Source organism: Pinus tabuliformis, chromosome 2_2 (genome assembly GCF_031772625.1).
Source record: "Pinus tabuliformis cultivar Carrire ecotype Pingquan chromosome 2_2, CPIR1, whole genome shotgun sequence".
In the NCBI taxonomy this organism is placed as follows: Eukaryota; Viridiplantae; Streptophyta; class Pinopsida; order Pinales; family Pinaceae; genus Pinus; species Pinus tabuliformis.
The window spans coordinates 156,871,962-157,016,140 of record NC_142300.1 but is presented as its reverse complement, the minus strand read 5'-3'; the positions used below and the strand labels follow the sequence as shown (position 1 = coordinate 157,016,140).

The window sequence follows — 144,179 nt, the reverse complement described above, 5'->3', positions numbered from 1 at the left end:
AATTCTCTAGAGTCTGACAACAACTGTGGGTTGAGTTACTAGTCCTGGAAACTTGGTTGGAACAAATGCTTTGGAGCCCTGGAAGGTTTGGATAGAAACCAATCTGGTAATGGTTTCGTGATGTCCGGCCGTGAGGTGGAATCATTGTTTGATGGGTTGAGGTGGTTGGCCTCTGGAAGCTCTGGATGGTTTTGGATTGATGCGTTTTATGAGATCCCACGTGCATGCTTGGAATATGGCACGAGGGTGACTGGCTGAAGAGAGATTTTGCTCAACCATGTCTATGGTCAGATGATTCGTGGAAGTCCCACAACTGGTTGGCCTTTGCATCAATAATATGAGGTTAATTCTCCTTGTTATTTTATGAGTATTATACTAGTTATGTGTGGATCATATTGTTGTGATTTCCTTGGTATTTTTGTTGCTATTATGTTGGTTATGTATGTGTTTTATGTAAGTAGTTATGCATGGATCTCATCATGTTTTTACTTGTAAATGAATGAACAATGTATCTATGACCTAATGGATGAAATGACAGCTAATGTGTTGAGGCATCAATTCTTCTTAGCGATTCTTAGATGAGTATGAGACCCCTATGCTTAGATCTGTCAGTTACACCTGTAGATTACATAAGCATGATATGTTTGACAAAATGCTTGTCATGGCAAGTAGGGGTCCATTCAAGGTCTTATTCAAGTATTTGCATTTGTATTGCAATTTCCTAGTTATCTTGTTGTTCTGAGAGTTTCATTCAATTATGGGTAGTGACCTGGGCTCTGGGCCTAAAAAAGTGGCTCAAATCCTAATAACGTTGGCACAACACTATGAACTTCAGTCCTTGGACACTAGCATGCCTTATCATGAGAGCGTCTAGAGCCTCCTAGACGTTGTCATGCCCATATCATGGGAGCGTCCAGGGGTCAAGTGGTCTAAAATCTCAGTGGGAGCCAAGGACTGGTTGGCAAAATGGTTGGGATGGTTCTTGACAGTCCTAATGCTGATGTTGAAGGTCTATATGGTGTGTTTGTGTCAGTTTCACTTCCTTAACGTGACTTAGGAGGTCGAAATCATATCATAGTGGCCTCTCATCGCATGTTTACCCTAGCTGGCCAATTAGTTAAGTAAATGTGGGAGGAGAGTGTTACAAATTGGTTAAGGATGGCTAAGCCCCCTCCATCCCAATAAATCCGCCATTATTCATCTCATCAGGGAATAATTATTAATTTTTAAATAATAGAAAAAATATTATAATTTAGTTGTTTTATAAATTATTATTATAAAGATTTTAAAATATAAAGCTAAAATTTAATGTTAATTTGACTAAATGTAATAATTAAATATATGGTTTTTTTTAAGAATAAAAATTCAAATCCAAAAAAATAAAATATAAAATATGCATACTTTTATAAATGTTAGTAATAAAAAAAAAAAAAAACACTTATATATCAATTTTATATAAAATAAACCTAATAAAACTTATAAATTAGATCAAAATCATTATAATAAATCTGCTTCATCAACAACAACATTGTATATAAAATATAGTTACTTTTAAATACTAGTCCTTTCTTTCAAACGACTAATCCTATTTATTGAATTATATGAATTCCATTCCACATCAATATTTGCAATTTTTTTTATTTAAATGGTAAGTCTTGAAACATGAAAAAAAGTTTGTAATAGTTAAGAGAATGTGCTTTGTGGTAAGAATTCACACTTTCAAGTTTAAAAGAGATAGAATATATAATACCTAAAACCAATTTTTTTATCTTACTAATAAAAAAACCCTCATACACCTTAACTATAAATTTAAAATAAATTATTATTATTTTATTAAAATAAAAAATTATAAATAACGAAATGTATAACAATATGGCACACACAAAAACTATGAAAAAATGAATAATCAACCCACATATTAAAACCATGCACCTTACCATCGCCAAAAATTTGAAAAACTTGTACGTTAACGATTACAAACATTTTAAGATAGACCGACCACTCTTAAAAAATAAATAAATCCTAATGATGCAATGAAGGAGATGCAAACAAAAAGTTTGAGTTATAAAGATGAAAATTTATAGATAAATGCATTTGATAAGTTCTTTTACCTATGATGCGTTTTTTTTAAATGTGGCATGGGTTGGGATAGTTAGTGTTTGTTTGTTTTGTTTTTTTTTTATTGAAAATTTTAATATGATATGTTATTGTGTGTGGAATATTTATAAATTAATTATAATTTTGAATTATGTTTAGAATTTTATTTTATTTAAATATTTAAAATGGTAATTTTAGTAATATAAGTCATTTCAAACGCTTTTTATTTACATGATTTTCACAAATAGAACATAATTTAAATATCCCATATCAAATATCACAAAATGTGTTTTTTTAAGATAAAATGTCATAAAATGTGATCAAGATGATGGTCATTATGGAAGTCACGAAAACCTAATCGTGGTTGGTGTGATCCGAAGGTATTTTAAAATGGAAAGAACACGACAAGTCGTAAGAAAGATAACCCTTAACAAGAAAAGACATGTCCTGATTCTTTAGCCTCCTAAGATCCTGTGCAACCCATAGTTGATATGCCTTTGGCTTCAATGGAGAAGATTTCTCCAACAAGTTCATCAACACTAATTGTGGCTACAACCATTAGGCAAAAATGACCTCATGAGTCTGATCATTCATATAGTGACAAGGATGTCCTGTACTTTAAGGAGATGGCACTGATGGAGCTTTTTTTGAAAGATGAGGATATGGCATGTTGCTTAGATGTAACTCGTAAATATGTGGGATGAGTAGAAGTCTGTAGGAGAAAGGAAAAGAAAGAAAAACCTTTGAACACCTCTCGTGTTTGATATCTTAGTATGTCACACTTGGTACACACTTAAAGTGGTTGTTATTTTGTTTTGCTTTCAACAAGTTATTGGTCATTTGACCAAAGACAACACTTTGCTCTCCCCCTCCCCCACAAAAAACAACTTGGATATTGAAATTTATTTAGATATTGAACGCTATTTGAACTAAAATGAATTAAATTAAATAAATATGAAAATTTTATAATTTATAATAATATCATTTAAAATTTTTATTTTAAATTTTTAATCTAAAAACTTATTATAAATTATATAATTGAATTGTAATAATCATTTCTTTAATAAAATAATCCTTTGTAATTTCAAACAAAAATTTAAGTAATCATAGTTGTAATTTTTTTTCATATTTATTTATATTATTTTATATAATATAATATATGTGATAAGTGTATGGGTGAATAGGGTTTTTTGTTTTGGTGATTTTCCACCTCTCTTCGCCACTTGGTTCTTCATAGGGTTTGTCTAAGAGGTACACAATACTTGGTTCTTCATAGAATTTGTTTAAGAGGTGGTACCAATTAGGAGTGGCATGGTAGCTTCTTAGTGTCGCGCCCCCCTCATCCTCTCTGCAGCCGTTATACTGGTCAGTCGGTGCTCTCGAGTGCGACGTTTTGCTTGTGATGTTGTCGTGGATTGTCGTCGTTCTTTCACTTGTTCTTTTTTGTGTAGTATCAAATTTGGGCTTCATGGCTTTATGGGTGGTGTCGGGATGGGTGTGCGAAGTTGAGGGGCAGACATTACCCTGTTTCATGCCTCTTCCACATTGTTGTTCTCAGTTCGTTGTGGCTTATATGTGGTTGTTAGTCACTTCGGATGATGCCATGGGTGTTGTGTTTGGGCGCATGCTCGTTTCCTTTCTCAACCCCCTGTTTTGGTCTCATTTTTTTTGGCTTGTTGGGCAACCTATGTTTAGCTTTTGAATTTTTTCTAGCCAACATTTATGCTAGGTTTTTTTGCACCCATTAGGTTTTTTTTGTTTATTTTTTTTCCCTATTGCGGGGCTTATTGTTGGGCCTACGTGCCTACATCTAGTTGTGGTCTTCGGGCTTGTTTCTCTATTGCAAGGCGGAATACTTGAATGCACTTAACGTATATGGAGTGTAAAATTTGTTCCTCCCTTGTGATGAATAAATTTACGGGTTTCTTTCCGCGAGAAAAATATATAATATAATATATTAATCGTATTTGTACATTAATTATATATATAACCATATATATATTTAAAATATTTCATATTACATTCAGATTTTTCGTTTACAAAATTCAATTTTATTTTATATAATTAATTATGTATGTATGAATTAAAATAATTATTATGAAATACATGTCTACTAGGTGTAGAATAGAACATGACAAGATGTTATGTTAAGATACTCTCTCGTGAAAAGGTTACCAGTTCAAAATTCTGTACGCAAAAATCCAGTCATGCTAAGGACTGGTGTGGCCCGGGCTGAGTGTGATACCCTTGTAATTTTGACAACTTAAATTGCCTTGAATCGCAACTACTCAAATTAAAAATTAAATGTGTTAATCATCTCAAAATTCACATAATAAATAAATTTTTTAAGAAAAACATATGATTATGCCTTTTTCATAAAGATTAAAAAAACAGGATAAATATAATGTCATATTATATGTTTTGAGAGATGTAATATTATTTAGTAAATTCAATGAGAATGGTTGCTTCTCTCTAAATTTCCTAAGAGTTATGTGTCGTCTATGTGAAGTTGTTTACAATAAACTATAACACTATTTTGTTAATAAAAAGAATCAAATATTTATAATAATATAAAATTATTCCAGGCAAAACATGGTAATCCTACATAAATGGTTGTTAAAATTCATTTGAATTCAATAATCTACACTTATGTTATTAGTCCCTATCAGAAATTATTGTAATCGAAATGGCTTATTTTCATAAACCATGTACATAAATCAATATATCTTAAAACTTATAAACCGTGTTTTGTTATATATTGCGTCTCCACCACATTTCCTCTACCAATAAAATATATCGATTTTTTCCATTGACGAATCAATGCAATTTTCTTCTTATTTGGCCTTATATCGAGGTAAGTATGAGGCAAAATTTAGGATAAGTATGGGCAATCAAGCAAATTTGAGGTTCACATGAATTAATGCTAACTACACCTGAGCATTAATTGTGAACATTTTATGTTAAGAAACGATCAACATACTATGGCTTGAGAGTTCGAAAAGTGACACTATGATTCGAGAGTTCGCAAAGTGACAGTATTTACGTTTGTAAACACGTAAACATGTCTATCATACGTCTCAACATTTTTGAATTGTTTTTTTATTTATCATGACCTGCACGGTCCCCACACTACTCACTCCACTGACTCATTTGCTAATTGTGAATGATTTTGACCCATGGTTCCAACACTGTTTTGTGTGTTCATGATAGAGATTCTGACCTTAGTTTACGAAATCTGAATCCAAAGCCATAAAGATAGACAAAGCCAAAGCATAAAGTTGAACCCATAGCCATAAAGATAGACAAAGTCAGAGCATAAAGTGAGCCATAGAAGCGCTAAGCCACTAAAATCCAACAAATCCAGTAGTTTCTTATGTTTATGAAGCAAGTGACTAAGTTGTTGATGATGTTGTATATGTAGTTGTTCACCTTGACCTAGTTGGTTCCTTTGAATAAGCCATGCCAGATCTGGTTCAATCAACGAAAGAATGCAGTAAAGATAGATGAGACAGAGACAGGTTCTTATCCACCATCCCCACCAATAGTCGATGTCATAGCTTATTTGAGTTGATGGATCAGTTTCAATAGCATACCCAGTATACCTAATGGATGAGGAAGCACCGACAAAGAGAAAGGTACACATGTGAAGGTTTGATCGAGGGACCACCAAATTTCAAAACTTGAGAAGCACAAGCAGCTACGACAGAAGCAAGGGTAAGAATATAACCCATTTAAGGTGCAGATCAAAATACATATGAAGAATAAAAAGTAGTAGTTTAAGTGTCAAAGACACTACCGAGTGCATATTTAGATTGAATAGATTTGTATGCTACCACATGAGCGATATGACTTCGTAGTAGATTAGCTCTGTCTCCAGGACTTAAATGGGAGGAGGTGATGGTTATTAAACATGAAAGGATACTGAGGGGATATTATTATAATATAAAGAACTTTCTCTGAAACAAGTGATATTGCTTGCTTGGATGTGGGGTCTTTTACTAATGCTAGGTAAATGAGTAAACTGGATCCATAACCGAAACTGCACTTCTAGGGTGCACATCTACATAACTATTAGGAACATAAGGGAAGGTTGGAACACCCACATATTCTAGAACATTAATTTTCTTAATTCAATTTGAAGGATTGTCAAATATCATGGAAATTTTCATATAATTTTTTCCTTTCCCTATGTAATTAATCTCTTAGTATAGTTTTCTTAATTCAATTTCGAGCTTTATTGCTTTTTTATTAAGTCATTCGTTGTGCCTAACTAAGTAGATGACTTAGAGGATGAATTTGTTAGACTGAAACCTGCATAATGAAATTTACAAGGGTAATATTAGCAAGGGTAATGAATCTCATTTTGTGCTCACTGCTCATGCTTCCTTAGGCATTCTTTAACTCTTCTATATTGTTTAATTGCTAACATTCAATCTTAGTAATATCAATTCCTAGTTTTTAGGTACAGGAGGCCAATGTACACAATTTTCATTTTCTTCTAAGTTGCTAATTTAAAAAGTTGTTAATCAGATAATATATCCAAATTATATATTTACTGTGTGAGGTCCAGTGGGTAGCCAAAAATCCAGCTCAACCCTATAAGAGAAACCCCATCAGACCATGGCTATCCAGAAATGGCAAGGCAAATCTGAAAACCACTGTCACACCCGGAAAAACCCATTCCAACGACAACAAGAGAACCATATACACGCATGCATGTACCATGCATACAAAAACTAGCAAGGAAATCATACATGTAACGCGATACCCGTAAGTAATCCTGTTGTAGCCGCTTGATCCCGCTCTTCCTTACTTGATCTTTTCTTCCCTTTGCTTTCTTGTCCTTCCTTTTCCTTTCTTCCCCCAATGCTAGAGTGCTCCAAGAATACTCTAAGTTTATGAGAGTATAAGAGAGTAGAGAGAATAGAGAGATAACTCCAAAATTGAACTGTCAAAAGGTTATGAATTGATCCTCAAAATCCTTTTTATTAATGAGGCTTTTATTTTCTTCAATTTCCATTATTTTTCCTTCATTTTCCTCTTCACATGCAACCTATGACCTTTCACCTTCCTTTTCTCCTAATTTCCTATATTTTCATAAATAAAATGCCAATTAATGCCTCTTTCCTTTTCAATGCCTTTGCCATTGACTTTATCAAATTCCCTTAGCCATAATAAACCAAATGAACACACACACTAGGATGTTTTTCCCAACATTCAGCTTGGAATAAGTGTCCCGTGATCTTGGTCTTATTTTGCCTTTATTAACTTTATAACATTAATTTTTAACCCAGGGCTATTACAGATGCTTACTCCAATCTTATAAATGCTTTCTTGTATTGTCTTGTAAATGCATACCATTGCATATGATTTACTTTACATTTTTTTTGTTCTACAACTCCTAAGCAGAAGTTGTGATAATGGTTTGTTTATTAGAATAGATTAATGTCAACAATTTGTATTTAACCACCTTGCATTGTCTTATATGCATTCAATTCAACTTGTAATTGAGATGCAAACGATGCGTTGAGCAACTCAAATTTCTTAGTGATACTTGCTCAAAAGGTCAAAGGTAAAATGATTGTTTCTTATACGAGTGTGAATATTGTGTGAAAGACATCCATGTCTACCATGGAGAAATCTTCTTTTTGCATGTAAAAGATCAAAACTAATCTATAGCAAATGCATTTTCTATTGCATTTGCATTAAAATTTAAAAGATAAAAGTAGAGAGAGAATCAAAACAGAAACTAATGCATTTTGTTGACAATTACCATGGATTTGATATTTACATTTAAGGAGGTCCCATTAAAGATGAGAACATAGGATATCCAAGCTTCTAAGTTGTAGTTTTTTTTAATATTAAAATTAAATACACTCATCAAATAGAGACCTTGAAACGAGATAACTATCATAAAAATAAAAATAAAATAAAACAAAAACAAAACAAAAAAAAATCATTTGAAAAGCGAGGACTGGAAATTCCAATCCTGTAGCCTATAGTAATGTATCTACTCCAAAGATTGAAAAAATACGAATGTTGTGTGCTAAGAAGATTTTAGCCTAATTGAAATTTGAAATTGACTTTTTATTTTTGAAGAATGGCATTTTACAATGTTTCACACAGATAGGCTAGATGCTAAAGCTAGGATTGTCGAGATTGCCTAGTTTTTTACTATGCGCTACCCTAGGAAGGGGCCAAGTGAGTGAAGTACAACCAATAGGTATTTCCAATCTTATTTCCAGAAAGAATGGGCCTAACAGAATAGCCCATTGGAAATAAGTTTATAATAGGACCACTAGTATTGAGACTCTACTTGTCATTATAGGTCATGTGTCATACTTCTTGTTATGAAATCCTGCAAAGGGTGTTCCTAAAACATTTGACCTTCTTTCTCTGATAGATTTGATTTTGCCGAATTCTGTCGGTCTACAAGTAAGTTTTCATGTAAAAGCCTCCTTAAATCACATATTCTTGAATTTGATATTGTAAATAATGGCACAATCTGACAATTTTTTCTTTTCTTTGTGTTGTGATTAATTTAGGGAGGTCTTAAACAAGGATATGTCGGTAGGGACTTGTTGCCATTGAAACCCTTCTTGTTTATTGTAATGTGAACTTGATTTAATATTTTTATTTAAAAGAGTTTGTTAAGATTGAGTTATTCCTTAAGGGCTCAGGGACTTTATATTTTTATGTATTAATTTCCATATATATATATATATATATATATATATATAGATATATTTATAATATGTATAGTTTCAATAATATTTTTTTTTAATTTGTAACATATTTATTTTTCGGTTTTTTTAACATTCTTTTATTTTGAGGATATATTTGACAAATTACCTTACATCTTTATATCACAATTGAGTAAAAAATCTAATCAATGACATGTATTTTGTCTTTAATTTTCCGTTGTTTTAAAAGTAACTAGCATAGCCATATAAATTATATGGTTGGTAAATGTTAGTGGCCATAAATCCATAGTAAGCATCATAATACTTATCCCCATTTTATCATGGAGATTATTAATTTGTAAATAGGCTTTGTTACAATATTGTGGGGGAGGGAGGGTGATTATTAATCTTGAGAATAATTAGGAATTCAAATTTATTTGGGGATTGGGAGAGGCGACCAACAACATCGTCGAAGCTTATGCACTCTATCAGGGAATCAAACAAGCTACGCAATTAAAAATTCATGAGATCATTATGATTGAAGACTCACTTCTCATTCTCTCCATAGTTTTAAATAAAACACTCCCTAATGATCTTAAGCTAGCCTGGATCAGCAAATCGATCCTTAATTTACTTTGTCTCATCCCCATAATTCAATGTTATCATGTTCCAAGGGTGAATAATTTGGTTGCAGATGAAATGGATAAACTTGTCTCCACTCTCCCCAAAGGAGACCTCGTTTGTTAAGACCAGACCCAAAGGTTCCCTCTCCCTTAATGATCCATATGATTTACTGTAAGTACATTTTTTATATTTTAAAGGATATCAAAGTGGAGGCCCCTGATTCGAATGGAAAATGACATCCACCTATGGTATTCATTCACCCATGGTATTCATCTACCCATGGTATTGTAAGTGGCATCCACACATGGTATTCATGCACCCATGGTATTTATCCACCCATTAAATTCACCCATGGTATTGTAAGTGGCATCCACCCATGGTATTTATTCACCCATGGTATTTTCCCAAGGTATTGTAAGTGGAATCCACCCTTGCTATTCATCCTCTCATAGTATTTATCCACTCATGGAATTTACCCATAGTATTACCCGCCCATGAAATTTACATGTGGTATTGTAATAAAAAAATCCTATAAGTAACAAGTCACATTTTGTAAAAGCACAGATTCTCCACCACAATGTAGTTTTTACAATTATTCTCTATTTTAATAAAAAGTTTCTTTATGGTTTTTTTATTGTGTGTTCTCCTCTTTTTTTCTGAATTTTTTTTTTTTTTAGATCTTAGGGACCTACCCCCAATATCTGGATCAGTGGTATCACATTCAAGTTACAACTCCATGGGAATGAGGGTTTGAAGCATATTTCAGTTTCAAAATTTTGCAGCAATCTTCAACAAACTTAATACAAGTGTTACGACCTCCACAAAACATTCTAGAAGGTTAAAAATAGTTCATTTTAAAGTATTTTTTGTTAGCTCAAATGAAATTTTTACGGAATTTGATTTCATTTCCCAGTTTGAGAGATATGAGCAATTTAAGTTACATGTATGGAATGTTGTGCAGCCGCATGTACCATGAGTTTCTGGAATCATTTTACTACTCCAAATGTCATGAAATTTCAAGTGTTTTGTATCAATGGAAATATCTTAAATGGGTCTTTGATGGAAATTTATTTCATCACATGTAGCAGAAGTTATCAACAAAATTGTAGCAAGAGGTCTACAATGTGAAATAAGTCTTTACAACATCTCATTGGATAGGAGAATATACAACACCCATGGCCACTTTTGTTACGATTTTGCAACACATTTATAATTCAGGTACATCGCTGGTTTGGCGTGGTTCTGTACCCCACCCAAAATCCATGAGTTTGTATATATGGAGCAACATCTAGAGTGGGTTCCCTTTGGAGATGTGCCCTCCCACCCTAATTTAGTAGGTACCTGGTCCACATTCATCATTTTCAGCATAACATCACCCAATTTGGGTTCTTTGGAGATGTGCCCTCTCATCCCAGGCTATGTAGGCATCTGCTACTTCATTAACAGGCAACATCAAGGTTATGGGTCAACTGCACAAAACCCTTGTCATCGAAGTCCATTTGCCAGGTCGCACATTATTAGTATCACAGTTGATCACAAGCATTACATGGTATCTCTATCCTCGGATCTTCATTTTTTATGGTTATTGGTCATCCACATACCCACACTTCATCGAAGTCTATTTTCTAAGCCTTTCATTGTTAGTATCACAGTTGGTCACAAGCATTATAGGGCATCTCTATCCTCGGATCTTCGTTCATCGTGGTTATGGGTTAACCACACAAAACCCTTCTCTTCAGTGACTCTTCATATTCAACAAAGGATTTTCAAGTGGGAACTTCACGCAATGGGGATCATTGCTTCTTAAGGAAGGAGGAATGATTCGAATGGTATCCACCCATGGTATTCATTTACCCATAGTATTTTCTCATGGAATTATAAGTGGCATTCACCCTTGGTATTCATTCTCCCATGGTTTTTATCCACTCATGGAATTTACCCATGGTATTGTAAGTGAAATCCACCCATGGTATTCATTCACCCATGGTATTTACCCACCCATATAATTTACATGTGGTATTGTAACAAAAAAAAGGTTATAAGTAACAAGCCACATTTTGTGAAAGGACAAATTGTCCACCACAAATTAACTTTTACAATTATTCTCTATTTTAATAAAAATTTTCTTTGTGATTTTTTTATTTATATAGCTTTAAAAGAAATGATACATCGCAAGAAAAATTGTCGTGCTTATATTGTTCATGTAATTCGCACCCACATAGAAGGCAAACTTGACATTGTAAGCAAGATTTGTTGCTGAAAGAATAAAACAATGATTCGTTGCAATAAAACAATCAAGGCATATTATAAAATATGAGAAAACCAAGCCAGGTGAAACCGAAAGATCATTCTCATTGCAACATCCAAAAAGCAATGAAATAGAAGGTGAAGTGTAACTTTGGATTCTAGAATCGAATTGTCCCAACAATTGAGATTTAGTTTCTCTAAAATATGATAGTTCATGTTTCAAAAATTCACATAATAAAAATGGATGTCTCGAAGCTATAACAATGTATATATGACACATTGAAAACATCTTGGAAGTGTAAACACTAACAAGGAGAGGTATTGCATTTTACTGGAAATATGGATTCATTTCCCAGGTTCATAATTGTTTGGGATTGCTATGATATCAATTACAATAGGTTGTCTAATTTAAACAAAAGACCTGGCTTTTGCAAAATTCATAGTGTGTGGAAGCCATCTCATAAAACTGAAAAAGCATTTTTTATTTGATCATTAATATTGGGTGGCCTGCCTCTATGCATGAAACTTATAGCTTGGGGATACCACAACCTACTTTCCCTCTGGGTAGTTAGTCTAAGATGCTCATGGCCTCAAGCACATTTTTTTGGTTTTTCCCTCCTTCCAAGTCTGCCTGAGAATGGGTTTAGTTCTTTTCTAGGTAGCTTTACCAACGTCCATCTCATGGAAGATAGCCTTGTTATGTGATGAACTGCCATGGGAAGTAGAATTGTAGGCTTCATGGCATCTTTGGGGAGTGGAAATACTCTTTTATTTGTAGGAAAATGAATGGTGTGTTATTTAATCTCATACAACATGGTAAAAGTTTATGTTGGTTTTCCAGCTCCCTAATTCATGTGAGCTTGTCCATGCAGATATGTTTACGAGCCCAGAAAATGGACCTTATGAGGCTTCTTGATTTATTTTAGGGCATCGGATGTACTATGAGCAAGAATCATCCTGGAGCTTCTCCTGCATGTTCAACCCTCCTGCATGTTCAACCCAATTGTGACAGCCTTAGCGTTTAGAAGGTTAACCACAATTGTTGACACAACCATAACTGTTAACCACAATTGGTGCCCAAAACCATAATTGTTAACCACAAATGTTGACACAACCTCAACTCCACCACCGGGTCAAGTTTATCTAACATTTGACTAATGTTTCATCATGTGTGCCAAAGCTTGCTTTTGAGATGTTTAAACCCTTGGAAAACAACCACAATTGCAATTATGATTGCGTTTAAAAGTTTGAATGAATTAATGCTTATGTTCTTATGATAAAATAATGCCATAATTAAGTAAATGTATTTTCTCACGGCAAAAGAATATCATGAAATTTATGTAAGGTATCTTGAGCAAGATGATTTCTTAAAGAATGCAAATCTTTGTCATGAATGAAAAAGTGAATTTAAGATACTTTTGATTAAAAATATTATTCTATCATGATAAAATCAGTTGTCAGTGAAGACATTTGTTGAGGTGATCAAAGTCAAACTGATCAGCGATAAGAAATACTTTTGCTTGGAAGTGATATTCGAAATTTACCGTTGTTGGTTTCTAAGTTATGCTATTTCAAATTTGCAGTATTTCTAAAATTATTCTTAATTGCGAAAGAAATGTTAGACCTGCAATGTATCTGAGGTATTTGAATGACTTTCTCAAACATGTAACTGTATTTCCATATCTATTGATTTGAATGCATTGCTTCCACCAACTTTATTTTCCGTAGTATGTTGATATAAAGAAAGTTTAATTGAAATTTGTTTCATGGGTGGAGTTTGTTTCCTAACAGAATGATTTTCTATACAGATTGTGAGAAGAATTAACATGGCTATTGCAACAAATGTCTCTTGCTTTGAAGGAGTGAAAATAGCACCTCTAGATCCAGTTTTTGGTGTTTTAGAATCATTTAATTCAAATAAGTGATTTGAAGCTTAATCTTGGTGTTTGGAGCTTATAGAACAGAATATCTTCAACCCTGTGTGCTCAATGTGGTGAAAAAGGTGTCATTGAATTATTTTTTCTTTTAGCTAATCTACATTGAATAGTATAAAGGTTTTGAGGTCTTTATCTTAGTTTATAGCATTTTGAGGGCTCTTTTAGATTTATATTATCAATTGGAATCCTTCTTATCGCTACTTCTATTTTACAGGCAGAGAATTTGATGTTGGAAAAGGGAGACAATGAAGAGTTATGCATGTGTTTCTAGTGAATAAATTGTTGCACCCTTTCCGTGGGAATCATTTTAAGTTTTTACATATTTGACATTATCTTGTTATGATTTGAAGGTTTCCCTACTTTTAATAAGGCTACTATGGAATTGTTTGTGGGAGCTCACAATAATGCAACCAAGAAAGGACTCTATGTTGTCTCTGAATTACTCTCTGGATTACTTCATGACAGAGTAGGGTGGGGGTGGCAGAATAGGGCGAGTTATTTTTAACTTTTAGGTTACACAATATTTTCCCTTATGTAGACTATGCTAGGAAAAGGATATTTGTATCTATGTAGATCACCTAAGAGATGGTAGTGAAGGTTGTATCATAGATCCCCTTTTTCAGACTGGCATTATAGTGCTTCTGTGATGTGTGTGTTAGGATGATGATATTTTGTGCTTGTGTATGTGGAATTAAATTTACATAATACCATGTTGACACTTATCCAGGTGGCTATTGTCCAAGGCCTTTCAGGAACTGGTTCTCTTCGCCTCGTTGCTACCTTTATTCAAAGATATTTCCCTGGAGCACAAGTCTTGATTTCTTCTCCAACTTGGGGCAATTATTAGATTTTTTATTCTGAGCTCTAAGTAATGTATTTAGAGTTGTGATACTGAACTCTAAGTTATGTATTTAGAGTTGTCATTCCCATCTTACAATTGAACATTTTTAATCATTTTGATGCAAACTAATATTTGATCTATTTGAAGCTATTTGATTCTAGTTTGATTTTGACCAAGGAATCACAAGAACATTTTCAATGATGTTGGGGTTCCATGGTCGAAATACTGATACTATGATCCTAAAATTGTAGGACTAGATTTGAAGGGATGATTGCAAACATCAAGGTAAGAAACATTTTTATTCATGGATCTTTTCACAGAGAGATGATTAGTAAATGCACTGTTAATTTTTTGTTAGTAGAGGATACTAACAGTTGCTCAACTTATTTCAGCGTACACCAAGTGGTTGTTTGGGGAAATTCGAAATTTTCAATTAAATGTATTTTAATTAATTCAAAAATTAAATTTTTGAATTAATTTCCCCAAAACTTTGATTTGACCTAACCCCAGGGATTAAAGGCTTAAAATTTATCAAAATTATTAATTTACCTTAGTCCCTGGAACTCTTAAAATTTATTTTTCAAGGATCAACGAATTTTTCCTTTGGAGAATTTAAATTCACCTAGAACCTAGAATTAATAAAATTTATGGCTTAGGATTTTAATTAATTTTTTGACAGAAAATTTAATTAATTAACCTATGAGGGGATAAATTATTTTTCCAACCCTCAAGACACTTTCCATCATGATTTTCACATTTTTTACATCTCAAGGGGGAAAACCCATTTGTAAAAGACCCTTACAGACTACCCATTTTTGCGACACAAATATAATTCAGTAGACCAAGAATTCTGTAATAAAATAACCTAACCAAATAGTTAGGATTATTCCCAAATCACTTTTACATAGACTCGATCTAGAACACTAGGACTCGCCTACGATCCTAGTGACAAAATCCATTCCGACTTTGGAGTAAGACTAAAGGAAAAATCTGTCCACCATCCGAGAATGGATTGGTGAGACAAAAAAACCTCCCAGAATGGAGATCGTCACTAGAAAAGTAGGTTTACTTAGGTCGTTACATACATGACACAGATCTGCTGAGATTATTTACATTATACACATGCAGAAAGGGTTTAAATAACATCTTGGAAGTGAAACTGATGATGATAGTTGTACGACATGAACGCATCAGTCATGCGCTATCCCTTTTGCGAAAAAATGGGGTGTACTATTATGGGTCATTGACACTTAGTGGTCAACAAGCCCCTTTTTCCTTCCTAAGTCTTTTCAAAACTCACAAGGGTCCCATGGCCTCCAAAATTGTTAGAATTGTAAAATAAATAAACCTGTAAAATTTTAATTTCGAAAGGGACATTACATGTGCATCATCTGCGCTCCCCCATTTGGCATACCTTGGAATCATAGTAGTCCACGGCACCGTATTTCGCTCGTCCATCTCACTAAAAAGTTTCCCTGCATTATCCATGTCCCCACATCCAACATAACCTGCAATCATGTTATTCCATGAAAATATATTTCCCCTTGGAATTTTCTCAAAAGCTTTGCGTGCATCTCCCACAGTTCTACACTTGGCATAGAAGTTGATGAGATGGTTTTCAATGAAGGTTGTTCCATTAATTCTTGTTTTTAGTATATGCGAATGGACCTATTAGCCTTGTGCTAAAGCTTTTACCTTGGCACATGCTTTAAAGAGAGTGCCATATGTTTTCTACTATGAAAGATGATTATACAAAATAAACTTCACGACCTATCTGAGGCATCCTTTGTGCACGATATTGATATCCTCTTTTTTTGTATTTGCATGAATAACAACGACAACATCAACAGTGGCATCAATGCTGCGAGATCTTCGAGGAAGAGCAACGTAAATAAGTTACTTCTCTAGAAAGTTGTAGGTCAATCATTTGATTTATTCATCCACTTCAACAAGATTTAGGTTACATATAAGAGCAAATGAGTGTGATCTGCCAATGCATGTGATGATGCTAACTAATCCAAGCATATAGCAGCATCATACAACATGTGGCCACAAATGCTCCCTACTGCAAAGTCAGGTCATATGCATAAGACGACAAATCGTGGAACAAAACAAAATTGGGTTTTTTCTGTTCAAATCTATGGAGGCGTCTCCGTCTAGGAGTTTATATGACAGATCTATACATGTGAACAAATCCAAAACATCTATGACATATGAACTTCAATGGTACCTTCTCTCTATGACATGTGAAGTATTTCTTCTTCTGAAGATCCAAACGTGTGATGACAATAGTCTGAACCTGTGGTAGCATTTGTAAACAATCTAAATCTTTGTGGTGACTTGATACAATCTTTGTGGGAATATTTCTTATGAGTCTTTGTGGCATAACTAATTGTGCTAAAACATGAATTACAGGGGTCATAATTAAGCCCTCACTCAAATGGTTTAGAAGGTCGAAGCTTTTTTTATTTATGTATCACCTTTACTATGTAAGTCTCTATGGCGACATATCTGAATTGCACCTCTATGAGGAATCCGATAAAGGAAAGAAGTTTCCTTCAAATGAACAATCATATCAAATGGAAAGAAGACATACCATGTGCATGAACATAATTCTGAAACATATTATTCAAAAATTCAAAAGGTCTAAGGTCCAAAACACATCTATCAGTCCATAATTTACTCCTTGGTTGAATTCTGAATTCAAAGAAATGACATTCAATCTTACTTACTGCAGCATCTCCATACTTACTATAGCATCTCCAAAAGATGAATAATACTTGTCCAAGATCTGAACTCTCCAAGGCATATCACAAGTACAAATCATATATCTGAAGTATGACAAGACAATGATCAAAGTTTGAGGTATTCAAGGACTAAATTTGTGGCATCCGAATAATACACATCAGAGGCATCTAAACCATGCAAGACAATGTGCACGAGGACCTGAGGGACGTTACTCCAAGATGTGTCATATACAAAGTATCCAGAAGCATGCTCTAGTGTGTTCGCAAAAGTCACTATCTCTCTTTGTAAAGCGATTTCCTATGACATTTATCTCTCTCTATATCAGTTTCCCATGATATACAATTCTCGGTGCTGATGCAAGTTTTAGAGATTCAAAATTTTTGTGTGATCATTTATAGATCTAAGGCCAAATCTTCATAGAACCTTATATAAATGAAGAAACTAGAAGTTCATCCAAGAAATGATGATATGTTATCCAAACAACATCGAAGTAGAAAAATGACAAGAATAAAATCAAAGTCACAGAAGTCTCCAAAGAATATATCCAAAATTTGTGGAAGGGATCCGAAATCTAATTCAGACATGGATGAATCAAGGCAAGACACTCCAAATATTTATTTGAAGAATCCCAGAGGAATCTCTATGTTTAGCACTCTAGTTTGATGATTTAAGGTTGAGATTTCTCAAGGATAAGGCATCAAGGCTCAAACCTAAGACAACAAAATCTGGAGCAATATCTTTGTGGAAGCATGATACAATACAAGGTAGGACTGTGACAAGAAATTTGAAAATATATGAAGCCCATCTTTGTGGTAAAAGTACGTGGAGAAACCACACTACCAACACTCCTTTCCTATACATAATAGAAGAATGAATGACACTATGAAGCCAACTTATCTATGAAGTTCGTCAAAGCAAGCAACTCAAAGGAATTTCCTTGGTTCGTATCCTAGACGGAGACGTTAAAGAGCTATGTCATGATATTTGAAGCTTATCCCTGTGATACTAGTACATGAAGTAGTCACAAAACAAATTCATTGAAGTCTAATATGTAGTATCTCTGTTAGAAGAAAAGGACACATATCAAAGAGAAAGATCTCTACAAAGAAGGACAGGTAATGTTAAATGTGGTATGTTAATTCTTTGCAACTAATGACCTATACTAACCTTAGTACATATAATGTCAGGTCTCCTAGGTCATGAATTAGTTTCTCTCTTGAAAGATAAAAATGTGTTCAAAAAAGGGTTTGCGTAGATTGTTGATATGTTAGCACACAAAGTATTTCATTGCATGTGAAGGCTAAGTCTTGTAATCAAGAAATGAAATGGATAAAAGGCATGTCAATCGTATCATTAGGCTTTTGCAGCTAACCCATTAGTATGCTCATAGGGTTTTTCAATTCTTGAATGACATGTCTTAACGACTTTGGAGAATCTAGGGTTTGTAAACCCTACCAAAAGTTTGAGTTAGGAACCCTAGGAATAGAAACCTTATCTAATCATTTTCGTTGTAAGAAATCTAACCCTTGATGTTAATGTGATAACAAGGCCGGTGAACAGGTCCAAGATTAAGAGGGAGCTAACCCTTGTCAAAAGATAAGTACTCTACATCTCCTTGATTACTACCAATGATATTATCTTTGTACTTTGTCCCATTTTTCTTTCATAGTCTTCTAACAAAGGTTGCAGGTCAAAAGAATATTTATTTAAGATTGACTAACAATTAGAAGAATTGAAAGAACGTGGCAAAGCATGAAGATTAAGAAGGAAGAAGAAAAGGTTGCTTAGATGTTCACCTACCTTAGTTGAAAAGAGGAAGATGTTAGATTCTAGATTAATACAATACTACTTGAAGTTTGGTAGAAAATCCAAAGAAGTTTATGATCAAAAAGAGAAGATGATAGATCCATGACAAGACCCTTTGGCAAGAAGTTGGAGAATTTTGATATCATTGTACTGGCAGCTGATTGGTTCGATCCATGAACACATTGGTTGATAGTACTAATGTTGATAAATGATTGGAAGCTAATATAATTTCTTGGAATAACGTGAACACATAATTTTGTTACAAAGGAAGAAGATGTGAATACTTGTGCAATCCGTTGTGAAGAAGTTTGGCTCCATAAGATGTTTGATGAACTACTTCATGACATGTTGAATCTACGTAAGGTTTAACAAAGAACCAGGAAAGTCAAAGCTCGTTATGATTTTTTGCATATAGGATCCAAGCAACTACAACAAGATCTCCACAGAAGAACATGTAGTCGATGCTTTGATGAGTATTTTTTAGACAAACTTAAGCTTGTGGTTGTTCCTCTTTATTTGAGAGGGAGTGAGGATTTCCTCCCTGGTTAAGAGGAAGTGATGGTGGACATTGTATTCTCCATGTGTCATGCACTATGGGCAAGGTTAATAGTCGTAAGCCTAGTAAAGGCACTAGTAGGGAGAATGGAGGATTGGATAAGCATCTAGGGACCGATACTACTTGAGAAATGATATCCAGGATAGGAGTAGTCTTGAGGACAGATACTCTTTGAGGATGGGGTATCCAAGATAAGAGTATTCCTAAGCAAGGAAAATTTTAAAAACCCCCATAAATTTATATGTATAATATAATGGGTGAATCCCCATGATACATAGGAAAAATGGAAGGCGATTTTATTAATAGTATAATATGTATATATAAAAAATTTAGCGAATCTCTCAATAGATTATATTATCTTGTAAAATCATGGAATATCACTAATACAAAATGGCGAATCACTAAGAAATGGTGATTCACTAAGAAATCCAAGGGTTGTTGTGGTCACTTGAAACCAAGAGGGTATTCAAGAAGAAACTGTAAAAGAACTTGACTACATGGTTCGTGAATCAAAAGAGCTTGACTATTTACCATCAAACACGCCACTCTAGAGACTAAATCAAATAGATATGGAACGAGCAACTACTGCCTAACAATTGTTTTCAAATGTGATAGTGCAATGATAGTTGAGATACTCTCTAAATTGATAAAGAGTGGACATTGGAGAAGCATATTTAATGGATCATTTGAGATGGTTTATTTGCATGTCTCAAAATCATAAGTAAATTAATAGAAGATTACATTAAGGCGTTGTGACTCTTTGTTTATGTTAGGATTATATTAAAAACTGATGTAATATTGCTACTAATAATGGAAGGGGAAGTCTCAATAGACAAGCCAAACATTTCATAGAACATGATATAACTCCTTCATACTTAGATTTCAAACAATGCCCTAGTATTTCTATAAAAGGGTCTAACATCGTTATTAAATATTAATCATTCTTATCTACTTTGAGTTTTTTCATATGGTTCTCAAGAAGTCTCAGTGAAAACTCTAAAATTAGATGCCTGTTGGGTGTATCTAGCTTATCATCTATAGGTCCATTGAATTTTTATATGAGTCTAATGATCTTGAAGATGTTATGCCAAGTTTAATTTAAAAAGCATTCTTCCTACCCATATTTTCTTCCTCCATACCATCCTCAATCAATTCATAAAAAATAAAAAATAAAAAAAATTGACTAACTTAATGATGCATTAGTCTGAAGATTGGTTGCTAAATAGCGTAGCATGGACTCAATCTTAATTTTTTATTTTGGTGCAAGTGTTATATGAATATTCAATCTAAAAGGTACCAACAATGTACTAGCATGCATAGAGAAAGTAATACTTCGAGCAATTAATTGCAAACTTTCAAAAGATTTGGTACTCCTTGTCTCCATTTTGAAGGCAATTTTTTCAACTTCCTTTTCTTCAGAAACTTCTCCCATGCTATCATTTTCTGCAACTTCTAGAAGTTGTTGCACACAATAATCAATATCTCCAATGTTTTGGGAATTACCTGCCTTCCTTGTGATTATGGGATTATATCCAAATTGCTTGAGCCTTTAGAATATGATTTTAGGAAAGGATGTTCTAGGATGATCCCTGCACGTAATTCCACAATGTTGGAAAATAGATGAAGGCAACATTTTAAATTCATTTTCCATTACATGACATTTGTTTGTGATATTATATTCTTCTTTCTTGTATTTGTTCTTATATTCTTATCATCAAATAAATGCCAAACCATAAAGAGAAAGACACCAGAAATAAGCTCCAAGCCAAGGCAAAACCCCTCCAAGAGGAGAATCCAAAAGAACTTTTTCTTCTTATAGAAACAACTTCAAAGGAGACTTCCATGACCAAGAACGAAACCCTTAGCTTCCTCCAAGGCACAAAACAAACAACCAAATAATCCAAGAGATCTCCAAAGGCAACATCATAGGAATTCACCACAAAAAGGTTCTCTTAGTCATCTCAGACCTGAGGTAACCCTAGGTCCTTCATATGATAGAATATCTCCTTCATAGGTCTTGAATACCCTTCTTTTACACCTTCACTCCTCTCCCAAACCACAAACTAAGAGCTAAGATATGTGCATTGACTTGTCTACCCGAATGGAGAGTGAAGTCATCCTTTTATAGCCTTTTGTGTGGCTCCTGAAGCCTACATAAGGCCGACTTTACAAGCTGGCTAACTTGATTCCTTTTGGAGTACTAGACTTTTCTAAAATACAAAATAATGTTTCTTTCTTTGATACATGTGCCCATAAGGGTCTTTTACAATGTAAAGGTGACCTTTGGCTCATGAAAAACCCTAAAATCATACAACAGATGTTTCGACCTATTGACTATTGACCCAAGCATGAAACCCATGTTTTATAAATAATTTAATTTTATATTTTTCTTTCTTCTTTTGATTAATACATAGATATTACATCATTACATGAGTCGAATAACAATTATGAAGCCCGAAACTAGTTACGGTCTCCAAAAGGAATGAAACATCATGCATATGTATTATATATGTTTGCCTTGTAATGCAGAATTATAATTGATAAATAAACAATATCATAAATTATGAGTCGTGGCCTTCTTGATTACTATAGTAAATTCAAAAGTTATGTTGAATTTAGACTGATTTAGTGAATGAACGAATTACACAAGCATTTACTCCAAATAGCACATGGTGGATTTCTTGAAGCAGTAGAGTAAATATTTACGAAGGTTCTCTTTGCTTAGGGCCTGTTGATAATGCACAGGAAACCCATATGACTGCAGGATACTAGACTTTTGAGAGTTGAACTCGTCCCATGGTGGATTTCTTGAAGCAGCAGAGTAAATATTTACGAAGGTTCTCTTTGCTTAGGTCCTGTTGATAATGCACAGGAAACCCATATGATTGCAGGACACTAGACTTTTGAGAGTTGAACTCAGTCTCATCATACAGAATATCTCAGTTGTTTCTTAAAAAATATGCTTCAGTTGACTAAATGAACTTCACTGCCAGAAGATAAATGGGAAACCACTCCATAGGTGCCACCACCGAAGAGATGAATTAAGCCCACAGCCTATTTGTATCGTGGTTTAAGGGCGTGACAAAAGAATTAAAGTTGCATGTAAAAAATAAAAAAATAACATAATCTCATCACTGTAACCTAAATTCCAAATTCAAATTAGCATCTCAAATCTAGTCGTCATTCTCAAGAGTCAATATGTGTGGTCCTACATGTGTAGCTAGGTGAAATTTCCTCATGCTAAGCCTGCAAGGGTTGGAGAAAACCAGATCTTTTAAAAAAGTCAAGAATCAGCCTGGGCATGCATATAATATGAACTTCAATTTATTTTATCCTCTAAATAGTATGGTGCCCATAATACAAGGTGCATTCTGCAAATTTCAACGCGGTAGATTAAAAATTTTTATTCCTCATCTAAGCAAGGAAAACTGAGACATTGAAGGAATTATTACCAGGATAATCAATAAAAAAACAATTAAAACTCAGATACTTAAAGATGACCTGCCATTCCTGGAGAATGACATCATTTTTCAATCATGATCATTGAAAGAAAAGGATGAACCAATTTATAGAGATTGTAAAGGTCGACCTTTCCAATGATTTCAAAATGTACAGACTTCCATCAGAAGTATTATGGACAGTATTTAAGAAACTAAATGAAAACTCTCAAAATCAAACAGAGAATCACTAGTTTAGGCAGTCAAACAAGAAAAGTCACACAACTTAAAAACCCTTCAATTTGATTGTTCTATCCCCATAGGCTAGTGTTTTATATTGCATATTAACAACCTACGGGTGTGGGCATGCAACATGAGTCTCAACCTCTAAGATTTAGGTTTTGGTGTTTATGCTTTAGGATTAATTTGCACAATGCAAAATTACATAATGTGAGTGTAAATAGAGAAGACATTTTTCTAGAAAATCCAAAGACTCGCTGTGGGTGAGACTATGGTTATCTTGTAGTCTCGACATGATGGGGAATTCTATGCTTATCTAGGAGTGTCATCTTGATGTATTAATATTGTGAATACCTCATAATGTGATGCTTAGAAACATTGGACATTAAATTGACAGTTAACAATTAAATAAAGAAAATATCAGTCAAATTTAAACCCAGAATCATCACTACTTGCTTAATCTTAAAAACATTGGACAAAACAAACTTCATAAGAGAGACACAGTTTCTCTTTCTTGGAGACATGCTTTTTTTATCTATTTAAGAAGGCTACATTTGAGGCATCCTCTTGTACCAGAATCAAACAGATGTTGCACCCAGACTTTCCTTTCCTTTGATATTACAGCCCTTCACCATCAACTTAGTGTACTGAATGATAGATCAAATGAATTCCTTTTGAAAGGCATTTTTCTTACTTCAAAAGCACTGGTGTGTAATAAAAATCTAGATCAGCCCACTGGGCTACAATAGAAATAAGCCCATGAGTTCCATAACAGAAAATTTATTTTAAAGGGAATAAAAAGGGTAAACCTTTTTTGTTGTAAATGCAAGAACATAACCAGAAGAGCCCTACTTACCCAAGGCAATGTTGTATAACCAAAGTTGCTCCTTCGCTTGGATGTCTAGGAGGGTTTAACATGAAAATACAACTGTAATAGTAGAAGGAAAAATAACTATGCAAATAATTGATGTTGGGTTTGTACAGACTTATTTACGGGAAATGTAGCTATTGGACTTCTTTTCATTCCAGTGGGAAGTGATAATGGTATGTGCAGTGCAAATTAGTCAACTCAAAACAATACAATTGACACAATTTACATTGGAGCTATAAGGGGTGATTGTAATGATCTTAAACAGGAATGTAAATGATATACAAAACATGCAAACAATCCAGCAATTAGAAAAACTAAATATACATTAAGCACCCAACTAAACACTGGAAATAGGGAACTGTTGAGCCATTTTATTACTTCTTCAGGAGCAAATACAATAGTAAAATAAAATGGTGCACCTGGGCTTGTCTCAATGGACAAGCATGACAAAACCCAGGTGAGAAAGTGCTGAACTGAAGGTTGCTACAACTGCTGCACTAAACTAAGTTGTGTTACCCTAGAAAACTGCTCTATCTGCTAACTTTGAAGGGTTGGAATCACTAATTCCTGTGCTCAGAAAATTATGAGATTTCAGCTCCTTGCTCATTGGCCTAAACCTAGAAAAATCCACAAAGGAATTGGCCAAATGTTGACCTCGGAATTTTGGCCCAAATTTCCCTTAGCTCCTCTAGTTGTTGGCTAAGTTGGGACCCCTGTTTGACCCCTCAGATATGCCCAGAAAATTATATAAAATTAGGAGTGTGATCCTTGCCCAAAACCCAGAAAAACCCAGAAAGGGTTTCCCTTGGTTCCAACCTTCAAAAATTGACCCTTCACAGCTTGGCCCTCCTCCAATTTCGAATTTTGTTGCTATGACTGATCTTGCCAATCTCTGCTCTCCAAACTCCAGAAAAGATCCTCAAATGGCCCTCCAAGTGATCTCCTACTTCTCCCGGCCAACTCCAACTCTACAGTTCCTTCCTCCAACTCCCACGTGAGCTTAGTGATGGCTTTCTGCGCAGAAATAGGTAACTGTAAATTAGACTGCTGGGATGTTGGCTCTGTTGGCTCCAAACTTGCAAGAAAGGCTAGCCCTTTTCTACTCTCCCAATCCTCTAACTCTCCTGGCAAATGCTTGATCAACGATAGCTCCAAACTCCCTCTGCGTATTCTCCAGCTAGCCAAAAATACGCACTCCCTGTTGTGGTTGAATGGTAGTGTTGTAACACACTCCCGAAACTCCTGAAGTACTTATGGAACTGCCTCTCTAGGGTGGACACGGATGGTCCCCCAAAGTAGAGGTTGAATCTCCCGCTTGAGAGATTCGTGGTTAAACACTCGGTTGACTCAGCTAAACGGCAGAGCTAACAACCAAGTAATTTTGATTGCAAGGTGTAAGAATGAATCCAAAATGAGAGTTGCTCCCTCATAACTCCTTGGACCTCCCTAGCCTCATGTGGGCCCCTCCATCCACATATTCGACTTTCCCTCCAAGTTATTCGAATGGGCCAATTCGAACACCCATGTGGATGCCCCCCACATTCCACTAGCAACCAAATAAAGTCGAATTGCCTCCTAAGTCCCTATGTCGAAAATGATGGGTTCTCTTCCTTTGCCAAAATTGTGCAAAATTGTGTAGCAGCACCCTGTTACAAATGTGTTTGAGAAGGGACATGATAGTCCTCCCCTCCCAATGTTGCTTTCCCTCAAGCAACCTCAAAGCTGGGTGCTCCAAAATGTGCTCACCCTCCCAGGTGGCACCCTCATCCGACAAGCTCCTCCAATGCACCAAAAAAAAGTCGCTTGTCCTCAAGCAATACCTGAGCAAGCAACCTCTCTAATTGTTGCTCCCCACTTTCACTGAAAAATGCGCAAGGGTCCCAGATGTGCCACTATATTATGCCTGACCTTTGCACTGTCCTGATATGGAATAATCCTTCAATACCAAGATCCCAAGCAATCATGTCCAACATGAAGCTCCCCTCGCTCCACTCACTATCCTACCCGGTGAAAGTACCAAAAGTCCCCTGCTCCATCAGTGACTCGATAAAGCCCAATGGAAGATTTGTATGATCTCCCCCTGCAGTAATCGGCGCATCCCTAAAGGTTATTGAGTTGTGAAGAGATGTGATGCCCCAGTTCCCTGCTAGTCCTAGAGTGGTGCCACCATGTTGACGTTGCACTACTCTGACTATGTCATACTCCCATCGTGTGTAATCAGTATCCTCCTCTCCTGAAACTCGATGGTGGAATACTAAAAGAGGCGAGACACATCACGCCTGGGCATCTCCATGGAACCCAGGCCAACACATCCAAATCTAACTCTGAACCTGTGTAGCAACAGAGAGTGTCTGCCTCCCCATATGATGAAACCCTCTGTGAACCCCCATGTGTCATCCCAAGAGCGAACTATATCACTCTCTACCACAACTCTACTCATCACGAGTGATCTGTCGATCAATTGAATCCCTGCATCCCATAACTAGACCTGCTGTGGCATAGCCCTGTCAACTGATGGAATCCCTTTGGCCCTCGTCTCTAGTTCCTGCATGTCATCACTATATAGGCTCCATATATCATGGGCTAATTTGATGCATGCTACTTTGCCATGTGCCTCCCACTATGTAGTATCGATGATCGTTGGAAGCCACGTGTTCCAAAGAGCTACCCCCTGAATGAAACCAAAATATGGGTATCCGATACTCATAATCAACTCAGAGTATGTGGATCCCTCCTGTCCCTGCCAACCATCTCCCCTAGGTCTGCCATCCGCCCTCTTGATAATGTGCCAATATAAGGTCTGGAGCCCGGACACATACTAGGAAACAACCTTATTCATAACTGCTATCCTCTGCTCATGCTCAGTCCTAACATGCCCTGAGAAAAGAGTGACACAAGTCTCCCTCGGGACTAGATCCCTAGACGTAGAATCGATGATGAACAATATGTCACCCCTGTAGATGATCACCTCATCCCCAACCTGTGGATGTCAACTAACGCACCAACCCAATGCCACCACTGAAAAGTCTCCCCCCATAATGCGTTGTGTCACCCAAATACCACGATTGAGCTCCTCGTCCCCCGCTGCTCATGCCCAGAGTGCAGAAAGTCGACAGCAAAATCAACTGCACCCATGAGGGATGTAGAAGAGGGTCAGGTGTGTGAGTCCCCACGGATACCATCAAGTATCGCTCGTCTGTATCCCCATCGATCCTGGGTGAACTACGCCCAAAGGTATGCTCGGCATTTATGTCCAAGTGTCTCCCTGGAGGCAACACTCCAAGACCTCGTTGTGCAGCACTATACACCCCTACATACCATCGATCATCCCAGTACTCTAGGACATGCCACTATACATCGTGGCCTAACCCTGTACACCATTGGATACCCTCAGCTATGGCTATGCCATCCTGTACTGGCATCGGTCCCGCATGTGTCACTGTACCTATCACTCCCCACATGTACTCAATGTGATGTGAGGCACTCCCACTCCACAATGCAGTCCAACATACTATGATACACCACCCTGCATCTCCATGCTCCTTTGCAATCCCCTGCTCCTCGCTCCATAGCCCCGCACACCACTGGATGTTATGGCCTAACGTCGGGTCTGTATGCATCAGACTACATCCCTCTACATAACATTGGATGCTATGACATAACTTTGTGTAGTCCTGTGTACCACTGCCCACTGTCATATCACCTTGTAACATACAGTATCCTGCATGGGCCAAAATATCCACCTCTCTGCTAGTACGCCTTCCATGATGTGGGCTACATCTCCCCATCTGCCCTGAAAGACTTGAGCGGTCTGACTCCTCACATGCCAATGGGAATGACACTATTGTGCCTATTCTCAGTAGCTCCAGCGTCCAATATACCAATGAGAGAGCACCGTCTCCATGTAATGCCTTGTCCGATAGTCTGTTGATGCCACCTCCTCCTACCAACTCCTTCCAGAGTAGGCTAATCACCTTATGACTCCATGCACAATCAATATGCCAAGACAACTCATGAAATTGGTCTGTTCCCTTGTCAAACCATCTTGTCACTAGTGTTTTCCTGGGCTTTGATGGAGATCTGAAAATGTGTGTGCGCCCAAATGTTGGATCCATCATGTAGCTACTATTGTCACCTAACGACTCTATGATGTGATGAGAAATCCCACCTGGATCCCGACAACAGTCTGGCCCTCGAGTCCCTATGGTTGTCCATGGCCTCTGCTGAAATGTGGCCATGGATGTATCCAACCACCTAGCCTACTCCATCGACTACCAACTCAGTACCTCTCGCCCCCCAATCCCAAAGGAGGGATCGAATGTACAATCCCCTATGGAAGAAACAAGCCCTCCAAGATGATGCAATGTCATACTCAACTCATGTCGCTCAGTTCTGCTAACCTGACCATCCCCTAGGGTATGTCTAGACAATGATGTCTCCCTCAATCCAATGCATAAGGGTGAGCTAATAACATTGTAGATCTCGTCAATGCGCCTCTAAAATGAACTGTGTTGAAATCCCAATGTTCGGTCTCTATGCTGCCCCTCATCAATGGCTAACCCAAAGTATGGTTGCACATCCTCCTCCAAGATGGACTCAACATGAGCCTCCAACTGCTCCTCCATAGACAATCCAACACACAAGACATGCTCTCCAATCAGCTACAAGCGACTGTCATCTGGTAACCCTCGCATAGATCTAGATGCCTTTATACCTATCGAATCCTCATCAATGGTGGAGATGTCTCCTAACACCGCATCAACCTGTGGTGCACTATTATCACCTGAGTACTCAGTCACAACCCTGGATACCTCATCAATGGATACCTCAACAAAGGATGGAACCTCCTCAATGGTCGACTCCTCCACGTCTCTTGGAACCTCATCAATGGAAGGCCCTGTGGGTGTGTGCTCTACTCTCTCCCCCAAGGTATCAACCAAAGCTATCAAAGGAATCTCCAACAAGGGTGACTCCTGCATCACACTGGACACATTGACATGCTACTCATGCTCTAGGGTGCCCAAAAAAACCTCCTCCTTCGGCTCCTGATCTAAAGCCAGGTCTCCACCAGCAAAAGCGCCCCCTAGTCTCACCCTTTAACTGTCCCTGTCCTATCTGCTCCTTTTGAAAAGATCCGATGCCCTGATTCTGTCGACTTTCCCCACACAATGTAGATGGTTGCACCCCCACAGTCTGCACACATTAATATCTCTACTGTAAGGATGAGAATGGATTTGGTCCGACACCTTCCTCAACTTAGCTAACCTCTCATCATTCCAAAGGATTCCACCCCATTATAGTTCGTTGTATGATGTGGGAGTGGCTCACGTATGGTTCATTAAGGAAAGGATCTGGTACTACTTATGTATGAACAAGTAAGTAAGTCAGTTTGCCTCATGCTCTGTGTCTCGGACGACCTACCGGTCATTTCTGTACTATTCCTAATGTGGTGGCCATATTCATTTATAGAAGAACAATCCTGCGACTAGACTTTCCTCTTTCTTTACTTGGAGGCGAACTATAAGAATTCGACAACCCAGAGCTGAGATTACTAGCATTCTTACTTTTCTATGCGTCATTCCTGCATACTAAATCTTATTTGAGCAATAAGATGTCTATGGTTTAACCCGTCACTGTGCATATTGTTAGTGTCAGTCAGTTCAACCTGTCACTAGTGATCAAATATGCTCTTACAAGGTGTTGTTAGGGTGTCAAGTCAAATTTTTGTCATTTCAGTGAGTCTTCAAATAAAAAATTGGTCACCGGTTGTTATGTCTAGGTCACTGCTGCTCCCTTCACTTACTCATGGTTCTCATCAATCATCATGGTCATTGTCTTCTTCGAGGCATCATATCTTCATTTAAGTGTCTTAGGTCATGAAATGGTCAAATTATTCATTTTAGGTCATGGTCTAGGGTTTCACTCCATGTGTCATCATGATACCATAGGTCAAAACAAAAATATGTCCACATGTAATTCAGTGGGTAAAAGGAGTTAGCAGCTTAGGGAAAGAAAAGTAAAGGTAAAGGTAATGTTTTATTTCAAATAAGACAATGCTGCAGTACACTACCTTGTCTCATCATTTCTCATAGGGCCATTTTTGCTTCAAAATTTGTTTCTGACCCAATGGAGAAGAAGTTTACAAACGTGAAAGAGGTTTTTGTCAATGATAGGCCAAGAAACAAAAACCTCCTTTAGTTTATGCACAAGTATTATGATTTCAGAGAAATGCCCAAACTACACTTGCAACGGGAGAGTTGTTACACTTCTGGACAGTTTGACTTCAAGACAGATTTTCAGGTATTTGGAGCAGGTTTTGGCAGTACTTAAGGACTCTATTGTGTAGTAGACATCCTAAGCTTTCCAATGGTACCTTTATATAGTGATTTGGATTAGTGGAAGGCATCCAAAAGTGCTCTGCAAGTTGGCGTTACGCTTTTGTCAGAGACACCCTGGGTTTTTGGAGCGACCTTGGGAAAATCAATTTTTCTCCTTGCTAGAGTGTCCAAATTACATTCTTGATGAGTCCATCTTGTAGCAGACTTCAATATATTTCCAACGAGCTATCAATTTTGCAATTTGGAGCAGTTTAAGGCCTCTAAAAGCTGGTTGGAAGATGGCATTGCGCTTCTGTGAACTGTGTTGCGCTTCTGTGAACTGCGCTACGCTTCTGCCAACGGCGCTGTGCTTGGGGCAGAGTAGCCCAAAACTTGTCAAAACTCACCCAAACTTCAAATTTAAGCTTGCATTCATATTCCTTACTCTTATAAGTTGATCAACAAGTAAGTACCATCATCTTACTCACTCTTTTCCTTTGGCAAAGAAAGTGCAAATGGTGAGTTGTGTTCATCTAGGGTTTTTGTGAAAATTTATGCTTCAAAGCTAGTGCAGATGACGGGTTTTGTTAGTTATGACATTGAAAACTTTAAAATTTGTAATCTCATACCTCTTTATATATATATAAATCACCCTATCATTCACTAATCAACTCATTTACCTTCATTTTACCTCACCTTTACACAAACCCTAGCTCATACCTATCATTTTGGACAATTTCCTAGCAGGACTGTTTTTAAATTTTCCTACTCATCTCTCTCTCTAATTTCACTCCATTCAAACTTCCTAAGTTTTCTACCACCCCTATCCAGCCCCAAAAATTCCCCTATCATCATCTCCCTTCCCTAACTCCCTCATTTCATCATTTCCTTCCTTGAACAAGAAAATAGTCAGCTTAAGGCTAAACAGCTCATCATGGAAAAAGAGCAATCCAAGGTGTTGTAGCAAGAAGGCAAAGGCAAACCAGTGTTGGAGCCTAGTGAACATGAGGAACCTGAAAAACAAGTTAGGAAAAAGAGGCCAAGGACCAAGGGACTCAAAAAGGCATTGAAGGAGGAGAAAGGACATAATCTGCTAGATGAAGACCTAAACATGGAGGATAGAATTTCCTTGGAGATCAATGAGGATAGAAAGCATTGGCTAAGTGAGGTCAATGACCACTTAGAACAACTTCTTGACAAAGCCAAAAGGGATAATCAGCTATTAAGGCACAAGGCACATACAAGAAACATGATTTGCCACATCAAGCTCAAGCAGTTGAAAGACAAGCTAAAGGAAACCCTAATGGAAAAAAAATGAGAGAGATACCCTAGAGATGCTTTCTGAAGCATCCATGAGGGCATGACATACCTCATTTTTCACTTCATGACCAATTTTGAAGGTTTTCTGAGCATTTTTGGTTTTTTGAGAATTTTGATACCAAATTCAGAAATTGGGCTAGTGACAGAAGCGCTGAGCCTTGGTGCTGCGCTTTTTCCTCAGGGCTCAAAATGACAAGTGGCTTATATCTTTGGAAATATTATGACCTCCTCTCAAAACCCATTTCATCATATTTTTCTTACAAGGCTCAGATTTTGAGAAAAAGGAGAAAAAAGGGGTCAAAATTCATCATTCTGTCACTCTTTTTGACAGGCCCTGTGCTACTAGAGACACCTTGGGAGAATGAGTTTTTGAAGGCCTTCCCATGGGTCATTTTCAAAAATTCAAGGTGTTTTGGAAACCATACAGGCACGGTTAGTTGATCATTCTCTCATATCTCAATTTGGACTTCAGGAAGGCACCTTAAAGTGGACTCAAAATTGGCGCTGCGCTTCTGCGAATTTCTAAGTTTTTATTTTAAATTTCACTGTGTAATGTCCTAGTTTTTCAGTTTGAATTGGTCAAAGTCAAAACTCATGATGTAATTGCAGTAGTTTGAGGTTAGATGATGTAATCATGAATAAATATACATGATAGGTTGTTTTTATGGTTAATTAGGCCTCATAAAGGAATCAAAATTCAAAACAAAGTCTAAGAGAAGAGTTTGTATTTGACCTTCTCACTCTCCCCTGTTGGTTGAGAGAATCTTGGAAACAGTTCCACCACCTAGGAATTCGACTCCTAAAAGTGGAGAAGCTATTTGATTGAGTCTATATGTATCATTTTTCATTCAGAGAGAATGGTTGGACTTTTGTGGAGAGGCTTAGTACCTTATGTTCTCTTACAACTAATACAGGAGCAGTTGCAACTATGTTTCATGAATTCTTGCTCAATGAGTCTATGGTGTTGTTTTCTTTTCCTATCAGTTTCTAATGGATAAATCATTTCTCTTTACATGCTTTATATTCTTCCTATGAATTTCCTTGCAGTTATATAGACAAAAATCTTAAATTTAAGCTTTGTTTATGTGGAAATCATGCTTGTGTTTCTTTTCTTCCAAGACTAATGAATTCATGCTTTTACATGCTCATTATGTTATTTTAAACTCTCAGAACTATACTACATTGGCAACACTTTAACTTCACCATAGCACACTGATATCTAGCTCCTTTTTATACTTGTCACTACATATTTGAAGCCTTGACCTAATTACCTGCTCTAATCCCTAGTCCAACAAACCAAAAACACTAAATTCACAAATACTCAAACAAAACTTGTATATCTAACCTAAAACCTATTTCTTTTCATTTATTCATTGACAAATACTTAGAGAGATCCATCTTTGGTTCAGTAGGGCTATCTACTGCACTGAAAGTGGTTCGAGGTTACCTCTTTCTATCTCCTCCTGAGCCTGGGACATTGTAGAGGATAACATTTTTGGCGTCGTTTCTAGGGAACAAAACGAGTGATATATATTCCTTGGGAAAGAACGACAAGGATCAAATCTGATTGTTGATGGTGAAAAGTGATTAGACACAAGAAAGGTTGTGCATCTTTCACCTGGCGACTCCAGTGTCGAAGAATCCAAAGGTTCATAATTTTCATGGTGACTCCACTGTTCAAAAACCGATAGTTTGAAGAACTTCTTGGTAACTTAAATATTTTCAAAATGAGTTCAACTGCTCGAAGGTATGCTCCTATGAATCGAGATCATATTCCTGGTTTTCTGAACCGTATCCCTTGTATATATTGGAAAACAGAGCTGCCAAAGTTTAAAATTCAGGATGGAGAAGATGCTAGTTTGCATTTGGTCAAATTTCATTTTCATATTCACAGATTAAAGGCTAAGTTTCCTAAAGGTTGTTTGATGAAGATTTTCATGGATACCTTGGAGGAAATGGCGAGGAAATGGTGTAAGAGTCTACCATCTGCTAGTTTATATTATCTAAAGGATTTTCATTCACTTTTCTTTCAACATTATCAAAGCTGCAATTTTTCCTTATCAATGATGGATAGATGTTGTGAGATTTATGAAAAATTCATTAAATTTCTTGAAAATTCATATGGGGATGAAGAATGTATGGAAGAAGATATATTAGAAGCCCTTAATGATTTTTCCTCCCAACAAGACTTAGCAGTTTCCTCCTTGGATGAAATACACTAGGATCAAAATAGAGAAAGACCTATTCCTGATGTTGAAAACTAAAATCACCAAGCCAATGCTGATTTCTATAAAACTCAGTGTTCTCCTCTATATGAAGATGAAATAGATCAACGCATGAAAAACCATGTTACAACCCAAGTTAAGGCAGGTTTGTAGTGCTCACTCAGTCAAGAACATGTAAGAGAAATTTCTTCCATTATTGAAAATGAAAATCTGGGTTTAAATGATGACAATCATGAGATTGGTGAAACTATACAGGAATTTGTTGTGAGTAATCCAATTTGTGATGTAGATTTCCTGCAAGGAGATTAGCTAACAGGGACTGTTTTTTTTCATGAAGAGGATAGGGCTGACATGTTTAATAATCTTGAAGAATGTGTTCTATTCAAGGATGATTTAGACTATGAATTGGAAGAGTATGAGTAGGAGATAGATATTATGCCAGAGATAGAATCAGAGTTTCTCATGCTTTAAGAATTTAGAGCCAACACTTAGGTAGTAGAAAGTCATACTTCCCTATGTCTTCCTATGGATCAAAAACCAAGTATTCTTTCAGATCAAAATGAAAGGAGTACTTGTATTTTTGTTGGATTGCAAGACAAGGTAACATTTCAGATTTTTAGGGATCCTTACACTGATTTGTTGCAGCCATATGGGAAGATGAATTTTCTTGTATTTATGGATCATGAGCAAATATTCAATGGACACTTGGAGTGGCCTGGATTTTGTTTTTTCTACTTGCTCAAGGAAAATATGAGCAAAATTAAAATAAGTAGCCATTTTTTGGATTGGTTACACTGGAGGGATCATTACACATGATTGTATTTATATCTTTAGCAGGTGGGTGGTTATCATCAGGATTTGAAGCCCAAGCTGCAAGCCTTAAGATCCCAATGGTCTGCTGCCATAAGTAAGTTCAGTCAGTATTTTTTTTATATATAGTCAAGTCAGTCAGTTAGTTAGTTAGTTTTCTATTTGAGTTTAGTCTTTGCATTTTGACTCCATACCCAATGAACAATGCTACTAGGTCTACGGTGTTCTTGACACCTCTGTTGGAAATAATACTGAGAGGGGGGGTGAATCAGTATTATCAAGTCAAATATTCCTTTTTCAAAATCAAATGATATACGCTACTTTAGTTAATTAAACCCGCATATATATGCAACTATGCAAAAGGAAACCCGCGTATACAATGAAAACTTTTAATTTACTTTATCTTTCTGATGTTGATTGTTAATCTGTGTTTGAGAATCAAATAACCAGAAACCAGAAACAATAAAGCAGAGCAGAAAGACAATCGCACACAAGAACGCAAGATATAAGGTGGAAACCCAATGTGGGTGAAAACCACCTGCTGCAATTTGTCTCTATCTTCTCTTTAATTAGAAACTTCTTTTTACAATTGTACTAGTGCAGTCCTTTACCAATACGCAGGCTGCAACCTGCAGAGAGCTACAACCCTCTCTCGTTTTCCAGCTTCTCCTAGAAGGGAGCTACAACCCCCTTAGCTCTTGCACTAGCCAAGATACTAGTACATAGGTGCTGGCCGACAGAAGGCTACAACTTTCTCTTTCTTTCAGGGACCACATTTCATAAATTTTCAGACTGGATCCATGAACATCAATCAATCATCAAGATTTCTGCTTCAACCAATCTCCTTTCCACTAAACAAAATTGATTCACAATAAACACTTCTCTGACAACTGTACCCAGAACACAGCAACAGTAACCACACACCAAATCTGAACCCAGAACACTGCAGTAATAAACAGAAGCAGCTAGATCACAACTCAAAAGATATACGCTGCTTTAATAACCTGAAACCTGCGTACATACGCTTCTGTTGTTGGAACAACCTGCGTATACGCTCCTTCACTTCACTGAACCAGCGTGTATACGCGCCTTCGCTTCACTGAACCTGCGTACAGATCTATAAAGGATAATTCGCTCTTTCATATATTCAAACACTAATTAACCCAGATTATCAGACTTATAGATCAAGCAAGCGCCACATATAGCAAATCAAAATCATACAAAGATACTATCATTTAAGCTTAAAGTTTATGACCCATCAATAGAACTTATCCTTCTCTTTGCGCTAAGGTTCCTCCTTCATCTAGATCCAGATCTGCACCATAACCCAAATACCAGTATTCCAGATCTAGCACTTTATCATATATTCAATAATAATTCAGATGATCTTTTGCCACATGATTTCCTTCCTCTTTTATAGGTTTAGTCCTTCCACAATACCACGGTCCAAAACCATAATAAACCAATACCATGGATCCAATACTTGGGATCAACACTTCTGACAAGGTACCATGGTCCAAAACCATAGGTTCAACTACCAAGGACTAACTACCAGGGACCAAAAGTAAGTTCTCCAACATATACGCGCTTTTCCTTGCATGAAAGTGCGCGTATACGCATACGCTCCTTTGAAACGTCTAACCCGCGTGTATATGCATCTTTGTCTAGATGAACGTGCGTAAATGTCTTTTCCTTCATTATGAAAGCCTGAACTGAGATCTGTTACCAAAGAGAGTTTCCATCAAGGACAACACCTGTGCCATAGATCCAAACTTGTGCCATAATGCCAACAATCTCCCCCTTTGGACTTGATGGCAACCCAAATCCTCAAAGTCATTCTCCCCCTTTGTCATCAAGGACAAAGGGTTGTGCTCCCCCTGAGTACATGCTGAAATTTCTGCCCTGTTGTGCTGACCATGCTCCCCTTGACCGTAGGCAAGATCTGCAAAAGATGTTCTTCAAGAAGAACCATGACTTATACATCATAAAAAGCCTTCCTATCACCAAAATACTCAATACATACATCCATCACCCAACCAAGTGGGGATCATCCACCCAACCAAGTGGGGATACATCAGAAATTTACATATGACAACCAAGTTCATTACATGTTCATCCCAGGCATAGTGGGGAAACCAAAATAGGCCGTTACATGACCTGGACACCATAAAAGAGATACCACAATAGAGATACATGACATAGAGACGAAATATATCTAGAACAAGACTTATGAAAGTCACCAATAACTGATAGCAGCAGCATCTGTCCATCACCATTCAGATCAGCAACCAAGATTTCCTTCTGTTCTCCCTCTGCCTCTGTTCCACTTGAAACCAAACAACAGCTGTGAACTAGAACCAAAATCTTCTAAGATAATGCCAACAATGCATTATTAGAAGATTATTTGCTCCCCCTGAACCTGTGCCAGATGGTCTCTGTCAGACCCATATCAAAATATCTTCAACCAGAGCCTGTCCCTACTGATATCCATCAAACCTCCATATACACGACTGTCTCTGCACAAACCAGCGTATGTACGCGGATCCTCCTCAGGCAACTCGCGTACACCCATTTTTCTCTGAAACAAACAAGTTTTAATAGCAAGATGATGCATCAACTACTCCCAGTTTCTGTCTGAGGTATTCAAATGTCTCCCTGGGCAGTGGTTTGGTGAGAATATCAGCAACTTGTTCCTTAGAAGGAACATACTCCAATTTCACCTTTTGTTCCAACACTTGTTCTCGGAGAAAGTGATACTTGATCGGTATGTGCTTGGTCTTTGAATGCATGACTGGGTTCTTTGAAATGCTGATTGCACTTGTATTATCACATAAGATGGAGATAGGCGGTGTACAAGTGATTTGAAAGTCCTGCAAGGTTTGCATCATCCAAATAAGTTGAGTGCAACAAGATGCAGCAACCACATATTCCGCTTCAGCTGTAGATAAAGCAATCGAACTATGTTTCTTGCTGAACCAAGATACTAATCTGGAACCCATAAAGAATGCACCACCACTTGTGCTCTTCCTGTCATCCACGATTCCAGCCCAATCTGCATCTGTATAAGCATGAAGAGTGAGATCTGTATCTCTAAGATACCATAAGCCATAGTTTTGAGTTCCTTGAAGATACTTGAAAATTCTCTTCACTGCCTGAAGATGAGTTTCCTTTGGATTTGCCTGAAATCTTCCAACTATTCCCACTGCATGCATGATGTCTAGTCGGGTACCTGTCAAATAAAGTAGACTTCCAATCATAGATCTATAGGTTGGTTGATGTACTGCTGTTGATTCATCATTTGCACTGAGACTGCATCCTGTAACCATAGGGGTACATACTGGTTTCGAATCTTCCATGCCATACTTCTTCAGAATTTGCTTGAGGTACTTGGTTTGAGACAAGAAGATACCACCTTCATTTTGTTGGATTTGCAATCCAAGAAAGTATGTCAGTTCTCCAAGCAAAGACATTTCGAATTCTTTCTGCATCACCAAGGCAAAGCTTTGACTCATAGCTTCTTCATTGCTGCCAAAGATAATATCATCTACATACACAACAAGTATTAGCAATTTGTCATTTTCAATTTTTATATAGAGATTGTTATCTATTGATCCTTTTGAAAAACCTTGTTGATGAAGATATTTGTCGAAACGGTAGTACCAAGCTCTTGGAGCCTGTTTAAGACCATAGAGAGCATTTTTTAGTCTGCATACAAGATTTGGATCATTCCCAAGAATGAAACCATCTGGTTGCTCAATGTACACTTCTTCTTCTGAGTCTCGATTCAGAAAGGCTGATTTCACGTCCATTTGAAATACTTTGAACTTCTGAAAGCTTGAGAGAGCAAGGAACATTCAGATGGCCTCAAGTCTAGCAACGGGAGAAAAAGTTTCTTCAAAGTCTATTCCTTCTTATTGAGCATACCCTTTACACACAAGTCTGGCCTCGTTTCTGATTACTTCTCCATTTTCATTCAACTTATTTTTAAAGATCCATTTTGTCCCTATGACATTCTTATCTTTTGGTCTAGGAACCAACTCCCAAGTGTTGTTCTTTTCGATCTGCGCAAGTTCTTCATCCATTGCCTTGACCCAGCATTCATCTTTGCATGCCTCTTTTACATTTTGTGGCTCAGTGGAGGAGAGCAAAGCCAAATAGCTTGAGGCTTCTGCAATTGTTCTTCTTGTTTGTATACCTGCCTCTTTCTGCCCCAAAATTTGAGATTCTGGATGATTCTTCTGAACATACCTGGATGGAGTCTTCTCTTCTATCCTTATCTGTTCCTCTGGTGCCTCTTGAGGTTCTTCTTCATCATCAGTCTGATTTGGAGAGTAGTCTTCATCCTCTTCGATATTTTCATAATTTACTTGCCTAGGAATGTATCCTTTTTCATCAACCACTACATCAATGTTGTCAACAATTCTTCCAAGTCTTTTATTGTAACACTTATATGCTTTGTTGTGGGGAGAATAACCAAGGAGAATGCCTTCATCTGCTCTAGGTTCAAGTTTTCCAAGTTGTTCATCATTATTCTTAATATAGCATTTTCTTCCAAAAATTTTGAAATGCTTTACCGAAGGAGTCTCACCATATCAGAGCTCATGAGGAGTTTGAGTGTTGTTCACTCCGACATTTGTTTTGTTGAGAATAACAACCGCAGCAAATGCAGCTTCACCCGAGAAGGTTGCGGGAGTTCCAGACTCATCAAGCATAACACGAGCCATTTGTTGGACTGTTATGTTCATCCTTTCCACCACTCCATTTTGCTGAGGAGTCCTAGCTGTAGAGAATTCCCTTCTTATTCCATGTTCTTCACAGAAATCGAAAAATTCATTTGAGGTAAAATCCCCACCTCTGTCGGACCTGAGGCACTTAATTTTGTGATCTGATTCGTTTTCAGCCAAGGCTTTGAAGGATTTGAATTTTTCGAATGCTTCGTCTTTGTGTTTCATAAGTCCTAACCAAACCATCCTGGAGAAGTCGTCAATGAATAATATAAAGTATTCTTCTCCTCGAGGTGACCTTGTCCTAAATGGACCACATACATTTGTATGGACTAGCTCAAGAGGCCTACTAGCTGATCCTTCCTTCTCAAGGAAGTTAGTTCTGGTTTGCTTACCAAACTGACATGATTTTCATAGTGTGTTGTCTGGAATTTTGATATCTGGAAGACCACGAACTACCTGGTATTTGCATGCTTTCCTTATTTGTGAAAAGCTTAGATGCCCCAACCTTCGGTGCCATAACTAGTGCTCATCATCTTTGCTCAAATAACATTGTTGTTGTCCTTCTTCAAATATGTATAGATTATTTTGAGTTCTTCTACCTTTGATCACTGTTTTTCCTGTATCAAGATCACGAACACTACATCCATTTGATATCAAATATTACCTCAGTTCCTTGATCGCGTATCTGACTGACACTCACTAGATTATGCTTCAAGCCATCAACATACAAAACATTTCCAGCTTTGACCTTTTCTTTCAACTGAGCAGTGCCTCTTCCTTTTATGACTGCAGGGGTATCATTTCCAAAAGAAACTTTCTTTCCCTTTTCTAAAACACTATATGATTCAATTTTTTCTTTATCACATGTCATATGCTTCGAACATCCACTGTCGATGTACGATAGATTTTCCTGTCCTTCTGCATAAAAAGCTATCCCACATCTTTCTGGTTGCGGTTCCTTCATTCTCCATGTTCTGGCACTTGAGGTTTGTTCCTTCTGAGTTGTCTTCCAAAACCTTCTCCTGCATTCAGAATCTTCATGACCGAAGTTATTACAAATAGAACATTCAATTTCATTTTCAAGGGCGGAAAAGTTGTTATAGGTCCTTTTTGTGATTCCAGTCATACTTCTTTGTTTTTGAGCTTCTCTAGTCATGATTGTCTTATAGGCAACACATTGAGCTGCTTTGTGACAAAAGTTATGGCAAGGGAAACATTGGCCATTGAAGAAACTTCTGCGATTATCAAATCTACCAGCCAATTGATTGTAGTTTCGATTGTCATCCATTCTTAAAGCAAATTGAGAAGTTTTTACTTGTGGCTGGTTGTAGCTTTTTTTCACCCTTAAGATGCATTGCCCCTGATTTACCTGGTGGTCTTTGTTTATTCTTGATGTAATTCGTCCCTGTTTTACCTGGTGATCTCCATTGGGCTTTTTCTCATTCCTCCTTGCTGCATCAAGATAACTCTTTGAGGTGGATGCTTGAGATGCTTCTCCATTATACCCCAGACCTGTCTTGATTAGTGGAGAACGTTGTACATTGATAATCTCATCCAGAGTTTCAGATCCTTTAACGAATTTAAGATTAAGAGCCTTTGTTTTCTCAATTTCACATTCTAACTTCTCAAGAAATTTTTCTTTTTCATCAAGTTGGAATTGCAGAGTATCAATGATCATATTCTTTTCTTCTAAACATGTTTTGAGTCTAGAAATCTCTTCATAAAAACCATCTACATCTATAGCATCCATGTAATCATCATCTTCAAAAGCCATTAAAAGTTTATAATCATTACCTCGTTCATCTTCGTCACTATTTGATAGGCCATCACTGTCTTCATGAGTGTAGTAACTTTTCTTAGTTGCATTCTGTTTCTTGTTCCATCTAACAGGTTCCTTCCCTTTGTCAACCTTATCCTTATGAGGACATTTGGCAGCATAGTGACCGACTCTTCCACAAGCAAAGCATTTGAAAGGTAACTTACCTCGGAATCTTCCGCCCCCCGTTGAAGGTTTTTGACAAAATTTGATTCTTCTTCCTCTTCTGATGCATGTCCTAACTCATAGTAGTCTCCTTTGCCTGAAGCCTTGAAAGCTTCTTCTCTCCTGTCTAATGGTCCTCCTTTCCTCATTTCATAAGCAGTTAGAATCCCGTGTAGCTGTGACATGGTAAGGTTTCAAAGATTCTCCTTTTCTTCTATTGCAGAAACTTTAGATTCAAACCTAGGGGACAAAGATCTTAGAACTTTTTCAACCACAATAGCCTCTTTTATTTCTTCACCCAAGTTTTTCATACAATTAACAATCTCATCTACACGAAGGATATAGTTAGCCACACTTTCATCATTGTGCATTCTGAGATTTTCATACTGAAACCTGAGGGTTTGAAGTTTTGCTTGTTTTACCTGTTCATCTCCTTCATAGCTCAGAACAACCTTGTCCCATATCTCTTTGCGGATTTAAACTGCATTACCTTGACAAATTCTGATTGAGATAGGCATCCTAATAGAGTATTGACCGCCTTTGCATTTGTTTCATATTTCTTCTTCTCAGCCGGATCTGTAGGAGTTGTTGATGGAAAAGTATACCCTGTATCTATGATATCCCAGACTTCTGTACCAAGAGATTGAAGATAGGCAATAAATCTTACCTTCCGATATACGAAGTTTGTCCCATCAAAAATCGGTGGCCTGATTGATGCTTCCCTCTCGTAGTTGCTCATGATGAAAGATCTTCCTTCAAGTGATCAAGCTTCTTCTGAAGAACCTGCTCTGATATCAATTGTTGGAAATAATACTGAGGGGGGGTGAATCAGTGTTATCAAGTCAAATATTCCTTTTTCAAAATCAAATGATATACGCTACTTCAGTTAATTAAACCCGCGTATATACGCAACTATGTAGAAGGAAACCCGCGTATACAATGCAAACTTTTAATTTACTTTATCTTTCTGATGTTGATTGTTAATCTGTGTTTGAGAATCAAATAACCAGTAACCAGAAACAGTAAAGCAGAGCAGGAAGACAATCGCACACAAGAACACAAGATATAAATTGGAAACCCAATGTGGGTGAAAACCACCTGCTACAACTCGTCTCTATCTTCTCTTTAATTAGAAACTTCTTTTTACAATTGTACTGGTGCAGTCCTTTACCAGTATGCAGGCTGCAACCTGCAGAGAGCTACAACCCTCTCTCGTTTTCCAGCTTTTCCTGGAAGGGAGCTACAACCCCCTTAGCTCTTGCACTAGCCAAGATACTAGTATGTAGGTGCTGGCCTACAGAAGGCTACAACCTTCTCTTTCTTTCAGGGACCATGTTTCATAAATTTTCAGACTGGATCCATGAACATCAATCAATCATCAAGATTTCTGCTTCAACCAATCTCCTTTCCACTAAACAAAACTGATTCACAATAAACACTTCTCTGATAGCTGTACCCAGAACATAGCAACAGTAACCACACACCAAATCTGAACCCAGAACATTGCAGTAATAAACAGAAGCAGCTAGATCACAACTCAAAAGATATACGCTGCTTTAATAACCTGAAACCTGCGTACATACGCTTCTGTTGTTCGAACAACCCGCGTATACGCTCCTTCGCTTCACTGAACCAGCGTGTATATGCGCCTTCGCTTCACTGAACTTGCGTACAGATCTATAAAGGATAATTTTCTCTTTCAGATATTCATACACGAATTAACCCAGATTATCAGAGTTATAGATCAAGCAAGCGCCACATATAGCAGATCAAAATTATACAAAGATACTATCATTCAAGCTTAAAGTTTATGAACCATCAAGAGAACTTATCCTTCTCTTTGCGCTAATGTTCCTCCTTCATTCAGATCCAGATCTGCACCATAACCCAAATACCAGTATTCCAGATCTAGCACTACCACGGTCCAAAACCATAATAAACCAATACCACGGACCCAATACTTGGGATCAACACTTCTGACGAGGTACCATGGTCCAAAACCATAGGTTCAAATACCAAGGACTAACTACCACGGACCAAAAGTAAGTTCTCCAACATATACACACTTTTCCTTGCATGAAAGTGCGCGTATACGCATACGCTCCTTTGAAACGTCTAACCCGCATGTATACGCGTCTTCATTTAGATGAACCTGCGTATATGTCTTTTCCTACATTCTGAAAGCCTGAACTGAGATCTGTTACCAAAGAGAGTTGCCATCAAGGACAACACCTGTGCCATAGCTCCAAACCTGTGCCATAATGCCAACAACCTCCAAGGACCTACCATCCCCAGCTAGAGCCAATGTTAGTGTCAGTCAATTCCGCCTGTCACTAGTGATCAAATATGCTCTTACAAGGTGTTGTTAGGGTGTCAAGTCATTTTTTTGTCATTTTAGTGAGTCTTCAAATAAAAATTTGGTCACCGGTTGTTGTGTCTAGGTCACTGTTGCTCCCTTCACTTACTCATGGTCCTCATCACTCATCATGGTCATTGTCTTCTTTGAGGTATCATATCTTCATTTAAGTGTCTTGGGTCATGAAATGGTCAAATTCTTCATTTTAGGTCATGGTTTAGGGTTTCACTCCATGTGTCATCATGATCTCATAGGTCAAAACAAAAACATGTCCATCATGTAATTCAATGGGTAAAAGGAGTTAGCAGCTTAGGGAAAGAAAAATAAAGGTAAAGGTAATGTTTTATTTCAAATAAGACAATGTTGCAGTACACTACCTCATCTCATCATTTATCATAGGGCCATTTTTCTTCAAAATTTGTTTCTGACCAAATGGAGATGAAGTTTACAAAAGTGAAAGAGGTTTTTGTAAATGATAGGCCAAGGAAAAAAAACCTCCTTCACTTTATGCACAGTTATTATTATTTGAGAGAAATTACCAAACTACACTTGCAATGGGAGAGTTGTTACACTTCTAGACAGTTTGACTTCAAGACAAATTTGCAAATATTTGGAGAAGGTGTTGGCAGTGCTTAAGAACTCTATTGTGTATCAGACATCCTAAGCTTTCCAATCGTATCGTATAGTGATTTGGATTAGTGAAAGGCATCCAAAAGTGCTTTTCAAGTTGGCCCTGCACTTTTGTTAGAGACACCGTGGGTTTTGGAGTGACCTTGGGAAAATCAATTTTCCTCCTTAATGGAGTGTCCAAATTACATTCTTGATGAGTCCATCTTGTAACAGACTTCAATATATTTCAATGCGCTATCAAGTTCAAAATTTGGAGCAGTTTACGACCTCTAAAAGCTGGTTGGAATATGGCATTATGCTTCTGTGAACTGCATTGCGCTTCTGCCAATTGCGTTGCTCTTGGGACAGAGTAGCCCAAAACTTGCCAAAACTCACTCAAACTTCAAATTTAAGCTTGCATTCCTATTCCTTACTCTTCTAAGTTTATCAACAAGTAAGTACCATCATCTTACTCACTCTTTTCCTTTGGCAAAGGAAGTACAAATGGTGAGTTGTGTTCATCTAGGGTTTATGTGAAAATTCATGCTTCAAAGCTAGTGCAAATGATTGGTTTTGTTAGTTATGACATTGAAAACTTTAAAATTTGTCATATCATACCTCTATATATATATAAATCACCCTATCATTCACTAATCAACTCATTTACCTTCAGTTTACATCACCTTTACAGAAACCCTGGCTCATACCTATCATTTTGGACAATTTCCTAGCAGGACTATTTTTAAATTTTCCTACTCATCTCTCTCTCACATTTCACTCCATTCAAACTTCCTAAGTTTACTACCACCCCTATCCATCTCCCAAAATTCTCCTATCATCATCTCCCTTCCCTAACTCCCTCATTTCATCATTTCCTTCCTTGAGCAAAAAAATAGTCAACTTAAGGCTAAACAACTCATCATGGACAAAGAGAAATCCAAGATGTTACAGCAAGAAGGAAAAGGGAAAGCAGTGTTGGAGCCTAGTCAACATGAGGAACCTGAAAAACAAGTTATGAAAAATAGGTCAAGGACCAAGGGACTCAAAAAGGCATTGAAGGAGGAGAAAGGACATAATCTGCTAGATAAAAAGCTAGACATGGAGGATAGAATTGCCTTGGAGATCAATGAGGATAGAAAGTATTGGCTAAGTAAGGTCAATGACCACTTAGAACAGCTTCTTGACAAAGCCAACATGGATAATCAGTTATTGAGGCACATGGCATATCATTATCAGACCAGAAACATGATTTGCAACATCAAGCTCAATCAGTTGAAAGACAAGCTAAAGGAAACCCTAAAGGACAAAAATGAGAGAGACAACTTGGAGATTCTTGTTGAAGCATCCATGAGGGCATGACATATCTCATTTTGCACTTCATGACCAATTTTGAAGGTTTTCTGAGAATTTTTGGTTTTTTGAGAATTGTGGTGCCAAACTCAGAAATTGGGCTAGTGACAGAAGCGCAACGCCTTGGCGTTGCGCTTTTTCCTCAAGTCTCCAAATGACAAGTGGCTTATATTTTTGGAAATCTTATGACCTCCTCTCAAAACCCATTTCATCAGATTTCTCATACAGAGCTCATATTTTGAGAAAAAGAAGAAAAGGGGGTCAAAAATCATCATTATGCCACTCTTTTTGACAGGCACTGCGCTTCTAGGGACACCATGGGAGAATGTGTTTTTGAAGGCCTTCCCATGGGTCATTTTCAAAAATTCAAGGTGTTTTGGAAATTAGACAGGTAATTTTAGTTGACCGTTCTCTCAGATCTCAATTTGGACTTCAAGAAGGCACTTTAAAGTGGGCTCAAATTTGGCACTGTGCTTATGTGAATTTCTGAGTTTTTATTTTAAATTTCACTATGTAATTTCCTAGTTTTTTAGTTTGACTTGGTCAAATTCAAGACTCATGATATAATTGCAATAGTCGATGTTATATGATGTAATCATGAATAAATAGACATGATAGGTTTTTTTATGGTTAATTAGGCCTCATAAAGGAAGCAAATTTCAAAACAAAGTCTAAGAGAAGAGTTTGTATTTGACCTTCTCACTCTCACCTGTTGGTTGAGAGAATCTTGGAAATAGTTCCACCACCTAGGAATTCCACTCTTGAAGGTGGGGAATCTATTTGATTGAGTCTATATGCATCATTTCTCATTCAGAGAGAAGGGTTGGACTTTTGTGGAGAGGCTTGGTACCTTATGTTCTCTTACAACTAATATAGGAGCAATTGCAGCTATATTTCAGGAATTCTTGTCTAGTGAGTCTATGGTGTTTTTTCTTTTCCTATCAGTTTCTAACGGATAAATCATCTATCTTTACATGCTTTATCTTCTTTTTATGAATTTCCTTGCAGTTATATAGACAAAAATCTTAAATTTAAGCTCTGTTTATGTGGAAATCAAGCTTGTGTTTCTTTTCTTCCAAGAATAATGAATTCATGTTTTTACATGCTCATTATGTTCTTTTAAACTCTCAGACCTATACTACATTGACAACACTTTAAGTTCACCATAGCACACTGATATCTAGCTCCTTTTATACTTGTCACTACATATTTGAATCCTTGACCTAATTACCTGCTCTAATCCCTAGTCCAGCAAACCAAAAACCCTAAATTCACAAATACTCAAACAAGACTTGTATATCTAGCTTAAAACCTATTTCTTTTCAGTTATTCATTAAAAAACCCTTAGAGGGATTCCTCTTTGGTTCAGTAGGGCTAGCTACTGAACTGAAAGTGGTTCGAGGTTACCTCTTTCGGTGTCCTACTCAAGCTGGGACATTGTTGAGGATAACACATACATGCTCAAATCTTCCATGATCTAGATGGCTACCCTACAGCTAGCCATGATCATGGCTCTGATACCACTATAGTGATCCTAAATAGGAATGTAAGTGATATACAAAGCATGCAAACAATCCAACAATTAGAAAAATGAAATATGCATTAAGCAGACAAGGAAACACTTGAATAAATAATTGCTGAGCCATTTTATTGCTTCTTCAAGAGCAAATACAATAGTAAAATAGAATGGTGTACCTGGGCTTGTCTCAATGGACAAGCATGACAAAACCCAGGTGAGAAAGTGTTGAACTAAAGGCTACTACAACTGTTGCACAAAACTGAACTGTGCTGCCCTAGAAAACTACTCTGTCTGCTGACTTTGAAGGGTTGGAATCACTGTTTCCTCTGCTCACAAAATTGTGAGATTTCAGCTCCTTGATCCTTGGCCTAAACTCAAAAAAACCCATGAAGGAATTGGTCAAATGTTGACCTCAGAATTTTGGCCCAAATTCCCCTTAGCTCCTCTAGTTGCTGGCTAAGTTGGGACCCCTGTTTAACCCCTTATATATACCTAGAAAATTCTATAAAATTTGGAGTGTGATCCTTGCCCAATACCTAAAAAATCCCACAAAGGGTTTCCCTTGGTTCCAACCTTCAAAAATTGACCCTTCACAGCTTGGCCCTCCATTTCGAATTTTGTTCTTGTGATTGATCTTCTCTATCTTTTCTTTCCCAACTCCAGCAATCCTCTTCAAATGGCCCTCCAAGTGATCTCCTACTTCTCCTGGCCAGCTCCAGCTCTACAATTCCTTTCTACAACTCCCACGTGAGCCTAGTGATGGCTCTCTACGCAGGCTCAGGTAACTGTAAATCGAACTGTTGGGATGTTGACTCTACTGGCTCCAAACTTGCAAGAAAGGTTGGCCCTTTGCTGCTCTCCCAATCCTCTAACTCTCGGCAAATGCTTGATCACTGATAGCTCCAAACTCCCTCTGCGTATTCTCTAGCTAGCTAGAAATATGCACTCCCTGTTGTGGCTGAATGGTAGTGCTCTAACACACTCCAAAAACTCTTGAAATACTTGTGAAACTGCCCCTCTAGGGCGGGCATGGATGGTCCCCCAAAGTAGAGGTTGAATCTCCCCCTTGAGAGATTCGTGGCTAAACAGTCCGTTGACTCAGCTAAACAACAAAGCGAACAGTCAAGTAATTTTGATTGCAAGGTGTAAGAAAGAATCCAAAATGAGATTTTCTCCCTCCTTATAACTCCTTGGGCCTCCCTAGCCTCATGTGGGCCCCTCCATCCACCTATTTGACTTTGCCTCCAATTTATTCGAATGGGCCAATTCGAACTCCCATGTGGGTGCCCCCCACATTCCACTAGCAACCAAATAAATTCGAATCTCCTCCTAAGTCCCTAAGTCAAAAATGATGGGTTCTCTTCCTTAGCCAAAATCGTGCAAAATTGCGTAGCAGCACCCTGTTACAAATGTGTTTGAGAAGGGACATGACAATGACATTACAATTACTACAGGTTACATTAGGGACTTTATTGTGTGCAGATGAGACTATAGATACCAATTAATCTACTGTAGACTCAAGTTTATATGGTGATTGAGTCTGATTGATCTAGGTGGATATTGGTGGCCACCTGTCAAGTCCACCTAGACCCCCACCATTGTTTCTCTCAGCATTTTCAGTTCCTTAATTGTAGCACAACTTACTATTTTTAGCAGTTTTTCGGGTCCTGAACTTTCGGAGCCGTTTTGAGGCCCTAAACGACGTTTTTTGGGAAATCTTGGGGCAATATAGGTCCATGTGCTAGTGCTCGGGTAGATATTTCTAACAAGCTATTGTACGCGTCAAACGGAGATCGTATGCCAAAGTTACGACCCCAGGAAGTTGATGTACCAATTTACCCAAACGGGGCCCACAATTTGGCGTTTCATCTTCTAGGGTTAGGTTTTGGAATGTTAAGGGTTTTCCATTGTTTCTCAACAATAAATAGGCCTTCAAGCCTCATTGTAACACAGTTCAGAGGCATGTGGCCGCCACATCTCTTCTCAGAGATAAGCTACCATCGCCCTAGCTGGTTTATTTCCATTACTGTTTGTAAGCATATTTCAGTATTTTACATTAATGAAATGAAGTATTATTTCCACTGCATATCTGTGTTTATGGTTATCTCTGTAATTTGCTGCGTTCCTATTTAAGTCCGGATCACTGATTAGTCTAGCTAATCAAATATATAAAATCTGATTACCAAACATAATTTGAAAACCTAATTATTGATAACAAGCACTGAATTCACTTAATCCGACAAGAGTGGTACCTTCCCTCAGGAGTCATCTGAATCCTTATACCTGGTATGGAAACTACTTACTTGCCATGACTTAATGACACTTACATGGAATATTCCATATCCTCCTCACCTAAATAGAAACCCAACCTCCCTATAATTACAAGTAGGTTTAAAGGACAATATACAACTGACAATGGAACCATATAATCTAAGTCTCAAGGAAGTATTTGTACTTACAGGATATCAACAGATATGGAAATTGCAACAATCACTTATCACCTAAACAAATCAGTCGAATTTGTCCTTCTCTACACGTAAGGTTCGTAAGCTATGATCCAATCACTTATTATTTAAAGAATAATAATGCACTTATAAGGCTAGGTTCTATGATAAAATCATTCTCATTTGAAAATTGAATCTACTACACACCCCATGTGCTCGCCGGTGGTGCCCAAATTCAATTCCAACTTAAAAATTACAATTCCTTGCACAATGCATTTTAGAACATACTCATACAAGAAGCACATGAAAGCTACCAAAAAAGAAAGCAAAAAGCATATATCATATTGTTCAGAGAGGATATTTGAGTAAATCTACATGAAGAAGAACCTGCAATTGATTACTAAATCCTTCCACCTTAACCTTCTCAGACACTTTCCTAGTCAACTAGTTGCCTCTTTAGGTTCTTCAATATCGTAGTTTTCAGGGCCTTGATCAGCTATTGCTTTAGGTCTAGACCTGGATGGGCTCCTTGTTTTTTTCTGAATGACAAGTAGCCTTAGCACAAAAAGAGAAATTCCCTTGTACAATACACCAATTTCACAAACAACTATATAACATAGTAGAAATAGAAAAAAACAAACCAGAAACCAATGGTCAAATTGATACATATAGTGAGAAATAGATGAAATATGTGAAAACGAACATGGTTATGTGCAAGTTTTACTTGGGGAAGGGTAGTCATAATAAAAATGGAATGCTTGAGTGTTTTGATCAACAAGGATGGAAATTCGACCAAAAAATGTCACAAAACCATGCATCTGTACTTTCAAAATATTTAATACAAGTTAGAAAGGTCAAAATGCATGAAATTGTCATGTTCATCCCATGTCAAAACCTTCATACTATTCAAGGAAGATTTGCATCCTTCTCAAGTTCAAGTTAAAGAGAATGTGTTATACGATCCAATGACATGCATTTTGTCACTATGTACATTGCCATAATCATCACAATAATGAGGCATTAAATAAGTACATTTAAGTGTGCATTCTTTTAAAGACAAGAGACCATTATTAGCATTTAATAGATTAATCATATAAACCATGTGCGTAGCTGGGTCTAGCTGTAGGTACAGAAAACGATGAAGATATTTTAATCTATGGGTGTTAAGAAATGGCACCTTTCCTTTCTAAAGGAGAAGTTCATCATGATTCAGGAACATCAAGATCATATGGGTATAACAAGTACAGGTATGTTTGCAGAGGTACAAAATACCGATGCAACTATGCTCTGGAGAAAGATTCAATTTTTTACGCATGCATCTATGTCCAACAATGAAATGTTCCAAACAAGTCACTGTTTTACTTCTTTAGTTCCATCCAACTCCAAAAGAGAAGGGAAATCTAACCCTTGGAGAATTTAAAATAATTCATGATCAACATGGCTTTAGCACAACATGTTATGACAATAAGGAGCTACTGCGGCCCTCCACTAGAAAAATGAAACCTCCCAACAACCCCCATTCATGGTCCAAAATGTAAGGTAATGCCAAACTCTATGTGTGCACACATGTATCGGGAACATGCACAAAGACAAAAAAAGAAAAGAAAAAGATATTCGACTTAGTGCATCCACTCAGTGGATTTTTACATTCATTTCAAGATCAACAATAATTAGTACTATCTTATGTTGAAACACAAGAAAAAGAAGACATAAGAAAATAAAGCAAGAATATAGTCACCACACGAAGCATAGACTGCCAAAAGTTTGGGGGTGAAATAGGTCACCAAATGGGTCATTTGGATTACCATTTCCATTGTCATAAGGACCTCCAGGTCCCGTTCCATATCCACCCATCGGTCCCCCCATCCCATTATTATACATTCAACCAAACATATTTGATCCACCATATCCTCCTCTATACATATTATTTCCATAAAGACCAATACCATATGATCCTGACATCACCCCATATCCTCCTCCCATTCCCCTATATAAATTGTTGGATCCATAAAGGCCAAAACCATATCCTGAATTGTAATTTATCATAGAACCATATAGCTTGAATTATATAATTTTTCATGGAACCATAGCCTAAATTTATCAAAGAAAAGGTTGTTAGGTGCAAAACTTCTTAATAACACAATTACAATTTAACAAGCAAGATGTAACAATACTACAAGATTGTACTGATCATGAATAATAATCTTAATTATTGAGTCTTAAATAATCAAGATAAAACTCAAAAGAATCTGGGCCGCATTAATTAAAAGGATATACTACAACACATTTACCTCCATAGTTACTTCTGTAGCTACCCTGCTCTCACGGTATTAGTGGCATAGGTCTACCAATAGTGATTTTGTTAGCAAGTGGTACATTTCGTTCAGTATCAGATCTCTCTCTTGTTTTTGCTACTCCAAATGACTCCACCACAGTACTTGTGGATCCAGTTGAAGGAGTCCTGAATGGAAAAGGCCCGGATGAACTTCCAACACATTTCCAAGGCTTAGGTGGAGGAACACTACATATTTATTTTATAAACCCAAAAGAAAAGATAAGTGAGGGCCAACTTCCACAAATATATAACTCACAATAATAATCCTAAACTTCACATTGATTTAGATGACCTTTTGTTGGGTCTTGAAAATGTCATTCATTTCCATTACACTTTCACTATTATGTCCATTATATCACCTCTATTTCACTACTATGTCACTACATTCATCCCACTTTCATTATCATTGGGCCACATTTATGTTTTTCCAAACTTTATTAATTCTTAGCATTTTAAAGTGAATTTGTGGTTAAAAATTAGAAAATAATCTGCATATGCTTATACCTAACAAGTGGGTTGAGATTGTTGACATGTGTAGGTCAAAAGGAAGCTTCTAGAAGACGTTTATGTGGCACCCTAAGGCCAAATTCGAATTTGAGTGGAGAGAATCATGGGATCATGAGGATATGTGTCACATATCCTAATTGTATTGAAACTTTAAAAAGACGTGTCTTATCAGTTCCTATTTTGATTAGGACTCTAGAGATAGAGGGAGAGATTCATGGACTCTCATTAATGAGACGGCTTCTCATCTTTTTGTATAAATAGGAGATCTCTCTCCTTCATTTGTTAGTTTAGCTTTTTAGTTTTTAAGCTTGTAGCTTTTTGGTAGCTCTTTAGCTTGGGGTTTGTAGGTCTTCCTTGATGGATTTGAAAAGCTTTGCATGCTTCGTCGCATCATTTCCCTGCTCAGAAGTTAGGGGTTCTTAGCACGCTTGCCACCCGTGCTGTTAGAATTTCGGATAAGGAGAGCCTGGAGAAGGAGAAGGCTCACCTCCTAGAAGTCTTTGAGAAGAATGGTTACAATAGGCACCTCGGTCAAAAAGCCTTCCTCAGGGCCAAGAAGGAGCCTTCTATCCGTAAGGTTCCTAATGATCGTATCATGGGTGTGAACATCCCTTACATCCAAGGAACCACGGACAGGATTGCGAGGATTCTAAAGAAGTATGGTGTTACCACAACTTTTAGACCTCTCAAGACTATCCGTGGCTCCCTCAGGTCTGTAAAAGACCCGATTGACCCTAAGGACATGAAGGGGGTCTATGTCATTCCCTGTTCCTGTGGGACCCCTTATATTGGTGAGACTGGTCGCTCTATCAATCAGCGGATTAGCGAGCATTCGGCTGACTTAAGACATGGTAGGACCAAGTCCTCTGCCCTGGCTGAGCATGCAGGGAAAACTATGCATCATGTATGTATAGAGGAGGCTCAAGTCATTGCCAAAGTTGCGCATTTTCACCATCGCAAATTTAGAGAGGCCCTGGAGATCGAGAAAAGGCCGAACAATCTTAATAGGGATGATGGCTGGAAGATTAGTAGTTGTTGGGTCCCAGCCTTATCTTCCTAGCCTTTTTTCTTTGTCTTAGGGTTTCTGTCTCCCCCTTCCTTCAATTTTTCTTTTGGCTAATTTGTCCATTATTATGGAGCGTTCTAGTCTTTAATTAGTTAGAAATTAGTTTCGGGTGAATTAATGTATTATCCTTAACCCGTTTTCATTGATTTGATTTCTTCCTTACTTTCATTATTTATACATTTTTTATTATTTCTAGTATAGCCTTAGAATTGTGTCTTCCCTTTAACTATTGTCTAAAAAAACCCCTTTTTAGACCTTATAAAGAATAATATATTTCCTAATGACATAAATAAATATTGGACCATCAATATCGGACTTTACCTATTATATCTTAATTCTAAGAATAATAATGTTTTGTTTGAAATTATAAATTATTAAGTAGATATAGATTTGTTATAAACATATATTATTTTACATAACTTATTAATTTAATGAACCTTTATATTTAATAAGGAATAGGATATATTTTAAAGAACTAAATAGTGAGGGATCTAGCTTACCAATGGACCATTGAATGATTATTACACAAGTTCCTAGTGTAACTAAATTATAAAATAATAGTGATTTATTATCATTCCTTGTATCTAAATAGTATTGGAATAATATCGAATAGAGATTATTTATTATTTATTATGAGATATAACGTACATTATAATTAAAATAATAATATATTAATAACATAATGAACTTTAATATTTTTTGAAATAATTGAATACTGATTAGATAATGTTTATTAATAGATATTTGACCATTAGGTTTAAAGGATAAAATTAGCTATACTATTAGTAAAAAATCTTGGGCTTTATCAACCCTATAGGTAATAATATATTTACCTAAGGGCTTATTTACCTTTAATTTTCCTATTAAAAAAAAAAAAGTATTGAAACATTATTTTAAATTATGATGTACCAACAATATTAGTTAGGCTAGTGGACTTTACCTAATATATCTTAATTCTAGGAATAATGATGTTTGAAATTATAAATTATTAAGATTTTTTAATAAACATATATTATTTTTATTTTAATGAACCTTTATATTTAATAAGAAATATTTTAAAAAAATTAAATTATAAAATAATAATGATTTATTAATTTAAATAATATTAAATATAGATTATTTATTATATGTTATGAGATATAATGACCATTATAATTTAAATAATAATATTTGGATTCCCTTAGGATTTGAGATATTAATATATCTAATTAAGCTATTTATAAAAAAAAAAAAAAAAAAAAAATATTAATTATCGAATTTTGTGGTTGACCAGGATCATTGGGTCAAAATTTAGCCGTTAGCATTATAGTTGTTGGAGTCTCTGCACACTCTATTTAATCAAGCATAATCCAGATTGGTGCTTCAACTTGTCCTGACGATGAACCACACTGGTTGGTTCGAAACGCGTCGACAAAAGATTGGTTATGTGATTTTGCCGAAGATATCTAAACAATGTTATGGATCACAGAAGTCTAAATTCGTTAATAGCTTTGGAGAGCTTTGTTGTACTTTGCAATTTTGAAGAATTTGAATAAAGCTTTGATGTTCTCAACATGAAATGAGATGTGAAGTAGATGTCATGGAGCACATTAGAATGTAAGGTAGAATAGATTTTGTTTTGTATTTTTGCTTTGATTTCATTCAAGTATGTCATTTGATTGCTTTTAAGTTTGATAGGTTAGAGTTTCCATTCATGCAATTTTAATTCATGCAAGTGTCTTCAACCGGTTGATTGTAGATTAGGTTTCTTTACATGTTTCTTGTATTTGTTTATTAGATTAGTCTCTCATGCTATATGATGATATTTTCAGAGCCTTTAGCTTAACACCATTTTAGAAGTTAATTGGCGAAATATCGTGATTATAGGTGAGATGATTGGCTTTGCTTTTCATTAGTGTGCAATTAGATAGTTTAGATGTCATTTCTTTCATGTTATACGATGATATTTCCAGAGCCTTTAGCTTAACACCGTTTTAGAAATTTATTGACGAAATATTGTGATTATAGGTGAGATGATTGGCTTTGCTTTTCATTAGTGTGCAATTAGATAGTTTAGATGTCATTTCTTTCATGCTATATGATGATATTTCCGGAGCCTTTAGCTTAACACCGTTTTAGAAGTTAATTGGCGAAATATTGTGATTATAGGTGAGATAATTGGCTTTGTTTTTCATTTTATTGCTTTCAAGTTTGATAGTTTAGATTTTCCATTCATGCAATTTTAATTCATGCAAGTGTGTTCAACCGGTTGATTGTAGATTTATCTAACTGTGTAATTTATGCTTGACAAAATATTCCAAGAAAGTAGTCTTCCTATTTTCCAATTAGTGAATTGGAGCATAGAGAACACAGTAGATTAGTTTTTCTTTACATGTTCTTGCTTTTTTCTTAGTAGGATACTCATTACATAAGTTCATGTCTCATTGAGTCTTTTTAGTTCCTTAAGAATGAAATTGGCGATATGTGAAGTTATGAAAGGGATTTGATTTTCTTTTCTTTCTTTCTTTTCTTAGATATTTTGCCAGCTTAGATTAATCTAACTGATCAAAGTTTTGATTTGTTTCATTTTCTCTTTTATTTAGAAACTAGATTCTAACATAAGAAACAAAACCCCCAAAAACAACATAAACTATAAACTATAAAATAAGAAAATAAGAAAAAAGATTAACTAAGCACATATGGTGCACCACACTTCATCAGTTTATGATACCCGGATTGATAATTTATGTAGAAAAATTTAGAACACTAAATTGACTAGACATTTTGGCGCCATTGTCGAGGAAGTGTAATTAAGAGACCTTATTTCTTACATCTAAAAAAATTATTAATAACTCCTTGAGTATGCTCTCCTCCTGCACTTTGTGTGATCTGGAGGATCAGAAAAAGAATTGTTATGTTAAAAAAAAAGAGAGAGAGAAAAAGGGGGCAAAACAAACTTCATCATTTCATTTGATTCAAAAAAAAAAATCCAACTGCTTTGATAGGTTCAGCTGTCCAAGATTGACTGGTTATGGTTTATCATAACCCTCAAAACGCGGTGTCCTGTTTTAATAAGATTTTGCAAATTAGCTACGGAATGTAACCTGATTCCGCAGCCAACTATGAATTCCGCAGCTAATTCCAAGGTCTAGCAGGTTACAAGCATCCATTGAAGAAACCAACCACATGGGCATCTCCGACTTGTCCCGACATGGATCCTATCCTAGTCACCCAACCCAGATTGATAAAAAAATCAGCTTAAGGCCTCAGTCAAAGTCTTGTTTTTAGCATATTTTCCTTGAAGTCTTTGCTGTCTGAAATTGAAAATCATTAGTGATTTTTATAAAATTTCACAATTTCATAGAGAAAAAAAAAAAGGAGACAACCAATGGCTATATCCAATCTTAGTTTCCACTGTGGCCTCAATAGAAAATCTGCATTCTTGTTTGAAGCTTTAGCTTTGAAACAAACATGTAAGAATATTTAAAAAAAAAATCAAATAAATCAAATTGCATGGACTGTTGTGTTAAAATAAAAACTTTGCATTTTTGGAATCTGGTTGGACTTCTGCTGATCTGGTTTTCAAATAAAGGGTATGAAGGATTAGCTGGATATCTTATAGAAAAGGCATTGAAAACCCATTGTATTGAAATATCAATAGAACTACCAATTCATTTGCAATAATATCAAGGTATCCAACTCTAAAGTTGAAGGTCACAGACATGCGCCACATAGAGCACACGGGAATTATTGAAGTTTCTCAAATTCTACGATGATAGATATTTCAGAGGTTCACATGCAACAATTCCTTCCTATCTTGCAATCTGAGAAATGGTGGAGTGATCTATCAATTGGCAAGTCTGAGAGAACAAAAGATTTTTTTTGTTTTTAATTTCTGTTCTCGAGACTTCGGATCTTCACAAGGCGATAAAGAAAATTATGTTTTCTTCGATCCAATATGTTATCTAACAGAGTGGAGGTTCATTACAATGGAGTTATACAAAGAATAGGGAGCAAAATACTTGTTCATAACAAATGAAACAACGCCAATGTCCTTGAAAATTCTAGCACTATTTATCTGTTATTCCCTGTGTTCAAATTGCAAATTAAATCAGAAAGCTGAATGCAGAATAGTAAAAATGTTAATCCAGGAAAAACGCAGAACACTGAAAAACGTCAAACTTCAACTGCACGATCCGGACAAACAGAGACAGTTTTGGGAAAATAAAAGATGGGTTTTTTCAGCAATGGGGTCAATTAGATAACCCAGAAATCGTTTTAAGGAATTTGAAGTGGTTTGAGAGATTTTCGCTGTTCTTTGAAGCCCATCTTTGCAGGCCACGAGAGGAAAAATGGAATTTGAACTAATTAATTGGCAGTTTGATTTAATTCGACTGCTTGGGGAGGGGAATTCTAATCTGGAATCAACAATATGCTGACAATAAATCATGATTACATGCCTCTTGCTTTTAATAACTCATCTCACACCTATTTAGAGATGTAAGTTGATTGAATACGACTTTGTTTAAATGATTGACCCTATTACGTGAATCAGTTCGATACGGCTCTTCGCAGCCAACTGATAGACATGGCATAGAGCCTCTTGGCATTCGATGCAGAGGCCATTTGAAAACTCACTAATATTTTGTATCATGTATATTTCCCGTGAGTTAAACCCAAAACAACCTCTAATTAAATTGGTCGCCTGGAACTGCTAGAGAGGAAGAAGTATCAAAGTGGAATGAATCCAATGAAAGTAGTTGTGTTGTTTTTTTTTAGAATCATCGCCTTGATATTCCTGGGAGTTGTCTTAAACATGAGCTATGGCTCACTATATGCATGCCTTAACCAAAAACAGCTAAACTCTATCAAAGGAAATGTAAAAGACCATGGCTATCCCATTCAGCAACTAAGAAAATTTTTGAGAAATGGTTTCTTGAGAATTGTCAATTCCAAAACAAGTTCGAGTGTTGCAGTAGTTGGTCTGCAGAATAATCCTCTGTACGCCTCAAACGGAGATCGTATGCCAAAGTTACGACCCCGGGAAGTTGATGTACTAATTTACCCAAACGGGGCCCACAGTTTGGCGTTTCATCTTCTAGGGTTAGGTTTTGGAATGTTAAGGGTTTTCCAATGTTTCTCAACAATAAATAGACCTTCAAGCCTCATTGTAACACAGTTCATAGGCATGTGGCCACCACATCTCTTCTCAGAGATAAGCTACCATCGCCCTAGCTAGTTTATTTCCATTATTGTTTATAAGCATATTTCAGTATTTTACATTGATGAAATGAAGTATTATTTCTGCTGCATATCTGTGTTTATGGTTATCTCTATAATTTGTTGGGTTCCTATTTAAGTCTGGATCACTGATTAGTCCAGCTAATCAAATATATGAAATCTGATTACCAGACATAATTTGAAAACCTAATTATTGATAACAAGCACTGAATTCACTTAAGCTGACAATAGTGGTACCTTCCCTCAAGATTCATCTGAATCCTTATACCTGGTATGGAAACTACTTACTTGCCATGACTTAATGAAACTTACATGGAATATTCCATATCCTCCTCACCTAAATAGAAACCCAACCTCCCTATAATTCCAAGTAGGTTTAAAGGACAATATACAACTGACAATGGAACCATATAATCTAAGTCTCAAGGAAGTATTTGTACTTACAGGATATCAACAGAGATGGAAATTGCAACAATCACTTATCACCTAAACAAATCAGTCGAATTTGTCCTTCTCTACACGTAAGGTTCATAAGCTATGATCCAATCACTTATTATTTAAAGAATAATAATGCACTTATAAGGCTAGGTTCTATGATTAAAAACTTCTCATTTGAAAATTGAATCTACTACACACCCCATGTGCTCACCGGTAGTGCCCAAATTCAATTCCGACTTAAAAATTACAATTCCTTGCACAAAGCATTTTAGAACATACTCATACAAGAAGCACATGAAAGCTACCAAAAAAGAAAGAAAAAATCATATATCATATTGTTCAGAGAAGATATTTGAGTAAATCTACATGAAGAAGAACCTGCAATTGATTACTAAATCCTTCCACCTTAACCTTCTCAGACATTTTCCTAGCCAACTAGTTGCCTCTTTAGGTTCTTCAATATCGTAGTTTTCAGGGCCTTGATCAACTATTGCTTTAGGTCCAGACCTGGATGGGCTCCTTGGTTTTGTCTGAATGACAAGTAGCCTCAACACAAAAAGAGAAAGTCCCCTGTACAATACACCAATTTCGTCAAACAACTATATAACACAGTAGAAATAGAAAAAAACAAACCAGAAACCAATGGTCAAATTGATACATATAGTGAGAAATAGATGAAATATGTGAAAACGAACATGGTTATGTGCAAGTTTTAACTAGGGAAGGGTAGTCATAATAAAAATGGAATGCTTGAGTGTTTTGATCAACAAGGATGGAAATTCGACCAAAAAATGTCACAAAACCATGCATCTGTACTTTCAAAATATTTAATACAAGTTAGAAAGGTCAAAATGCATGAAATTGTCATGTTCATCCCATGTCAAAACCTTCATACTATTCAAGGAAGATTTGCATCCTTCTCAAGTTCAAGTTAAAGAGAATGTGTTATACAATCCAGTGACATGCATTTTGTCACTATGTACATTGCCATAATAATCACAATAATGAGGCATTAACTAAGTACGACATTGTTTTAAAGACAAGAGACCATAATTAGCATTTAATAGATTAATCATATAAACCATGTGCATAGTTGGGTCTAGCTGTAGGGATAGAAAACGATGAAGATATTTTAAGCTATGGGTGTTAAGAAATGGCACCTTTCCTTTCTAAAGGAGAAGTTCATCATGATTTAGGTACATCAAGATCATATGGGTATAACAAGTACAGGTATGGTTGCAGACGTACAAAATACAGATGCAACTATGCTCTGGAGAAATATTCAAAATTTTACACATCCATCTATGTCCAACAATGAAATGTTCCAAACAAGTCACTATTTTACTTCTTTAGTTCCATCCAACTCCAAAAGAGAAGGGAAATCTAACCCTTGGAGAATTTAAAATAATTCATGATCAACATGGCTTTAGCACAACATGTTGACAATAAGGAGCTACTGTGGCCCTCCACTAGAAAAATGAAACCTCCCAACAACCCCCATTCATGGTCCAAAATGTAAGGTAATGCCAAACTCTATGTGTGCACACATGTATCAGGAACATGCACAAAGACAAGAAAATAAAAGAAAAAGATATTCGACTCAGTGGATTTTTTCATTCATTTCAAGATCAACAATAATTTGTACTATCTTATGTTGAAACACAAGAAAAAGAAGACATAAGAAAATAAAGCAAGAATATAGTCACCACATGAAGCATAGACTGCCAAAAGTTTGGGGGTGAAATAGGTCACCAAATGGATCATTTGGATTACCATTTCCGTTGTCATAAGGACCTCCAGGTCCCGTTCCATATCCACCCATCGGTCCCCCCATCCCATTATTATACATTCCACCAAACATATTTGATCCACCATATCCTCCTTTGTACATATTATTTCCATAAAGTCCAATACCATATGATCCTAACATCACCCCATATCCTCCTCCCATTCCCCTATATAAATTGTTGGATCCATAAAGGCCAAAACCATATCCTGAATTGTAATTTATCATAGAACCATATAGCTTGAATTATATAGTTTGTCATAGAACAATAGCCTAAATTTATCAAAGAAAAGGATGTCAGGTGCAAAAATTCTTAATAACACAATTACAATTTAACAAGCAAGATGTAACAATACTACGAGCTTGTACTAATCATGAATAATAATCTTAATGATTGAGTCTTAAATAATCAACATAAAACTCAAAAGAATCTGGGCCACATTAATTAAAAGGATATACTACAACACATTTACCTCCATAGTTACTTCTGTAGCTACCCTGCTCTCACGGTATTAGTGGCATAGGTCTACCAATAGTGCTTTTGTTAGCAAGTGGTACATTTTGTTCAGTATCAGATATCTCTCTTGTTTTTGCTACTCCAAATGACTCCACCACAGTGCTTGTGGATCCAGTTGAAGGAGTCCTGAATGGAAAAGGCCCGAATGAACTTCCAACACATTTCCAGGGCTTAGGTGGAGGAACACTACATATTTATTTTATAAACCCAAAAGAAAAGATAAGTGAGGGCCAACATCCACAAATAAATAACTCACAATAATAATACTAAACTTCACATTGATTTAGATGCCCTTTTGTTGGGTCTTGAAAATGTCATTAATTTCCATTACACTTTCACTATTATGTCCATTATATCACCTCCATTTCACTACTATGTCACTACATTCATCCCACTTTCATTATCATTGGGCCACATTTATGTTTTTCCAAACTTTATTAATTCTTAGCATTTTTAAGTGAATTTGTGGTTAAAAATTGGAAAATAATTTGCATATGCTTATACCTAACAAGTGGGTTGAGATTGTTGACATGTGTAGGTCAAAAGAAGACTTCTAAAAGACCTTTATGTGGCACCATAAGGCCAAATTCGAATTTTAGTGGAGAGAATCATGGGATTATGAGGATATGTGTCACATCTCCTAATTGTATTGACACTGTAAGAAGACATGTGTCTTATCAGTTCCTATTTTGATTAGGACTCTAGAGATAGAGGGAAAGATTCATGGACTCTCATTAATAAGATGGCTTCTCATCTTTTTGTGTAAATAGGAGATATCTCTCCTTCATTTGTTAGCTTAGCTTTTTAGTTTTTAAGCTTGTAGCTTTTTGGTAGCTCTTTAGCTTGGAGTTTGTAGTTCTTCCTTGATGGCTTTGGAAAGCTTTGGAGAGCTTTGTTGTACTTTGTAATTTTGAAGAATTTGAATAAAGCTTTGATGTTCTCAACATGAAATGAGATGTGAAGTAGATGTCATGGAGCACATTACAATGTAACATAGAGTAGATTTTGTTTTGTAGTTTTGCTTTGATTTCGTTCAAGTATGTCATTTGATTGCTTTCAAGTTTGATAGATTAGAGTTTCCATTCATGCAATTTTAATTCATGCAAGTGTGTTCAACCGGTTGATTGTAAATTAGGTTTCTTTACATGTTTCTTGTATTTGTTTATTAGATTAGTCTCTCATGCTATATGATGATATTTTCGGAACCTTTAGCTTAACACCGTTTTAGAAGTTAATTGACGAAATATCGTGATTATAGGTGAGATGATTGGCTTTTCTTTTCATTAGTGTGCAATTAGATAGTTTAGATAACATTTCTTTCATGTTATATGATGATATTTCTAGAGCCTTTAGCTTAACACCGTTTTAGAAATTAATTGGCGAAATATTGTGATTATATGTGAGATGATTGGCTTTGCTTTTCATTAGTATGCAATTAGATAGTTTAGATGTCATTTCTTTCATGCTATATGATGATATTTCCGGAGCCTTTAGCTTAACACAGTTTTAGAATTTAATTGGCGAAATATTGTGATTATAGGTGAGATAATTAGCTTTGCTTTTCATTTTATTGCTTTCAAGTTTTATAGTTTAGATTTTCCATTCATGCAATTTTAATTCATGCAAGTGTGTTCAACCGGTTGATTGTAGATTTATCTAACTGTGTAATTTATGCTTGACAAAATATTAAAAGAAAGTAGCCTTCCTATTTTCCAATTGGTGAATTGGAGCATAGAGAACACATTAGATTAGTTTTTTCTTTACATGTTCTTGCTTTTCGCTTAGTAGGATACTCATTACATAAGTTCATGTCTCATTGAGTCTTTTTAGTTCCTTAAGAATGAAATTAGCAATATGTGAAGTTATGAATGGGGTTTGTTTGTTTTTCTTTCTTTCTTTTCTTAGATATTTTGCCAGCTTAGATTAATCTAACTGATCAAAGTTTTGATTTGTTTCATTTTCTCTTTTCTTTAGAAACTAAATTCTAACATAAGAAACAAAACCCCCAAAAACAACATAAACTGTAAAATAAGAAAATAAGAAAAAAGGTTAACTAAGCACATATGGTGCACCACACTTCATCAGTTTATGATACCCGGATTGATAATTTATGTAAAACAATTTAGAACACTAAATTGACTAGACATTTTGGCGCCATTGTCGAGGAAGTGTAATTAAGAGACCTTATTTCTTACATCTAAAAAAGTTATTAATAATTTCTTGAGTATGCTCTCCTCCTGCACTTTGTGTGATCTGGAGGATCAGAAAAAGAATTGTTATGTTAAAAAAAAAAGAGAGAGAAAAATGGAACAAAATAAACTTCATCATTTCATTTGATTCAAAAAAAATAAAATCCAACCGCTTTGATAGGTTCAGCTGTCCATGATTGAGGGTTATGGTTTATAGTACCCCTCAAAACACTGTCCTGTTTTAATAATATTTTGCAAATTAGCTACGGAATGCAGCCTGATTCCGCAGCTAACTGTAAATTCCACAGCTAATTCCAAGGTCTAGCAGGTTACAGGCATCTAATGAAGAAACCGACCACATGGGCATCTCCGGAATTGTCCCGACATGGATCCTATCCTAGTCACCCAGCCCAGATTGATAAAAAAATCAGCTTAAGACCTCAGTCAAAGCCCTGTTTTTAGCATATTTACCTTAAGCCTTTGTTGTCTGAAAATGAAAATCATTAGTCATTTTTATAAAATTTCACAATTTCAGAGAGAAAAAAAGGAGACAACCAATGGCTATATCCAATCTTAGTTTCCACTGTGGCCTCAAAAGAAAATCTGCATTCCTGTTTGAAGCTTTGGCCTTGAAACAAACCTGTAAGAATATTTTAAAAAAATCAAATAAATCAAATTGCATGGACTGTTGCGTTAAAATAAAAACTCTGCGTTTTTGGAATCTGGTTGGACTTCTGCTGATCTGGTTTTCAAAGAAAGGTTATGAAGGATTAGCTAGATATCTTGTAGAAAAGGCATTGACAACCCATTGTGTTGAAATATCAATAGAACTACCAATTCATTTACAATAATATCAAGGGATCCAACTCTAAAGTTGAAGGTCGTAGACATGCGCCACATAGAGCACACGTGAGTTATTGAAGTTTCTCGAATTCTACGATGATAGATATTTCAGAGGTTCACATGCAACAATTCCTTCCTATCTTGCAATCTGAGAAATGGTGGAGTGATCTATCAATTGGCAAGTCTGAGAGAACAAAAGATTTTTTTTGTTCTTAATTTTTGTTCTCGAGACTTCGGATCTTCACAAGACGATAAAGAAACTTTTGTTTTCTTCAATCCAATATGTTAGTTAACAAAGCGGAGGTTCATTACAACGGAGTTATACAAAGAGTAGGGAGAAAAATACTTGTTCATAACAAATGAAACAATACCAATGTCCTTGAAAATTCTAGCACTGTTTATCTGCTATTCCCTGTGTTCAAATTGAAAATTAAATCAGAAAGCTGAATGCAGCAAAATGCAGAATAGTAAAAATGTTAATCCAGGAAAAACGCAGAACACTGAAAAATGTCAAACTTCAATTGCACGGTCCGGACAAACAGAGACAAATTTGGGACAAATAAAACATGGGTTTTTTCAGAAATGGGGTCAATTAGATAACCCAGAAATGGTTTTAAGGAATTTGAAGCGGTTTGAGAGATTTTCGTAGTTCTTTGAAGCCCATCTTTGCAAGCCACGAGAGGAAAAAACGGAATTTGAACTAATTAACTGGTAGTTTGATTTAATTCGATTGCTTGGGGAGGGGAATTCTGATTTGGAATAAAAAATATGCCGACAATAAATCATGATTACACACCTATTTTTTTAATAACTCATCTCGCACCTGTTTAGAGACGTAAGTTGATTTAATACGACTTTGTTTAAATGATTGACCCTATTACGTGAACCGGTTCGATACGGCTCTTCGCAGCCAACTGATAGACATGGCATGGAGCTTCTTGGCATTCGATGCAGAGGCCATTCGAAAACTCACTCATATTTTTTATCATGTATATTTCCCGTGAGTTAAACCCAAAACTGCCTCTAATTAAATTGGTTGCGTGGAACTGCTAGAGAGGAAGAAGAAGTATCAGAGTGGAATGAATCCCATGCAAGTACTTGTGTTCTTTTTTTTTAGAATCATCGCCTTGATATTCCTGGGAGTTGTCTTAAACATGAGCTATGGCTCAGTATATGCATTCCTGAATCAAAAACAGCGAAACTCTATCAAAGGAAATGTAAAAGACCATGGCTATCCCATTCAGCAACTAAGAAAATTTTTGAGACATGGTTTCTTGAGAAGTGTCAATTCCAAAACAAGTTCGAGTGTTGCAGTAGTTGGTCTGCAGAATAATCATCTGTACGCGTCAAACGAAGATCGTATGCCAAAGTTACGACCCCGGGAAGTTGATGTACCAATTTACCCAAATGGGGCCCACAGTTTGGTGTTTCATCTTCTAGGGTTAGGTTTTGGAATGTTAAGGGTTTTCCATTGTTTCTCAACAATAAATAGGCCTTCAAGCCTCATTGTAACACAGTTCAGAGGCATGTGGCCACCACATCTCTTCTCAGAGATAAGCTACCATCGCCCTAGCTGGCTTATTTCCATTGTTGTTTGTAAGCATATTTCGGTATTTTACATTAATGAAATGAAGTATTATTTCTGCTGCATATCTATTTTTATGGTTATCTCTATAATTTTTTGCATTCCTATTTAAGTCCGGATCCCTTATTAGTCCAGCTAATCAAATATATGAAATCTGATTACCAGACATAATTTGAAAACCTAATTATTGATAACAAGCACTAAATTCACTTAAGCCAACAACAGTGGTACCTTCCCTCAGGAGTCATCTGAATCCTTATTCCTGGTATGGAAACTACTTACTTGCCATGACTTAACGACACTTACATGGAATATTCCATATGCTCCTCACCTAAATAGAAATCCAGCCTCCCTATAATTCCAAGTAGGTTTAAAGGACAATATACAACTGACAATGGAACCATATAATCTAAGTCTCAAGGAAGTATTTGTACTTACAGGATATCAACAGAGATTGAAATTGCAACAATCACTTATCACCTAAACAAATCAGTCGAATTTGTCCTTCTCTACACGTAAGGTTCATAAGCTATGATCCAATCACTTATTATTTAAAGAATAATAATGCACTTATAAGGCTAGGTTCCATGATAAAAAACTTCTCATTTGAAAATTGAATCTACTACACATCCCATGTGCTCACCGGTGGTGCCCAAATTCAATTCCGACTTAAAAATTACAATTCCTTGCGCAATGCATTTTAGAACATACTCATACAAGAAGCACATGAAAACTACCAAAAAAGAAAGAAAAAAGCATATATCATATTGTTCAGAGAGGATATTTGAGTAAATCTACATGGAGAAGAACCTGCAATTGATTACTAAATCCTTCAACCTTAACCTTCTCAGACATTTTCCTAGCCAAGTAGCTGCCTCTTTAGGTTCTACAATATCGTAGTTTTCAGGGCCTTGATCAGCTATTGCTTTAGGTCCAGACCTGGATGGGCTCCTTGGTTTTGTCTGAATGACAAGTAGCCTCAGCACAAAAAGAGAAAGTCCCCTATACAATACACCAATTTCGTCAAACAACTATATAACACAGTAGAAATAGAAAAAACAAACGAGAAACCAATGGTCAAATTGATACATATAGTGAGAAATAGATGAAATATGTGAAAACGAACATGGTTATGTGCAAGGTTTACCTGGGGAAGGGTAGTCATAATAAAAATGGAATGCTTGAGTGTTTTGATCAACAAGGATGGAAATTCAACCAAAAAATGTCACAAAACCATGCATCTGTACTTTCAAAATATTTAATACAAGTTAGAAAGGTCAAAATGCATGAAATTGTCATGTTCATCCCATGTCAAAACCTTCATACTATTCAAGGAAGATTTGCATCCTTCTCAAGTTCAAGTTAAAGAGAATGTGTTATACGATCCAGTGACATGCATTTTGTCACTATGTACATTGCCATAATAATCACAATAATGAGGCATTAACTAAGTACATTTAAGTGTGCATTCTTTTAAAGACAAGAGACCATAATTAGCATTTAATAGATTAATCATATAAACCATGTGCGTAGCTGGGTCTAGCTGTAGGGATAGAAAACGATGAAGATATTTTAATCTATGGGTGTTAAGAAATGGCACCTTTCCTTTCTAAAGGAGAATTTCATCATGATTCAGGTACATCAAGATCATATGGGTATAACAATTATAGGTATGGTTGTAGAGGTACAAAATAACGATGAAACTATGCTCTGGAGAAATATTCAAATTTTTACGCATCCATCTATGTCCAACAATGAAATGTTCCAAACAAGTCACTATTTTACTTCTTTAGTTCCATCCAACTCCAAAAGAGAAGGGAAATCTAACCCTTCGAGCATTTTTGGTTTTTTGAGAATTTTGGTGCCAAATTCAGAAATTGGGCTAGTGACAGAAGTGCAACGCCTTGGCGCTGCGCTTTTTCCTCAGGTCTCCAAATGACAAGTGGCTTATATTTTTGGAAATCTTATGACCTCCTCTCAAAACTGATTTCATCAGATTTCTCATACATAGCTCATATTTTGAGAAAAAGGAGAAAAGGGGGTCAAAAATCATCATTCTGCCACTCTTTTTGACAGGCACTGCACTTGTAGGGACACCATGGGAGAATCTGTTTTTGACGGCCTTCCCATTGGTCATTTTAAAAAATTCAAGGTGTTCTGGAGATTAGACAGGTAATTTTAGTTGACCGTTCTCTCAGATCTCAATTTGGACTTCAAGAAGGCACTTTAAAGTGGGCTCATATTTGGCACTATGCTTTTGCAAATTTCTGAGTTTTTATTTTAAATTTCAATATGTAATTTCCTAGTTTTTTAGTTTGACTTGGTCAAATTTAAGACTCATGATATAATTGCAGTAGTTCGATGTTATATGATGCAATCATGAATAAATAGACATGATAGGTTTTTTTTATGGTTAATTAGGCCTCATAAAGGAAGCAAATTTCAAAACAAAGTCTAAGAGAAGAGTTTGTATTTGACCTTCTCACTCTCACCTGTTTGTTGAGAGAATCTTGGAAATAGTTCCACCACCTAGGAATTCCACTCTTGAAGGTGGGGAATCTATTTGATTGAGTCTATATGTATCATTTCTCATTCAGAGAGAAGGGTTGGACTTTTGTGGAGAGGCTTGGTACCTTATGTTCTCTTACAGCTAATACAAGAGCAATTGCAGCTATATTTCAGGAATTATTTTCTAGTGAGCCTATGGTGTTTTTTCTTTTCCTATCAATTTATAATGGATAAATCATCTATATTTACATGCTTTATCTTCTTTCTATGAATTTCCTTGCAGTTATATAGACAAAAATCTTAAATTTAAGCTCTGTTTATGTGGAAATCATGCTTGTGTTTCTTTTCTTCCAAGAATAATGAATTCATGTTTTTACATGCTCATTATGTTCTTTTAAACTCTCAGACCTATACTACATTGACAACACTTTAAGTTCACCATAGCACACTGATATCTAGCTCCTTTTTATACTTGTCACTGCATACTTGAAGCCTTGACCTAATTACCTGCTCTAATCCCTAGTCCAGCAAACCAAAAACCCTAAATTCACAAATACTCAAACAAGACTTGTATATCTAGCTTAAAACCTATTTCTTTTCAGTTATTCATTGAAAAACCCTTAGAGAGATCCCTCTTTGGTTTAGTAGCGCTAGCTACTGAACTGAAAGTGGTTCGAGGTTACTTCTTTCGATGTCCTCCTCAACCTGGGACATTGTAGAGGATAACACATACATGCTCAAATCTTCCATGATCTAGATGGCTACCCCACAGCTAGCCAAGATCATGGCTCTGATACCACTATAGTGATCCTAAACAGGAATGTAAGTGATATTCAAAGCATGCAAACAATCCAGCAATCAGAAAAATGAAATATACATTAAGCACACAAGGAAACACTGGAAATAAAGAATTGCTGAGCCATTTTATTGCTTCTTCAAGAGCAAATACAATAGTAAAATAGAATGGTGTACCTGGGCTTGTCTCAATGGACAAGCATGACAAAACCCAGGTGAGAAAGTGTTGAACTAAAGGCTACTACAACTGTTGCACCAAACTGAACTGCGCTGCCCCAGAAAACTACTATGTCTGCTGACTTTGAAGGGTTGGAATCACTGTTTCCTGTGCTCGGAAAATTGTGGGATTTCAGCTCCTTGCTCCTTGGCCTAAACTCAGAAAAACCCATGAAGGAATTGGCCAAATGTTGACCTCGGAATTTTGGCCCAAATTCCCCTTAGCTCCTCTAGTTGCTAGCTAAGTTGGGACCCCTATTTAACCCCTTATATATACCTAGAAAATTCTATAAAATTTGGAGTGTGATCCTTGCCCAATACCCAAAAAATCCCAGAAATGGTTTCCCTTGGTTCCAACCTTCAAAAATTGACCCTTCACAGCTTGGCCCTCCAATTTCGAATTTTGTTCTTGTGACTGATCTTCTCTATCTTTTCTTTCCCAACTCTAGCAATCCTCTTCAAATGGCACTCCAAGTGATCTCCTACTTCTCCTGGCCAGCTCCATCTCTACAATTCCTTTCTCCAACTCCCATGTGAGCCTAGTGAAGGCTCTCTACGCAGGCTCAGGTAACTGTAAATCAGACTGTTGGGATGTTGACTCTACTGGCTCCAAACTTGCAAGAAAGGTTGGCCCTTTGCTGCTCTCCCAATCCTCTAACTCTCAACAAATGTTTGATCACTGATAGCTCCAAACTCCCTCTGCGTATTCTCTAGCTAGCTAGAAATATGCACTCCCTGTTGTGGCTGAATGGTAGTGCTCTAACACACTCCCAAAACTCTTGAAATACTTGTGAAACTGCCCCTCTAGGGCGGGCATGGATGGTCCCCCAAAGTAGAGGTTGAATCTCCCCCTTGAGAGATTTGTGGCTAAACATTCAGTTGACTCAGCTAAACAGCAAAGCGAACAGTTAAGTAATTTTGATTGCAAGGTGTAAGAATGAATCCAAAATGAGAGTTGCTCCCTCCTTATAACTCCTTGGGCCTCCGTAGCCTCATGTGGGCCCCTCCATCCACCTATTTGAATTTCCCTCCAATTTATTCGAATGGGCAAATTCGAACTCCCATGTGGGTGCCCCCTACATTCCACTAGCAACGAAATAAAGTCGAATTTCCTCCTAAGTCCCTAAGTAAAAAATGATGGGTTCTCTTCCTTAGCCAAAATCGTGCAAAATTGTGTAGCAAGACCCTGTTACAAATGTGTTTGAGAAGGGACATGACAATGACATTACAATTACTACAAGTTACATTGGGGACTTTATTGTGTGCAGATGAGACTATAGATACCAATTAATCTACTGTAGACTCAAGTTTATATGGTGATTGAGTCTGATTGATCCAGGTGGATATTGGTGGCCACCTGCCAAGTCCACCTGGACCCCCACCATTGTTTCTCTCAGCATTTTCAGTTCTTTAATTGTAGCACAACTTACTATTTTTTGCAGTTTTTCGGGTCTTGAACTTTCGGAGCCGTTGTGAGGCTCTAAACGACGTTTTTTGGGAAATTTGGGGGGAACATGGGTCAATGGACCGATGTTGCCCTTCCAAAGTGATAGTGATCGGATAGATCTTTCTAACGAGCTATTGTGCGTGTCAAACAGATATCGTATGCCAAAGTTACGACCCCGGGTAGTTGAGGTACCAATTTACCCAAACGGGGCCCACAGTTTGGCGTTTCATCTTCTAGGGTTAGGTTTTGGAATGTTAAGGGTTTTCATTGTTTCTAAACAATAAATAGGCCTTCAAGCCTCATTGTAACACAGTTCAGAGGCATGTAGCCACCACATCTCTTCTCAGAGATAAGCTACCATCACCCTAGCTGGTTTATTTCCATTACTGTTTGTAAGCATATTTCAATATTTTACATTAATGAAATGAAGTATTATTTCCACTGCATATCTATGTTTATGGTTATCTCTGTAATTTTTTGCGTTCCTATTTAAGTCCGGATTAGTGGTATTAGAGCGATCGGCTTTTTCTTTGTTTTTGTTTGCATGTCCCCAATGAGGTCGAGATATAAGGAGTTAGGGCTTGAACTGATCGAACCTTTGCGAGACCAGCCTCACAAATCCCGATGGCCTCCCATGGCGGATGAGAAGAAAGACGAGGGGGTAGGAGATCCTATCAAAATCTTGCTCAAAGAAGCCCTCGAGCGACAATGGAACGCGATGATGGACAATTTTGCCGAGATCCTTCAGTGGCTACCCAGAAGTGACGCATCGGCTTCCAACAACTACTCTGGAAACGCCACGCCCTTTAAGGTACAAGTTAATTTTGAAATCCCCATATTCAAGGGTTAGATAGACGCAAAGGCCGTAGATAAATGGTTAAATCTGCTAGAGGGTTATTTTTCTGTTCATGAATTTTCGAGTCGGAAAAAGATTGTTTTTGCTCTTCTCAAAGCAGCTCCCCACGTCAAGGACTGGTGGGAAACCTACAACAAGCAGAAGGATGAAAATATCGGCTCACTATTTTCAACCGCACCCACCTGGAATTCATTCCGGGATGCCATCAACGAGCAATACTACCTTGTCGGAAGCTATGAGGATGAATACATAAAGTGGACCACGTTGCGACAGGGAAGGGACCAAGACGTGCCGGAGTTCACCAATCTTTTCCATACCCGTCGCACAAAGTTGGGTATCAAGGATACGAAGAAGCATTTGATACTCAAATATCGTGGCTGCCTGCACAAGTACATCCAGGAAGAAATAGAATTCCTGAACATCTCCTCGCTCGGCACAACATACCGATATGCCGTCAAGGTCGAGTAGAAGTTTAAACAAAAGAAGCGAGACTTTGGATCTGTGAATCTGAAGCAAGGGAAAGGTGCCCCTAAACCACAGAACAAAGGACAAAGCCAAGGCAGGGTAGCCCAAGACAACCCGCCAAAGCTGCAAGCAAAGAACAGCGTTGCGAAGCCGAAAAAGGACACGGGAAAATGGTGTGAATTCCATAAGAGCTCCACTCACAACACAAGTGAGTGTCGGGCCAAGCAGTCACTGGTGGCTGAGCTAAAGGTTTCAGAATCAGATGCATGTTCTGACTCTGAGTCAAAACCTGACAAGAGGAATGAAAAAGGGAAGCAGATCATTGATGCAGATCCCAACGCCACTGTTGCTACCACCAAGATCCAGAAAAATGAACCCGAAGATCCAAAGGAGGAGGAGCGTCTCTTCCACTCCCAGATGTGGGTAAAGGCTCCCCGCTACAGTTCATTGTCGATAGTGGGAGCCAAAAGAACCTCATTTCAACAGAGGTCGTGAAGCAGTTGGGCCTACCAACCACAGCACATCCACAATCGTACACCATCGGGTGGCTTCACCAAGGACGGGATCTTCGCGTGAGCCAGCAGTGTCGCCTTCCATACAACATCAAGCCCTTCACAAATGAGGTATTATGTGACATTGCTCCCCTTGAAGTTTGTGATGTATTATTAGGACAACTATACTTGTGGAAGCGACATGCTGTGTATGAATCAAGGCCCCGTGATGTTATTATTACATTGGGAAATAAGTTGTACAGGATACCAGAGGTAGCACCACCTACCGCCATCTCTTTGATTACTGCAAAACAATGCAGTAAGCTCATTTCCAAAACCAAGAAATTTGTTTTTCTGATGATACGCCCTCAAGGAAAGAAGAAGATGGTGGCAACGACCTCCAGACAAGGCCCCTCTGCACGACAACTACAGATGGACATGGTCGTGGAGGAGTATGAGGACATCTTCACCTCCCTCGCAGGGGTTCCTCTGCAATGTCAGGTCAAGCACTCCATCGATCTGACCCCAGGTGCGCCACTACCCAATGGACCAATTTATCGGCGCTCCGTTATGGAGAACGATGAAATCAAGAGGCAAATTCAGGAGCTGCTGCAAAAAGGTCATATCCATCCGAGTTCATCACCTTGTGGGAGCCCGATTGTGTTGGTACAGAAGAAGGATGGGACTTGGAGACTCTGTATTGACTATCGGGCGCTGAACAAGATCACTGTCCGTAATAGGTACCTGATCCCACGGATTGATTGACCTCCTGGACCAACTAAAGGGGGCAAAATATTTCAGCAAGATTAATCTGAAGTCAGGATATCACCAGGTACCAATTGAACCCTCTGATGTGTGGAAGACTGCTTTCAAAGCCAAGGAGGGCCTTTTCGAATGGTTGGTTATGCCTTTCAGATTGACAAATGCTCTTGCAACCTTCATGAGGCTAATGGATGACATCTTGCGGCCATTCACCAACTCATTTGTAGTGGTATAATTGGATGATATTCTGATCTTCAGCCAGAGTTGGGAAGAGCACCTCCACCACATCTGACAGGTTCTCCAAACACTGCGGCAACCCAAGCTATGTGCCAATTTGGAGAAATGCACTTTTGGCATGACCCAGGTTCAGTATCTGGGATACATTATTGATGAACAGGGGATGCATGTGGAACCAGCCAAGATCCAAGTCATTCGGGATTGGCCATCTCCAACCACTCTGACAAAACTCCGCAACTTTCTAGGTCTTGCCAACTTTTACCACAGGTTCGTGTTGGGGTTTTCTCATATCACTTGGCCCTTGAGTCAAGTCACCAAGGGAGGAGCGAAAGCAAAATTATTTTGGTCTGAATATCGAAAGAAGGCATTCATAGAGTTGAAAGATCACCTCTGCATGACACCCTTGCTCGCGTTACCAGATTTACAACAACCATTTGAGGTCGAGACAGATGCCTCTGACTATGCTATTGGGGCAGTCCTTACTCAACACAGGCATCCAGTGGCATATCACAGTGAAACACTTTCAGACACAGTCCGGAAGTATCCCACTTATGATAAAGAGATGTATTCCATTGTGCAGGCCTGCCGACAGTGGAAGCATTACATTTTAGGGAAGGAAATGATCATCCACACAGACCACCGACCCCTGCAGTTCATACAGACCCATGGGAAATTGCAGAATGATCACCATCAGAAGTGGTCTACATACTTGCAACAATTCCATTTGAATATCAAGTATAAGAAGGGCAGCACCAATAATGTTGCAGATTGCCTCAGTCGACCACCGATCATGGCGTTAACCACTGTGCTCAACTCTTGTGGGCATGAGACTTCTGATTAGCCACTTCTCTACAAAAGCGACTTAGAATTCGGCCACACATACCAGACACTCTTGGAGGGTCGGCATGTTCCAGATTTTCACCTCCAGGATGCTTTGTTATGCCACCTGGGTCACCTTTGTGTTCCTTTAAGCGAGCGTTCCAAGATGATTTGGGAAGCACACTACAGTCGATCTGCTGGGTATTTTGGGGTCGAGAAAATGGTGGCAGTACTGCAAAAGTATTTCTATTGGCCGAATATTCGACAGGATGTCGCGAAGTACATTAGATCATGTACTGCTTGTGCCAATTCCAAACCAACCATCAAGAAGCAAGGCCTCTATACCCCGTTGTCTACCCCTAGTCGACCTTGGAAATCCATCTCCATGGATTACATGTCAGGCCTTCCTTCCACTAAGCATGGAAATTACTGTGTTTTTGTGGTCGTCGACAAGTTCTCGAAGATGGCCATTATGGCGGCCTGCAAGAAGAATATCAAAGCAGAAGCCACTGCTAAACTCTTCTTTGAACGAGTGTGGGTGCACTTTGGGATCCCACAGTCTATCATTTCAGATCGGGACAGTCGATTCCTCAGTACATTTTGGTCCAGTCTCTGGTCAATGCTGGACACAAAACTGACTAAGTCCACAGCCTTCCATCCTCAAACTAATGGCCAAACAGAGGTTGTCAATAGGATGATTGTACACATTCTACCCATGTACAACTCAAAGCATCCATGCACATGGGACGAGAGCTTCCCCTATGTCCAGCACAGCTACAACCGAGCTCTTCACAGCTCGACTCGCCACAGCCCTTTTCAGGTGGTCTTTGGATTCCAGCGACTATGCCCCATTGATGTGGCCATGCCACTTGTAGCTACTCACACAAATTCGGCTCATGTCCAGTCTGAAACAGAAAAGGCAACCAGCTTCATTGAGCACATCCAACATATTCGCCAGTAGGTCCATGACATTCTGGAGAAATCAAATGCCAAGTACAAGCAACGACATGATCAACATCGGGTGCCACACACGTTTCAGGTGGGCGACAAAGTCTGGTTGCATTTGCAAAAGGAACGCCTTTCTGGAGCCTATCGGAAACTGAGACCACTCCGATATGGTCCTTACACCATTACTAAGGCTGTGGGGGACAATGCATTTAATCTCAGCATTCCCCCATTCCTTGGCCTGCACCTAGTGTTCAATGTGGACCGCCTTCGGCCATACTTTCCACCATTGTTACACACATCCACCATTGCAGAACAGCTCACACCCACAGGATTGAATCTAGATTGCATGGAACAAGCTGCAACTGATCGAATCATGGACACACAGATCAAGAACACTCGCCAACAGAATATCCAACTATATCGAGTTGTTAAAGCAGGCCAACTCCTTCACCAGGGAAAGTGGCTCACCAGGGACCAAGTTCAGCATAAGTTTCCTCATCTCATGGAGGAACTCAACGCAATGGGGACCATTGCTTCCTAAGGGGGGAGGAATGATCCAGGTGGATATTGGTGGCCACCTGCCAAGTCCACCTAGACCCCCACCATTGTTTCTCTCAGCATTTTCAGTTCCTTAATTGTAGCACAACTTATTTTTAGTAGTTTTTTGGGTCCTGAACTTCCGGAGCCGTTTTGAGGCCCTAAACGACGTTTCTTGGGAAATTTGGGGGAAACATGGGTTCGTGCTCTTGCCAAAGTGATAGTGCTCGGATAGATATTTCTAACGAGCTATTGTACGCATCAAAAGGAGATCGTATGCCAAAGATACGACCCCGGGAAGTTGATGTACCAATTTACCCAAACGGGGCCCACAATTTGGCATTTCATCTTCTAGGGTTAGGTTTTGGAATGTTAAGGGTTTTCCATTGTTTCTCAACAAGAAATAGGCCTTCAAGCCTCATTGTAACACAATTCAGAGGCATGTGGCCACCACATCTCTTCTCAAAGATAAGCTACCATCGCCCTAGCTGGTTTATTTCCATCACTGTTTGTAAGCATATTTTAGTATTTTACATTAATGAAATGAAGTATTATTTCCACTGCATATCTGTGTTTATGGTTATCTCTGTAATTTGTTGCATTCCTATTTAAGTTCGGATCACTGATTAGTCTAGCTAATCAAATATATGAAATCTGATTACCAGACATAATTTGAAAACCTAATTATTGATAACAAGCACTGAATTCACTTAAGTCGACAACAGTGGTACCTTCCCTCAGGAGTCATCTGAATCCTTATACCTGGTATGGAAACTACTTACTTTCCATGACTTAACGAAACTTACATGGAATATTCCATATCCTCCTCACCTAAATAGAAACCCAGCCTCCCTATAATTCCAAGTAGGTTTAAAGGACAATATACAACTGACAATGGAACCATATAATCTAAGTCTCAAGGAAGTATTTGTACTTACAGAATATCAACAGAGATGGAAATTGCAACAATCACTTATCACCTAAACAAATCAGTCGAATTTGTCCTTCTCTACACGTAAGGTTCATAAGCTATGATCCAATCACTTATTATCTAAAGAATAATAATGCACTTATAAGGCTAGGTTCCATGCTAAAAAACTTCTCATTTGAAAATTGAATCTATTACACACACCATGTGCTCATCGGTGGTGCCCAAATTCAATTCCGACTTAAAAATTACAATTCCTTGCACAATGCATTTTAGAACATACTCATACAAGAAGCACATGAAAGCTACCAAAAAAGAAAGAAAAAAGCATATATCATATTGTTCAGAGAGGATATTTGAGTAAATCTACATGAAGAAGAACCCGCAATTGATTACTAAATCCTTCCACCTTAACCTTCTCAAACATTTTCCTAGCCAACTAGCTGCCTCTTTAGGTTCTTCAATATTGAAGTTTTTAGGGCCTTGATCAGCTATTTCTTTAGGTCCAGACCTGGATGGGCTCCATCTGAATGACAAGTAGCCTCAGCACAAAAGGAGAAAGTCCCCTGTACAATACACCAATTTCATCAAACAACTATATAACACAGTAGAAATAGAAAAAAACAAACCAGAAACCAATGGTCAAATTGATACATATAGTGAGAAATAGATGAAATATGTGAAAACGAACATGGTTATGTGCAAGTTTTACTTGGGGAAGCGTAGTCATAATAAAAATGGAATGCTTGAGTGTTTTGATCAACAAGGATGGAAATTAGACCAAAAAATGTCACAAAACCATGCATCTGTACTTTCAAAATATTTAATACAAGTTAGAAAGGTCAAATGCATGAAATTGTCATGTTCATCCCATGTCAAAACCTTCATACTATTCAAGGAAGATTTTCATCCTTCTCAAGTTCAAGTTAAAGAGAATGTGTTATACGATCCAGTGACATGCATTTTGTCACTATGTACATTGCCATAATAATCACAATAATGAGGCATTAACTAAGTACATTTAAGTGTGCATTATTTTAAAGACAAGAGACCATAATTAGCATTTAATAGATTAATCATATAAACCATGTGCGTAGCTGGTTCTAGCTGTAGGGATAGAAAACGATGAAGATATTTTAAGCTATGGGTGTTAAGAAATGGCACCTTTCTTTTCTAAAGGAGAAGTTCATCATGATTCAGGTACATCAAGATCATGTGGGTATAACAAGTACAGGTATGGTTGCAGAGGTACAAAATATCGATGCAACTATGCTCTGGAGAAATATTCAAATTTTTACGCATGCATCTATGTCCAACAATGAAATGTTCCAAACAAGTCACTGTTTTACTTCTTTAGTTCCATCCAACTCCAAAAGACAAGGGAAATCTAACCCTTGGAGAATTTAAAATAATTCATGATCAACATGGCTTTAGCACAACATGTTATGACAATAAGGAGCTATTGCGGCCCTCCACTAGAAAAATGAAACCTCCCAACAACCACCATTCATGGTCCAAAATGTAAGGTAATGCTAAATTCTATGTGTGCACACATGTATCAGGAACAGGCACAAAGACAAAAAAGAAAAAGAAAAAAAAGAAAGATATTTGACTCGGTGCATCCACTCAGTGGATTTTTTTCATTCATTTCAAGATCAACAATAATTTGTACTATCTTATGTTGAAACACAAGAAAAAGAAGACATAAGAAAATAAAGCAAGAATATAGTCACCACACGAAGCATAGACTGCCAAAAGTTTGGGGGTTAAATAGGTCACCAAATGGATCATTTGGATTACCATTTCCGTTGTCATAAGGACCTCCAGGTCCCGTTCCATATCCACCCATCGGTCCCCCCATCCTATTATTATACATTCCACCAAACATATTTGATCCACCATATCCTCCTCTATACATTTTGTTTCCATAAAGACCAATACCATATGATCCTGACATCACCCCATATCCTCCTCCCATTCCCTTATATAAATTGTTGGATCCATAAAGGCCAAAACCATATCTTGAATTGTAATTTATCATAGAACCATATAGCTTGAATTATATAGTTTGTCATAGAACCATAGCCTGAATTTATCAAAGAAAAAGGTTGTCAGGTGCAAAAATTCTTAATAACACAATTACAATTTTAAAAGCAAGATGTAACAATACTACGAGCTTGTACTGATCATGAATAATAATTTTAATGATTGAGTCGTAAATAATCAAGATAAAACTCAAAAGAATCTGGGCTACATTAATTAAAAGGATATACTACAACACATTTACCTCCATAGTTACTTATGTAGCTACCCTGCTCTCACAGTATTAGTGGCATAGGTCTACCAATAGTGCTTTTGTTAGCAAGTGGTACATTTCGTTTAGTATCATATCTCTCTCTTGTTTTTGCTACTCCAAACGACTCCAACACAGTACTTGTGGATCCAGTTGAAGGAGTCCTGAATGGAAAATGCCCGAATGAACTTCCAACACATTTCCAAGGCTTAGGTGGAGGAACACTACATATTTATTTTATAAACCCAAAAGAAAAGATAAGTGAGGGCCAACATCCACAAATAAATAACTCACAATAATAATCCTAAACTTCACATTGATTTAGATGACCTTTTTTTGGGTCTTGAAAATGTCATTTATTTCCATTACACTTTCACTATTATGTCCATTATATCACCTCCATTTCATTACTATGTCACTACATTCATCCCACTTTCATTATCATTGGGCCACATTTATGTTTTTCCAAACTTTATTAATTCTTAGCATTTTTAAGTGAATTTGTGGTTAAAAATTAGAAAATAAAATACATATTCTTATACCTAACAAGTGGGTTGATATTGTTGACATGTGTAGGTCAAAAGGAGGCTTTTAGAAGACCTTTATGTGGCACTCTAAGGCCAAATTCGAATTTGAGTGGAGAGAATCATGGGATCATGAGGATATGTGTAACATCTCCTAATTGCATTTAAACTGTAAGAAGACATGTGTCTTATCAGTTCCTATTTTGATTAGGACTCTAGATATAAACGGAGAGATTCATTGACTCTCATTAATGGAATGACTTCTCATTTGTTTGTATAAATAGGAGATCTCTCTCCTTCATTTTTTAGCTTAGCTTTTTAGTTTTTAAGCTTGTAGCTTTTTGGTAGCTCTTTAGCTTGGAGTTTGTAGTTCTTCCTTGATGGCTTTGGAAAGCTTTGGAGAGCTTTGTTGTACTTTGTAATTTTGAAGAATTTGAATAAAGCTTCGATGTTCTCAACATGAAAGGAGATGTGAAGTAGATGTCATGGAGCACATTAGAATGTAAGGTAGAGTAGATTTTGTTTTGTAGTTTTTCTTTGATTTCATTCAAATATGTCATTTGATTGTTTTCAAGTTTGATAGATTAGAGTTTCCATTCATGCAATTTTAATTCATGCAAGTGTGTTCAACCGGTTGATTGTAGATTAGGTTTCTTTAAATGTTTCTTGTATTTGTTTATTAGATTAGTCTCTCATGCTATATGATGATATTTTCGGAGCCTTTAGCTTAACACCGTTTTAGAAGTTAATTGGCGAAATATCGTGATTATAGGTGAGATGATTGGCTTTGCTTTTCATTATTGTGCAATTAGATAGTTTAGATGTCATTTATTTCATGTTATATGATGATATTTCGAGAGCCTTTAGCTTAACACCGTTTTAGAAATTAATTGGCGAAATATTGTGATTATAGGTGAGATGATTGGCTTTGCTTTTCATCAGTGTGCAATTAGATAGTTTAGATGTCATTTCTTTCATGCTATATGATGATATTTCCGGAGTCTTTAGCTTAACACCGTTTTAGAAGTTAATTGGCGAAATATTGTGATTATAGATGAGATAATTAGCTTCGTTTTTCATTTTATTGCTTTCAAGTTTTATAGTTTAGATTTTCCATTCATGCAAGTGTGTTCAACTCGTTGATTGTAGATTTATCTAACTGTGTAATGTATGCTTGACAAAATATTCCAAGAAAGTAGTCTTCCTATTTTCCAATTGGTGAATTGGAGCATAGAGAACACAGTAGATTAGTTTTTTCTTTACATGTTCTTGCTTTTTTCTTAGTAAGATACTCATTACATAAGTTCATGTCTAATTGAGTCTTTTTTGTTCCTTAAGAGTGAAATTGGCGATATGTGAAGTTATGAATGGGATTTAATTTGTTTTTCTTTCTTTCTTTTCTTAGATATTTTTCCATCTTATATTAATCTAACTGATCAAAGTTTTGATTTGTTTCATTTTCTCTTTTCTTTAGAAACTAGATTCTAACATAAGAAAAAAAACCCCCAAAAACAACATAAATATAAAATAACAAAATAAAAATAAAAAAGGTTAACTAAGCACATATGGTGCACCACACTTTATCAATTTATGATACCCAGATTGATAATTTATGTAGAACAATTTAGAACACTAAATTGACTAGACATTTTGGCGCTGTTGTCGAGGAAGTGTAATTAAGAGACCTTATTTCTTACATCTAAAAAAATTATTAATAATTCCTTGAGTATGCTCTCCTCCTGCACTTTGTGTGATCTGGAGGATCAGAAAAAGAATTGTTACGTTAAAAAAAAAAGAGAGAGAGAGAGAAAGGGGACAAAATAAACTTCATCATTTCATTTGATTCAAAAAAAAAAATCCAACTGCTTTGATAGGTTCAATTGTCCAAGTTTGACTGGTTATGCTTTATAGTAACCCTCAAAACATTGTGTCATGTTTTAATAAGATTTTGCAAATTAGCTGCGGAATGCAACTTGATTCCACAGCTAACTGTGAATTCCGCAGCTAATTCCAAGGTCTAGCAGGTTACAGACATCCAATGAAAAAACTGACCACATGGGCATCTCCGGAATTTTCCCGACATGTATCCTATCCTAGTCACCCAACCCAAATTGATAAAAAAATCAGCTTAAGACCTTAGTCAAAGTCTTGTTTTTAGCATATTTACCTTGAACTCTTTGCTATCTGAAATTGAAAATCATTAGTCATTTTTATAAAATTTCACAATTTCAGAGAGAAAAAAAAAAAAAAAGACAACCAATGGCTATATCCAATCTTAGTTTCCACTGTGGCCTCAATAGAAAATCTGCATTCTTGTTTGAAGCTTTAGCTTTGAAACAAACATGTAAGAATATTTAAAAAAAAAATCAAATAAATCAAATTGCATGGACTGTTGTGTTAAAATAAAAACTTTGCATTTTTGGAATCTGGTTGGACTTCTGCTGATCTGGTTTTCAAATAAAGGGTATGAAGGATTAACTGGATATCTTATAGAAAAGGCATTGAAAACCCATTGTGTTGAAATATCAATAGAACTACCAATTCATTTGCAATAATATCAAGGTATCCAACTCTAAAGTTGAAGGTCAAAGACATGCGCCACATAGAGCACACGTGAATTATTGAAGTTTCTCGAATTCTACGATTATAGATATTTCAGAGGTTCACATGTAACAATTCCTTCCTATCTTGCAATCTGAGAAATGGTGGAATGATCTATCAGTTGGCAAGTTTGAGAGAACAAAAGATTTTTTTTGTTCTTAATTTCTGTTCTCGAGACTTCGGATCTTCACAAGATGATAAATAAACTTCTGTTTTCTTCAATCCAATATGTTATTTAACAGAGCAGAGGTTCATTACAACGGAGTTATAGAAAGAGTAGGGAGCAAAATACTTGTTCATAACAAATGAAACAATGCCAATGTCCTTGAAAATTCTAGCACTGTTTATCTGCTATTCCTTGTGTTCAAATTGCAAATTAAATCAGAAATCTCAATGCAGCAAAATGCAGAATATTAAAAATGTTAATCTAGGAAAAACGCAGAACACTTAGAAACGTCAAACTTCAACTGCATGATCCGGACAAACCGAGACAAATTTGGGAAAAATAAAACATGGGTTTTTTTAGAAATGGGGTCAATTAAATAACTCAGAAATAGTTTTAAGGAATTTGAAGCGGTTTGAGATATTTTCGCAGTTCTTTGAAGCCCATCTTTGCAGGCCACGAGAGGAAAAAACGGAATTTGAACTAATTAACTGGTAGTTTGATTTAATTCGACTGCTTGGGGAGGCAAATTCTGATTTAGAATCAACAATATGCTGACAATAAATCATGATTACATGCCTCTTGTTTTTAATAACTCATCTCACACCTGTTTAGAGACGTAAGTTGATTGAATACGACTTTGTTTAAATGATTGACCCTATTACGTGAACCGGTTCGATACGGCTCTTCGCAACCAACTGATAGACATGGCATGGAGCTTCTTGGCATTCGATGTAGAGGCCATTCGAAAACTTACTCATATTTTGTATCATGTATATTTCCCGTGAGTTAAACCCAAAACTGCCTCTAATTAAATTGGTCGCCTGGAACTGCTAGAGAGGAAGAAGAAGTATCAAAGTGGAATGAATCCCATGCAAGTAGTTGTGTTGTTTTTTTTAGAATCATCGCCTTGATATTCCTGGGAGTTGTCTTAAACATGAGCTATGGTTCAGTATATGCATGCTTGAACCAAAAACATCTAAACTCTGTCAAAGGAGATGTAAAAGACCATGGCTATCCCATTCAGCAACTAAGAATTTTTTTGAGAAATGGTTTCTTGAGAATTGTCAATTCCAAAACAAGTTTGAGTGTTGCAGTAGGTGGTTTCTAGAATAATCCTTTGTACATACAAAAAAAAAAAATTCAAAATTGATGGTTGGTTGTCTTTTAGCCGCAGAATACAACTGTGTTTCGCAGCTAACTGGAAATTCCGAGGTCATTTTCATACTTTTGTAGGTTACAGGTGTCAAGAGATGAAAAAAGCCACATGGGTAGCCGGGAAAATGCCAGTACATGGATGGTGTCCTATCCATTTGATCCAGGTTGAAGAAAAACACCCCAGTCAAAGGGAAGTCAAGGTGTGTGTTATCAATAAGTCGTCACACTAAGTCGCCGCATGTCAAGAAAAAAAACAATTTTGAATCAATGAAATGAATAAGTTATTTACTCACTTTTCTGAATGTATTGATTAATTTTGGACTAATGATGAAAAATAAATGGCTAACTTTTTATTCAAGATTTTTAACTACAGATATTATGCACATTCAATAGCTAAAGTCATTCCGCAGTTGAAGCCATTCCACAGCTGAAAAATCTCATTGTTCAGATCAGCCTAACTTCCTCATACGAAATCAGATTTTGATGATTCAAGTGTCATTCGAAAGATCTCAACAAGATCTACACAATGAGAAATCCATCATTAGAATTCGAAATGGTAAATAATGAAATAAAGTGCTGAAAAGAAGCAACATTCAATTTGACGCACTAATTCCAACGCATGTATAAATTCTTTTGATTCTTCCTTTGAGAATTTGTTTCATTAATACAAATTCTTAGTTTTGTGTGTAAATATCATAACTAGAGAGATTGATCACCTCTTTCCTTTGATAATATTACATTCCATTGCAGAAGAAGTATTAGTTTTTTTGCAGGTTCCAGGTGAAATGACAAATGACTACAAGAGAATAGTGTCTCTCTAAGAGACCAATTTATTTCATAAGAGGATGATTAGCAACAAAGAAGAAATATGTTGATGCAAAATCAGATCCAAACACTTGAAAAACTTTCAGATACTATTGTCTCCATCACATCCATACCTCATAATAAACCATTCACCTCATTTCACTTCATATTTTCCATTTATATTCACATACACTTTCCATCTCTTTTTGTCCATTCATAACCCACAAATAAAAGCAAGAGGCTCATTCACATGCTTATTGCTCGTTGTCATTTCTGCTCTCCATTTCCATCTTCCATTTTCATCTTTCCTTTCTTGTCATTTTCATTTCACAAATAAGCCCTGCTTCAATGCAAATTATTGAGTGTATAGTCCTTTGAGTTTAAGTTCCTTGTCAAGACACCTTGAGGCTTGCATGCTTTAATGGCAAGTTCTCATGCTAATAAATAATGGGAATACATTAATGTCCCTTGTTTATCAGATCTTCTAGGTGACTCGACATCGGCAAAACTATTCATACCTCGCAAGATGTGTTTGGGCATCTTGACTCTCATTGTCATCAGTGGTGAGAGTTCTCGTGTTGACTAGTGGCATCCATTAATGGCCACTAAGTCAACAATTTCTTGTTGTGTTCGACATCAGAACATTTTTTCACATAGTAGGAATTGTGCCAATGAGTTTTGAAGACATGAAGACTATTATTTTCAACATTTTGGAGCAGATTCAGCAAGTTTTAATAGAAGTAATAAGAAGTCATTTTAACGCTTTATCCATGACTCTTCTTGTTCAACCACTTGAAGAAAGATATGATCATAATTTTACAGCCACCACACATACAACTCATCTATTCCAAAGGGTAAGTTAAGGTACGTCATTTTCTAACTTTTGACCATAGAATTCCATAAAAAGCTAGAATGATAATTGTTGGAAAAACATTTCTCTTCCTCATTTCATAAAATTGTGAATACCATCAGTTGGGGGGGGGGAATACATTCATATTCATATCTTGCCATGTCCATATCATATTCAAGAGCCCACATACTTCCAAAATATATTAACTATTACATTGTTATTATGAGCATACAATGGCTTTTCAAACAGTTTTTATAGGATAAATTGGATACAAACACAATTATGATTGTCACACAAGAACCAATCATCATGAAATCCAATAAAGATATACTTGGCAACAATAATCAAAATATCATTATGCAAAGTTCAAAGATCAAAATAGAATGCAACAACAAAATATGGTTGTTACACAAGAACCAACCATGCTGCAATTCAAGAAAAACACTTTGCAAAAATATGAAGTTATCAAAAGATATCATGCAAAGTTAAGCCAAGGCTCAAGGGTCAAAAGAATTAATGTAATATATATTGCATGAGGACATGCAATAGCTTCAATTGGGGGGTATGTTGGGCCTTGAAAATGTCATTCATTTCCATTACACTTTCACTATTATGTCCATTATATCACCTCCATTTCACTACTATGTCACTACATTCATCCCACTTTCATTATCATTGGGCAACATTTATATTTTTCCAAACTTTATTAATTCTTAGCCTTTTAAAGTGAATTTGTGGTTAAAAATTAGAAAATAATGTGCATATGCTTATACCTAACAAGTGGGTTGAGATTGTTGACATGTGTAGGTCAAAATGAGACTTCTAGAAGACTTTTATGTGGCACCCTAAGGCCAAATTCGAATTTGAGTGGAGAGAATCATGGGATCACGAGGATATGTGTCACATATTCTAATTGTATTGAAACTCTAAGAAGACATGTGTCTTATCAGTTCCTATTTTGATTAGGACTCTAGAGGTAGAGGGAAAGATTCATGGACTCTCATTAATGAGATGGATTCTCATCTTTTTGTATAAATAGAAAATCTCTCTCCATTTGTTAGCTTAGCTTTTTAGTTCTTAAACTTGTAGCTTTTTGGTAGCTCTTTAGCTTGGAGTTTGTAGTTTTTCCTTGATGGCTTTGGAAAGCTCTGGAGAGCTTTGTTGTACTTTGTAATTTTGAAGAATTTGAATAAAGCTTTGATGTTCTCAAAATGGAAGGAGATGTGAAGTAGATGTCATGGAGCACATTAGAATGTAAGGTAGAGTAGATTTTGTTTTGTAGTTTTGCTTTGATTTCATTCAAGCATGTCATTTGATTGTTTTCAAGTTTGATAGATTAGAGTTTCCATTCATGCAAGTGTGTTCAACTAGTTGATTATAAATTAGGTTTCTTTACATGTTTCTTGTTTTTGCTTATTAAATTAGTCTCTCATGCTATATGATGATATTTCCGAAGCCTTTAGCTTAACACCATTTTAGAAGTTAATTGGCGGAATATTGTGATTATAAGTGAGATGATTGAATTTGTTTTTCATTAATGTGCAATTAGATAGTTTAGATGTCATTTCTTTCATGCTATATGATGATATTTCTAGAGCCTTTAGCCTAACACCATTTTAGAAGTTAATTTGCGAAATATTGTGATTATAGGTGAGATGATTGGCTTTGCTTTTCATTAGTGTGTAATTACATAGTTTAGATGTCATTTCTTTCATGTTATATGATGATATTTCCAGAGCCTTTAGCTTAACACCGTTTTAGAAGTTAATTGGCGAAATATTGTGATTATAGGTGAGATAATTGGCTTTGCTTTTCATTTTATTGCTTTCAAGTTTGATAGTTTAGATTTTCCATTCATGCAATTTTAATTCATGCAAGTGTGTTCATAATGTACCTGAAATTCTGAGCTCAATCTGCAAGCAAAAGATCTCAGCAAACATATATATCAATCTGCTTCAAACTTAAAAGGCCGATCTACCAACATAGAAACTCTGTTTCTTTTTAAACATAAATCGGACTCTTCCTTGTTTCATTACCAGCGCAGCACATCACATTCCTCTGGCCCACGCATAATAGATCACAACCACTAGTTTTAAACAAAAGAAAAAAAAACACTTCTGCCCATTAACTATTGAAAAACGCAGGTCCTTGTTTTACATGACTGTCTGAAATAATAAAAAAAAACAACTAAAACCCGCTGGTTGAACACAGCTTCAGGCATATACAGACTTTGGGAAAAAAAACGCTGATTGAACACCATAAATCAATTCAATGATCTTTTTTCTGGATATTCGATCTTGAAATGATCCAACGCACTCTTATCGATCTGCAGTGTCCGGTTCATAAAAACTTTGAAGAACTCTTCATACTTATGTCCTCTGTACAGAACCGTATGCTGATCATCAATCAGGGACGCTGCTGGAGCAATGAAGGAATCCTTGGAAGGGGAATAGAATGCAGGAATTGATATACGCGCAGTGGAAGAATTGGTTACTGCTCGATGCAAAACACTCCTGAATCTCCCATTGCTCACAACCGCTGAGCTAATTCCCCACTGTAATGGTTATTAGTGATTGGATATTGCGCATTTTGAAAGAGCGTCCACGCATTCCCCTTTGACCGCAATTTCTTCCAATGAATACGCCCCTCCGCCATATCTCAGTTGGATGTTTAATACAGGTTCGATGATTGACCGAGAATCTAGTCCAACAGCTGTATTTGCCACAATCGGCGGTTAGCACAGGTATATAACACATATGTTTATAACAATTTACCAGATTTCAGGGGCTCTGAATCAAGATTGCCCATGAGGAATCGGCGTTGATACGCTCCAAGAGATCTTCAATTTACAATGAATTGCCACCAGAATCACCCCTTAATTAGCTTCTGTTATACCACTAATTACTCTAACAGATAGATAAGGTGATCCTCCATAAATTTATTCCAACATAACTATTTTAATGCGCCTAACAAATCAAATACTAAATGGAGAGATGTCACTCATTACAATAACAAACTAATTATGAAATCGACTCACATAGTAATACTAAAATTAACAGCAAATGAAATCCAATTTGTCAAGCCACAACATGTGGGCAATTTCCCACATTGCTGGCCCGTCCCGATGCTCCTGCATCAGACTCCCGGAGAAGAAAATATTGGTTCTTTAAAATTTCAAGATTGATGCCATATTTCTGCAATTCAGTTGCTGTCAACCAACTAAAATCTTCCACTGGCTGCTCCTTCCACTTGACAAGATACTGAAAATATGTCTGCCCTCGAGTTTTCTTGGATATCCTCTTATCTAAAATAGCTTCAACTTCTTTCTTGAATGTTTTTGGTACCTGTTCTTTCCAATCCACAGTTTGAACTTCATCACCTGTAGCTTCAGTCTGCAATTATGTTTCTGCCTCTCTGAATGGATACAAGTCTGCAATATTAAAAATGGGAGATATTCCGATCCCTTCCGGCAACTCGATCTCATATGCATTGGCTGAAAATTTCCTTTTGATTTTACATGGCCCTATCTTCTTCAGTTTCAGCTTATTGTAAGTTTTTGTAGGAAATCTCTCTTTTCTCAAATATGCCATGACCAAATCTCCTACCTGAAACTCTTTTTCTCTCCTTCTCAAATCTGCACTCTGCTTGTATCTCTTGCTGCTTTCCTGTAGTTTACCTTTAACCTCTTCCTGTAGCTTCTGCATTTGTTCAGCAAAATCTTCGGCACTTGCACTTCTAGCTTCCTGTTTCCCCAAGTCTCTTAGCTCATATACTCCTCTCGGATGCATTCCAAAGACAATCTAAAATGGACTCATTCCAGTGCTTCGGTTTGGTGTGTCATTGTAAGCAAATTCAGCTTGAGCTAATTCCAAATCCCACTGTTTGGGATTCTGATGTATGAGACTTCTTAGTATATTTCCCAAGCTTCTGTTCACAACTTCAGTTTGTCCATCCGTCTGAGGATGGTAGGCTGAACTAAAACTGAGTTTAGTTCCCAGCTTCTTCCAAAGTGTCCTCCAGAAATGTCCTACAAATTTAGTGTCTCGATCTGATACAATACTTACAGGCAACCCATGCAATCTTACAATCTCTTAAAAGAACAAATTTGCTATGTGTGTGGCATCATTAGTCTTCTTACAAGCAATAAAATGAGCCATTTTAGAAAATCTGTCTACAACAACATAAATAGAATCGTTTCCTCTCTGAGTTTTTGGTAAACCCAAAACAAATTCCATACTCACTGCATCCCATGGTCGATCTGGTATGGGCAATGGCTGATATAGTCCGGTATTTTGACTCCTTCCTTTGGCATATTGGCATACCCTGCATTTCTCAACAAACTTTTTAACATCAGTTTGCATTTTAGGCCAATAATAAAAAGCATTCACCTGAGCAAACGTTTTGTCTTGTCCAAAATGACCAGACAATCCTCCACTGTGCTTCTCTTTAATGATGTTCTCTCTCATGGAACATTTAGGAATGCATAATTTGTTGCTTTTAAATAACAGGCCTCCTTGAACAAGGTAATCCATCCATTGACTTCTGTTATTGCTCACCGGATTCTGCACTGTTGTGTAGACATCTTTAAAATCCTCATCATCCTTGTACATTCCTATCATTTCATCAAAACCTACAACACCCACTTTAAATTCTTGCAACAGAAAACTTACTCTGCTCAATGCATCCGCCACTTTGTTAGACTTACCACTTTTATGCTTTATTACAAAAGTGAAACTTTGCAGAAATTCCACCCACTTGGCGTGCTTCTGATTTAGTTTTGGCTGATTATTAATAAACTGCAAAGCATGGTTGTCTGAATATAAGATAAACTCCTTTGGTAGCAAGTAATGCCTCCACTTTTTCAATGCCTGCACAATAGCGTAAAATTATTTATCATAAGAAGAATATTTTTTCTTTGCATCATTTAACTTCTCGCTGAAATATGCTATCGGCCTTTGCTCTTGGCTTAGCACCGCACCAACTTGACTTATACCTTAACACTCTTTTCAGGAAGAACTCTCATCCTCATCACTATTTATTATTTCTCCGCTGCTCTTTTGTCATCATCATTCTCATATCCTGAAGTTGGATCCCATTTGGGATTTGAAACATTGGTACAAAAATGATAAAACTGTGGATTCTCCGGTCAATGATTCAAAAGACTCAAGCCACAGATCTCTGAAATCCATGACTTTCTCGAAATTTGGTAAGGCTAGAATAGGCTTTTTTGTTATCTTTCTTTTCAACAAATTAAAATTTCTATCAGCTGCTTCTGTCCATCGAAATGGCTGATTGACCTCCTTGATTGTCTCAAGGATTGGTGCAAAAACTTGACTAAATCCCTTTATAAATTTTCGGTAAAAACTAGCAAGTCCATGGAAAATTCTTACCTCAAAGACACTCCTGGGAGTAGGCCAGTTTTTGATTGCTTGTACCTTTTCCGGATCCATTTTCAAACCATCTCTGGAAATCACAAATCCCAAATATACCAGCTCCTCTTTCATGAAACTACATTTCTTCAGATTGATTAGTAGTTTCTCTTTCTGCAGAGTTTTCAAAACTAACTTCAAGTGTTCCAAATGCTCCTCTTTACTTTTGCTAAAAACTAGGATATCATCAAGGTAAACAACAACAAATTTACCTGTATATTCTTTCAGAACCTCATTCATTAGTCTCATGAATGTGCTGGGCGCATTAGTGAGCCCAAAAGGCATCACTAACCACTCATACAATCCACAGTTGGTTTTGAAGCGGTTTTCCACTCATCGCCTTCCCGGATTCTGATATGATGATACCCGCTTTTCATATCTATCTTAGTGAAGTACCTGGATCCACTTAAACAATCCATTAAATCATCCATCCTGGGCAAAGGAAATCTATACCTGACTGTTATCTTGTTGATAGCTCTGGAATCGGTGCACATGCGCCATTCTCCTCCCTTTTTCGGACTAAGCACCGTTGGCACAGCACACGGACTCAGAATTTCTCGAATCAGCCCCTTGTCCATTAGCTCTTGAACCTGTCTTGCAACTTTTGCATTTTCCTGAGGAGTTAATCTATATGCAGCTTTGTTAGGTAGACTTGCTCCTGGTATTAAGTCGATATGGTGAATTATACTTCTAATCGGTGGTAATTCATTTGGCAATTCATCCACAATGATATCCATGTAACTATCTAACACAGATTGAATTTCTTCAGGCAAATCATGTAAATTTGTGGAGGTTAAAATTACCTTTGGCCTTCCCACGATAGCGAAATGCATCTTTGCGCTTTTATCCACCTCTTGTAGAAATTCTTTGCCACTGATCAGCATAATATTATTTTCTGGTAGCTCTTTATCAGCATCGTTCTTCACTGGCAGCAACGTATGCTTAACTCCATCCTTTTCTATGGTGTAGGTATTTCTTCTTCCATCATGAATCACCTTTCGGTCAAATTGCCATGGTATCCCCAATAACAAGTGACATACGTCCATGGGCATTATGTCACATAAAATCGCATCTCTGTATGTGCCAATCTGCATTTCCACATTACATTGTTCTGTCACGGTGACTTGATGACCCTTCTGAAGCCAAGATACTTTATAAGGTGCAGGATGCGCTTTCTTTGGTAACCCAAGCTTTTCCACCATCTCTGTAGACACAAGATTGCCAGTACTCCCGCTATCAATTATAACCTTACAACACTTACCCTTTGATTTGCATGTAGTTCTGAACAAGTTCTTCCTTTGCACAGGTTCTCCAATCTCTTTTTCTGATCTCAGCAAAGCTCTTTTGAGCAGCAATGATTCACCTTCCTCTGGTGGTTCTTCCTTCTCTACAAGTCGAGGTTGTTCCGGCTCTACCTTAGCCACATTTGCACCCCTCTGGCTTGCTGATCTGTTATGAGGACAGTCCCGCGACATATGTCCCCATTCTCCACAGGTATAACACCTAACATCTCTTCCTCGCCCTCTTCCTCTGGGCGTGAATCTCCCTCTACTAGAATCACCCATCTGTGGTGATCTGCTGCTGGAACTTCCTGCTTCAAACTGATGCTGTGTTCCTCTGGATCTGGCTGATCCTCTACCCCTTGCTGAGCTCTTTCCTCTGTTTCTCTGGTTTTGTTTGCGCAACAGTTTTTCCTCTGCCTTCAAGACTGCTTGATAGGCATCCTCAACAGTTTTCAAACTTAACAGGCTAATCTCATCTTGGATCTCATACCTTAGTCCATTAATATACCTGGCTACTTTCTCCAAATCATCTTCTACATGCCCTGTTCTGATATTTAACCTGTAAAATTCTTCAGTATATTCTTTAACAGACATTCCTTTCTGCTTCAGATTTTGCATCTGCTTAAAAAGATTCAAATGATAGTCTTTAGGCAAAAACTTAGCTTTCAGTTTGCTTACCATTTTATCCCACTGCTTGATCTTATATTTCCCCTTTCGCGTTCTTGATGTCTGTAACTCGTCCCACCAGATGGCTGCATGGCCCTTTAGTCTAGTGACTGCAAACTTCACCCTCTTATTCTCCTCAACCTCTTCATAGTCGAAATACTGATCTATGGATCTGATCCAATCCATGAGCTCCTCGGCATTTAAACTCCCTTCATACATAGGAATTTCTATCTTGGGTTTGCTTCCAACTTTTGCCAGCATCTTGAGGACTTTGGCAGTTTCATTTTCTTCTCCTGCTTCCGCTTCTTCCTCAGATTCTTCTGAAGAACTTTCAGCTCCCTCATCAGGCGCTCTTCTCTGGGCTGTTTCCATTGTCTCCATTCGTTCACGCAGTCTTCGCACTTCTTCTATCAGGACTGCATTTGGTTCTGGTCTTCCTCGACCAATTCCTCTCCTTGGCGGCATCTTTGCTGCAACACCTGTAGCTCTGATACCAAAAATAATGTACCTGAAATTCTGAGCTCAATCTGCAAGCAACAGATCTCAGCAAACATACATATCAATCTGCTTCAAACTTAAAAGGCCAATCTACCAACATAGAAACTTTGTTTCCTTTTAAACATAAATCAGACTCTTCCTTGTTTCATTACCAGTGCAGCACATCACATTCCTCTGGCCCACGCATAATAGATCACAACCACTGGTTTTAAACAAAAGAAAAAAAACACTTCTGCCCATTAACTATTTAAAAACGCAGGTCCTTGTTTTACATGACTGTCTGAAATAATAAAAAAAAACAACTAAAACCCGCTGATTGAACACAGCTTCAGGCATATACAGACTTTGGGAAAAAAAACGCTGATTGAACACCATAAATAAATTCAATGATTTTTTTTCTGGATATTCGATCTTGAAATGATCCAACGCACTCTTATCGATCTGCAGTGTCCGGTTCATAAAAAATTTGAAGAACTCTTCATACTTATGTCCTCTGTACAGAACCGTATGCTGATCATCCATCAGGGACGCTGCTGGAGCAATGAAGGAATCCTTGGAAGGGGAACAAAATGCAGGAATTGATATACGCGCAGTGGAAGAATTGGTTACTGCTCGATGCAAAACACTTCTGAATCTCTCATTGCTCACAACCGCTGAGCTAATTCCCCACTGTAATGGTTATTAGTGATTGGATATTGCGCGTTTTGAAAGAGCGTCCACGCATTCCCCTTTGACCGCAATTTCTTCCAATGAATACGCCCCTCCGCCATATCTCAGTTGGATGTTTAATACAGGTTCGATGATTGACCGAGAATCTGGTCCAACACAGCTGTATTTGCCACAATCGGCGGTTAGCACAGGTATATAACACAACAATTTACCAGATTTCAGGCCCATGAGGAATCGGCGTTGATACGCTCCAAGAGATCTTCAGTTTACAATTAATTGCCACCAGAATCGCCCCTTAATTAGCTTCTGTTATACCACTAATTACTCTAACAGATAGATAAGGTGATCCTCCATAAATTTATTCCAACAGAACTATTTTAATGCGCCTAACAAATCAAATACTAAATGGAGAGATGTCACTCATTACAATAACAAACTAATTATGAAATCAACTCTCATAGTAATACTAAAATTAACAGCAAATGAAATCCAATTTGTCAAGCCACAACATGTGGGCAATTTCCCACATTGCTGGCCCATCCCGATGCTCCTGCATTAGTTCAACCGATTGATTGTAGATTTATCTAACTGTGTAATTTATGCTTGAAAAAATATTCCAAGAAAGTAGTCTTCCTATTTTCCAATTGGTGAATTAAAGCATAGAGAACACAGTAGATTAGTTTTTTCTTTACATGTTCTTGCTTTTTTCTTAGTAGGATACTCATTGCATAAGTTCATGTCTCATTGAGTCTTTTTAGTTCCTAAAGAACAAAATTGGCGATATGTGCAATTATGAATGGGATTTGATTTGTTTTTCTTTCTTTCTTTTCTTAGATATTTCGCTGGCTTAGATTAATCTAACTGATCAATGTTTTGATTTGTTTCATTTTCTCTTTTCTTTAGAAACTAGATTCTAACATAAGAAACAAAACCCCCAAAAACAACATAAACTATAAAACAACGAAGTAAGAAAAAAGGTTAACTAAGCACATATGGTGCACCACACTTCATCAGCTTACGATACCTGGATTGATAGTTTATGTAGAGAAATTTAGGACACTAAATTGACTAGACACCTTTGAAGATTTTATATTCAAGATAAAATATTAAAATATTGTTCTTGATAAGTGCCTTAGTGGAAGAAGCTGCACTGATTCGGTATGCCAATATCTCATTTATAGGAAATTACTTTGAGCTGGGAAACTAAGATTGGCCTGTATGTCTTCCCCAATATTGTTGGCACAAGTTCTAGCATGCCATGGACAGTATATCACATAGATTAAGACCTAAACAGAAAGAATCCTAGTAACCAACAAGTGGGTGTTTGGTGGGCAGAATCTGCAATAGTAAGTGGGTGTTTGTTGGGTAGAATTTGCAATAGAGATAAAGATATTCGCAGTCCATGTCCCTCAATATGGATGCAAACAAACTTCCAAACCAAGAATGTGAATGCACATAATAATGTAATGCTATAGAAAATAACTCTGCATATTGTACTTTCCCAACCAGTCACAATAAATACTTATTAGTACTTATATTATTGTGATTGATTTTAAACCATTCTAATATACTTAATATCAATTTGTCTAGTTTTGTTGAGGAACCATTAGCCTATAGGCAGGTTATTAAATAATTATCTTTCATACTTTCATCATAGAATTCAAATTCTTCACTTCTAGGGAAAACCAAGAAAAATCCCTCAAGACCCTATTCATTAAAATAGATTTTATAAAAGCCTAAAACAAAGTGGAATAGACATTAATCTTCACCATGCTTAGAGCACTTGGATTTGGCCTGTATTATGTTAAAGTGGTAGAAACTTTATTTGCACATGTCGTAACTTGTCCTTCTATCAATCATACCAAGTCTAATAAGATAGGGCTCTTCTAGTTAATCAAGTAAGGTTTCCCACTCACCCTAACCCTCTATGTAATGTCTACTGAATCCATTGGCTATATTCTTCATAGTAGAATAACACATCACCTCATAAAAGGTTTCTTCTCTTTGTTGTATATGGCAATAAATGAATGAATAGTCACTTCACAAATAAAATTTAATAAACATCATTGAAGAGAATCAAAATTTAGACAACACCATGGATTGCTTGCAAATCTTATGTGAGGCTTCTAGGTGGAAGTTATAAATGGAAAAATCCAATGCTATCGACATAGTCAAAAGGATGCCCATAATTGATTGGTTAGGATCTGGCCAAGTGTTAAATTCCTTTGTATTCCCTTTTCTTTTGAACCCTTTCCAGATGAACTATAAGAAGAAATATCGATAAATGGATCTAGAAGCCTCTATTCCTCATAGGAAAATTCAAATTTGTATCCAAAAGTCGGTTTCTACCCACATTTATTATTCATCACATTAAGTCCCTTCTCCCCAAACTTATGCCAAGCTAGAAAATATTTTCAAAAATTTCTCTGCACTAACTCTAGTGGAGACGAGGGTTTTCATATAGTTGGCTACAACCACTATTACGCCCCTAAGGATAAAGGAGGATTGGGTGCTCTAGCCACCCAAATGAAAGCCTAGGCTTTTTATTCCAAATGGACCATTGGAGTAGTGGAAGGGAAGGAGGCATGGAAGAGACTACTTGGGAATCAATCACCTCAGGGGCTTTACTCTGCTGCAAAATATGGAGTAATATAAAGTTATAAACATTCACAAGCTATTGACCACCCCAACATCCAGCCAACTAATGAGACCTTTGTAGCCAAAAGAACTCGGAAAGCTTGGGAGGTCAAATTGGTGTGGAAAAGTGGAAAAGTGACTTCCTTGAAGCCAAGATTTATTTCAAGGATCATTGTATAATGTTTCCAAGTAGTTCTTCAACAAGGAAGTCTACTTGCGAACATATTTTGGTTCTCAACCAATAGACTACACAGGGTCTTGGTGACTTCTATGACAAAAAATTTAGAGATTGGAAGGATTGGCAAACCTTATAGCAAAATTCAAGCTTAGTCTTACAAATAGAATTATGCTAGAAAAAGTTCAGAGCTCAATATTAAAACACCTTTTTCTTAAGCTTGGCCTTCTACAATCACTAACTTGGTGGAAAGATTGGAGATGGAACCAAAGAAAACGTTTTCTGAACAACAATTGAGTTGATGGTTACAAATGGGTATAGAATTGACCTAAGCAAAAGGGAAGCATATAGAGAATCAAAAATAAGGAGAAGATTTCTTTAATATTTGAAATCAATCTAAAACCAGCACTTACAACCCAAAAATCCTTACTTCAATGGGTATTAAATCCATCTAAAATTTTTAGTTACAACCCCAAAATCCCTACTTCGATTGGTCTTTAACACATGATGACTTAGTCATAGGGAAATTCTTGAACACCTAGTAATTCTAAATCTTGAAATTAAACTATGTGGCAATAATAAAACCTTGAAGCACTTGTTCTAGTTTTGAAAATATTCTTATTTTAAGCTTTATCCCTCCTTGCTCTCATCTAATATTCCTTGGAAGATTTCCCTATTGGGATATTCTCCCCCCTGGACCATAGATTTTCACACAACACAGTACTAGATTAGAATTGGTATCTTATATCATGTATGGAACACAAGAAAAATATGTGTATCAAGTTTCAACTAGTTCTTAGCATGGTGCCAATGTACTTTGCAAGAGGGGTCTCTCATTTGTGTACATTTGAATCTGCATATCCAAGTGCAAATGTGGAGAGGGAGATGGAAATAATCCACCCACATGAGCTATTGGGCTACTAGACAGTGCATAATGAATAAAGTACCACCTCAAAGGATATTATCATGCCCACTCCACACACTCTCAACCTTCAAGCAACGACGTCAACATAAAGCAAGTTGAGTTGCAAGACAATGTCAAGAGAAGCAAAGGCATTGACCCCCAACAAGAGCCCCAAAGTGGTCTGTCACTTTGACAAATTTCTGACTATTCCTCTAGCCATCATGATTAACCCACACATGACAATGATGGATAGTTGATCCTAAGCCCACAACTGAAGAAAGATATGTGTATCAACTATTTCTTAACATGGTGCCAATGTACTTTACAAGGGGGGTCTCTCATTTTTGTACATTTGAATCTGCATATCCAAGTGCAAATGTGGAGGGGGACATGGAAATAATCCACCCACATGAGCTAATGGGCTACTAGACAATGCATAATGAATAAGGTGCCACCTCAAGGATACGATTTTGCCCACTCTACACACTCGCAACCTTCAAGAAACGACATCAACATAAAGTAAGTCAAGTTGCAAGAGAATTTCAAGGGAAGCAAACGCATTGACCCCCAACAAGAGCCCCAAAGTGGTTTGTCACTTTGAGAAATTTCTTACTATTCCCCTAGCCATCATGATTAACGCACACATGAAAATGATGGATAGCTGATCCTAAGCCCACAACTGAAGAAAGATATGTGTATCAACTAGTTCTTAGTGTGGTGCCAATGTACTTTGCAAGAGGGGTCTCTCATTTGTGTACATTTGAATCTGCATATCCAAGTGCAAATGTGGAGGGGGAGATGGAAATAATCCACCTACATGAGCTAATGGGCTACTAGACAATGCATAATGAATAAAGTGCCACCTCAAGGATATTATCTTTCCCACTCTACACACTCTCAACCTTCAAGCAACGACATCAACATAAAGTAAGTCGAGTTGCAAGAGAATGTCAAGAGAAGCAAAGGCATTGACCCCCAACAAGAGCCCCAAAGTGGTCTCTCACTTTGAAAAATTCTATACTATTCCTCTGGCCATCATGATGAACCCACACATGACAATGATGGATAGTTGATCCTAAGCCCACAACTGAAGGTTTGGGGCCTCCTTCCAAGGATGAAGACTCTCCTCCTTGAATGGGTTTAATTCTTGCAACATCATGGTCTATCCACTAACTCTTGCCTGATGACCTGGTTGTTTATATGTTTGTTGCTTTATGATTTGGGCTTTATGGAACTTTAGTTTTGGAGACCTTGCATGGCATGTTTTAACTATATAGGCCTTTTTCCTTACAGTGGTTGCTTTTGGTGGTTGCCTCACCACCCTTTTTTTTTGTAAAATAGATGTCAATGGAAATCTGAAGCATTTTATCCAAATGCATAATGCTAAAATATAAAGGCCATTATATCATCAACTCAAGTAATTGCTCCAACTTCATGGGACCCTGGGTAAAAAGCAATGAAAACCCATCTGAATATCCTAATAAAAGACCTTGGCATGAATACCTACATGTATCTCTCCCTTTTGATTCACATGTACAATAGATGGTGTTGTCCTGGCCCCTTCTGAGTTCTCAATTACTTTTGGGTTCTACATATATTCAAAAAATAGTCTAATGAGAAGATGCGTGAAAACCAAAATACTAATTATTTTGTCAGCTCAACCTAGAGAAAACAATAAGGACTTTAGCATTCAAGCATAAACAACTAACCTTCCCTTCCATGATTGCCACACATGAGTTGGGAGTACCCAAATCAATACCAATCACATCATTCCCAACAGGCCTTGAGTTGTAAGCCCTAACAACCATTAGTGAAAATTCTAAAAAGAAAAATGAAATTTTCAATGTAGTAAGGCCATCTACTTCTTAATTGTTGGAAATTAATCAAGCAATGCAATCCTACCACAAAGGAAGGTCATTGTATAAACCTAAAAGTTCTTGTTGTATTTGGTCATCTCTGTATGAGAGGTGACCCACGACTTGACACGTATGTGCTCTAGAAGCCCTACAAAAGCATTGCATCACATTCTGAATGACAATCCAAAATAATCACATTAAGGAAAAGTAGAGGCAGTAAACCCACCTAACCCCAAAGCAACTTTGTCAATGTATTTTAGAATGTCAAAATGTTAGCAAAAAATAAAAACCTTAATAAGTATACACAACTCTACATCGAACATAGAGAATCCATGGAAATATCTATCATATATATATCATCCTATGCTAAAAATCTCCATTACACACACTCAAGAACCACTTTCATCCAATGTTGAATCCTCTCAGTAATTGAAGTGACTCCCAAAATAAATCCAAATCACTACCCTGTTGATTGCAAAACCAAATTAACTGAGAAACTACATGTGGATAATTGTTTACTACACACTTGTACAATGATCTGCTTCCAACTTATGCAGGTATATCAACAAAAGAGGCAGAAAAACTCCATTTCAGTTGGTGACCATTAGAGCTTCAATGTGTACAAGATTTGGAGAAAAGCATACCTAATAAGGTTCCTATCTAGTTACAGCAATTGGGCTCTGCAAAATATGCTTCCCGTCTGTCCAGGAAAGGAATCCAAAGGGTGTGTCTGTGTTACCAGGGAAAAGGTTCATATGCTTTGTGGTTACAGTGACAGTGTAGCTTAGTCTCTAGTTTGCCTCAGTAAATACCAGTGTTCTTGGCTTGACAATCATAGTCACGACTCACACCTCCGCTTGGAGGAATGACCCTGACTCTGTAGATGGACCGAGGAGGACATACATTAATGACAGTTCTAAAGAATATAGTTGAGTGCTTCTTGGGTTGACTGAGATGAAAAACTGCAGAGAACGAAGGATAGTTGAGATTACCAGGACTTATTCTTCGTGTTGGGCATTGGGTAGGCTTTTGGGTGATAACCTAAATGGATTTTGTGGTATAATTAAGGTTGCACATATAAAATTAAAAAGACAAAATGGATGAAAAATGATACCATGAAAAATAAAACAAAGTGGAAAGACTAAACGGATGAATAATGGTACCATGAGAAAACAAAACAAATAAAGAATCACTATTGCAATAGTTACTAATATGACATCCTGGGAAACCTTGCCTTGTCTTTTAGTACATATAACTTTAGCTTTACACACATCAGCCTACATGAAAACCTCAACTTTCTTGATATGTCAACATTTCATTAAAATCCGTCTCTGGTTAGATGAATTCAGTATAAGAAGACATATTAAAAGATTGGGAGCAAAAACATCATCTACAGGGATTCTGAATTGATTAAGATATCATGATATCATCCCTGGATTTTGCATAAAATGGCGGAGAAACAAATTTTATGTATCAATACTTCACAGGTAAATATATTTTACAGATATAACTATATGAGGTAAGGCATTATCAGTTACTCCCATATTTTAGTGCAAGGTCAAATCGTGCTCAAGGATGTTGTGCCTCATGTCCCGAGGCGTTAGGTTTATCATTATGGTCTGAAAATTTTCTCTTTCCTTGTCTCCAATAAGAAAAGGGCATGGATCAAGCCAACCCCGAAGTACCTGATGCAATGTTGACCTTGGCTTCAAGTAGCTCTAGCTGACGCTCCAATGTACTCAGTTTGTAATTAAGTGCTGCTAACTTGCTTTTAGTTGAGGCCTCTGAATAAAGTATAAATATCAAATAGCCTTATGTCATAAAATTACACTACAAACAAAAGATAAACTACTGTATGTCTAACAATTCCAAATGAGTTTTTTATTCTCATAACTCGGTGCTGGAAAAATGAAGGAGAACCTATTTATATGAAACCCTTGTTATGGAAAAACAAAGGAGAGACTATTTATATGAAACCCTTACAATTAGTAGTGTTGCGTATTGTTCCACCATGCTTTCCCTAAGGAATTTATTGCAGAGAATCTTATCGGTGATTGCATTGTGTGGCCATTTCCATTGTTATTCTCTTATGAATCCAGTGCCCACTGATTCACAAGTTACATGGTCTAGATCAACAATTGGTGACTTCTAGGATCCTCCAGATGTGAAAAAGGTTGTTACCATCGCCTTAAATTATGTGACATTGAACAAAATTTTGATTGCCGCCATGTGTTTTCTGTTGTTTAAGCTTTCCTATAATGAAAATTCCACGAGAACTGGGATATTCATAAAATTATTTTTTGAAAGATCAAAGTTCCTAGTTTTCGTGGGTATGTTTTTCTTTATGATATGAATTCTTTAGCTTTGTTGAAAATCAAGTTCTTGCCAATGTTGTAGTGATCACTAACCTAGACATAATTACTCAACATTCCAGGATAAGGCAGGGGTGTTAAAATTGGCAACTAGAGCCAAACTCCATTAGGGTCATCTTATTTATGGTTGATGATATTTTTCTTGGATCCCTCTCATCGAGAGGTTTAAGATTGATCTAAAGATCATCCGATTCCGATAAGTATTTATGGAGTTATGAATTTATTTGTGTTGTAAGACAATTCGTCAAGGTTGGCCAGCAACCAAATAAACCCCACATGTGCTCAACGTTTTAGTATAAAAGGAGATGACTTGAGAGTCATTTCACACACACACTTCTATCTTGATTTCTCTCCACTTGTCATGGGTTTTAGTGGAAGAGAAATCTAGGAGTGGAAGCCTTAGACGTTGGAGGAAAGAAGACTAAGGGAGCTTCCCTAGAGGAGATGCCCTAGCCCTAGACGATGTCATAGAAAAAGTCAAAAACGTTGTCAAGGAATCATGCCCTAGCCATAGTCTTGGAGGAATCTTATCACAACAAAGAGAGGCCCTAAACGCAGTCTAAGCACAACCCTAAACGCTGTCAAAAGGCATCCCTAAACGCAGTCTAAGAGAGGCCCTAAACAACATCAAAAGGCAGCCCTAGACGTAGTCTAAGAGAGGCCCTAAATGTTGTCAAGAGGTAGCCCTAGATGCAGTATAAGAGCAGCCCTAAACGTTGTCTAAAAAGAATCCCTAAATGTTGTCTAAAGGGTAGCCCTAAACGATGTCTAAAGGCAGCCCTAACACTAACCTACGGTGCCCTAGATGCAAGGCTTATATGGCTGAAAAGGTGGGCTATAGGTGACCCTCAAAACAGAGATAGCATGAGAGTTTGAGGACTCAAACATGCCCAGGACAACAATTATAATAAATGGGACAGCTGGGCTACATGGTGCTTCTAAGACACATGGAATAGCAGCAGTTATGGCAAGGCTAAGGGGACAACAACAAGGTATAGCATGACTGTTAGGGATAGCAGCTACACCTATATATCTAGGCAACAGTGGCAAGGGACAACTGTATAGTAAATGGGACAGAAAAGGAATGCTATGGCAAGCATGGTGTTACAAGCACATGTGATATGTTGTGTGTCAACATGGTTCAGCATACCACTTGGGACAACTGTTTGTCAACATGGTTCAGGATACCACTTGGGACCGTTGTGTGGCAACATGATCAGCTTCAGAACAATGATGGGACAGCAGCATGTTGGGATAGAACAATGATGGGACAGCAGCATGTTGGGACAGAACTATGTTGGGACAGCAGCATGTTGGGACAGAACTATGATGGGATAGCAATGACATTGATGGGAACATGTTGGGATAGAATTATGATGGGACAACAATGACATTGTGCAGCAGTGGCACAATGGGATAGCAGCAACAAGAAGGTGCAACAAGTACATGGTGCAACTAGGTGCAGCAATAGTACTTAGGGAAACAATGATGCTTAGTGCAGCAAGTACATGGTACAATCATGATTGGTGAAGCATGAGGAGATGAAACATCGTGATGATGGGTGCAGCATGGTGCAGCACAGTAAGGTGCAACATGATGATGAGATGCAGCACAATGATAGGTGAAGGAATCACCTTGGAGAATCAATTGAAGCAACATGTATTCAACTGATCTCATGTAATCATCTTCTTAGCAATGATCTATGCTCTTATCTAGATAAGTCAAAGTGTTGACTTCTATTGTAAATGTACTATCTCTCTCTCTCTCTCTCTCTTTGTTGAACTATTGAAGAACATATAAGAAGAATTGATCAAGGGTTTCCCCACATTGGGGTTTTTCCCTGGCTAGTGCCACATCTTGTGTTCTCTTGTCTTGGCTTGTCATCTATGATTTATGTTTATGTTCTATATGCGGTTTAATTTAATGCTAATGTGATTGCCAATCTATAAAAGATATTGAGCTAACTATGAAAATTGAAATAAATTACTCTAAGCATAGAACATACCTAAACTTAACATGGTATCAAAGCTGAGGTGAAGACAAAGCCCAAGCAAGAGTGAAAGAGCAATCAACGAAGACAGTTGGGAAAGGACAAAAGGATCAATGGATTCCTCATCCCTCTTCAAATTCACCAAGGGTGCAGTCGAAGCAGAGAATATTATCCAAGTGGCACAGCGGAAGCTTCTGATTGACTACCTTAAGATCACTTCGATGGGAAGTCCGGATCTAAGGGTGGAAGGAAAGGCAGATGCCTTGTTTGTAATAAGATTCGGCCATTATGCAAAGGAGTGTCTGAATGATGGGGACACATCACTTGATGATGATAACAATCATTCCAGGGACATCTTCAATGATCAGAGGAATGACAGGTAATGCAGGTCATCAAGGAAATGACCAACTCTTCAAGAAAGCAAGGAACCCCAGGTATGAAGAATCAAATGTTGTTTCTAATAAGATAAAGAAGCATTATCTCGTATTGGCCCTCTCCTTCAGATTTTGTGGGAATCTGGCTTATTGATTATAGTGCTTCAAGGCACTTCATCGGATAGAAGGGTGATCTCTCGAATTTGGTAAGAGATGGAAACAATCGTGGGATTATAATTGGAGCTAATGCCACCAATCCCGAAAAGGGTGTAGGAAATGTTACCCCTCAATTGAATGAGGGTAACTCGATTCATTTACATAATCTCTTTTATGTACCTGATCACAAGAAGAACCTGGTGTCCATTTCGGCAATGGAAGTCAAAGGTTTCAGGGTGGCATTCATTGATGGAAAGGTACGTGTTTAAAAATAGAATTTTCAAAGATGATTTTACTCATGGGTTTAGGGTTGGAAATTTGTATCAAATTGCAGGATGGTCCATTGGGGACCATGTCAGTTGACACATCTCATCTATATCATTGGAGGTCTATGTTATGGGGCCTTACCCAATGTAAGTCAGATGGTGACAAGGATGCCTGAATTCAAAAAGAACATGAAGGTACATGTCTGAGATGTACCAAAGGAAAATCTTACAAGGGGACCATTCCCGTCATGTAGCAGGTCCATAGGTTTGGAACAACCCGAGGGGTTTGAGATTCATGATCGGGAATATCATGTGTGCAAGTGGAAGAAATCCCTCTATGGCTTGAAGCAAAACACCCCGGGCTTAGTATGAGAGGATTGATAATTGTCTGATGAAGATGAGATTCACTAGGAGTGAAGCCGATCCAAACCATTGCTCAAAGGTTGTGGATGATAGACCTCTCATACCAGCACCTTCTGAGGACGACCAATTTCTGACAAGTGCAGACCCTCTCATTTGCAGAAGTAAGAGGGATTTGGATTCTGGATGTAGAACGGTAAACTGCAAGCCCGTGACTTCCTCGAGGATCTTAACTTTCAGAAGTTATATGTTAGTGATGCCGGACCAGATTTAGGAAATGCCTCGAGTTTCATAAACTCATTCGCATTGATGTTCTTGGTTAACTTATGTCCGGACATATGTTTTGTAGTTAGCATGATGAGCTCATATATGGTTGACCTTCACTGGATTGGTGCCAAGAATCTTCTGAGATATCTTCGGGGCGCAATCTCTCATGAATTGAGATACACTGCCAGAAATGTGAAGCTACATTATTATTCTAATGTTGACTAGGCAGGCAGTGTGGAGGATCGCAAGAGAAATTCTGAGTGTTGGTTCTCTTTGGATTCTACTTCGATATCATGGATGAGCAGGAAGTATAAGTTGATTGCTATAAGCACTGCCGAGACCGAATACATAGCTACTAGTATGATCTCATATGAAGCTGCCTAGTTGTGGAAGCTCTTCAGTGAGTTGTTTGTACACATGATGGATACCACTGTGATCTTCTGTGTCAACCAGGGGGGGATTCGATTGTTGAGGAATCTCGTATTTTATGATTGATCTGGCAGATAGACATCATATACTACCTTATCAAGGATATGGTATGTCGATGAGTGAGGAGGCTCCATCGCATTGAGACAGATGTACAGGTTGCAAACATTCTGTCAAAGCCCCGGGGAAAGGTCAAATTTGTGACTTTCCTGAATGACTTGGAGTCCTTGAGAGACCCTCTTATGAGGGTCTTGCATGTTGCATGCATTGAGCTCTAGGAGTTCCTAGGGGCTCGGGGTACTTACTGGAGCAACATGCAACCATAGGGCAACTCACCGTCCCCTAATGGTGCGCTGTGTAGAGGGTGAATGGCTCAAACTTCCCCTGTGATACCCTGAGGTGACTTAGGGACGGGATTAATGGTTCTCCTGTCGAGGAATCCTACCCATGCAGTCTGGGACTCATGGGAAGTACCTCTCATGTGGTCAATGGGCATGGAAATGGGGTTAGGGACAATAGTAGTACTATCGATGGATGCATCGTTGTATCTACCATACTCCCTATGCTAGGATGACCTCCATTGATCTGGGATCAGTATGAGTGCTTTGAGACACTCTCTTGTGATATTGATCTGGGATCAATAAAACTAACTTCGGGTTAGTAGATAATGGTATGAGACATTCTTGATCAATTCTTTTTCTTCATGGTTTAGCAATGTTATTTCGAAATCAAGCCCTGGAAGGCTGCAGACCAGGAAGACTTCAAGTAACTGTTTCAAACCAATCTTTTAGCGAAGGCTTAGCCTCCTTAGCCTGAGAGGGCTCTCACAAAGGATTGAAGTTTTTCAATTATGATTAAGATGGCTAATTATTTGTGAAACAAATAGGAATGAAGGTGATGGAATCAAAATTAACAAGCATCCTTTGGTTTTATGGAGTCATATGTCCTTTAGCATTAACAGTAGAATTGGCTTTGCAATAAAAGCAAGGCATTCAAATTTCAATATAGTTATAGTACACTAAACACAAAGAGGACAGTTTACAAGTATGTGAAGGAAATTAGAACACTGCAAGTGAGTTCTAAGTAATAAAATACTCATAAGACTGTAGGCAACATGAAAAGACAACAACAGGAACACATACATTGAAATCTCTATGATTCTTGAGCAGTAGAAGCCAATACTGTATTACCAAAGAAACAGAGTTTTTACATAAGCTTAATAACAGAGCTTTTTACATAAACTTCCAACCCCTATTACATTTCCCTTTCTCCTATATATAGACCTGATTGAGATTCCTCCTTAAACATTAGGGGAACTCAAAATCTACTTCTAATGACACTTGTTTAACTTTTAACTGCCTATTTAATGTAACAAACTTCAACTAGACTTTTTAGAGATCTAAATCAAGTAGGATTCTAACTCCATATTATGCTAATAATAGCCTTAATTAGAATCATTCTCGTTCTTTTACATATGTTCCCCTTTTAGTTTGGCTGTGATGGATGTTCAAGGCTCCATGTTGGTCTTCAATGTCACATCTTTTTCATTGCCCTGAAACATAGGAAACTACCCTTGTTTATCGGTCTTTGGTTTGCCTCAAAATGTTTGAATCCAAAGAAGCATGCCCTTTATCTTTGATTATCCAAAATAGAACAAATTGCCACGTCCTTGATGTGTTGTCCACCCTTTTCATGTGTGAAGGCAAAAGTTCTTTCAAGTTGTTTTGATATATCTTGAACTGTGGTAAATGTGTTCACTTTATGACAAAAAATTTAAAATTGGATTCGAATATATATTTTCTCCACCTGTCTTGACCTGGTTGAATGTTGATAGTTTCAGATGATGCCTTGTATGCCTTGTAGATATTCCCTTTTCAAAATTCCCGCTTATATTTCAAAACCGGTTGACTGAGATTAGATTGTGTAGCTTCAGCAGTTTCGTAGCGCGCTACGAAACTGCTGAGCTTTAGTCATCACCTTCAACAATTTCGTAGTGTGCTACGAAACTGCTGTGTTGTTTCAAAAATCACAGTTTCAACCCAAAATTTTGCCATTTTGAGCCTTTTACTATTTAAGCATTCTTTCAACAGCTCCAAGACCTTTCAAAACTGAATGGGAATGTTTGATTCTTCAATAAAGATTATACCAAGAAAAACCATCAAAAATTTGAAACATAACCTTACTTAAAGTGAGATTTCTTTATGGAGATTCTTTTCACTAGCTCAACTGTATCTTTAAGTCTTCAATTTGTTTCTTCATTACTTTGATCCCAGACTTGAGGTTTGTATTGACTTTTCTGATAAATTGAGCTTCCTTTATTGCAGGAGTAGTCTAGCTACGGAATTGAACACTAAAATCAACCACTTCAGGAATTTGAAATGTTTGGTCCTCCCACCGAGCTTGCATTTGGTTAAAAGAAGCTTCCTTAAGTGCAAATTTTCTGGCAGCCTTTTTCAGTCTAGCAATTTCGAAGTTGGCCAATCCCAATCTCTTTTTCAAGTCTTCCACATTACCTTCTTCTTGAGTGGCAACGGTTTTGCCTTTATCCTTTCTTTTATGAGGTCGTGTCACCTCTCCTGTTTCATCTGCTTTTGGCGGCACCTCCTGTACTTGTTTGAACTTCCTCGTTATGGGTCTCCTAGGCTTAAAAACAAATTGATCAACTTGATCATCAAACTTGAGTTTCTTTGAGGCTTTGAGCCTCTTAGCCTTCTCTTTTCCTGACTGTATCAAATCAACTTGAACTAGTGGGGACTCTTCAATGTCAATTGCTTGCAATAAATCATTTAAGTCTCCCTTTGAAACAGGGCTTTCTTCAATACTCACTGACTTACCTTTTTCTTTAGCCACCTGGCTCCTAGTCCTTCTTCTTTGAATTCCTTCACATGTGCTTGATCCATGTGCAGTTTATTTGACCTGAGTTTTCTCTTTATTGGATTGCTGGGGTGTATCCTGAATAGTCAGTGGCCTGGTAGATTCTCTTACTTGTTTCCTTGCCTTTAACTTTGAAAACCTCTTGGCTCTTGTTTCTGCTTGAGGATCGGTTGTTGTTGAAAGATCTTTTGCAGCTTGAGGGTTGAGACCGATCTTTCTCTTGAAACCAGACATGAATATGAATGTGTCCCAGTCTCAGCCTACCCTCTGGAGTTCATGCAGAACAATCAACTTAACCAAGCCATGGTGGAACAATGAAGTCTCACAAGCTTCTTTTCTTAGTTGCACCTTGTCACACATTTTACTTAAGCTGCGGAATAAGCAAAAAGGTAGATCAATAGATGTTTTCCCTATGAAATGAAACATAAGTTTAGAATGGTATGAATACACTTTGTTATATCTCCCTTCACAGGTCAGGTACTTCTGTATACAGGTAAGCAAATGGGCATATGATTCTTTGATATAACTTCTAGGAACAAACTTGCTCAAATCTGAGTTAATGAACTCCTGCTTTAGAAATTATTTGCATGGGTTCATGTCAAATTTGAAATTCTTGAACCAATTTTCTTGCCCTCTTGGAATCTCTGTAACTGTGGATATCATGTCCGGTGAGACCTGCAATTCCAGCGTACCAACCTTTGAGTTTAGTCCTATGAAATTCAGGGCAAATTCCTTAGTAACTTGTGCATGGCCTCCCTGGAGCTTCTTGCAAAAATTCCAACATCCAGCTTGTTTGAATGCATGCTCGACTTCTTTTTTCTTCAAGGTTATGTCTAAACCTTCAGGCTCATTTCTTAAACATTTCCATGACCTGTGATATTTCCTATCTACCGATCCCTCCATGAAGATTCAGTGTAATGGAGGTTGGAAATGCTAGCGCTGCTCAAACTCCAATCTTTGCCTTGCTTGAATGGTTGCCTCGCTCGATAACAATATTTTCAAATTGAAATCTTGCGGACTTTTTTCTCATGCAAGGCATACAATCATCATTAAGACTGTGCATACCTGGCCTTTCTTGGAACTTGTATTCCGTGTGTACCAACGTACCTAGTGGTTGTAATAATGGAGATAAGCGGTTGGACATGATATGTGGAGTGCATAAACTGACAATGAATGACGCAGCCATAGATTAACTTGACAGATTTGACAGTTGGGAAAGATTCGCTGCGGAATGCACGAATCTCCAATTTCGCAGCGCGGTCAGTGTAAATTTTGAATTATGCGCTGCGAAATCACCTAAAGGACTTTTGCGCTGCGAAACTGCTAAAAAGGATTAATGCGCTGCGAAATCACTTCAGAATGGTTACATGCGCTACGAAATCACCTAAAAGGCTTTGTGGTACATAGTAATTTTTAAACCAAACTGACACATGGCTATGAGACCGGTGATGAATGAGAATGACCAGTGATGAAGGAGAATGCATACTTGACTCAAGACCCCCTAAGACTTAGACTCTAAGGAAAAACAAAAAACAAACTTAGACTAGCACCGACCTTTGTCATCAAGATAGTATGAGAAATTTTGGCATTAGAATTATTAAGTGATAATAGTGGCTCCACTTGGGATAGTGTGCTCCTGTAGTACACTGAGAACTCGCAGGTCCAGTGCTTTTTCCATTTTATGAAAAACATAGATTTGATTTATGAGCATTTATTTCTAGCTTCTTGGGCCTTCACCTCGGGCTTGAGCTTTCTGTTTAGCTTGTCATTATTTGCAACAAAATAAAAACTGATAAAACGGGTATATACATGTTGTGAGAAACTCGCATAATTTTGATCAATAATAATGATTTAGGAACCTGCCATTGACAGGTCCTCCAGCATATGGTTTTCCATCAATCTCTTGCAGAATGTAAGTATTATTTCCATGAAAAGCAGAAATTTGATATGGCCCTTTCCACAAATTTTCAAATTTACCATGCTTACCTTTTTGTTCAATTCTAGCTTCCCATTTCAACACTCTATCATGGATCTGAAAGGTAACTTCTTTGATCTTTTTATCAAATGTTCTCTTGATTCTGTTCTGACTTTGTTGATGACTGTCAAACACCTCATTTCTTTTCTCCTGCAAGGCTATCAGCTGATTGATTCTTCTTTGTACAACATTTGGTTCCTCCTCTAATCCTTGAATTAGCTTCATCACAGGCACTCCAAGGGATGTTGGAAATATGGCTTCAGCACCGTATACTAACTCATATGGCGATGTTCCAATGGATCTCTTTGTACAAATCCGGTCAGCCCACAAAGCATACTTTAATTTCAAATGCCAAGCTTTCTTATTTTCTTGCAGCAGCTTCTTGATGATTCTTACAAGGCTCTTGTTTGATGATTCAGCAAGGCCATTTCCTTGTGGATAATAAGCAGTGGAATGCCCAAGATAAATTTGATACTGATGGCAAAAATTAATCATCTTCTTGGACTTAAAAGCTTGAGCATTGTCAGTTATAATCTTCATTGGACAACCAAATCTTGATAATATATTATTTTCTAAGAAAGAAATAATCATTGAATCATTTGCTTGCCTTGTTGAGACCGCTTCTATCCATTTGGTAAAGTAATCAATGGCTGTGAGAATCCAACGATGCTGACCTGTTGAAGGAGGATGGATTTCCCCTATGAAATCTAATCCCCATTGCTGGAAGGGCGCTTCAACATATATAGGAACCAAAGGCAGTGGCACAAGCTTCCTCTTTCCTTCAAACACTTGACATTCATGACATGTAGTGATCTTTTTATAGATATCTCTGAACATAGTTGGCCAAAAATAGCCAGCCCTAGCTTTCCAATAGTGATGTCCTCCACAATCTCCCTTATGGAATTCATCAATTACTTTATCAGCTTCTTCTTCAATGAGGCAATTTAACAATATCCCTCCTGCATCTTTCCAAAACAAATTTTGGTCATACACAAAATATCTTAGAGATTTCAGCTTGACAAACTGGGCTTTGGATTTTGAAAGATTAGCAGGGGCTTTATTATGCTACAAAAAAAATGCTACATCCTTGTACTATTCTGACAACAAGAATATTTCATTTATTTGGACCAATTCCTCTTCATTTTCAGAAATTTATGAGATCTCTGTACTCAAGTTAATATCAAGACAGTCCAAATTTGATTGTGTCAGGAGCTTGGCTAAGCCTTGACCCTTTACCAATTTTGTGGGTTTAATCTCAATGTCATACTCTAACAGTTTTGCTATCCACTTGCCCCTTTTTCCATCTGGATCAGCCTGTGTTAGAATATCCTTTATAACAGCACTTGGAACGTAGGCAACAATGTGAGAATGCAAAGCATAAATTCTGAAATCCTTTATTGCTTTCACCAAAGCATAGGCTTGCTTCTCTAGGATGTTATATTTCAGTTCAGCATTTGCTAATGTCTTGCTAAAGAAAAAAATAGGTTGTTCAGTACCTTGACTTCCCTTCTGCAACAGAACTCCAGCAATTGTGTCCTCAGAAGCAAATGTAAAAATAAGGAATTCCTTGGTAAAATCTGGGCTGATAAGTACTGGTGCTTGTGTGAGTGCCTTCTTGATCTCCTCAAATGATTTCTTTGCTTCAGTTGTCCACTTGAAGTCCACTCCCTTTTTTAACATCTTTGTTATACTCTTGACAACTTCAGCAAAGTTAGGAATGAATCTTCTAACAAAGTTAACTTTTCCAAGGAATGATTGAATTTCTTTCCTACTTCTTGGCAAATCTAGCTTTTGAATTGCACTAACTTTATTAGGATCAATCTTAATCCCTTCTTCAGAAATAATATGACCAAGAAGTTTGCCAAAGGTTAAAGCAAAAATACTTTTGGTTGGATTAAGAGAAATACCAAACCTTCTACACTTCAGCAGAACTCTTTCAAGGTGCTTCAAATGATCTTCTTCTCTCTTTGAAAAAACTGTGATGTCATCAAGATAAACCACCACTGATTTGTCATTTTCTTCAGCAAAAGCAAAATCCATTGCTCTCTGGAAGGTGGCTCCTACATTCATGAGACCAAAAGGCATCTTGGCGTACATGAATGTTCCCCATGGCGTTGTGAAGGCTGCTTTCTTTTGATCATCTGGATGAACAAGAATGTTGGGTCCCTATAATACTAGTGATTACCCCATTACTATTGTAGTTATACCCCTTATTTATATTGTTGTGCCCCTATTACCCCCATATTATTATTTCTGTGCCCCATAGAATCCCTCTATTGTTATTTTTTTGGCTTTATATTATTATTGTTAGGTCGGCTGGATTATATTGTGACTCCTTAGACTCCTATATATAGAAAGGAGGTTTTGTCATTTGTATCATCCAAGAATTGTTCATTTATGTAATGTAAAGGAGGTTGCCCCCTCGAAGAGGCTGAATTTTAAGGCGTTGATCTATCTTTTCTATCTTTTCTTGAGCTGGTTTCATAACATTTGGTATCAGAGCTTTGGATTCTAGGGTTTCACTGCTCCAAACAGGTCATCGTGTTATTTTCGCTATAACTTTTTTTCTGTGACGTTTCAGAATTCGAAAAAAAAACCCATTTGAGAAGAATTGACGTTGAACCTTGGGTCCCAATTTCAGAGCTTTTAGAGCGATATTTTCGGAGATATGATCTGAGGAAGTTGGTCTTTTTGCAGACTCCTGAATTACATTCAAAACAGGTGACCTGGGAAAAATCGTCATAACTTTCTCTCTGAGGATCGGATTTAAATTTCGTAAAAAGGTGCAGAAAGAGAATGAACTGTAGTTTTTTGTGGGTGTTTTTTAGAGCCAAAGGTCGAAACAGTGACTCGCGGCACGTCGTACAAGTTAGCTCTACTGAACTAGTCTATAATCAAGTCACTGTGGGAGATTTCGCATAACTCTTCCTTGGAGAATCCAATTTTGGTCAGACTTGTGCCATTGGAAAGAGGAAACAGCAGGGAAAATTTTAAGAACCCCCCCTAAATTTATAAATATAATAAATGGGCGAATCTCCATGGTATATAGGAAAAATGGAAGGTGATTTTATCAATAATATAATATGTATATATAATTTTTTGGCGAATCTCTCACCATGCATGGCGAATATTTTACTTAATTATAAAATCTTGTAAGATCTTGGCGAGTCTTTCACTAAATAATAAAACTTTGTAAAGTCCTAGTGAATCTTAGCATAGGCTACATGTTGGTTTAATTCCCCCATTTAAATAGGCTACATTCCAGGTGAATACCATGGGTCAATACCATGTGCCATTTTGGTGAATACCATGGGTCAATTCCCCCATTTAAATAGGCTACATTCCAGGTGAATACCATGGGTCAATACCATGTGCCATTTTGGTGAATACCATGGGTCAATACCATGTGCCATTTTTATTTTTATTAATTCTAATATTAGGGTTAATAATTGTTTTTTGCATGGTATTAATAACAATCTAGTCCATGGTATTTGTCCCATAGTATTTTTGCCATAGGTTTCACCTAAATATAACCCATTTTTTGAGTGTTCGTAAATATAAGGTGACTTATGGATTAATATAAAAAAATGTTTTATTTGTTTACCATACCTTTCGTTTATTTATATTTTTATTAATTTACCATACCTCTTTTACAAATATGGTATTTGGCCCATAGGATTCACTTAAATAAAACCTCTTTCTTGAGCCTTCATAAATAGAACGAGGGTTATGGACTAAATATAAAAAGAGGTTTTATTTATTTACGATACGTCTAGTTTATTTATATTTTTATTTATTTACCATGTCTTTTAATTAAGTATAAAAAGACGTTTTATTTATTTACCATACTTCCACTCTACTTATATTTTTATTTGTTTACACCCTTACATGTATATAAGGTGACTTATGGAGTAAATATAAAAAATGTTATATTTATTTACCATACCTCTCATTTATTTATATTTTTATTAATTTACCATACCTCTTTTATAAATATGGTATTTGGCCCATAGGATTCACTTAAATAAAACTTATTATTGAAAATGGGCGAATGGATTCACTTAAATAAAAACTATTCTTGAAAATGGGCGAACGGGAGGTTGTAAGTCCTAATTTCAAGGGCTAAATTTACCTTTTTTACCCTCTCCCTTAAAATAAGGTGGGCTATTTGAGGTGATTTTTAAAAATGTACTATGATACAAAATATTCGCCCACTAAAAATTTAAAACCCCTTAATTTCGCCAAAGGGCGAACATTCGCCCCTAAAATTATCCTTGGGAAACAGAGAGCTACTACAGGTCACAAGTTTAGAACTAGATGACTGGAAAGTACAGAGATACATCAGAGGCAATATCGAGCTCCTACAAAGTGAAAAAAGGTGTGTAGATTTTTTTTTTTTAATTTTTGCTTAAGTTTGGTTTGAAAATTTATTTTGAAGGAATTCAAAGGGCATAGTAGAGCATTATTATCGGTAACTGATGCCCTGAGGAAAGAAAATGCAAACACCTAGTAAGGAACCTGAAAGCTCTAGTATGACTCATGAAGAAGAGGAAGAAATGCTACATGATATATCAAAATTACAAGAACAAGTGCAACAAATGTCACGCTCACAAAAGTTAACAGATGCTAAGATAAATAGCGTGGAAGCTAAGATGAATGGCATGGAAGCTAAGATGGACAATCTGAAGATAGATTTGAACACAAATTTGAAGACATGCATGGCAGATTTGAAGACAGATTTGACTAATTTTCTACAAGAAATACTTACTAATGGTGAAAAGGTAGTAAAGGAAACTCATGATGAGAACAAAAGAAATGTTAACCATGATTCCATAGACGCTAATGTTGGATCGAAGAATCACCACATTCCAAAAATCGATATGAGGAAGTTTGATGGCAAGGATCCCGCCACATGGATATTACAGATGGAGCAATTCTTCGATCTCAATAATGTGCAAAACACACAAAAGGTACGTATGGAAAGTTTATATTTGGAACCAAATCAGTTTGTATGGTATAAATGGCTTTGTTCTCGTAAACAATTTATCACTTGGGCAATTTTTACGGAAGAATTGATAGCACATTATGAGGATACAAAAAGCAACACTTTTTTTAGCCAATTGGTAAGTCTCAAACAAAAGGGTTCAATAATGGAGCACATTGAGGAGTTCCAAAAATTGAACATAAGGGTAAAAGATATTCCAGAGGAGCATAGGATTGATGTGTTCATAGGGTCTTTAAAGGATAATATCCAACATGATGTGTGCCTTTGGGAACCTGATTCATTAGAAAAGGCATTCAGGTTAGCAAGAAAAATGGAAAGCAAAATTATGGCAACTAGGAAGCATACCATTCATAACTATAAAGACGGAAGTGTTGTTGCCCATAGTCTTCCACAACCTACAAGGTTGACACCACAACAATTGGAAGAAAAAAGAGCAAAAGGGCTTTGTTACAATTTTGATAGCAAATACACAAAAGGTCATAAGTGTGCTGAGAAGAAATTATTCTACATAGATTGTGAAGAGGAAGAAGAAAAGGAGCAAGAAAGGTCAAAAGAAGAGAATATATTCCAGGAACAAAGCCTAGATGAAGAACAAATAAATCCGACCATATCTTGTAATGCATTGGCGGGAATTACCACTCCTCAAACCATCAAGGTAGAAGGACAAATCAAGAAGAAAAAGGTAATAGTGTTGATTGATTCAGGAAGCACCCACAATTTTATCATTGTAGGGTAGCAAAAGAATTGAATTGCTTCCTATATCCAGCACCAGAGTGTCAAGTGATGATTGCAAATGGAGGAACAATAAATTGTTCTGGAAAGTGCCATAATATCAAGCTATCCATGGGAGAATATGTATTGACTAGCCCAATGCTTTCCATTCCAATGGGAGGTGCTGATGTTGTACTGGGAGTCCAATGGCTACAATCCTTGGGTACAATAGCTTTTAATTTTCAAGAACTTTTCATGAAATTTTCTGTGGAAGGGAAGGAAGTTGAATTAAGGGGTATTGCAGGGAAACCAGGAAAGATAATCAGCTCTAATGGCATGACAAAGCTTCTAAAAAAGGAGCAAAGAGGTGTAATTGCACAATTATGTTCGCTAGATGTTTCCACATTGGAATCATCTATTTCTCCAGATCTCCAAAAGGTCCTGGACAATCATTCCAAGGTATTTGAGACTCCCAAAGGTCTCCCACCTATGCGTGATCATGATCATGCTATTCATCTGATTCCAGGAAGTGTTCCTCCAAACATCAGGCCGTATAGATATCCATATGTCCAAAAAAATGAAATTGAACGTATGGTTGCAGAAATGCTAGAGGCTGGTATAATTCAACCGAGTCAAAGTTCTTTCTCAGCTCCAGTAGTATTGGTGCACAAGAAGGATGGATCATGGCGCATGTGTCCAGATTATAGGGAGCTCAACAAGCTCATTATTAAAGATAAGTTTCCCATTCCTGTCATTGATGAATTACTGGATGAATTGCATGGATCAATTTACTTCACCAAGCTGGATCTTCGTTCGGGATATCATCAAATCAGAATGAAGATTGAAGACATTCCGAAAACGGCATTTAGAACTCATGAGGGTCATTATGAATTTTTGGTCATGCCTTTTGGCCTTACCAATGCACCTTCAACATTTCAAGGTTTGATGAATTCAATTTTCAAACCATTCCTTAGAAAATTTGTGTTGGTATTTTTTGATGATATACTAATCTACAGCAAGTCTTGGAAGGATCATGTTGAACATGTTGACAAGGTGCTACAACTATTGGAGGAGAAACAATTATATGCAAAAAGATCCAAATGTTTCTTTGGAGTCCAGGAGGTGGAATATTTGGGTCATATTGTATCTCATGAAGGAGTTAAGGTAGACCCTAGCAAAATTAAATCCATTAAGGAATGGAAAATCCCCACATCCATAAAGCATCTGCGAGGATTTCTTGGGTTGACAGGGTATTATCGCAAGTTCGTTAAGAATTATGGGAGAATAGCAGCACCTCTAACAACATTATTGAAGAAAGATTCATTTTCATGGACTCCGGAAGCAACAAATGCCTTTAAATATCTTAAAGAGGCAATGTGCCAAGCACCGGTCTTAGCTACACCGGACTTCACAAAAACCTTTATTGTGGAATGTGATGCTTCAGGAAATGGAATTGGTGCTGTTCTAATGCAAGATGAAAGACCCATTGCTTTTGAAAGTCGTCCAATCAAGGGAAAGTTTTTAAGCAAAGCTATTTATGAGAAGGAAATGTTGGCAATACTCCATGCACTTAAGAAATGGCGACCCTACCTAATGGGAAGACACTTCAAGGTAAAAACGGATCATGATAGCCTTAAATACTTTTTAGAACAAAGATTATCCTCTGAAGAGCAACAAAAGTGGGTCACAAAGATGTTGGGTTATGACTTTGAAATCATCTACAAAAAAGGGAAGCAAAATGTGGTGGAAGATGCACTCTCAAGAAAGGATGAGGATATGGAAGCATTGTTGTGTGCCATTTCTATTATCCAACCAGATTGGATAAACGAAGCAAAGGAGGAATGGAAGAATGACGAAGAAGTGTGGGCACTTATTCGAAAGCTACAACAAGATTCCAGTACTTCTGATACATTTAGCTGGCAAAATGATTCGTTATGGTACAAAGATTGCTTATACCTCTGTAAGAATTCCCAGCTAAAACAAAAGATTCTTATGGAATTGCACACTTCTCCCTTAGGAGGGCACTCAGGATTTTTAAAAACTTACCACAGGGTTAAGAAGGAATTTTTTTGGGATGGCCTTAAATCAGATATTCAAAAGTTTGTGGCGGAATGTTTGGTTTGCCAACAAAATAAAGTTGAAACAATTAAGACACCGGGTCTATTACAACCTTTATCCATTCCAAGCCAACGTTGGGAGGAGGTTTCAATGGATTTTATCATAGGTTTACCCAAGTCTGAGGGAAAGAGTGTCATCATGGTGGTAGTTGACAGACTTACCAAGTATGCACACTTTTGTGCATTATCACATCCATTTAAAGCCAGTATAGTTTCTACTGCATTTATGGAAACAGTTCAAAAGCTACATGGAAACCCAAAGATTATTGTAAGTGACAGAGATCCCATTTTCACTGGAAATTTTTGGACAGAATTATTTTCTTGTCTGGGTACTCAGTTAGCTCATAGCTCATCTTATCATCCTCAATCTGATGGGCAAACTGAGATAGTAAACAAATTTTTGGAAGGATATCTTCGTTGCTTTGTATATGATAAACAGACACAATGGGTCAAATGGTTGCCTCTGGCTGAATGGTGGTATAACACTTCCTTCCATACAGCAACAAAAATGACCCCATTTATGGCACTTTATGGGTACCAACCACCATCAATCACATCATATTTAAGAGAAAATTCTAAGGTTCAAGCAGTGGAACATCACATCGAACATCAACAACAAGTCCTCCAACTCTTAAAGGATAACCTCGTGTTGGCACAAAATAGAATGAAACAACAGGCAGATCAACATCGCAAATAAAGAAGTTTTGATGTAGGTGATTGGGTATTCCTACGGCTACAACCATATAAGAAAATGTCCCTAAAGCAAGCTAAGAAGGATAATAAATTATCACCAAAGTATTATGGTCCGTACAAGGTGTTGGAAAAGATTGGTACTATGGCATACAAATTGGAGCTTCCTGCAGCTTCTCGATTGCACCCAGTTTTCCATGTTTCATGTTTAAAGAAGGTTATAGGTGACAAGCTCCCAGTTCAAACAATATTGCTAGAACTTGACGAGGAAGGAAAAATTATATTGGAACCGGAAGCAGTCATAGAAACAAGAACTCGACAGCTACGAAATCGATCAATTTCAGAGTATCTTATCAAGTGGAAGAACTTATCCGCTGAAGATTCCACATGGGAGGATGAGAATTTTATGCAGAAGTATCAAGAACTACTCAAGCGTTGAGGACAACACTTTTTTGAAGGAGAGGGGCATGTTGGATCCCTATAATACTAGTGATTACCCCATTACTATTGTAGTTATACCCCTTATTTATATTGTTGTGCCCCTATTACCCCCATATTATTATTTATGTGCCCCATAGAATCCCTCTATTGTTATTTTTGTGGTTTTATATTATTATTGTTAGGTCGGCTGGATTATATTGTGACTCCTTAGACTCTTATATATAGAAAGGAGGTTTTGTCATTTGTATCATCCAAGAATTGTTCATTTATGTAATGTAAAGGAGGTTGCCCTCTCGAAGAGGCTGAATTCTAAGGCGTTGATCTATCTTTCCTATCTTTTATTGAGCTGGTTTCATAACAAAGAATCTGATTGTACCCTGAGAAACCATCAAGCATAGACATCCTTTGTGAACCAACAATGTTTTGCAGAATCAAATCCATCTTGGGAAGAGGATAATTATCTTTCAATGAAGCTTTATTCAGATTTCTGAAGTCTATACAAATCCTGATCTCTCCATTCTTTTTCCTAACTGGGACCAAATTAGCAAGCCAATTTGAGAATCTGATTGGAACAATAATCTTAGCATCAAAGAGTTTTTTCACTTCCTTTTCAATCAATGGCATAAGAAGAGGATTAATTCTTCTTAACTTCTGCTTAAAAGGCTTTTCATTCTCCTTAATAGGAATGGTATGTTGTATAATTGAGGAATCATATTGTTTCAAGTCAGCATAGCTCCATGCAAAGACATCAATGAACCTTTTCATCATCTCAACATATTTAGTCTTCATATCAGCTGAAAGAAATTTTGAAATTTTGACCATCTTAGGCACCAGTGAATCTCCTAAATTGCAACTTTCCACTTCTTCTTCATCATCTTGTAATTTTGGTGCTTTGAATACATCGTTTTGATCAAACAATTTCTCAAGGGGAATGAGACCTTTTGGAATCAAGTTGTTTTTTAATTATAAGACTTCAGGCTTTTCCTTTAATTCCACAAACATATTTTGCTGATCCATTTGAGTGCTCTGAAATTCTTCCTTTAACTCAATGAAATTCCTCACTTGCTGATCATCCTCAAAGACCTACCAATTAATGATGTTATCTGGTATAACTAGTCTGTGACGGACTTCCACCTCATATTTTTCATAAGAGTGTGTAGGAATAATAAAAATGCTGGCTGAAACAGCAAGAGAGTCTGCAATAGAGTTTTGGTCTCTAGTTTTGATACTGAAAGTATGAGCCTGAAACTTTTCCAACATATCCAACACTAAGTTTCTATATGCCCTCATCCTTACATCCTTGGTTTGGTAAGCACCTTCCACTTGTTTTATTACCAATTCAGAATCTCCACAAACAACGATATTTCTAGCTTTCAATTTTAACAAAGCTTCTAATCCCAAAATCAGAGATTCATACTCGGCCATATTGTTAGTGCAATCAAAATTCAACTTTTAGGAGAGAAACTTACTTTCTTTATCAGGACTTGTGATCCAAATTCCAGCTCCTGCCCCCTCTCTTCCTGCTGATCCATCAAAATATAATGACCACCAACCTGCTGTCTCATTTTCATCTTTTTGTTGATCTCCTTGGCACTGGTTTTCTGAAAACTTATCCTCTGATTCCTCTTCAGCTAACTCATTGAAAAGGATGGCTGATCCGAGACCAGTGTCACATGAATAAATGGGAAAGTTTTGAGGTTTATCCTTGCTGCTTACCATATAATCCATTCTGGTCTCCCGATATAATCTTCTTTGCTCACCAAAAATAGGGATAGTAGCATAGGTAAGGTTCATCTGCATTGTGCCCTTGATTTTTTTTGCCCACGATCTTGAAAGAAGCATCCTAAACTTGGGTGGAATGTCAACCACAACAATGTCCATGACAATTGTTTTTGTTGGAATTTGTGTAAGACCCAAAACAACATCTTTAATCAAACCAACACATTGAACTCTTTTTGCATCAAAGGAAAATAAATCCTTATATGGTCTAGTTACCTCTAATCCCAGTCTTTCCATGATCACCTTGGGCATAAGATTATGAGATGCCCCTGAATCTAACACAGCATTATTTAAAGTCATGTCGTGAATACTAATGCTTATGTAGAAAGGAGGGAACTCTTCATTTTGTTCATCTTCAAGTCTTGTACCCAAGCAAATAATAGGATTATCTTTGTGTACATTTAGGATATCAGCTACTCCTGGTTATGAATTGAGCATTTCAACAATCTTATTTCTGTATTTGTCTACCTTGAGGATTTCACTAAAGGGGACTGATATCTTGATTTTTGCAATCTCATTCTCAAGGTTAAAAACAGAAACAGTCTTTTCAATTTCTTTAGTAGGTGATGGAGCTTGAATATCCTTTTTTCCAGGTGGAGAATCATTCTTACCTTCAGCAACCTTTGAGCTGTCCTTCTTATCTTCAACTGCCTTTGAAGCATCCTTCTTGGGCTGTGCTTTGCTTGCTGTAATAGGCACGTTTCTATTCCTGAGATTGTATTGCTTTTGCATCTCAAAAATAGCATGCTGATAGCCCTTTAAATAGTCTGAAGGCTCTTCTCCAGGTTTGGTCATACTGGACTCATCATGTTCTTCCTTAGTCAAGAAAATCCCTGATACTTCTTCATCAAGACAATGGATGGACTCCTCAGGAATTTCAGGTTCATCTTCTTCATCCACCAAATTTTGTTGGAAAGGAGGTCTTACTGGAGGATCTGGCTGTTGATTTCTATTCTCTCTTGGCCTTTGCTGATTTTGAGGTCTTCTGAACTGAGGATTCCTAAATTGAGGTTCCTACTATGCTGGGGGAGCAGAGGTATTCCCAAGAGCCAACCGATCCATCAGTTTTTCCATGGTCTTCATCATCGTTTCAAACTTATCTTCTGGAGCTGATGTAGAAGGTTTCTCTTCTTATTTTAGTTTGGCTTTTTCCATCTTCGATTTCTTAGCAGCAATCATGTTTACTTCCACTTTAATTGCATCATTTTGCATATCAGCAAGAGTAGCAGAATCCCTTTCTCTGAGTAACAAGGAGAAATCAGAATCAAATGCTTCAGCATATCTCAATTGTGCCAAGGCCCCAGGAGGTTTCAAATGAGCTGGGATGGAATTGTATATTTTATTAAACCTCTTGGAGAAGTTTTGGACAGTTTCATCAGGAGCTCTTCTAAGATTGTTGTATTTAGTAAGAGCTTGGACAGGGTTAGTTCTATTTCCCCATTTCCTTAGGAAACTATCTTCAAACTCTGCGCAACTATGAATGCTTCCAGTGCTAAGAGCTTTAAACCATTTTCTAACCTCTCCAATGAAAGTTTGAGCAAACAATCTTAGCTTTACATCCTCATCATCAACTTCCTCTCTGTCAGCAAAATCATTGAATCTGTCTACATGTTCTTCTGCTGTAATGTCTTCATCTCCACCCCTTGTTGGAATTCTAGCAGCATATTTGCTGGGAAGGTCATGTAAAACAATAGGGAGGGCTAGTGGAGCATACCTAGCAGGTACGGCCATAACGAATGGAGGAGCAGTGATGGCAGGTATTGTATGAACAGTGGAACCAGAACTGATATGAGGTGGGTTTCCTAGTGTCTGAGAACCACTAGGACTAGTAGAGGCAGAGGATAAAGTACTGATACGAAAAGGACTATTTGGACTTTGCAAACCACTAACAAAGGTACTCCAATTTGGAAGGGGTAGACCAGTTTTAGATTTGAGTAACACTTCAAAAGGATCACGCTCTTTTAGTTTATTTAAATCTTCCTCTTCTAACAATAATTCTGAAGTAACAACCTCCCAAAATTCCTCCTTATCTTTTTGTGACACTAAGGATGAAGTATCAATACCTCTTTTTTGTAAATCTAAAATAATTCCAATAATTTCTTCTTCATTCTCAGACCTCAACAACACCTCATGAATTTTATCATCAACAATTTTATCCTCAGGACTCCTTGAAAATTCAGAGAGCAAAGATTTTGAAAAAGATGGAGTACTTGGTGTTTCAGTAAATCTTTGTTTGCTCCTTGAAATGGTGTTTGGATTGTCCACAGGAGTAGGTGGATCTGGGTCAGGATTGCTCCGTGTATATCTCCCTCTCGAAGCCACCTTTTAAACTTTGAAATTGTATGGAGTCACCAAGGTAGAATGCAGCCTCGAAAAGTCTTATGAGCTCCTGCTACATTCAGAAGTTCAGTCTCTTGCTTTCGGGAATGAATAATCTTCAGATTCCTGGTAGACGCACCAAAATGTTATCTCAAAATCAAGCCCTAAAAGGCTGCAGACCAGGAAGACTTCAAGTAACTGTTTCAAACCAATCTTTTAGCTAAGTCTTAGCCTCCTTAGCCTGCGAGGGCTCTCACAAAGGATTGAAGGTTTTCAATTATGATTAAGATGGCTAACTCTTTGTGAAACAAATAGGAATGAAGGTGGTGGAATCAAAATTAACAAGCATCCATTGGGCTTATGGAGTCATATGTCCTTTAGCATTAACAGTAGAATTGGCTTTGCAATAAAATCAAGGCATTCAAATTTCAATATAGTTATAGTACACTAAACACAAAGAGGACAGTTTACAAGTATGTGAAGGAAATTAGAACACTGCAAGTGATTTCTAAGTAATCAAATACTCATAAGGTTGTAGGCAACATGAAAAGACAACAACAGGAACACATACATTGAAATCTCTATGATTCTTGAGCAGCAGAAGCCAGTACTGTATTACCAGAGAAATAGAGTTTTTACATAAGCTTAATAACAGAGCTTTTTACATAAACTTCCAACCCCTATTACATTTCCTATAGACCTGACTGAGATTCCTCCTTAAACATTAGGGGAACTTGAAATCTACTTCTAATGACACCTGTTTAACTTTTAACTGCCTATTTAATGTAACAAACTTCAACTAGACTTTTTAGATATCTAAATCAAGTAGGATTCCAACTCCATGTTTTGCTAATAATAGCCTTGATTAGAATCATTCTCGTTCTTTGACATCTGTTCCCCTTTTAGTTTGGTTGTGATGGATGTTCAAGGCTCCATGTTGGTCTTCAACGTCACATCTTTTTCATTGCCCTGAAACATAGGAAACTACCCATGTTTATCGGTCTTGGTTTGCCTCAAAATGTTCGAATCCAAAGAAGCATGCCCTTTATCTTTGATTATCCAAAATAGAACAGATTGCCACGTCCTTGATGTGTTGTCCACCCTTTTCATGTGTGAAGGCAAAATTTCTTCCAAGCTGTTTTGATATATCTTGAACTGTGGTAAATGTGTTCACTTTATGACAAAAAATTTCAAATTGGATTCGAATATATATTTTCTCCACCTGTCTTGACCTGGTTGAATGTTGATAGCTTCAGATGATGCCTTGTATGCCTTGTAGATATTCCCTTTTCAAAATTCCCGCTTATATTTCAAAACCGGTTGACTGAGATTAGATTGTGTAGCTTCAGCAGTTTCGTAGCGCGCTACGAAACTGCTGAGCTTTAGTCATCACCTTCAGCAGTTTCGTAGTGCGCTATGAAATTGCTGTGTTGTTTCAAAAATCACAGTTTCAACCCAAAATTTTGCCATTTTGAGCCTTTTACTATTTAAGCATTCTTTCAACAGCTCCAAGACCTTTCAAAACTGAATGGGAATGTTTGATTCTTCAATAAAGATTATACCAAGCAAAACCATCAAAACTTTGAAACATAACCTTACTTGAAGTGAGATTTCTTTATGGAGATTCTTTTCGCTGGCTCAACTGTATCTTTAAGTCTTCAATTTGTTTCTTCATTACTTTGATCCCAGACCTGAGGTTTGTATTGACTTTTCTGATAAATTGAGCTTCCTTTATTGCAGGAGTAGTCCAGCTACGGAATTGAACACTAAAATCAACCACTTCAGGAATTTGAAATGTTTGGTCCTCCCACCGAGCTTGCATTTGGTTAAAATAAGCTTCCTTAAGTGCAAATTTTCTGGCAGCCTTTTTCAGTCTAGCAATTTCGAAGTTGGCCAATCCCAATCTCTTTTTCAAGTCTTCCACATTACCTTCTTCTTGAGTGGCAACTGTTTTGCCTTTATCCTTTCTTTCATGAGGTCGTGTCACCTCTCTTGTTTCATCTGCTCTTGGCGGCACCTCCTGTACTTGTTTGAACTTCCTCGTTATGGGTCTCCTGGGCTTAAAAACAAATTGATCAACTTGATCATCAAACTTGAGTTTCTTTGAGGCTTTGACCCTCTTAGCCTTCTCTTTTCCTGACTGTATCAAATCAACTTGAACTAGTGGGGACTCTTCAATGTCAATTGCTTGCAATAAATCATTTAAGTCTCCCTTTGAAATAGGGCTTTCTTCAATACTCACTGACTTACCTTTTTCTTTAGCCACCTGGCTCCTAGTCCTTCTTCTTTGAATTCCTTCACCTGTGCTTGATTCATGTGCAGTTTCTTTGACCTGAGTTTTCTCTTTAATGGACTGCTGGGGTGTATCCTGAATAGTCAGTGGCCTGGTAGATTCTCTTACTTGTTTCCTTGCCTTTAACTTTGAAAACCTCTTGGCTCTTGTTTCTGCTTGAGGACCGGTTGTTGTTGAAAGATCTTTTGCAGCTTGAGGGCTGAGACCGGTCTTGCTCTTGAAACCAGACATGAATATGAATGTGTCCCAGTCTCTGCCTACCCTCTGGAGTTCATGCAGAACAATCAACTTAACCAAGCCATGGTGGAACAATGAAGTCTCACAGGCTTCTTTTCTTAGTTGCACCTTGTCACACATTTTACTTAAGCTGCGGAATAAGTAAAAAGGTAGATCAATAGATGTTTTCCCTGTGAAATGCAATAGAAGTTTAAAATGGTATGAATACACTTTGTTATATCTCCCTTCACAGGTCAGGTACTTATGTATACAGGTAAGCAAATGGGCATATTATTCTTTGACATAACTTCTAGGAACAGACTTGCTCAAATCTGAGTTAATGAATTCCTGCTTTAGAAATTCTTTGCATGGGTTCATGTCAAATTTGAAATTCTTGAACCAATTTTCTTGCCCTCTTGGAATCTCTGTAATTGTGGATATCATGTCTGGTGAGACCTGCAATTCCAGCATACCAACCTTTGAGTTTAGTCCTGTGAAATTCAGGGCAAATTCCTTAGTAACTTGTGCATGGCCTCCCTGGAGCTTCTTGCAAAAATTCCAACATCCAGCTTGTTTAAATGCATGCTCGACTTCTCTGTTCTTCAAGGTTATGTCTAAACCTTCAGGCTCGTTTCTTAAACATTTGCCTGACCTGTGATCTTTCCTTTCTGCCGATCCCTCCATGAAGATTCAGTGTAATGGAGGTTGGAAATGCTAGTGCTGCTCAAACTCCAATCTCTGCCTTGCTTGAATGGCTGCCTCGCTTGATAGCTGCCTCGCTTGGTTACTGCCTCGCTTGATAACAATATTTTCAAATTGAAATCTTGCAGACTTGTTTCTCATGCAAGGCATACAATCATCATTAAGACTGTGCATACCTGGCCTTTCTTGGAACTTGTATTCCGTGTGTACCAACGTACCTAGTGGTTGTAATAATGGAGATAAGCGGTTGGACATGATATGTGGAGTGCATAAACTGACAATGAATGACACAGCCATAGATTAACTTGACAGATTTGACAGTTGGGAAAGATTCGCTGCGGAATGCACGAATCTCCGATTTCGCAGCGCGGTCAGTGTAAATTTTGAATTATGCGCTGTGAAATCACCTAAAACGTATCGCGCTGCGAAATCACCTAAAGGACTTTTGCGCTGCGAAACTGCTAAAAAGGATTAATGCGCTGCGAAATCACTTAAGAATGGTTACATGCGCTACGAAATCACCTAAAAGGCTTTGTGGTACATAGTAATTTTTAAATCAAACTGACACATGGCTATGAGACCAGTGATGAATGAGAATGACCAGTGATGAAGGAGAATGCATACTTGACTCAAGACCCCCTAAGACTTAAACTGTAAGGAAAAACAAAAAACAAACTTAGACTAGCACCGACCTTTGTCATCAAGCTAGTATGAGAAATTTTGGCATTAGAATTCTTAAGTGATAACAAGCAGAACAGAGTAGTGCAGGGCACTGATGGAAGAGATAGTACAATCAAACAGATGGATCAGCGGATGGAGTTCTCCCTAGTTGAGAGGGAGTGTTAAAATTGGCAACTAGGGCCAGACTCCATGTGGGTCATCTTATTTATGGCTGCTGATATTTTTCTTAGATCCCTTTCATCGAGAGGTGTAGGATTGATCCAAAAATCATCCAATTCCGATAAGTATTCATGGAGTTATGAATTTATTTGTGTTATAAGACAATTCATCAAGGTCGGCTAGCAACCAAATAAACCCCACATGTGCTCAACGTTTTAGTATAAAAGGAGATGACTTGAGAGTCATTTCACACACACACTTCTATCTTGATTTCTCCCCACTTGTCTTGGGTTTTAGTGGAAGAGAAATCTAGGAGTGGAAGCCCTAGACATTGGAGGAAAGAAGACTAAGGGAGTTGCCCTAGAGGAGATGCCCTAGCCCTAGACGCTGTCATAGAAGAAGTCAATAATGATGTCAAGGAAGCGTGCCCTAGCCGTAGTCTTGGAGGAAGCTTATCATAGCAAAGAGAGGCCCTAAATGCAGTCTAAGAGCATCCCTAAACGTTGTCAAAAGGCAACCCTAGATGCAGTCTAAGAGAGGCCCTAAAGGTTGTCAAAAGGAAACCCTAGACGCAGTCTAAGAGAGGCCCTAAACATTGTCAAGAAGCAGCCCTAGACGCAGTATAAGAGAAGCCCTAAACGTTGTCTAAAGAGCAGTCCTAAACGTTGTCTAAAGGGCAACCCTAAACTGTCTAAAAGGCAGCCCTAACACTAACCTACGGTGCCCTAGATGTAGGCCTTATACGGATGAAAAGGTGGGTTGTATGTGACCCTCAAAACAGGGACAGCATGAGAGTTTGAGGACTCAAACATGCCCAGGACAACAATGATAATAAATGGGACAACTGGGCTACATGGTGCTGCTAAGACACATGGGACAGTAGCAGGTATGGCAAGGCTAAGGGGACAACAACAAGGTATAGCATGATTGTTAGGGACAACAACTACACCTATATATCTAGGCAGCAGTGGCAAGGGACAGTTGTATAGTAAATGGGACAACAAAGGAATGCTAAGGCAAGCATGGCAAGCATGGTGCTGCAAGCACATGAGACATGTTGTGTGTCAACATGGTTCAACATACCACTTAGGATAGTTGTGTGTCAACACGGTTCAGCATACCAATTGGGACAGTTGTGTGCCAACATGATTAGCTTCTGAACAATGATGGGACAACAGCATGTTGGGACAGAACTATGTTGGGACAACAGCATGTTGGGACGGAACTATGATGGGACAACAATGACATTGTGTAGTACTGGCACAATGGGATAGCAAAAACAGCAAGGTGCAGCGAGGTACAGCAATAGTACTTGGGATAGCAATGATGCTTGGTGCAATAAGTAGATGGTACAGTCATGATTGTTGAGGCATGAGGAGATGCAACATTGTGACGATGGGTGCAACATGGTGCAACACAGTAAGGTGCAGCATGATGACGAAATGCAGCACAATGATAGGTGAAGGAGTCACCTTGGAGAATCAATTGAAGCAACATGTCTTCAACTGATCTCATGTATCATCTTCTTAGAGATGATCTATGCTCTTATCTAGATAAGTCAAAGTGTTGACTTCTGTTGTAAATGTACTATCTCTCTTGAAGAACATATAAGAAGAATTGATTAAGGGTTTCCCCACATTGGGGTTTTTCCCTGGCTAGCGCCACATCTTGTGTCCTCTTGTCTTGGCTTGACTTTTGCGATTTATGTTTATGTTCTATCTGCAGTTTACTTTAACGCTAATGTGATTGCTAATCTGGAAAAGATATTGAGCTAACTGTGAAAATTGAAATAAATTGCTCTAAGCATAGAACATACCTAAACTTAATAAGGGGATATATCAACACATTATGTGTTTGTATGTGAAATGCTTTAGTGAATCTAGATGATGATTTGAGTGAATTGAATAAAAACACTAATACAAACCCATCTAAACCATCGTGTGATATACATATCGAGGTTTCGCACTTTCTAGCTACATAATGCACATCTGAGTTCACAAAATGAGCAATATATCATATATTGAAATTCAGGAGATCTGTAATCAAGAACTCCACAGCCTTGAGGTGCATAAAAGGGAGGTCTAGATGGGTATGTGTTAGTTCTTGAAACTAAGAGCTGGAAGACCATATTGGAGATCATCATAGAAAGTTGTCATATATAAACTAAGACAAAGATGGGACTGTTTAAAAGTATTCCCTTTCATTGGAAAATATAGGTTTTTGTATTTAGAGTACACAGGATTTCTATAGATCCATTGCATAATTGTCTTCATAGATAAAAGTTATTAGTACATTTAATACTAAACATATGAAACCCAAATCCATTCTAAGCCAAATGCAGAACAAAAAAAATCCCCAAATTTTCAGAGCTAAAAAAGTGAGATAATAATAGAAACCCATATGAAACCTAGATCCATTCTAAGCCAGATGCAGAATAAAAAAAATCCCCAAATTTTCAGAGCCAAAAAAGTGAGATAACAATAAAAAGCCACATACCAAACTGTAGCAGAAATTTGAAAAGACGACAAACATTGAGAGCCAAGGAAGAGGAGAACTCTTGGTTATCCCAATCTGGTTGTACTGTTATGCCCACATTCACTGCATTGGTAATGCCACCAGTTTCTTCCATTCACTACGTTGGTAATGCCCCTAGTTTTTGCCATTCTGCTGCTTTTCTTAACACTGATGGTAGAGATAGCCCCTCACCAGTGTTGTCGCTAAAAATCGGGGGCGATTGAGAGCAATCCCACCTGAAAACATATTTTTAAGGTGAACCGAGAGCTTGAAATGAAATTTGGTAATGCTCCTAGTATTGAGCTTGTAAACTATACGTCATTAGAAGAAAATAACAGGGCCCGTAATCAAGGTCCTTCCTACCTATTGTTCCTGGCTAAGCAACTTCTTGCACAACCAAAAGTGAACCGCTCTATTCTCTTCTCTCTCATGAACTTCACACTAACTTGTTGTCTTGTTTTTCCGATGCCTGGCTTTGCTTGTAGTGTCTCTCTCTGTGTCTCTGTTGTTGTCACTTATGGGTTGAAGTATGTTGTCCTATTCATACCTGGGAAAAGGGTTTCTATATCCTATTCAATGACAAGCGATATTTTGTTGTTTTTCTTAAACATCGATGGTAGAGATAGCCCCTCACTAGTGTCGTCGCTAGAAATCAAAGGCAATTGGGAGAAATCCCACCTGCAAACATATTTTCAAGTCGAATCGAGAGCTTGAAAGGTAGTTGCTGGAAATTGGGGGCAATTGGGAGCAATCCCACCTGAAAACCTGGTGAATCGGGTGGTTGAAATGAAATTTGGGGAGGTGAAATCTACTTTTATCTCTCTTATTTTCATAATATTGGTGGCTAAAATATTGTATTTATTTATTTTTGAAATAATTTTTGGGCGAACTATAGAAAAGGGGTCTAATATTAAAAAAACAAAAAAACAAAAAAAATCGCCCCTCCAAAATATAGAACTCATTAAATTTCGCCCATGGGCTAAGATGTGCCCCTAAAATTTTCTATGGTCCTAAGGACCAATACTCTTTGAGGAGAGGGTATCCAAGATAAGAACAAACACGTGAGGGCATCCCTGGTGAACATCCAAATAGGGTATGTCCCTGGAGAGAGGCAGTGGTGATGTCCAAATTTATGCCTCCCAACATTGAGCTCTGATCTAGTGGAGAGATAGAGCTTGTCAGGAAAGGCCTTGCTATGTTTGACAATGTTGGTTATGATAATGATGATGCTTATCAACCTGAACTCTTCCTATGAGAATATTTTAGTTTGAGAGTATCCTGGTATCCTATTGTGCCATTATGAATATCTCCCTAGTTAAGAGGGAGTGTTGGAAATGTAATTAGGTTCGATCTTCATAATTATCATTGTACTTGTATCAATATGTATTTCATGTAAAATCAAACGGAAGAAAAAGAAATGTATTGTTATTATTATTATTATTAATCAAAGGATGTTCTTCATGCGTATAGGGTTTATTGAATCAAAATGAAAATTTATTGAGTCAAAGAAATGTAATTGAGTCTTAAGTTCCATTTATACTTTTGTAAAGAAAAAGAAAAAGATTTTTTATTGAGTCAAAATCCACCAAAACTATCAAGTCGGCCCTCCTTGGGAACAAGTCGACTTGGGCTCCAAGAGCCACCTATTTGATCTCTTGGACAAATATATATAGAAGGTAATTCGAACTATTTGTGGCATCCATCAAGCACATGAATGAAGGAATTTTTTGAACCAACAAAAGGAGAAAATGAGTTGAATTTCACAAGAAGAATCTAGCACGTGTGCAAGAAGAATTTTGTGACTATTGCAGGCCCGAAGTTTCAGGGAATGGAACAGTTTGACCAGATTGGTTGCAGTTTAACCAAGGTTGACTTTGAATGTAGAAGTGACTTGGAAGAGGGTTGGACTTGGAGTTTTGGTGGCAATTTTGAGTCTTGGTCTTGGGTATTGGATATCTCACTTTGATCTGATTCTATAAGAAGAGGATTTTCTTGGGTTCTCCCACTTGTGGGGTTTTTCCCTGGCTTGGAGCCTAATATCTTGTGTTCTTTATCTCTTGTGATCTTCATGGTTTGTACATTTTGGTAATTGTTTGATGAAGAAGAATATAAATTTAATAAAAAGCCAACATTCACAAGTAATTATCAAGTTAAAGAGAAATCAACCCTAATCTACAAGCTTCTTAGTTTCTCAACACAAGGAAGTAGGAGCTAGGTCGAGAGGATAGCAAGTAGTTTCAAGCTTAGTCCAAGTAGTGAGAACAAGTGTGTTCTCGAGTGAAACAATATTGCCTTGTAAGAAATTCATATGCTCAATCTCTTTCAAAAAAATTCTGCAAAGAGAAGAGGGTTTTCCCAGTTGGGTTTCCCAAGAAAATTATTGTGTGATTGTGTTTTTATCTATGTGTCTATTCTGTTGCTTATAAGTTGTTAAGAAATTATGTATCTTGGTGAAAAGTAAACTGGTTCAGTTTTCAGAGAATCATATAAGTAGTTGCAGAATTTCATAGAAAATTTCATGTTGAATTTCCTTGAAATTCGGCAACTGCTATGATGAACAATCTGGAACTAATTATTTTCACCAAGACATAAAATTTCTCAACACTAAAAAGCAGCAGAATTAAACACAGAGATAAAGAAACAATCACACAGATTCAACACAATAATTTTTCTAGGGAACCTAACTGGGAAAACCTTCTCCTTGCTGTAGATTTTATTGAGATAATTTTGAGCAATCACATTTCTTTTACAAGGCAGTATTGTTTCACTAGAGAACAAACTTGTTCTCACGACTACCAACTTAGCATGAAATTCCCTGCAAACACACCTAATCCAGTTCCTCCTTGCTTACGCAGTCTCTACCCTATTTCCTAGCGCAGAATAGACCCCTATACTTTAGTAATTTACTCCTAGATCCTAGAGCAAACCTGCAAGGAATTCTCTCTCTCAAAATTGCGTACAGGCTCCTTCTTGATACGCTCTCCTAGCAAGAAGCTCTGCTCACACGATCTCATGTAAACAATAATGATACAACCTGTCCCTACGTCCTCCTTTTAAGCAAATCGATCACGCTAATTCTGGCAAGTGCAAATTTATAACAAGTGAAGTTTGACTTGTTAACTGAGTTAACTGCTCGTGTAACACATCCTTGCTTCAATCGAAACTGAAGCTCTCCAACAGGATCCAACTCGTCCTGTTCTAAATTAGAACTCGCACTTGGAGAACCACAAAACTGAGCCTCCAATTTCTGCGCATGAGTTAACTGCTCCATGAACGCGTCCTTGAACTCATGCATGCTAAAGAAGGACTGATCGAAGTCTTTCTTGACTAAGGCACAAGTCAAGAAGAACTTCTTCGCTACTACTTTCAATAAAGAGTAGAGTATAACCAAAACCAGAGTATCTATTTCACCGTGAGTGCCAGACAATTTTTGGTATCTAGAATGAATATGCTTGGTACCTAGCATGAATATACCCCTTTATGTCTTTTCAGATGAACACAGACTTCCCAGGCTACCAGAGTTGAACCTTTACCACTGCCTTTCACAATCCAGAAGAAAGATCTCAACCACATACTTAGCTGCAGATATTTTACTGCTTGAATAGAACTAGAGTTCTAACAAAGCCATCTAAACAGGTTCTAGTTGTGAAAGCATACAAAGCTCTTTTACCGAAATCAGATATTGAGACCAGAATTACAGCTTTTGAGAGAAAAGATGGCCAACCAAATTATGAGAAAATTTCTCAATGGGACTAGGAGGCCAAAACTGTTGACAGTCAGACAAATTAAAGTTCTTCTCGTGGCAGCCATTTCACCAAAGGCTCCTCTCAAGATTAGGGATAGCTAAACACACTAGACTGATGGAATCTGTCAGTTTTCTGCAACTTTAGAAACAATTTGTCACGGTTTTAGAGACTGCAAACATAACAAAGTTTAAAGAAGCTGTAAAACAACGAAGAACCATCAATATGTGTAAATTGCCTTTTGAAGAGATCATACTGGTGATAGAAACAGGCTCTCATCCTGTCTACGCACTCAAAACCTCTATGTGTAGTAGACATCCAATACAAACTTTTAGTAACCCACCATTGTCCATCAACTAATGCTTTGAAGGCTGGCTGTAACTAACCTCAACACAGAAAAATTAATAAAATTTGAGATAAATACAATTCTATCAGTAACAATCCTCTGCACACACTTGAATTTAACAACCTCTGAGTGAACAGACCTGTGCCATTCTAGATTCCGAACTAATCCAATAAACACCGATATAATTTCAGGATGTTGCAATCTGAAAACTAAATCATTGGTGTTGTGCAGATCCTTAAGGTTAGAGGAAGCCAGGTGAAACTATAATATTTAAGTTGCCGTGTTGGAGAATAGAAAACCATGGGACTTGAATCACCCATTCAAATTTGCAATGTCTAAGTATTGAAAAGGACTGTTACTGGAGTTTTCAAGAACAGATTTCAGAGATTGAACCCCAATAGAAAAGGCAGAACCACAAAGCATTTCTCAATCCGTGTGCAGTACATCAAGCTCCTGACGCCTGCATAAGGATGCAAGCCAAAGGTAGCAAATCCTCACCAATAATCACCACAAGAACACAATCCATCCTTGAAGTGATGGAAGCGGTTTGCATCCCTAACAATAATTTTTCGCCCCACAATCTTGCAAATGAATTTGGTGGCAATGTGGCAGTCACTGCACATTCGAAGGTTCTTCATGATACGGATAAGTGTCCCTGAAGGGGTGCTGATCAGTCCAAAAGCAATAGCCAACTTCTCACTGTGATGGCAAAGAATTTGTTCCTTATCCTCCACTGACACATCATGCAGCACGAGTTTTGTGTCAGGAAAATACCCTTTCTCCTTCATATGCTTGTCCAGTCCCTCCAATGTTGCATATATCTCTGCAGTTTGCAGGTGGGATTTGTCTTTTACCATAAATGTATGTACTCTATTTTTTATCTCAATCCAACTGTATGCTACTTTTTTCTTGAGGCCAGTGTCCTCCATTGTTTTTCTAACCATTGCTACATCATCCCACATACCAGCAGAAGCATAAATGTTTGAAAGTAGAATATAAGTTGCATCATTCTGTGGTTCAAACTGTATCAGGTATTCTGCCGCCCGTTTTCCTAGAGCTATATTGCCATGCATACTGCAGGCACCTAGTAATGCACCCCACACTTTAGCATCAGGTTCAAATGGCATGCAGTTCATGAAATCCTCAGCCTTATTGAATCGTCCTGCTCGTCCAAGAAGGTCAATCATGCAAGCGTAATGATCCATCGTTGGTGTGATGCCATGATCTTGACTCATTGCATCAAAATAGAGGAAGCCTTCATCCACTAAGCCTGCATGGCTACATGCTGAGAGAACACCAATGAAGGTGATGTGATCAGGATTCATGCCTGCCTCTAGCATTTGTTCTAACAACTGCAGAACTTCTTTGCCACACCCATGCTGGGCATATCCTATAATCATTGCATTGAATGTGATTGCATTTCTGTCAGCCATTTTATTGAATATTTGGTAGGCGTTATCTATAGTACCACATTTGGAATACATTGTAACAAGGGCATTGTTTACAGACATATGTGACTCAAATCCATTTTTGATAATGTGGGAATGGATATGCTTGCCATAACCCAGAGCAGCTAGATTAGCACATGCACTCAGAACACTTGAGTATGTGTAACTGTCCTGTTTCATTCCTCCTTGTTGCATTTGGGAAAAGAGTCTAAGACCCTCTTCAGCAAATCCATATTGAATATATCCTGATATCATTGTATTCCAAGGGACCACATTCTTCTCTGGAATTTTATCAAAAAGTTGGCGTGCAAATTCCATTCTCCCGCATCTTGTGTATCCTGCAATTAACGCTGTCCATATATATACATCTTGTGTAGACAATTTATCAAACACCTTATGCGCATGATCCATACCCCTGCATTTAGCATACATGTCAACAAGGGCACTCCCCACAAAAACATCTGACTCTAATCCACTTTTTATTATGCCAGTGTGGACTTGTTTACCCTCTTCCAGAGCTTCTATGCTGGCACACGCACTAAGAATACTTCCGAACGTGAACTGGTCCGACTTCATGCCTGCTCGCTGCATTTCACAATAAATTTCAAATGCCCGCTTCCACTGCCTTTGCTGTGCATATGCCGAGATCATTGCAGTCCATGAAATGAAATTCCTTACAGGCATTCTGTCAAACAGCTGGCGTGCATCCTCTGCACTTCCCCATTTGGCATATCCTGAAATCATAGTAGTCCATGACACCGTATTTCGCTCGGCCATCTCACTAAAAAGCTGCCCTGCATTGTCCATGTCCCCGCAACCAACATAACCTGCAATCATGTTATTCCATGAAAATATATTTCTCATGGGCATTTTGTCAAAAGCTTTGCGTGCATCTCCCACAGTTCTACACTTGGCATAGAAGTTGACGAGATGGTTTTCAATGAAGGTTGTTCCATTAATTCCTGTTTTAAGTATATGCGAATGGACCTGTTTGCCTTGTGCTAAAGCTTTTGCCTTGGCACATGCTTGTAAGAGAGTGCCATAAGCTGCCGAATTTGAAAGATGATTATACAAAATAATGTCCACGGCCTCTCTGAGGCGTCCTTCTTTGCACAGGGTAATGATATCTTCTTTCCCTGTATTTGTATGAATAACAACAGCAGCATCAGCAATGCTACGAGATCTTAAAGGAAGAGGAACGTAAATAACTGCTCTAGAAACCTGCAGGTCAATCATTCGATTTATTCATCCACTCCAACAGGATTCAGGTTACATATAAGAGCGAACGAGCGTGCTCTGCCATGTGATGATGCTACCTAATCCAAGCATATAGCAGCATCATATAAAGCTGTGGCGACAAATGCTCCCTACCGCAAAGTCCAAGTCAGGTCATATGCGTAAGACAGCAAACCGTGGAACAAAATTGGTTTCTTTAGTGTCCGGAAACAAAACAAAAATTGAACCGAGAAGAGATCAGAACAATATATTCACAGCCAGCTTGTCATTCAGGATGTGCGAGGAAGGATAGGGTTGAAAATGTACATATGGTGTATTTGTTTCAAATTAAAATCACTAAAAAATTCAGTTAACAGTAACACTAAAATATTAAAATAAAAGATGGGTTAATAACGCTTAATGAATCCATTCCTTAGGCTGAATAGGTGGTCTGTTTATTTTAGAAATAGAGTTTTGGTGGGTATCTCTTTATGTATTGAAAATAATATCACTCAGATTAATTCTCTATCGTGTGATAAAAAGTCCCCACGTGTAAACATGTCGCTGGCTAGAAATAAAATTGCAAAGTTTGCAATAGGTTAACAATTTTGGTAAATACTCGGAATTTTTCTTAGCTCTCTACAAACTATCCATCAAAATCCCCCGTTACAGTTTATGTGAATACAATGTTCACTAATCATTTGTTCGAAGTGAATAGGGTTTATTATGTTTCTTCCCATTACCTTTTTTTGGGCTCTTCCCATTACTTTTTTTGTTTTGCCTTTCTTTGTTTGTGGTTTAGATAGGTTGTCTTGGAGTGGTCCATCTTGGCTCTATTATTTGTTTTGTCATTTTGAGCTACCTCTGTCCTGCTTCTGCTATGAGGAATTCACAAATCCAAACTCTTACTTCTTCTATCTAAATTTCTACTCGATTTTGACAGCGTATCAATACAATACACCTAGTGAAGAGATCTTTAGAAACTCCATTGTTGTCTAGATGTATCTATGCAGACCGTCGCAGTACTTGACCACCAGATGTCACTCGAAGTCTTTGATACATACCTTAGTGCACAAGGTGTGGAAGATATTTGTGAACTTTGGAACTGTTTGGTCCCTCTTCTACCAAAATGTGGTCCATCTCATGTATTGGCCTTCATAGCTTCAAACAGGGTAATATTGTTCCTTCATAGCATCCTTGAAAGAGCCATAAGTGGGTGTGATTGCAAACATTGTGGATTCCTATGTGGCCCTTTGCTCACGATAAGCCTCCCACCAATCCTTAACATGGGGGATGACTTTAAGGTGTGGAAATGTAATACTTTCTCTATCAAAAAAATTGTGGACCAAAAAATACCATTTTAGTAGATTTAACCATTTTCTTATAGCAACTACATTTATTTGACCTTCCAATATAGGAATATCAAAACTAACTTATACCTTGAAGGGCACGGTGCCTCCAAAGTTCCCGTTTAATGAAAATGTGTCAGTGTTTGTCATCTGTCAAATGATCTAGGCAAAATTATCCATCATCTCACCCCTTTGTTGCATGAGGACTTTCTCAAGCAATAGCTTAATAGAATCTCTTTTTCCCTTGTCTTTCTTTTCTTCTGCCATGGTAGGCTATTGAGGTCGTCGAGGATGACCTTGTAAAGGCTTAAGTAGTTGGACATGATTGAGGAATGAGACAAAATATTGATAATAATAAAAAATGTCACAAGTGAATAGAAATGATGTAAAGTCATATGGAAAGAGTTTAATTATTTTTAAATGGAAAAAATATCATCAACTACATGACGAGAAAAACTTTCATGTTTTTCTAATAATGAAGACCTATAATTATATTATTTACAATGTCTTTTCACTTAGAGTCATGCACTTTTGTCATATGTCCAATATCATGAGCTACAAAAACCAAAAATGAATAACATAAATCATTGTGGTTAAAACTAAGGAATAATTATATATGATAAAATCTAATTATACAATTAATTTTTTTTTCTTCCACGTTTAAAATATCATGGGTGAATACTATGGTTTACCAAAACCATACGTTTAAAAACCATCAATAATGAAAAGCCATTATTTATTGTGATGATTGGATAGAAAAAATAAATAACTACCAATTGCCACTCGGATAAATCATATTTTACTCCACTCGGATCGGATCAATCATATTTTAGACATATTCACATTCTAGACATGTTCTAATAAACATGCATGCTTCAATAGGGGAAGGGAAATTGGTTTACCTAGATAGACGCGCCCACAACTTGTCTCCTTCAATGATAAACATGATTAGCTAAGTTTCTATTTTATTTTTGATAGAATGTTAATTATGTTACGTCTACAACAACCCGTCTCCTTAATTATAAAAATAATTAGCTAAGTTTTTATTTTATTTTTTGATATGATATTAACTATGTTATTTTTTATATGATATTAATTATGTTATGTCTAGGTTTAGGCATTTTGAAATCCACGATTTTTAATGGGGAAGTAATGGCCTTGCCCATGTAACCTACTCTTGGAGGATTATATACGTGGAAACAAGTACTCAGCCAAGAAAGTAAGACAAATCAATAAAATACATAAGCCAGAAAGCAGCCTGCATTACATGAGTGTAACGTCAAACTTGAAATCTATGACCATTTATACCGTAGAGTGAGAGAGAGTATATTCCTTATCGTCGGAGCCTCAAAGACTTTGATTCAGTGAATCCCAATTGCTACGACAAACCCTGCCATGCGAAGTTCTAAACATTACTATGTATATTTTTTGGTTTGATGAGGAGTTATGATTATTAGTTAATTTTTAGTAGAGTTATGGGATTGGAAAATAGTTAAAGTATTTTTTGGACGCTTAGTTTGCCCAGTGATGCTATATGAGTGTGAATTGTGGGCTAACAGCACCTTTGTTTCAAAATGGAAACAAAATGAGAAAATCTAAAAGCACTTGATCATGAGCAAGTTCAAAATAAAGAGTTCAATACCTTATGAGATAATGTTGAGTGAAACAGGGGCAACTCCCATTGAAGCAATTGTTATGGTGCGACTCATAAGATATCTTAAAAGAATTGAGCAAATGAGAGTAGTTAGATGGCCTAATGTTATTTTCAATGAAGGCATGAGTGAAAGAAAGAAAACATGGATGAAACAAAACTACACAGGGATGTAAAAATCGAATATCTACCTTAATACCTATCCTACAAATAGCAAGGAGCTAAGGGATTTTGTTATGGAGAAGTTTCGTAAAAGGGTATGGGGAAAAGAGTTAGGTAGAAAGAAGAAGTACTACATTGAGGAATTCAACCCTATGTGTGATCTGCAACAAAAAGAGTTCATTGGAGCTAGCATTTCATGGAGGGCAAAGGTTCTTATTGCTCAATTAAGGACTAACTTACATCAATTTCAGTGTGAAAGAAGACAGTGGAAAATGCCTAAAGAAGCTTGGGAAGAACAGGTGTGTACATTTTGCACGCCTGGGGCTGTGGAATCGGAAAAACATTTCATTTTGGAATGTGATGCATTCAAAGACATCAGAGAAAGTTATGAGAACATGTTAACATCAATTTCTTGGCATTGTCTTTTTAGCGAGGTGATTGTTGGAAGGTTGGGCCAGCTCATCATCAATTTGAATCGAAAAAATATAAATTGCAAAAAGAAAAAAACAAGAAACTAATAGTCTCATAGACTATTTATAATTTCGTGGACATTAAAATATCATTTCATTTCATATAGAAAAATATTTAATACCTATGAAAAAATATGAGAAATTTTCCAATTCCTTATTAACCTTTTAATAAATTTATAACCTATTATTATTTGTACTGGCGAAAATAGGCAATATATTAATTGGTCACCAGTTAAAGCTTTTTGGTTTTTTATTGATTTGTTTAGTCCATAAATTTTATGGAATGATTTTGGATTTATTTTTTTCGACATGGAAAATATAAAGTTTTTTTGAATTTTTGAACTTTATTAATGTAATTTCATGTTTATATAGCTATCATGATAAAACATAATCATCTTCGATGTTGAGTATCTTTAGTTATAATTTTCATAATTCAAAACATACTAATACACTTTGCATTTGTTATTCTCAAACACATATATTAGCACTAAATGCTTGGTCATGTCAAAATAATTTTCAAAATTTTTCAAGTTTGGGTTATTTAACATTTTGAGAACCAAACACTTTGTAATTGTTTTTTTTATTTTTATATTTTTTTATTGATTTCTCTAAGTTTTTGGAGACAATAGAATTGGTGCATTTTCACTCTCAATTCCCAAGAATATATATGTTTTTTGGGTGGCAGGAGGGATAGGGGCTCTTTATAACCTTGAAGGAAAAATTGAAATAAGGTACTCATTGGGATTAGGGCAAATGACTAATAATCAAGCTCATATGCATAGAATTCTGCGAGGTTTTCTTTTGGACAAATCTTAATCCAGATTTATAAAGGAACAAAATGAAATACATATATAAATAGAAACACAGAGATACAACGAAAACAAAATTTCAATTCTTTTTTTTTCCCATGGAAAAATTCGTAATTTCATTAAAAGAAAGAAATTACATTTTGTAGATGCATATGCATATTCCGATATTTCTATCGATAGAAACAGATCCAAAAAAACATCATAGTCTACTACCTCTGCCATAGTGAGGTAGTAGTCCAAACAGAGTCTGAGATGAGTCCAAAAATGATACAACAGTACGACAATCTAATATTATCTTAATCCACGCAGGGAGATAATACCAAATATATGTTCTGTGCCAATCAAAAAGTCTGCATAATAGATCATAAACAGCAATATAAATATGTACAATATCAGAAAATAGTGTCCCATGATTAAACCAAAATGTCCATAAAAGGTCTGTGATAGTACTGGTAGCGTTCTCCATCGATCTGTTCACTGATCAGCCAGATGCCCTGCTCCCGGATCGCGCCTTCTTTGGAAAGACGGTCAGCCTCTGTGTTCCGCTCCCTGTAGATATGATTACATGAAAAAAAATCAAAATTGGAGATCAATCTTAATTCTTCATCAAGTATGTGTCTTAATGAAAAATATCAGCAATAAGAACGCTTATTCAACCAATCGCAGATAATCATAGAGTCACCAAACAGTTGTAGTGCATGACAGTTCTTCTCCAAGGCAAATCGGATGATATAATAAGTTGCTGAAAGTTCTGCAAAGTTATTTGTTCCCCTTCTCAACCCCATAGAAAGACTGAAAGAGTGCCTCCCAGATATGTGCAAAGTAGCTCCCCCCCCACGACCATCATCATGGGCTGCCCCGTCAAAATATGCCCAGGGTCGATTAGGATCAATCTGTTCTTGAGAAATGATCCGGGCTCTAGCAAGGGGAGGGTCATCAGGGATAAGGTCATAATCCACTTTGATCATGGCAGCAATGGTAGTCCACCTAGGAGGGGAATCTTGAAATATTAAATGATTGCGTGTAATCCAGATAGCCCAACAAAACAACAATGGGAGGTTCCTCAATTTGTGGGGAGTGGCCGTGGAAAACCAGTTGTTCCAGGCGTCGATCAGTGTGCCCGGTTGCCAATTACAGTTTGAGGGTACAACAACAGTCACCAGATCCCATAGATGGCAGATGACATGGCAGTTCAAGAATATGTGGGAAGCAGATTCACCATCCATGTGGCAGAAATGACACCAGTGAGGGCCATAGCAGGATCTCTTCATTAAGTTATCCCCCATGGGAATTTTATTCCTCAAGATGCACCATAATAATAATCTGGATCTTGGTGGTGCCTTGAGCTTCCAGAGGTGTTTCCACCACTGGTGTAGTATGAGAGGCTTTCTCGATTCCGCCAGTACAATGTAGCCCTCCTTAGGTGTATATCTCCCAGATTTCACCAGTGCCCAGATAATCTCGTCATCACCATCTGTTAATCGGATATGAGCCTCTAGGAGTGCTTGTACATAGTCCCTCCAATTCTGTTGCCAAGGAAGAGGTATGTTGAGATGAAGATCTGATTTCCATGCCTGTTGAAGAAATGTGGAGTTGTGTTCATCAGCAATGTGTGCAAGGTGTGTAACTTGTTGCTCCCTTAGGTGCGTTAAGAGATCCGGAGGTAATCTGTGCATATTTCCACATCCAACCCACGGGTCTATCCCAATTCGTACCCTGTTCCCCAAATGGATTCTCCAAGTGATGCCAGAGCGGATGGGATCCAATGCTTTCAGGATAGCCTTCCAAATTATCGAAATGCTGGTATAGTGTCTAACCGGTCTTCTGATCCATTCCAGTACCTGTGTAGGGGCGATATATTTTGAGTAGGCCACCCTTGTCCACAAACTGTCAGAAGACACTAGTTGCCAGCCCAGTTTTGCTGCCAGGGCTGAGGAAAAATCATCAAGATTTTTGAGTCCCCAGCCACCCCATTTTTTGGGGAGTGTGAGGGCATCCCACTTAGCCCAAGCATATATTCTTCCCGTTTGTTTACCTCTCCATAAAAATCTGCTGCAGATATTTTGAATCCTTGTCAAAATGCCTCGAGGAATCCAGGGTGGAGCCATCCAATACACCGGGGTCACTTCCGGTACACTCTTGATGAGTGTCAATCAGCCTGCATGGGATAAGAATCTTAAATACCATATGCTGAGCCTTTTTTCCATCTTAGTAATGAGCCAAGTCCAATCTACAATCTTGTATCCTATTGGCTTTAACTTGTATCCCAAATATTTCAGCCCCTCCTCCAAAGCAATCATTGTGAAGTTAAATTTGTGGAGAGAAAAATGTATTTCATGTTGTGAGTAGGCTGCGATCGTCAAAGTAGATTTTCCATCATTAATGATCATTCCTGTGGCCTTCTGAAATAAAAAAAAAAAATCTCTGATCGAAGTCAAGTCCCCCACGCTTCCATTGAGAAATACCAGCACGTCATCCACGAGCAGGAGGTGTGTAAGCGTGCAATCATCTGTAATATTAATACCAATTAGTCTGCCTCTTCTATGAAC

At 37.3% G+C, this 144,179-nt stretch overlaps 1 protein-coding gene and 4 pseudogenes across 1 annotated transcript; all 5 read right to left on the bottom strand.

Annotated features, from left to right (window-relative positions):
• Positions 1–50,185: 50,185 nt before the first annotated feature.
• On the bottom strand, positions 50,186–59,514 carry LOC149191893 (peroxisomal membrane protein 13-like; annotated as a pseudogene).
• Positions 59,515–59,590: 76 nt separating this feature from the next.
• LOC149191892 (peroxisomal membrane protein 13-like) lies at positions 59,591–65,607 on the bottom strand (annotated as a pseudogene).
• Positions 65,608–67,025: 1,418 nt separating this feature from the next.
• Positions 67,026–92,264, bottom strand: LOC149191891 (peroxisomal membrane protein 13-like; annotated as a pseudogene).
• A 9,151-nt stretch (positions 92,265–101,415) lies between these two features.
• Positions 101,416–130,552, bottom strand: LOC149191890 (protein BRICK 1-like). The gene is made up of 2 exons (XM_089406277.1): positions 130,420–130,552; positions 101,416–101,534 (listed from the first exon to the last, which is right to left on the bottom strand). The coding sequence occupies exons 1-2, from the start codon at positions 130,550–130,552 to the stop codon at positions 101,416–101,418; spliced, it is 252 nt and encodes an 83-aa protein (XP_089262403.1).
• A 4,468-nt stretch (positions 130,553–135,020) lies between these two features.
• LOC149191889 (pentatricopeptide repeat-containing protein At4g14050, mitochondrial pseudogene) lies at positions 135,021–137,210 on the bottom strand (annotated as a pseudogene).
• Positions 137,211–144,179: the final 6,969 nt, after the last annotated feature.

Excerpts from the sequence above, each read along its gene's own strand:
- LOC149191890 (XM_089406277.1), bottom strand. The coding sequence starts at position 130,552 with ATGGAAGAAACTGGTGGCATTACCAATGCAGTGAATGTGGGCATAACA. Across the intron at positions 101,535-130,419 it reads CAAATTTCTGCTACAGTTTG|AGGCCTCAACTAAAAGCAAG; the intron begins GTATGTGGCTTT and ends TACTTTATTCAG.